This window comes from Ursus arctos, unplaced genomic scaffold (assembly GCF_023065955.2).
Source record: "Ursus arctos isolate Adak ecotype North America unplaced genomic scaffold, UrsArc2.0 scaffold_29, whole genome shotgun sequence".
NCBI lineage: Eukaryota > Metazoa > Chordata > Mammalia > Carnivora > Ursidae > Ursus > Ursus arctos.
In genome coordinates, this window is record NW_026622974.1 from 4,604,811 (window position 1) to 4,708,303 (window position 103,493).

A 103,493-nucleotide genomic window follows, 5' to 3' on the forward strand; every position below is an offset into this window, starting at 1 on the left:
TGTCCTGTTGCTGGGTTTCACACCCCCAGTTTGTAGTTTGTGTCTCCCTTCCCGCGGATAGTATTCCTGTCTTCCCTTCTGACCTCCACCTGGGTGTTTACACAGTGCTTCCCCCAGGAACCCCTGCAGCATCTGCCCAGCGGGCCCGGGGAAGGATGCCTGCCAGGAGAATGGCGCTCCCCTCCTCCATTTCTGCGAGCCGGTCCCGGGTCCGTTGCCTGCCCCCCTCACAGCCCCTCCCCGCTCCCCCAGGTAGATGGCCCCCCCAGGGCAGGCCCTGCGGACACCCCTCCCTCCGGCTGGCGGATGCAGTGCCTAGCGGCCGCTCTTAAGGACGAAACCAACATGAGTGGGGGAGGGGAGCAGGCCGACATACTGCCGGCCAACTACGTGGTCAAGGATCGCTGGAAGGTGGTGAGTGACCCGGCGGGGCCAAGGGAGGGGTGGGGAGAGGAGGGGAGGAGAGGAGAGGAGAGGACCGGAGACCTGTTAAAACTGTTGTCCCCCACTCCTCTCCCCTAAGAGGGAGGCGCCCCCGAGTTCATCTGCATACTGCTCGCGGTCACTATTTCGGCGTACACTTGTGGACAATCGCGTTCTCCCAGCGCCCTCTCTCACCCCTTTCCCTGCTAGGTCACGTTGCTCGGGCCCAGCCTGGAACAACTCCTGGTTGGACGTCGGAGCAGGAGCTGCAGAGCTCTGTGTGGGAGGCGGGTGGGGTGGGGGAGGGGGCTCTTTAGTTTGCCGGACCTTGGAGAAGGGCAGTGAGTGAGCATGTGTCCCTCCGCTTCCGCAGAGGACAGAAAGGCCTGGCTTCGGGGAAAGAGGCCCTGCGGGCTGCTCCCACCGCAGCCGCACTCCATCTTCTCCTTCCACCCTCCTCCCCTCACTGGTTCCTGCGGCAGGTGCAAGACGCCGAGACTCCATGTCCCAGCGTGCCTTGCTTCTCCAGCCCAGGACTTCAGGCTGTTCAGCCTGCTGGGAGTTGTAGTCCGAGGCTCCTCGCGGGTTTGGGCCTGGATGGGAGGGGGACGTGTGAGGGTTTGAGGGGAAGGCAGTGTCTGGGGGAGCGGTACCTATCGTAAATCAATCCCTGTGCACCCCCCTTTTCTTCCGTCGCTGTCGCTTAAGAGCTCTCTGGTGTCCTCTTATCATTGTGGGGGCAGGATGGTGTAGGGCGGATTGCAGGGTGATGGTGTGTGAGCTGGTGGGTCTGCACGGTTGGGTCTGCACGGTGAAGTGGGGGAGCCTGGAGGAGAGGAGGGAGAACAGCACAGGCCTACACTGAGCCTCTGTGTGGGGGTGTGTGGGAGTTGAGGGGGGAGGCTCAGCTCACCTGGGCTGCAGGGTTGAGGGGAGAGTGGGCCTGGGGCCTAGCTGGTCTCCATGGCAACAACCATCCTTCTGGCAGGTTCCCTAAAGGGCCCAGGGATAGGGGCAAAGGTGGCAGCGTTGTCTGAGATGTCTCTGGGATTGAGAGAGGTGGTGGCACTGGAGGGCCAGAGAGCTGAGGGAAGGGGCCATCTAGGTCCCAGAGGGGACTTCCTGAGCCGGAGAGTGACAGGACAGAAATTGGGGGAGGAGGAGCCAGGGTGGTAATCAAGGGAATGAGGGTCTGGCAAAATGAGGAGTGTTCTTTCAAAAACCCTCTGGGTCCCCTGACATGAGAGCTTAGTCTGACAGATTGGAGGCAGAAGGACATTTGCCCTGAAGAGGTGAGAAAAAGATGGTGTTCACACCAGACTGAGTTTGGGTTAGAACTTTCCACCGGTTTTTGAGGGAGGCGGTGGGAGATGAGTAGGGAGAGAAATGGCAGGGGCGGAGTTGGGGGAAGGGGCAAGCTTGCAGTCTGCCAGGCTGACCTCTCTTTACCATCACTCCGTCCCTGGCTCCTGGAGAAGTAGAGAGGGTGGGGTGCCAGATGTCTCCCCTCTACCATCTCGCCGTGAGGGGCGGGAGACAGAGACATGAGGCAGAGCTCAAGAACCAAGAGCACGCTGCCCCAAGAGAAAATGAGCCGGCCAGGAGAAAGGGAGGGGCGGTGGCCCTGGGCAGAGTACTTACAAATAAGAACATTTGACCCTTCTTGAGGGGTGCTTCTCAGAATCAGAAGCGCAAACAAACCACGACTCAAAAAACAGCATCCGTTTTGAGCACTTTCAGTCGCCAGACACTGTGCAAAATGCCTTGCATGCATTATCTCAACAAATAAGGGAGTAGATATTATTACCCCCTTTCCACAGGTAGAACAACTCTTGTTTTACAGAGGAGGAAAAGTGGAGGCACAGAATTTAAGAAACTCACTCCAGGTGACCCAGAGCTGGGCCAAGAAACCAGGTTTCCCTTTTCCTAAGTGAATGCTGGTCCCATTGTGTCATATTAGCCCTCCCGCAACCCTCCTTTACAGGGGAGGGGATCCTGAAAAAAATTAGGAGGGGAAGAATAGGGTCCGGCAAAGGGAGATTAGGAGAACATTCTGGTTGCCTGGCTTGGACAAAGCTGCATTATGGCTTTCATGGGCCCTGGGCGCTTTTGCCTTCACGGACCCCTTTCTCTATAACAAAGTACTAAAAACTAAATTTTATAACTGCATTGGATATAGAGGAATGAATTAACATTATATATCAAAATGTTTTGACTTAAGAGGTCATTTGTTTTCCCTCTGATTTAAAAATATTGAAACATTTTTATGGCCCCCTAAAAGTATTATGGGCCACTGTGCCTGCTCTGCCCGATGGATAAGTGGGGTCTATAGGGCCTGGGGAGGAGGGGTGTTAGGTGAGTGGGTGGGTGCAGACCCCCAGCTTGCTGCGCCAGGGAGGTGGGATAATGGGCGTGGGGGCGGAGCAAGGAGGGAGTTCAGGGGGGAGAAACAGCCTCTGCTTGGAAGTGAAGATGGCAGAGAAATACCACTGGCCACCCTTGGAAATTGGGGAGCGTGTATGGGAAATGTCTTGGCTGCCCTGAGCCCTCCTTACCACCTCCAGTGGGGATTTTGGAGCCTGACAGACTCGGGCTTGAGTCTCAGCGCTCACACCTTTAAGCCCTGTGCGGTCCCAGTTGCTGTGATATCACGGTTAAGAGTGTGGGTTCTGCCTCGGACTGCCCGGGGTTAAAGGAAACCTGGCGTTGCTGCTTACTAGCAAGTGTGACCTGGGGCAGACTACTTAACTCCCTGCGCCTTAGTTTTCCTTCTGTGCAAAATGGTGACTCTTATGACCTCCCACACCTGTGTTGTCAGGACCCTTAAGGGGATGAGCTGAGATGCTGTCTGTGAGTGTGGAGCACAGAACCCAAGATGCGGTCCTTGTTCCCTCCCCCTCCCCCTTTCTTCCTTGCTCACACACAACAAATCATAAAGGATTCTAGAAGAGACTAGAATCTCCCCTGAGTTTAAACTTCTCCAGAGGGAGACATGCCGCTGCTTTCCTTGAGTCTGCATCTGTCCCTCCTGATTCTGAAATTCTTCTAGGAGTCTGACTTAACTTTTGTCTCAAGTTGAGAGAGACTCTGGTTTCAGACCCTTCTTTCTCCTTTCTCTTTCCCTGTCTCCTTCCTGGGCACAGAGCCTCCAAGATGCAGCCAGATGTCCACTTCTCTCCTAAATCTGCCATCTTCCCTTCGTCCTTCTGTCTCTTCCTGGAGTGCTTTCAACTGTAACCCGCTGGGAACTCCCGGTCCTGGGCTCTGCCCTGCCCCCTTCCCCCCTCCATCCCCACGCTTCAGCCACCATTAAACATTTAATGGGACCTGAGTGCTGAATAAATGCTAAGGGGAGGGCTTGGAGATGCAGGAGGCTCAGAGCCCATTTACGGGCTGGCTGATCAGAGCAGCCTCTGCCCAATCCCTGGCAAGCCCAGCTGTGCTGGTGAGTTAACAAGCCAACAGGAGGCAAGCGAGCGTTCTGGAAGATGTTCGCGAGGGCAGGCCACCCGTGAGGCGAGCTGTACATCTTTTTTAACCAAATGAGTCCCAACTTAGAACTCAGCACCTTCTCCTTGTCCCTCATCATTGCCAGCAGCGCACTCGCTCGCCAGGAGCCCTGGCGCCTCTGACTTGAAATGATTTTACTCCCTCCCCATCACTCAGCTTTGCTCATTTCCCCTGGCCGACTCTTCCTCCAACACAGTTCTCCCCTCTGCCTTTTCTCACTGCCTGCCCTGGGATGCTGGAGGAGGAGGGCCTAGAGGGTCAGGTCTGTACTGCCTCGTCCCCTGGGTTGGGGGTGGGGGAAGGATAGACAGACTTTTCAAACCTGCATTCCCACCAGAGTCCCGCAGCGCCCCCTGTCCCCAGAGAAGGCTCACCCTGGTTTGGGGCATCTGACCAGGGGTCTAGGGAGTGCTGGGAGCTTCGGCAGCAGGCATGGGCCGTGAATACCCTTCCTTGAGTCTCCTCCCCAAATACCACCCCCCCCCATTACTCTCTCCCTTTAATGACACCTGTCAGGAGACTGCCAACCCCAGGAAGGGCCGGCTTCTCCGGAGGATCTGCCACAAAGCTGGGAGGTTCTGGAAACTCATTTTCTTTCTGGATGGTGGTGGTTCAGTCTAGTTGCGGGATGGGGGAAGGGTGATATTTCTTGTCCTTCCAGAGAAGAAAAGTTTCACGATGGCCCCTGGTCTCTTCAGAACACTACACAGGCTCGTCTCCATGTCTGTATGGAGTCAGAGGTCTCATACCCTCTCCCACCGCCCACTCTGACATCCAGCCATGTGTGTGTGTGTGTGTGTGTGTGTGTGTGTGTCTGCACACCCATGGGCTCAGCTGTCTCTGGCACTAGGAGAGGAGGTAGGGGCACTGGCGGGGAGGGGCGGCAAGGACGGCAGACACAGGTCCTCCCCTTCAAGGTTAGCCCTACCCCCACCAATGAAGGGTAGAGCCAGCAATGGATGCCGTGAGGAGCTGCAGAGCCTGATCCCTGTGTTTCCTACCCCCTCTTCCGTCTCCGTAGCTGAAAAAGATCGGGGGTGGGGGCTTTGGTGAGATCTACGAGGCCATGGACCTGCTGACCAGGGAGAACGTGGCCCTCAAGGTGGAGTCAGCCCAGCAGCCCAAGCAGGTCCTCAAGATGGAGGTGGCTGTGCTTAAAAAGCTGCAAGGTGCGGGCCAAGGGCAGGAGGCTGGGGTTGGAGTCAGGGGGTGGGGAGAGCTGGTGGGGGTGGCGAGATGGGGCGGCGGTGCTGAGAGGGGCAGGGGGAGGTGGTGGGAGAAGTCATGGGACCAGAACTGAGAGCGCACGGGAGCCGGCTCGGGACTGGAAGTGAGGAAGGAGTGGGAGCTGGGAGACCCCTGTCTGTGCCCCACAGGGAAGAGCCATGTGTGCAGGTTCATCGGCTGTGGCCGCAACGAGAAGTTTAATTACGTAGTGATGCAGCTCCAGGTGAGTGCCCGTGGGGGCCTCCCTCCGCTCTCCCCCAGGAGCTTGGGTTGCGACCGCTGGGGTGGGGAGTAGGGCACAAAGCTTGGGGGATGAGGCCGGGCAGAGCGTCCCGGTGGTGCGACGGTGGTGCGACGGGGTGGGCGCAGGGCAGCTGAGTCCAGCCGGCCCCCGCCGCCCCCAGGGCCGGAACCTGGCCGACCTGCGCCGCAGCCAGCCGCGGGGCACCTTCACGCTGAGCACCACGCTGCGGCTGGGCAAGCAGATCCTGGAGTCCATCGAGGCCATCCACTCCGTGGGTTTCTTGCACCGCGACATCAAGCCGGTGAGGGCTGCCCCACCTGGCCCCTCCTCCAAAGCACCCCCCCTCCACCTCTCCCGGTCCCACGGTTTCTGCTCCAGAGCACTGGTTGGGGCAGGAATAGCCTCTTCCACCTGCCCCTTCTCCTCCTCTCCCCTGCCTGCCAAGAGCACACACCCCTGCCTGTCCGTGGCCTACATCTCTTCTCTGTTCTTCTCTTCTTCCCCCCTACCCCTGCCCTGACTAGTCCTTGAACTTCAAAAGGTGCAGGGGTGGGGGAAGCACAGAGGAATCTTGAGTGAAAGGGACTGAGGGGCTGGGCTTGGTAAGAAATTCCAAGGAGCTGATTATGTGGGATCTTGGATCTGGGTGTTGTATAAACCTCCAGTTTAAATAAGGGCTGACAACCAAGGTCCAGAAAGATCGGTTGAATGGGCCAAGGTCACACAGCAAGAACAATGCAGGTCTTCTGCTGCCTCAGAGCAGGACAGTGACACTAAGCCACACGGCCCTGCTGGGGCGTCCCAAGGATTGAGGGCAGGACACACACCTCGGTTCAACCCCCAGCTGGGTCATCGCCTGCTGTGTGACCTTGGAGAAGCCCCGGAAGCTTTGACCTTCAGTCTCCTCATCTCTAAGATGAGGGTAATCCCATCTGCCTCTCAGCTGGGACACAACCAGCTGCGGTACATGGTGGTGCTCGCGCTCAGACACGCTTCCTGGCGCCCCGCGAGGTGGGCCAGGGGGGGCTGGAGCCCCACGGTCACAGCTGTTGTCTTCCCCAGTCAAACTTTGCCATGGGCAGGCTGCCCTCCACCTACAGAAAGTGCTACATGCTGGACTTCGGGCTGGCCCGGCAGTACACCAACACCACGGGGGACGTGCGGCCCGTGAGTACCGCCCCTCGCCAGCTCCCCGACCCGGGAACCCTTCATCAGTTTTTCCCCGCAGCTGCCTAAGCAGGCCCAGGCTGGGTTCAGTACGAGCAGCGCCCAGCTCAGTCCTGAGACTCTCGGCCCGTCCCCTGGCTCACAGGGCTCCTGGTGGATGCATAGCCGCCCCCCGGGACCCGGCTGCCCACCCGGGTCCGGCGTGGACACAGGGGCCGTGAGCAGGGTCAGGAGGCAGGGGTAGGACTGGGGTTGGTGTGTCAGGCCTGGGGGAGGGGTAGGGAGTCAGGGCTCGGCCAGCAGGGTGGTGGAGATGTGGCCGGAGTCAGGGGCAGCCGGTGAGGGCCCTGCTGTGTTCTCCCTTTTGCAGCCTCGGAATGTGGCCGGGTTTCGAGGGACTGTTCGTTACGCCTCAGTCAATGCCCACAAGAACCGGGTGAGTGGCAGAGCCGGGCCTGAGGAGGCGGGGGCAGCAGGGCCCTGGTCAGGGGCAGAGCGTGCCGCCGGGGAAGAGGGCAGGGCGGGCGGCCGTCGAGGTGGGGAGAGAAGTACGGGGCAGAGGCCGAGAGCTGGCACGCCAGAGACCCTGGCTGGAAGAAGGCTCCGCTGCCGTCTCCCCGCGGCCGCACCTTCTTCCTTGTGTCGGGGGATTCCCTCCTGTCTGGTCGCACCATCAATGTGTGTGGGGTGAAGCAGCATGGACAGAAGTTTTGACACTGGGATTCTGCGTGTCTGGCGGTTCATGAGGGATCCCCCTCGGGAAGGGTCAGCCCCCCCCTCCCCCGTCCGAGGGAAAGACCTGAGAGCTGTGGGTGACTCCCCTCGCCCCCCCAGGAGATGGGCCGCCATGATGACCTGTGGTCCCTCTTCTACATGCTGGTGGAGTTTGCAGTGGGCCAGCTGCCCTGGAGGAAGATCAAGGACAAGGTGAGGCCCCTGCGGCTGGGTCTGAGGAGGCGGAGGGGGCGTGGGGGCCCGGGGGCTCCATCACCCCGTGCCCTCTGGCCTCCAGGAGCAGGTAGGGATGATCAAGGAGAAGTATGAGCACCGCATGCTGCTGAAGCACATGCCTTCCGAGTTCCACCTCTTCCTGGACCACATCGCCGGCCTCGACTACTTCACCAAGCCCGACTACCAGGTGGGAGCCTGCCGCCCGGCCCCCGCACCCCTGGACGTCTGTGGGTGACCGTCCCCAGCAGCACCCGTACTGCCGAGGCCCCGCTCCCCTGCCAGCTGAGCCCTGCGCATCCCCCGCCCCCACCCCGTCTTCCAACTGCATGACTCTGTTTCGTGCTCTTGTAAGTGGTGTTCACAGCTGAGAGTTACCAACAGCTTACCCTCTTCTCAGTGCTTTTCACGCATTAACGCATTTAAACTTCAAAACAAGCCTCTGGTGATAATGTGTGTTCCTTATGTGATTATTCTAACACTTCACAATTAACGAAGCAAGTGCTCTCAAGTGCTTCACACCAGAACCCTGCATTGTCCCCATTTCACAGATGAGGAAACTAAAGCCTGATAGCACGGTCGGGAGCAGGGCTGGGCTCAGGCACATCTTCTGACTCCTAAGTCCAGGACTTTCTCCAAGGTCCCACCATCACACCCCTAGGGGACTCACTTAGACCCTAACAGGAGATCAGCCGTGTTCTGCCCAGGACCCACTATGTGCCAGGCACAAGTCTACACACCCGAGGGAGCACAGCGACAGGCATACAGGGGGCCCTCAGCAAAGTGGGTCCTGCCAGCAGAGAGACCCTGCCCTGCATTCTGGAGAGAGCTAAGTCAGAAGTGGAATGGTCTGGGGGCCTCTGACGGTCTCCAGGTGCCCACCGTGTCCTGAGCCTAGAGCCCTGGTGGTTGGCAGGGATGCCTCACTTGGGCAATAGAAGGCCCTGCCCCCCAGTCCTCCTCGTGGGGTTCCCCAGACCAGACAGCTGCAAGCAAGCGAGCACACAGTGTGCTGGCTGCTAGGAACAGAGAGTGGCAGATCGGGGAGTGTGTGGGTGGGGGAATGAGGGAAGGCTTCGTAGAGGAGAGGACTGGTGGGTTAGGCTGGGCCGCTAGAGGCAGCAGCCTGTGCAGAGCGTGACCCCAGGTGGTGGCTTTGGGAAACTACCAGAGCTTCCGGGCTGCTGAGGCTTCCTGAGATGGTGGGGAGGGCAGAGTGGGCTGGGGATGGTAAGCAGGGGACAGATCTCAGAGGGCTGGTGTCCAGCCCGTGGGGCTCAAACCAAGATGGTAATTTGCATGCTGATTTGCGTATCATGTGCATGTTTTCATTTAAAATCAATGTGCCCTTCTCCTTCCAGTGCCCCCTCTCGGCCCATCCCTGTCCTGGAAGGTCCCTCTCTTCCCCCTGCAATCTCGGCAACGGCCCCCCTCCTCCTGGCTAGCCCCAGGGTCACCTCTCTGTCCTCCCGCCACCCCCACCCCTGCAGTTGATCATGTCGGTGTTTGAGAACAGCATGAAGGAGCGGGGCATCGCTGAGAATGAGGCCTTTGACTGGGAGAAGGCGGGCAATGATGCCCTCTTGTCCACGAGCACCTCTACTCCACCCCAGCAGAACACCCGGCAGACGGCAGCCATGTTTGGGTGAGTCTTGGGAGGGACAATGGCCCAGTGGGGGTCCAGGTGACACCTGCCCGCGACTGTTGCCCAAAAAGCCAGTCCTCTCCTCCTCTGCAGAGAAGAATCTCTTGGGAATTCCTGGAGCCGTATCTCTACAGAACGGGGACCACGATGTGCCGTCAGGCCCTGCGGAGGCTCCTTTCTGGAGCCCCTGCCCATGTCTCTCCCTGGTTCCTCCCTGGGCGCACCTGGTTGTTCTTCCTATTCTTGGTGCTCAACAGTGGGTTCTCGAACTGGGAAACTCGAACCCCAGGCAGTTCTGCCACACCTCACCTTCAACGTGGGGACAGGGTGGGCGTCCTCATTCGGAGATTTTGACCTTACTGGGGAGTGTGGAGCCCTGAGTGCAATGACCCGAGCCCCACAGTTTGTTTCTGTTGCTCGCACGCATTCCTTCAGGGGACGTGGCTTGAGCCCTGGCACCTGGCCCTGTGGGGCTCGGAGAAAACACCTGCAGGCCCGTCCTCAGAGTGCTCGTGGTTGGGTCTGGGATATTTGCCATGGACCGGTCTGCGGTATCAGAACTGGGTGACCAGCACAGAGACTAGAGGCACTTGAGGGGGGCGGGCAGAGTGAGGAGGGGTCCCCCAGCCTGCCCCGGGGAGGAGCCAGGGAGAGACATGGGCAGGGGCTCCAGAAAGGGGCCTCCGCAGGGCCTGACGGCACATCGTGGTCCCCGTTCTGTAGAGATACCGCTCCAGGAATTCCCAAACGGTCCTTCTCTGCAGACCCAGTGCTGGTCTACATGAGGCCGGCCAGTGAACTGCAATGGAAACCTGGCAGGGCCGGGAAATGGGTCTCCTAAACTGATGGGGTGATGTGGCGCCCGTGCTGGGCAGCTGCATCTCCTTGGTGAGCCGGGGATGGTGATGGGCCCCGCTGAGGCCTCCCTTGTGCCGGTTTCCCGGGGTGGCAGTGATCTGTGGGGCCCGTGCTGGGAGGAGAGAGCCCCCCTGCCAGCCTTGCCCACGGCCCCTCCCGGCCTCTCCAGGGTGGTCAACGTGACGCCGGTGCCCGGGGACCTGCTCCGGGAGAACACCGAGGACGTGCTGCAGGGCGAGCACCTGAGCGACCAGGAGAACGCACCCCCAATCTTGCCCGGGCGGCCCCCTGAGGGGCTAGGTCCCAGCCCCCACCTGGCCCCCCACCCCGGGGGTCCTGAGGCTGAAGTCTGGGAGGAGACGGACGTCAACCGAAACAAACTCCGGATCAACATCGGCAAAGTAACTGCAGCCAGAGAGAAGGACGTGGGTGGCCTTGCCCCGCTCCCACCCTGGTTCCCAGCCCACGGCCCCCTTCCCGCTCCTCCTGTGTACCCTCTCCCCGGCCACACGCCCGCTGGCCCTGCCTCCATGGCCTCGGCCCATGTCAGGATCACCAGCGTCGACCTCCCGCTACCTCTTTCACCCTGGGAAAAGCACTTGACCCACAGCCACCCTGTCGGCCCCCGTTCATGGGACTCCCCTCTCCTGCAGACCCCTTGTGTGGTGGAAGAGGAGCAGAGCCGAGCTGTGGGGGTCCCTAGCTCCCCGGTGCGTGCCCCTCCAGACTCACCGACAACCCCAGTCCGTTCTCTTCGCTACCGGAGGGTCAACAGCCCTGAGTCCGAGAGGCTTTCCACAGCGGACGGGCGGGTGGAACTGCATGAGAGGAGGTAGGTCTGGGGCCCGGGGCGGGGTGGCGGGGGGTACAGCCAAAGGCCCCCTGGTCCCTTCAGCCTTCGCTCAGCTGCTCTGCAAGAAAGATCAGATTCAAGGTGGAGGTAGGCGGGGACCCTGGGAGTGTTGAGGGGGGTATCCTTGGGCCTGGGGTCGGACTTGGTTAGTCAGTGACAAGGCCTGGAGAGGGGTGGGGGGTACAGAGGTCCCAGCTCACGCCACAAAGGGATGTGGGGTGGAGGCGGGCTGTAGGAGGGGTAGGCTGGGTCCCCAGGCCCAGGAGGGGGTGAGGGGTGAGCCGGTAGGTGGGTGTGCTCCCAGAACCTCTCCCTAGAGACTCATTACTGATGCCTCAGAGCAGCTGACTAGGCTCCCTTCAGCTTTGGGGGAGGGGCCTGGGAGGAGAGCTCAGGGAGCGCTCAGCTCCAAGAGGGGGTGGATCAAGTTTTGGGGGTCAGGGCTCAGGGATCTGAATGTCACAGGGCGGGGGGGAGGGGAAATCTGGTTGGTGGGACGGAGAGTTTAGAGCCAAAATGAGCCTTCAGGATGGAGGGATGTGAGGGTGGCCCATGGCCATCAGGGACCAGCGTCAGAACCCCACCCGAGGCCTCTGAGAGATGTCCCCACCCTGGCCTGGCTCTGGGTGGGGCTTCACCGCCCAGCAGGGCTGCGGTCTTCTCTGCACCAGGAAAGGGGACTTTTCCCAAGGCCCAGCTCAGGAGGATGGGGTACTTTTTCCCATCCACGCTGTGTGCCTTCTCCTCCCCACCTCACCCATGGCCCCTTCTCTGGATTCTGCTCCATACTGTACCCTGCCGTTGGGATGGGACACAGTGCCCCTTTGAAGTGTGGCAATACTCAAGACAGGAGAGGCCTATGCCAGTCCTCGCAGCAACCCCAGGACGGAGGGACATGGGCCCTGTGCCCAGGTTGCCGACAACCCTCACACTCTCACACTCACACTCACACAGGTTGGCCTCCCTGGGACTGAAGGCCTCGTTTGCATCCATGGTAGCCCAGAGGGTTGAGGAAACAAGGAGAACCAAGGGAGGGCAGTGTGGAAGGGGTATCAGTGGAGAGGACAGGTGGGAATGCCCTGAACAGACAGTCCTGAAGAGCAGATTGGTTTGACTCAGAGAGAACCCTTGTTTCAGGGCTAATATGAAGAGGAGACAGCTGAGGAGAGATGTTCTGGAAGGGAAGGTTCAGGATCTTGTAGGGCAGGGCAGAGGGTCTGGGTGGGTTCTGGGGCTCTTGGGAGCAGGAAAAAGTATGAAGCAGATGAGATTGGATGGCCCACCTTCCCCTCCTTTCTTCACCCCCTTTCCCCCACCTTCAGCCCCTCTCTTCCTTGGGCACCCTCTCACCTTTATGTCCATCAAAACAAACCACGCGCTCAGGAAAGGAAGCCACATCAGCCATTTCCGGGAGACCCTGGATGGCCTCCCTCAGGGATGTATGTACTTTAAGCCTTATTCAATCAGTAAAAATCTCGTGGAGAGGGAGGAGGTAAGTCCCACAGACCAGGGTGGGAGGAGGTTGAGAAAGCCGCACAGTGGCTCGAGCCGCACCCCCTTCTCTCACAGGCTTGAGGCTGGGGGAGAATAAGAGTCAGCCCCCCGCCCACAGCCGAGTGTGAGGGTGTACACCACCCTGGGGAGCTAAGCCTCCGTGGGTCTCAGTGGGGGGCGCCTTTCCTACAAGCAGCAAAACCTTCACCTCGGGGCTGATTCCCAGCCCCCTCCCAGGCTGAGAACCTCTGGAAGTAATGTGAGGTTCACCGCACAGTGGAAGGTAACAACAGAAGAGATGTCCCAAGGTAGGATCCCTGGCCCAGCGTGACCTAGCCCTTGCCTGGCGGAGCTCACGGCCTCTTGGGGAGGCAGATATGTAAACACACGTGCTCCACTCCTTGGTGAGAGGGGTACACAGACCGCTCTGGGAAGACAAACTAGCCCCCGAGCAGGACAGGAAGGCTCCCCACAGGAGGTGCCATCCATGCCTGGTGGGATGGCAAAGGGTGTGCAGAGAGGGACAGGTGTAATGGCACCGAAGTTTGAACACATGGGCAGTTTGGGTAAAAGCCAGTGAATCGGAGATGGGTCTGGCTAGGAGAATGGTGAACCTGGGCCTTGGCCTGGCCACTTGAGTGCCAAACTAAGGTATATGGACTTTGTCCTCAAGGCTGGGAGCCACTGGAGTGGCTGGGAGTGTTGAGGGTGGTGAAACCAGCCAGGCAGGCCTGGAGGGTGGTGGTAGAAGAAGCTAGAAAGACCATCTACCCACTCAAGGGCAAGGTGGGTGCTTTTGCCCTGACGGCAGCAGGAGGGAGCCTCTGATAGGGTGTGAGCACTGCACCGGGAGCATGAAGTTGGCTTTCGGGAGATTGGGTTTCCCGGGTGGTCCCGAAGAGAGTGTTGCTTGGGCACAGGACCCGGGTTTTATTTTCTGCGTGTTTGTATTCCTGGAACACAGTAAGCATCCGAATCCTTGTGTTGAGCGAATGAATGAATGAACGCGTGAATGGATGGGCTCTCTAGGGCAGTGAGGTGGGCGGGGCGGTGAGCCGGGAGGCGAGGAGGCCTGGCCCCGGTGGGAGAGATGTTCTGCTCAGCGGGCTCCAGGCGGCGCGCTCCCCCTGGCCTCCTGCTCGGGTTCCTTGGAGATTTGGAGAGGCTGGGCACTGAGCCTCCCTCGGGTGGCTTTGCAGGTCGCGGATGGACCTGCCCGGCTCCCCCTCGCGCCAGGCCTGCTCCTCGCAGCCGGCCCAGATGCTGTCAGTGGACACGGGCCACCCCGACCGGCAGGCCAGCGGCCGCATGGACGTGTCCGCCTCCGTGGAACAGGAGGCCCTTAGCAACGCCTTCCGCTCCGTGCCGCTGGCCGAGGAGGAGGACTTTGACAGCAAGGAGTGGGTCATCATTGACAAGGAGACAGAGCTCAAGGACTTCCCCCCGGGGGCCGAGCCCAGCACGTCGGGCACCACGGACGAGGAGCCTGAGGAGCTGCGGCCGCTGCCTGAGGAGGGCGAGGAGCGGCGGCGGCCGGGGGCAGAGCCTACTGTCAGGCCCCGGGGCCGAGGCATGCAGACGCTGGCTGAGGAGGACCCTCGGCAGACTCCATTCCAGCCCCTCCCACCCCAGCCGAGCCAGGCCGAAGGCCGGTCAGAGACGTCGCAGCCCCCCACGCCCGGCAGCCCTTCCCACTCGACCCTGCACTCGGGACCCCGTCCTCGACGGAGAGAGTCGGATCCCACAGGCCCGCAGAGACAGGTAAGCTTGGGCTTGCACCCCACTCCCCAGCCCTGGATGTCCATAGTGTTGGCCTGGAGTGCTCCCCGTGGGCTCCTTGGGGGCTGCTGACTAGCACCCGACAGTTGCAGGCTGCGGGGAAGGTAGACAGGTTTAAGGGTCCAAAGCCACACTTGGGGGAGGCCAGAGCTTCCCAGAGGAAGTGCCCTCCACGGTCTGAGCTGAGTCTCGCCTGATGAGCGGCGTCAGTCAGCTGACAAAGCAGGAGAAAGGCCTCTGGGGCCAAGGGGACCGTGCGTGCAAAGGCCTGGCGGCCATCAGAACCCGCCGCCCTGATGGTGTGTCGCAGGGCAGGTGAGGCTGCGAGGCAGGTGCCCCGCCCGGCCCGGAGGGCCTCGGGGCGAAGCTAAAGGGTGAGGGTTTGATGCGGAAAGCTCGGTGAGCCACCCAAGGCTTTTAAACAGGGGTGTGCCATGATCGCATCGGTGCTCTTGAATGATCCCTCTGGCTGCTGGGTGGGTGAAAACGGATGAAAGGGCCCAGAACTACAAGCAGGAAGGCCCCACGGCAGGCGCCAGCAGGAGAGCACCCTGGTGGCTTGGACCAGGCAAGGGGCTCTGGATGTGGGCAGGGTGGACGGAACCAAGAGGTGTTCGGGAGAGGACTGAGGGGCTGTGAGCAGGGGTTCTCGGCTGATGCCAAGAGTTCTGGGTGGACAGTGGTGCCATCACGGAGTGGTTTTGAAGGGAGCGTGGCTCCTCAGAGGGGCCGGGGAGAGCCAAGGAGGTGATGCTGGAGGGCTCCGGGGCTGTGCCGCGTTCCACTCAGTCACCCCATGTCAGGGGCGTGCGCCAGGTGGCTCTGGAAAATGCCAGGGTTCAGGGCCAGGGTCAGATCAGTCTGCTGCCTGTGCAGATTGGGAGGCTGGCCTGGGAGCACGTGGGTGCCTTGGAGAAGAGCAGCCCCAGACAGGGCTGTGTCCAGTCCCCATCCTCTTGTCTAGAAAAGACGGCTTTAGGGGTGTGCATCCAAGCCGTGCCATGGACTCTGAAAACTGGGGGCTTAGAAAGTGGGAACTCTGAGCCCCCACCCAGAGAGGTCCTAGCCAACCTGAGTTGGAGGCTCAGCCAGGGCAGGGTGTGGGCCAGCACGACTGGGTTGGGGACCTTGTTCCCACCATGGCCAGCACTGGACAGAGAGGAAGCTCTGTCTCACTCCTCTCTCATTTTTTCCTGCACTCATTCAGCTGTTGGGTACCGAGTCCTTCCACACTTGCTGAGCATCTGGCCTGTGCCGGGTACCAGAGGCATCAGAGGTCATAGGAAGTGCAGAGTCTAGGAGGGGAGGCCGACAGTGGTGGTGTCGGGTAGAGAGACAGCCCAGAATCAAGGTCAGGGGGCCGGGGCTCTGGACCTGGGTCCTCTGCTGGGCCCCTCCTGGTGACTACAGGCCAGCTGGGTCTCAGAGAGGGAGCTGAGCTCTCTGGGAGGTTTTCCTCACCTTCAGATTCCTCCCGGGTCCTGGGAATGGTCCTTATAGGAGGGACTTGCAGCCGCCCGGGTAAGGAGAGAGAGACGGGGAGCGGGCGGGGGCCTCGTGTAGACTCAGGGTGGGGCTCAGGTCCTGCTGCGCTGTGGGCACGCAGTGAGTTGTATGTGTCTGGAGGGCGTGTTAGGTATTCCTGGGCCTTGGTTTCCCCACAGCGCACAGCAGCGAAGCCGGTTAGCCTTCTTCAGCTGTGTGCGTGTGCACGTGCGTGTTTCCGTGTCTGCGTAGCTCAGGCGTGCACGTGGGTGTGGGTGTGCGCACCGGCGGTCTACGCAGCATGCAGCGGGTCTGCGGGAGCACGGAGAACCCTGGAGGCCGGGATGGGGGTGGCAGAGCTGGAGGGCTGAGAAGGATCAGAGCATAATTCCCGTGACAGTGACCAGAGCCGCACTGTCGCAGCGCCTCCGTCCGTCACGTGTGTCTTCCTTACAGCAGTAACGTGAATAAGGCAGTCCCCCCCTTTAAAAGGTAAGGAAACCGAGGCTGGGAGGAGCTAAGCCTTTAGCCCAGGCTCGCCAGCGGTCCAGAGGTAGAGCGGGGTGAGCGCGGGGTGAGGCCTGTGTGTTTAGGAGAGGAGCGCACGCAGGCCACAGAGAGCCCGAGCGCGTGGGAGGGGGGCATGCACACGTGTGTGTGCACCTGCTGCCGGGGCCATGTCAGCAGGTGCGCCTTGGGCACAGCAGTGCATGCGGTGGCCTGTGTGCGCGCGCGCGTGGCGGGTGACAATACCGAGTATTCGGTGTAGCACAGTACAGGCGAAGCAGGGACCTTCCTTGTCAGGGGCACAGGAAGACAGAGAAGGGGACTGGCGCATTTGTTCCTTCTTTTCTTTGGTCTGGAGGGAGTCCCGATCTCAGCCTACGTGGGGGCTCCCAAGCCTGGCCGCACGTTGGAGTCAGCTTGCGGACCCCCACCCTGCCACGTTCCTGCAGGGAATCCCCTCCTAGATCTAGCTTGCTCTGCTCAGTGGCTGATGTGTGAACTGTCTCACAATAACAGTGATCCCTAAGGATATGAGCCCTTGAAACGCTGTCATCTACGCCCCGCCCGCCCCGCGGGGAGCAGGGACAAGGATACTGTGGAACCAGGCATAATTTTAGAGCATCTCTTGTTCTTCGGGGGGAATGCCATGATACTTTAAGCTTTTTCTTTGCACACACCTCACTTTCTTCCCCAAGGAACTGAAGGTGCAAATTAGAAGTGGCTGGAAATCTAGGGCAGAGGGGAAGGCAGCAGACAGAGTGTGTGATTTGGGGGAGGGATGTTTGCCATCCTTTGCCGGCTGTCTCTGGCTGATAACACTGCAGGTCAGCATTCCCTGAGTATGTGGACTTTTGCTTGGTGGCGGCTAGAGCATTTCCCTCCCATGTGCCAGGCAGTATGCTGGGGGCGGGGAGACAAAGAACAAGGCTTCGCAGTCCTGCCCTTTTGGAGCTCAGCGTTTCGAGTGGGGGTGGGGATGCCAAGGTGTGGACATGGGTGTTCATCGTCAAGGGCCCTAAGGTATTTAACAGAGAACGCTTCTTTGCTAGAATAGGGAGCCTGCCTGGGAAGCTGAGTGGTCTCGCAAAGGTGGTGCTTCAGCTGGGCATGGGAAGCAAGTGAAGGGGCAGGGGCATGCTGGGATTAAGTCCACCCGGAAGCTGACCAAACTCTGGCTGGGGTGTTAAACTCAAGCCACGCACATGTGCCGTGGGAGGAGCTGGGGGCGGCTGCTGGCACGCCTGTCTCCTGGCCGGAGGGCCTCAGACCCTTAATTCTCAGCACAGCTAGGACCAGCTCAGAAGGAACCTAGACTTGGCCAAAGAGAAGGGGAAGGGAAAGCAGGGTGGGGGCAAAGGCAATCCTATGGAATCTTCTTTCCTCCCCTCTCTGATGGAGGTTCTGCATTGGGTCCCTCTGCCCCGATTTGATGTCAGCAAGGGAGCCCTGGAGCTGAGTGTCCTGGGCCCCCTCCTCTGCAGCTCTCTGGCAGCTGGCCCAGGCCATCCTCAGCCCCTGCCCCCAAGCTATTCAAACTGGCTTCAGTCACAGGAAGAGCTAGGGGTCAAGGTGGGAAAGGTCTGGTGACTCCCAAGCCAACATTTCCATCCCCACAGGCCCACTTTCCCTTTGCCCTCTGAGGGTACGAGGGCAGGAGGGCACAGACAGGATTCTTCCTGATGCTTGTGATGTGGCCAAGGCCCTCCCAGCCACTGCCTTGTGGCTCGGCTGGGAGAGGACAAGGAAAAAGCCACTTTGGAGGAATGGTTTCAGTCTGCCCCTCCCCCTACCACTCCTCTATTCCTCTCCTCACTCTCAAGAGTGACTTAAAGGATGATCAGACAGCTCACATGACACAGCATTTACTCCATGGCAGTCCTAAGTGCTGTGTCTATCATAACATCTAATTCTTATAACAACCCCATGAGCTGGGAAACATTGTTGCCCCCATTTTACAGGTAAGGAAGCTGAGGCATGAGAAGTGAAGTAACTTGCTTGAGGTCACCCAGGTAGTGAGCGGTGGAGTTGGGATGCAAACATGAGTCGTTGGACTCCAGAGTCCTACCCTTCTGCTACGTTCTGTCGCGGAGCCCTTGCCCCCTTCCCGGTGACCGGGGCAGAGGGTGTGCAGGAAATGTTCTCCAGACCTCCTGAGGGGTAAGAACAGCTGGGGAGACAGATGGCAGGCAGCTGTTGCAGAAGGGCCTTCCCGCAGGGGAGGATTCCTCAGTCCGGAGGGCGCTCTGAGCTGGGTAGGGCTAAGGCAGGTAGGCTGCCCAAGGCAGGGGTGAGCACCAAGGTCTCTGCAAGGAGACCGCGGTGTGAGGAGTGCCAGAGAGGAGGAGGACTGGGAAGGGAGTTGGCGGCCAGAGTCTAGGTTCTGAGGCAGGACGGGGCGGAGTGCACCACCTCCACCTGCCCGACCTTGCCCCCCTGCCCGGGACGCCAGCGCCGCAGGGGCTGTGAGCGGTGGGTGGCCCCCGAGACGGAGCTGTCGAGTCTGTGCCTGATGCCTCTTTTCCCTCCACTCTCTTGGTCTCTTTCAGTTGGAGGAGGACAGACTCTCGGGGCACTCCCTCCCGCGGTACAGCCCTCTGCGACGACTGGCGTCCTCCGTGTTCTCCTCCTCCACGCTGGAGACCGAGCATTACCCTCACCCTGGCAGCGGCAGCTCCTCCGGTTCCCTCATTCAGCGCAGCCGCTCGGCGGAGAGCAGCCCCGTGCGGGCGCCCCACCGGCGCCACGCGCCCCTCGCCGCCGGCAACCACAGACTCGTGCCCTCGGTGCTCCGCATCTCGCGGTCCCAGCTGCAGCAGGTGTGGGCCCGCTTCACCCACAAGACCTAGGCTGGGCTCCCCCCCCTCCTGGAGGGGGCAGGTGGGGGGGGTGGGGAGCAGGCAGAGACCATGGTTCCTTCCCAGGACGCAATAATCACACACTCACACACCCCATCCCACCCCATCATGCAATACAGCCCCCTATAACGTTGGCCCAAGGTACTGTAATGCCCACCCCCACCCCCCCACGTCTCCCTTTGCTTGGTGCCAGCCAAATGGTGCAGGGGGGGGTGGGGCTGTCGGTGCCGATTCAGGGACAGGACAGAGACACAGGGCTGGAGCCACCAGTGGGTCCAGAGTCCAGTGGAAAGCAAGGCCGCAGGGAGACAAGACATGCCGGGTCAGAGGCAGTCTAGCATGGAGTCGATTCTGTTTAATCTGTGATTTCTTGGCGTGGCGGGGCCTGGTTCGCCCCTGAGGGGGAGTGGCAGAAGACGGAGACCCTCCCGAGGAGTGTCTGTCTATCTGCATGGGGCAAGGCATGTGCCCCTGTGTATGCGATGCGGGCCTAGTCAGCTAGGTTTGGGGTTTGGTAGGGAGAGCCATACTCAGTGATGTTGGGGGGGGGGGGCGCAGTCCTGTGACCCAGTGAGCCTACCGCATGCCACTGTCACAGAGGACAGAGCTCCTGCCTCCCACATCTGACCCAGGAGGCTTGGAGCTCAGGCCACTGTAGGCTGCCCTTCACCCAAGGCATATATGCCATCGCCCTCTGCTGGGTTTGGTGGCCTGGCCCAGCTCCTTAGGAGCCAAGGATGGATGAATGGGGACCTGGCATCTGCCCGTCAGAGGAAGCTGGAGCCTGGGGGTGAGGAGACCCAGTCTAGAAGCAGTGGCAGAGACGGTAGGTTATTAAGGGTGAGGTAGCAGCTGTGAGCTCAGGACAAATCCCAGACAGCCACAGCCCCACCAGTGCCCCTCTTAGAGGGTGACTCCTTCCTGTAAGTGCTCAGCCACGCCAGTTGGGCCCCAGGGGCCATGGTGAAGACAGAGCACAGGGTAGGCAGATCAGCTAGGGATATGGAGATGGGTGAGGGGGTCAGAATGCCAGATCGCTATGTCCTTTCTGCTCATTTCTCAGCCCCCAACCTGTCACTGCAGGGACCTCCAAGGTTCCCTTTCCTCATTCCTGCCCCTGTCAGCCAGCACCTCTGTTTCCCTGGGCAATGGAGTAGTGGTGAAGAGGGTGCCAGGAAGGGTAGTGCCTATAGAGAAAGGGAAGGAAGGGATGAGACCTGAAGGTTTGCAAAATATTTATTGCAGTGAGACTGTATCTGTGTATATGCTTGTGTGCATGCATGTACGCTCGTGAGTATGAGTGTGCTTATAGATGAGCATTTGTGCATGTGGCAGGGCTGTCATGGATAGATGCTTAGGCTGGGCACTGCACAATTCCAGGGCATTTACCATTTACATTGACCCCAGTGTGAATGACACCACTGAATTTGCAGTGTTGCAGTCCTATGTGTGTGGGTGTGTGTGAGGGTGCACTTGCGTGTGTCAAGGAGTCAGAAAAATATTTGGACGGTCCTTGGTAGTTTCCTAAGTACCTACTCTCATCTTGGCCTCCTCTCTCTACCGCCTTTTCCCTTTGACTCTTCTTCCTTCCCAACTCAACTTCCTTCAACTCCCCAGCTATCTCTGGTTGCAGTAGAGGCCTCAGGGTTCTTGGCCCAGCTTGGGGATGTCGTAAGTGGGTGGGCAGTGCTGTCGGCTGAGATGTCCTCATGGCTGGCTGGCACTGTGTCTAGTTCACTCACATAAGCTATGCCCACACTCACTACATTCTTTTCTTCAAAATCTGTTCTTTCTGGAGGATGTCTGGGCCAAGAGCACCTTCCTCAGCTAGGAACGAAGCCAGACTCGTTACCTAGTACTTGTGCCCCCCCCCTCATCCCAGCCGCTCACTTTTGAACCTCCCCAAGGTCAAGCCTCTGTTGCCCTCCAGCCTGTTTCAGGTGGCTCTGCAGAGGGTAGAGGAGGGGTCAGGGTAGACTCTTTGAAAAGAAAGGACAGAAAACACAAAGCACAAAGGTTAGGGGGTGGGATGAACAGTAGCCCCACTCCCGCCTTCCGCATTGCATTCCGGCACTGCCCCCTTCCCTCCCCGCTCCCCTCTGGCCCTCTTCCCACCCTCCCCAGCGAGTGGCAGGGGGTGAAGTGAAGGGGAGTCTGTCCACCAGCAGCTCCAAAAGTCAGCAGCAGCCGTGGGGGCAGGGTCCATGCTATCTGGGGTTAGATGAAACCAAGCACTCGGTTATCCGGCATTCCCTTCCAGAGGGTTCCACTACCTGAGCACAGCTCCCACTCAGTGACCAGAACCCTGAGGTGCTCTAAGATCCCAAAGTGCCTCGTGACTTATCAAAGATGACGGCACTAGCTTCAGCCTCGTTTTAGCGTTAAATACATATTTCTGTTTCCAAAGCCTTTGGAGGTGGGGAATCTTGTTAAGCATTCCAAAGGTGGCTGAATTTTCACACAGACACCCCCCCCCCCAAAAAAAAACTGATGCCTGTGGGAGAGGGTGTGTCCTTTAAAGTAAGATCATGATTCAGATATTTTGTCCTTTGAGGGACATCCTTTTGCACACCCTCTGCGGTGGAGGGGAGAGCGTCTTGTAAGCCGGAAAGCTCTGAGCCAACAGGAGGGGATCCTGATAACATGATTATCTTTTGAGGGTGGCTCCGATTTCTGGAAATAGCGAAGGCCATTTGAAGCCACCTGTGTTGGGTCAAGTTCACGTGCAGCTTGGCAGAGCCATGCACGGTTCGGAGTTGAGTTCCTTGTCTCCAGGTCCCAGGCTGGATAGGGAAGTTGTGAGTCTGCAGTGCTGTCAGGCTTTCTCCGAAGGGTTTTCCCCAAAGAGGAGGTCAGAATATTTCAAGAAATGATTCCCTGCTGGGGGAAAGCACACAGCTTCCCCAGGGTCAGCTCTAAGAAGAGGCAGCACTCTTCACTGTACTTTGAAAATGGTGTTTTTTACTTTATAGTCACACCCTGCATGTAGTGGTGGCTTCCAACTATTAATGTTTTATTTTATTAAACGGTCACTGGCACACAGGGCTGATTATGTGCCAGGCAGTGATCTAAGCACTTTACAGAATTAACTCATTTAATCCTCATAATAGCCTATGAGGTCGGTCCCAGTATTATCTGCATTTAATGGATTAATCAGAATATTTAATTTACGAAAACGTAAAAACACCCGCCAATGCCGAATAACTGAGGTCTTGTTTGATTGGAGTTTTACAGCATTTTAGTCTGTGTAGTGATCTATTTACTGTCCTTTCTGCTTGGCCCCTCCTCACTCTATCTAAAAGGAAGCCAGACTCTCCTTTTTTCTCCATTTTCCAGAGGTGTGGGATGGTGTGGGGTGGGGGTATCCCTCCAGAGTACCAGGGTTGGTTGAAGTGGCCCACCCTATCTTTCCAGAGGCCCCACCCTCTCCATCCCACACCCCCAAGCATCCCAAAGCAGTTCAGGAGATCCAGTGGGTGGAGTCAGAGCCGCAGTGAGAAGGCAGGTGCTCAGAACCATGACTTTGAGGTATGGGGGGCGGGGCCTGAGCTTCGGGTACTGGCGTTGGTGAGCACTGGCCATGGAGATTTGAGCCGAGGGTCACCAACTCACACCTCAGCAGGGGCCGAGCCATGTCAAAGCGTGGCCAGGTTTGGGGACCGTGGTAAATGGGAGACGCACTCCCCCCATCCTCAGCTCAGCCAATGTTGCCACTATCTTCCAATTTTTATGTGAAATCTCCCAATTTTTAATTATTGGCATCAAATTTTAAAAGAACAACTTTTTAAAGAAAAATCACTGTGAGCCAAACAAAACTGGTTCAAGGGCAGAGACTGAACTCAGTTTGCAACCTCTGGGAGCCTGAGGGCTCCCCACCCCCTTCTTCTGTCCAAGGCTGCAGCACTTCGAGGGGACGGTGTTCTTCCTGGGAACTCAAATCAGGTGGGCTTCTTAGAGAGGCAGATCACGGCCAGTGGGGTTGTGTGGTGTGTGCTGTGTGTAAGTGTCGGTGACCTCATGGTTTGTGTGCCTGAATGTGTGTGTGAGCCAGTGAACTTGTTTGTGGTAAGTGGAGTCCTCCTGGTAGGACCAGGATTGTCTCTGAGGGCACAGGACCCTGGGTCAGTGAAAAATGGTCTAGTGAATTCTCAGTAATGAACAGACACTCCCACGCACTCAAGGCAGCTTGGGTCACAGCAATAACCACTCAATACTCATCCCAACCTCTAGCATCCCGAACCCATCAATCTCCCTCTGCATTTCCAGTTTGGGGGAAAATGGGCACAGCCTTGCGCAGCATGTGGGGGAATGATGGCGCCTTTGAGCCATACTGGCACATTAACCCTTGCTTCCCGAGCCAAGAGGGGTGGGCAGACCCCTTCAATCCCAGGAAAAGGTAGGGGTCCTCTCTGTAGAGGGTCCCAGGACCCTCCTTTTCTCTCCTCTGCCCTGCCTAGGTCCCTTTTTCTGGGGAGGGGGTGGTGCTGTCTGCCCAGGCAGTGGGGGGGGGGGCGCAGAGCTTGGGCCACTGGATGGCAGAGGATCTGCGGTAAACTTGTCTATATTGCGTGGCCAGGAGGGACCATGCTCAGGAGTGTGTGGGGACCCCTGGCTGCGGGAGGATGGAATATCCTCTGCTGTCTTTGGGTTGCTTTGGTACCTGCGGATGGAAGCATAGACCCGTAAGGAGGGCCTGAACATCACCCCCAAACTCCACCGAGATTCCAACCCAAAGGGCAGGAATCAGCCCGCCCCCATAGGCAGTCCTTGGTAACAAGGAGTGTGGCAAATCACTCTCCTCAAGTTGGGGGGCATGTCCCCAAGTTTGCATTATTCCCTTTGGGGGACAGAGGTGTCCCGTGGGACTAGAGGGCGAGCCTCTGAAAATTTTAAAGCATCCTTCTCCCTACGGGAGAGGCTCCCAGCCTGAGGACCACATCCCTCAAATATCCCCAATGGTTCCCCATACCACCCAGTGGGCTTCCCAGTTCAGGGCACCCCGGAGCCTGAGTGGGCCCCTTCCCCCAAGTAAAGCGTTGAGAAGCAGTGGGGGAGGAGGGGCAATGAAGCCCAAAGGACTACGGGAACCTTCCTAGACTTCTCCTTCCACTTGGCTCCGCCGTCAGTCCCACCACTTACCCTCCCTTCTACCTGCACAGGCTTTGTGGGTGCGGGGGGTGGGGTTCACCTTGCCGCGACTAACTGGCCCTCACACACACACACACACACACGCACACGCACACTCCATAGACGCGCGCACATTTCATCCACTCTCCGAACAGCAAACTAGCAGCCCCCGGCTGGGAGAGCACAAAGATCGCGTTTCCGGGCACCTTTCGCAGGTTTCTAACTCTACTGTAACAGGACCCCAATCACCACTTCCGCTCCGTTCCCGCCCCCGGGACCCGCCCCCACACGCCCGCCCCCGCGGCCCGCGCGCCACGAATGTACGGTCAGTCTTTTTAACTAGCTGCTACGCGCGCGACCAGGGTACAGGCCGGCTCCCCAGCCCCGCCCCCGCGCGCGCCCCCGCCGAGCTGCCTGCTGCTAAAGTACCCCCGCTCCGGGTTTACCCCCTGCCGCCCCGCGCCCGCGCCAACTTTGTGTTTGCTTTCCCCTTCGCTGGCTCGCGGCCGCTGGGCCCCCGACCCCGGGGGGGGGGGGGCTCGCCCCTCAGTGCTTCCAGGGCCGGGGTGCAGACCAGGGGCTGGCCGGCGGGGGGGCGTCTCCCCACCCCCGATCCCTGTTACCTCACCGCCCACAGCCTTCCCCCGCCCCCATAATTGGCCTTGCACTTGGATGCCAAAGAGCCCAGAGTTGAGGGGGAGCCAAGCTTTGAGCCTAGGTCTCTCAGAGCCACCCAACACCCCCTTTTTGCCCACGCCTCTACGTCCGTGTCTCCTGTCCCACCCCACTCCACGACTGAGGGCCCTGGGGGTCCCCAAACACGCCCCCACTTCCAGCTCTTCTCCCTCCCCACCCCCGAAAATAAAACTCAGGGACCAACATCTGCTTCCTTTGCACTTGCTCCGTCGACCCCTCTCCCCCCATTGGAGGGGCTTCCGTGGGGGAGCAGGCGGGGGTGGGGGTCCTAATGTTTGACAGTATTTAGCAAGGAGAGGGCTGGCCCCTGCCCCCTGAGAGGTGGGACTGGTGGGAGGGGGGAAGCTCAGCCTGGGGCAGCTGAGCCCCTTCTTTCCAGGGACCCGAGGATCCCCTCCCAGCGTGGGGAGACGCTTCCTAATCGTGGTGGGGAGGGGAGCGAGGGATGGGAAGGGGGTTGGGGAGAGGACCCTTCCAGAAGTCCCGAATTCCAGCCAGTTTATTCCTAAACCTCCCCCCCCATCATGGCGCCCCCTTTTTGTACTGCAATAATACTGTATTATAAGCTTGCACTATTCCCCGACCCCGGCCAGCATAAGCATGCACGAAAAACTCAAAACCACACACACACACACACACACACACACACACACACACACACACGGGACGCTTTTTTTTTTTTTTTCTTCCTCTCTCTCTCCGGGGTGCGTCCTCAGTGTACATAGCGGCGTCGGGGCGGGGGGCCCTGGGCCTGGGTGGAAAAGCATGCACTGAGCCCCCGCCCCTAGACTGCGAGTACTGTACAAATCCAACACTTGAAACCGACACGCACACGCGCGGCGCCGCCACGGGGGTGGGACACGGACACGCACCCACGCGCACACGGCAGCGCACCGGCGGGGGTGGGGGGCGCCCCGCCGTCACGCGTCGCTGTGCGAGGGATCTTGTGCCTTTTTAAGTCCCTGTATGTTAATGCAGACAATCCGGAGAGCTTGTGTACTACCAAATCCTGATTAAAGACGCCTTCCAGGAACCTGCGCTTGGCCTGCTTTCTTTTCATCCTTCTCCTTCCTAATCCACCACTCGATGGGCAGAGGACAGGGACTAGTCTTGCTGATTCTGGGGTCGGGTTGGGAAGCAAATTTCAGATTAATGGATCCAGCCTGACCGCCCCTAAGACCAGGGTGGATGGCAGGGGAAGGGGAACCCTGGGAGGTTTCGGCCTGGTTGGACTCCAGCAACCCTCACCCTGCCGGCTGTCCCCTGCCGAAGGTCTTGGGGATGGACCCTGCTCTCCCCGCTGACTCTAAATTGCCAACTTGCTGGAGGAGGGATGGGAAGTAGGGGAGTGGGCACCTAGATGTGTTCTCTGTGGCTCAGTCTATTGAAGCCGTGGTGGGGGGGCGGGGGGAAGGAGACCAGGAAGCCAGAGAGCCCTGTGAAGGGACTCTGAGAGTCTTTCCCTGGCCCTCTGCTCTGATGCGGGAGCTGAGACAGCTCTGGCCTGGGGGAGAATGGTCTGTCCCGGACCATCAGTGAGAGAATGGATTGTGCAGAGCCTGGGGGTGGGGGTGGGGTGCTATCACCCGGCCACACTTTACTCCTTGGGGCCTAAAGCAAGTGCGGGGGCAGAAGGGCAAGTGAGAGCTGCATTTCTTGACCCCTGGAGCATTTAGAATGTTCCCACGCTGTCAGCTCCTTGCCTAGGGCAGGTGAGGACGGGTTGGGGACACTGAGATCTGGGAGTCAAGTGTGTGAGGATCTGTAGAGACCTAGGGTAGGCAGCCACCTTCTCAGGTCATCTCAGCCCTTCCACCCACTGCCGGTCAACGGCCAGTGCACCTGAGTTGGGGGGCACCCCTGGGTGTGGGGCGGAGGAGCAGAGGGAGGGCTCCTGGCTTGACAGATGTGGTCTGCGAGCGCAGAGCCGGACAGACAGAAAAATGAGAAATCTGGAAAAGGTGGGGGGGGGCAGAGGGGGCTGCACTGCTGATTTCTCTTCTCCAGTTTTCAGGTGGGGCAATTATGGCAATCGGGGGCTCCCCTGGGGAGATGGAGAGACGGGAAGGGTGCCCGGGTGGCTGCTGAGGGGAGAGGAAGGGGAGCACTGCTGTGAGAGGCTTGCCAGGGAGGGGGAGGGGTCATGGCCCATCCTGCAGCTTTGGTCACTCAATAGCTCCCCTTCTTTGACCTTGGGACTGTGGGCTGAAGTGCAGTGTGCGGTGTGTGGGCTTGGCCAGGGTCCGAGCAGGACAGCCGCTCTCTGTGCTCTGTCTGGGGAATGGGGGAATGTGGACTAACCCGCCCCTGGGGTCCCGAGCCGCTGGTGTCAGACACGTCAAGGCTGAGCAGAACCCAGTTTTGGTGGCAGGAGAAGATCGGAGGCTGGTCCACCCGCCTCCCTCCACTTATCCTGCTGACTGGAGTAAACATGAACTTGGCTGGGCTCTGAAGTTGGTGAGGCCACAGCCTTTGGGTCTGGGCTCAGTGGAGGCAAGGGGAGGGCTAGGGCTTTCATTCTCTTGGAGGGTCTCACCTCTAGTGGCCTCCCCTCCTTCATGATTCTCCCTTACCGCATCCACCTTTGGCCAAACACCATCAGAATCACCAGGGAGCTTCAAAACAGAGAGATTTCTGGGCCTCATCTCTGACCTACAGAATCTGGGGGCAGGGAGGGTAGGACTCAGGGCTCTGTAGGTTTTTTTTTTTTTTTAAGATTTTATTTATTTATTCGACAGCCAGCGAGAGAGGGAACACAAGCAGGGGGAGTGGGAGAGGAAGAAGCAGGCTCATAGCGGAGAAGCCTGATGTGGGGCTCGATCCCAAAACATTGGGATCACGCCCTGAGCCGAAGGCAGACGCTCAACCGCTGTGCCACCCAGGCGCCCCAGGGCTCTGTAGGTTTAAGAAGCACCCCAGATAATGCTGCGCCAAGCCACGCTGGAGAACCACAATACGGAAATTGGAATCATAAAGGCCGATGCCTTGGGAAGGGAGTAGGACAGTGCGAGTTCCCCCAGGCCCTGATTGCCCCTGGCTGACTGACACCCAGTACACTTGCTGCCGTCTGAGCTGGAAAGGGGGAGTGTCACTCCTCCTGTGGTGTCTGCAAGCCTACTGGACCAAGCACGCAGAGGCTGTCTAGGGATCGCCAGCCGACTGAATGAGCACAGGGCGGCATGGGCAAATGGATGAATTTCGCTGGGCACGGGCATTCAGGAGAGGCTGGAAAAAGGCGAAGGAGGACTTCCCACCCTCCGAGGAGGGAGGAACTTGAGCCCAGGCCTGCCCTCCCCAACAAGAAGCCAGAAGGGATTGGTGGTGGAGGGATTCTGAAATAGAAAACCCAGCAGGTCCAGATGCCCCTGGTGGGCTCGTCAGTGATCCTTAAGGCAAAGCTGTTCTCACTCTGAGGTCCATGGCGCTTCCTGCTAAAGGGCAGAGGGTCCCAGGTTTCCCTGCATGGGAGAGTGGGAGGCCAGTGAGGCGATGGAAAGAGTTTGGACTTCTGAGCCCCCTTGGCTGATGTGCTTTGTGAGGTGGCCGTGCCAGTGGCTCTCTCCAGGCCTGTGTCCTAATCTGACCTTGTCGCTGCTGCCTGATTTCAGTGCTCATTCCCCCTCCCCGCCGTGTAACAGAAGGGGAGGGCTTTGAGATGGAAGGAGAGAGGGTTCCAGCTGTGATCATCTAACGTGGACACTGTGAGCAGAGGGTCCATCCTAGGGATGGGGCTTTTCTAAAGGGATCCAGGGCCGGGCCAGAGGAGAGGGTCTCAGTGAAGTGGTCTGGATGGCAGCTGAAGCTGTTGGAGGGGTCAGGTCTCTGAGGCTTCTGAGCTGGGTGGGCTGTGTTTAGGAAGACAAGGCCCAGCATGTTCAGAAAGGCCCACAAAGCACTGGACGCCGTCAGCACCATCCCCACCCGAAACGAAGCCGTGTCAGCCCCGATGGGGCCTGGTGCACTGGGGGTGCCTGGAGATGGGTGTGTGCGTGCGTGTGCGCGTGTTGACAAGTGCAGAGCTGGAGACGATGCAAGCCCTGAGGTCCTGACAGGGTGATCAGGCCTTTCTAGTCTGGAAGGAAGGAGGCTAAAGGGAGACGTGGCAGGAGTCCAGAAAACCAAGAACAGGCATCACATTGCCAAGGGCCCTGCCCAAACCTTCAAAGGGCGAAAACTTAATCAAGTGGAAAGCAACCGCCCTTCATAAGCCGGCTGTGAATTCCTGGAGGAAGTGTGGACTCAAAGCACACCCGGAGAGGGCTGGACCATTCCTGAGCAACAGGCCAGGAAGGGGCAGGGGGGAGGGGGGCTGGAGCTCCAGGGGTCCAGCCTGCATTCTGGGGTGTGGAGGACAGCCGAACTTTGCCCTGGTCCCGCACAGGCTCTGATGGCCCTGGCGGCCTCTCTGGACCTAGTTTCCTCTGTCAAAGGGAGAGGTGATCCACGCGGTGGCTCTGATGCCCTGCGGCTGTCACTGTCTTCTGCTGACTGAGCCAGAGCTGGCTCTGGGTTCGCAGGGGGGAGGAGGGCGACAGGAGGCGGGAGACGGGAGACGGAAAAGCTGCCAGGATCGGGGCCTCCGGGGAACTGGAGCATGCACTCGGTCCTTAGAGATTTCCTGAGCGCTCGCTAGGTGCCAGGGACCCTTCTAGGCCATGGGGGATAGAGCAATGAGCGAACAGCCCCAGTGCCCATCCTCACGGAGCACACACTCTGGCGCATGCGCCTAGACACGTGGGCCTCCCAGCCTGTGGGTGCTGTCCCGTCTCATGGGGCCCAGCGGGGCGGGTGACATCAGCAAGTCCCTGTGTGTGCTCCTTGCAGGTGTTCTCCGTGGCGCCCCCGTTTGAGGTCAATGGTCTCCCGCGAGCTGTGCCTCTGAGCCTGCCCTACCAGGACTTCAAGAAAGACCTCTCTGATTACAGAGAACGGGCTCGGTTGCTCAACAGGGTCCGGAGGGTGGGCTTCTCCCACATGCTGCTCACCACCCCCCAGGTCCCACTGGCTCCTGTTCAGCCTCAAGCTAATGGGAAGGAGGAAGAGGAGGAGGAAGAAGAGGAGGAGGAGGAAGAGGAGGAAGAGGAGGAGGAGGAAGAGGAGGAAGAGGAGGAGGAGGAAGAGGAGGAGGAGGAAGAGGAGGAAGAGGAGGAAGAGGAAGAGGAGGAGGAGGAGGAGGAGGAGGAGGAGGCAGTGGCTCTAGGGGAGGTGCTGGGGCCTCGCAGTGGCTCCAGCAGTGATGGGAGTGAGAGGAGCACTGACCGGAGTCAGGAGGGTGCCCCATCCACGCTGCTGGCTGACGACCAGAAGGAGTCCAGGGGCCGGGCCTCCATGGCCGACGGGGACCTGGAGCCTGAGGAGGGCTCCAAAACGCTGGTGCTTGTCTCCCCTGGCGACATGAAGAAGTCGCCCGTCACTGCCGACCTGGCCCCCGACCCTGACCTGGGCACTCTGGCTGCCCTCACTCCTCAGCAAGAGCGGCCCCAGCCCACCGGCAGCCAGCTGGACGTGTCTGAGCCGGGCACCCTGTCCTCTGTCCTCAAGTCTGAGCCCAAGCCCCCCGGACCCGGGCCAGGGCCAGGGGCCGGGGCAGTGACCACAGGGGCAGGAGGAGTGGCAGTCACCTCCTCACCCTTCACCAAAGTTGAGAGGACCTTTGTGCACATTGCGGAGAAAACCCACCTCAATGTCATGTCTTCCGGTGGACAAGCCTCCCGGCCTGAGGAGCTGGGCGCTGGGGGAGAGCTGGGCCTGGAGGCGCCCTCTGACGGGAGGGCCGTGGAGGAGGGGGCCTCTGTGCCCCTGGAGAACGGCATCGCCCAGGCAGGGCTGGAGAGCCGTGCTCTGTCCGGCCCCTCTGGGGACACCCCCTTGGAGGTGGCCACAGACTCATTGCCCAACGGCCCAGCCCTTGCCAATGGGCCGGCCCCAGCATCCCCGCTGGAGCCAAGCCCCGAGAAACTGGCCACCATCTCCCCCAGTCGCCATGCCATGGCAGGCCCTCGCCCCAGGAGCCGGATCCCTGTCCTGCTGTCTGAGGAGGACACAGGCTCGGAGCCCTCGGGCTCCCTGTCGGCCAAAGAGCGGTGGGGCAAGAGGGCCCGGCCACAGCAGGACCTGGCGCGGCTGGTGATGGAGAAGAGGCAGGGCCGCCTGCTGTTGAGGCTGGCCTCTGGGGCCTCGTCCTCCTCCAGTGAGGAGCAGCGCCCGGCCTCGGAGACACTCTCAGGCACGGGCTCCGAGGAGGACGCGCCGGCCTCGGAGCCCACCGCCCCCAGGAAGGCCGGGCGCGCAGCTGCCTCCCGGAGCCGGATTCCCCGCCCCATCAGCATCCGCATGGCCACGCCGGCCGCAGCCCAGCAGCAGTCCACCGGCAGACCCCACGGCGCCCCCGCACCCGACACAGCCATCACCAGCAGGTGAGAAACCGCTGCCAGCCCCGGGGTGGCCAGGGGGCGACCCCAGAAGGCCTCCGCCACCAGGAGCTTCCCCAGGGCCAAGGTCAGGGCCTAGTGAGGATGAAGGAGGGACCCTCGGCTACACCTCCTCCTGGTCACCACCCCTCCAGCCGAGTGTCTCTGCTGACTCGGGTTCCAGCCCTGTCACTGGGCTCACGGGAGTGGCTACGGTGAACATGTCCAGAGGGGAGCCAGGGAGGCCAAGCTTGGGAAAGGTTAATGGGGGCCCGAGGGGAGCCAGGGAGGCCAAGCTTGGGAAAGGTTAATGGGGGCACGTGAGGCTCGCACACAGCGTCTAGCGTGCCGTGAATCATTTGCAGCCAAAGGATAAAGACCAGAGCAGTTGGGAGAAAACATTATTCATACCAATGTAAACAGGGGACTGGGATAGAGTAGAATGTAAAATCCAGGAGAATGTTAAAGATGAAACAGAGACGTCCAAGCAAGCCTGCAGGCAGCAAGCTCTCAGGGAGCAGCCCGGGAGCGTGGGGCCCCTAGAGGTCCTGCCCTGGAGGACGGAGCATCGGCCCTGGTTTCTCCACCTGTGCCATGGGCTCCACAGCCTTGCCCAGCTCTGAAGACGCAGGGCTCCAGGGCTCAGTGCTCAGCGAATCTGAGAGTGTCTCTCCCTTTTTCTTTGCCCTCCTCTTTTCCCTTGCCTTCTGCCCCCTCCCCTCGTCCCGCAGGCTCCAGCTGCAGAAGCCGCCAGTGTCGGCCGTCGCTGCTGACCTCCGCCCCAAACAGCCCCCCGGCCGGGGTCCGGGACCGGGGAGAGCCGCAGCCTGCACCAGGCCCCCCGCCCCGCGCAGTCCAGGCCCCTCGGCCGCCGCCGCGCCGCGCCATCCCAGCGCGTCCCCCCGGAGCCAGTCCCTGTCCCGCAAGGAGAGCTCCTCCCCCTCGCACCAGGCCCGGCCCGCGGGGCCTCCGCCCCGGGGCGCCCCGCAGGCCCGGGCCCAGCCTGACGGCACCCCGTCCCCCGGGGGCCCCAAGAAAGGACCCAGAGGGAAACTCCAGACTCAGCGCGCAGCAACCAAAGGCCGGGCGGGGGTCGCGGAGGGCCGGGCCGGGGCCAGATAATGACGCGCGCGGCTCTCCGCGGCCCCCCACCCTCACCCCGGCCCCCCGCCCGCCGCCGGCCACACTGAAACAGCTCCCAGCACAGCCTTACGCGCCTGACGCGCGCCACCCGCGGCCCCAGCTTCCCGCCTGCACCCGCGAGGACGCGCGCCAGCACTCGCCGCGCCCGCCCGCCGGCCCGGCCCGAGGGGGACGCCGCGCCGCGGGGGGAGCGCCCGCCTCTCCGTCCTCCGCCCCCTCTCCGTGACCCCTGCCCTCCCCTTGCCGCCCTTCGGGTGAGGCAGGCTCACCCACCGCCCCGGGGAAGGCTCAGCCACTTTTTCACCGAGGACTCCACTCACGGGGACGCCCCCCTCACCCGCCAGGCCTCTGCTGCTCTCCGTGCTCCCCCAGGGACCTCTGCTTACATCTCCTGCGGCGCCTTTCCCTCCTCCCGGCCTTCTCTCCGCCCAAGCCCACCCACTCCCCCTCTTAGAACTGCAGCCTCAAATTCCGGAAGTGGAAGTTCCAGCCTACCCCCCCCCCCCCCCCCCCGTCCCAGGGGCCAACCCCACGATGTCCGATGTCCGATGTCCGGGGAGCTGTGGGGGGCCAAACGGCCTCTTCTCAGCTGTGGGGTTGGGGCTGGGGAGCTGGGACCAAGGGGCCATTGGTCTACTCAGGTGTGAGGGGGCAGGTCTGACCGGCCCCAAAGTCGGCTCCATCCTGGACACCCCTGTGGGAGGCAGTGGGCAGGTGATTGGGGGGCTGCTCTCCTGCACCCCTAGGGTGCAAAGTCCTCCCCCCCCATAAATTCGGGTGGGTCCTCAGTGGGAATCATAGAGTGTGTGTGGACTGCCTTCCTGGGCTCATTTCACTCCTTCCCTTGGCCTCCTGATCTAGTGCTCAGGACCCTCACCATCAGGAATTCCTTCTTGCCGTCTAACCTCAATCCTGTCTGCTGCAGTTTCAGCCGACTTCCCTCTCTCCTGAGTTCAGTGGAGGTGGAGAATGGCTGGTTTTCATCTTCTCTGCACTGGCCGTTTAGAGATTCAGGGACTCAGTTCTGGCCAGGTCACCCTTTCTGTCCTCTTGGGGGTGGGGAGTGGGCTGGATCAGACCGTCATCTCCTCCAGTGGGCAGAGAGAGCAGAAACAGCAGACAGACAGCTGGCCCCTGGACTCAAGGCAGAAAGGCCCTTCTAACTTCCAGATTGTGTTCTTGTGTGATGGGTCCGGCCTAAGTCCTCTTCTCCCCCAGCTAACCCTTCAGCCTGTCCCCTCTTGTACTAACCCCAGCCCATGCAGCTGAGCTGTCCCTGCAGAGGGTGAGGGCTGTGCTGCTCCATGAGCGGATATGAGGCTTCCTCCTGGGTCTGGCTCCTGCATTGCTCAGCCCTCCTCATCACGAGCCTCAACTGCCTCCGTCTGGGCCAAGCAGCACACTGGCCGCGGAAGGGACAGCCAACTCTGTCTAGCTGGGACAGGTCCGCAGCAGGCCTCCTCCCTCCTCAGCAAGCTCAGCCTCTGTCCCCTGGCCTGGCCCCTCTGTTCTTCTCTGGGTCCCAGAGAGCAAGGCAAGGCAACCAGGGGAAGAGGAAGAAAGGCTCCAGGACGCCCCCGTGGTCTGGCCGCACCAGCCACCATTGCTCAGAAGGATGCCCGTGAGGAAGTTGGCCCTGGAAGCAGCCTGGCGGTGCCAGCCGAAGCCCCTCTTGGAGAGTCAGCAGGCTTGGGCAGCTGTTTCCACACCAAGGTGTGGTTTCTCTGCAAACCAGCCCAGGGGAGGACTCCAGGGTGGACAGCCTTCGAGGTCCATCTCATGCTGACGCAGAAGCTCCCAGAACACTCAGGAAACCTCTCCGGACAGAGCCCTCTTTGTCAACCCAAGACCCTCCCAAGGCCTCTACTGCCCTCTGGGTCCAGCAGAGGGGGTGGAAGAGGGGCCACTCCCTCCCACCTAGAGCTTCTCCGAATGACAATCAGCTCGTGCCAGGTGGGGACCAGGGCATGACCCCCGGTGCCCGGGTCCTGGGCCTGCTCCTTGCCACCAACCGAACCGTGAATGTAGGGCCCCCAGCTTCACCCCTGCCCCAGGACCAACAACACCCTGGTTTGGTGTTGGGAGGAAAAGGGGGCAGCCTGAGAGAGCCCCAGGCCCATCCCACCCCCCCAGCTTCACCCAGCACTGGAGCTGGGCAGAGACGCAAAACCCTGTCTGCTCTTGGGATTCCAGACCTCCCTAGGGCTCCCATCTGACCTCAGGCCTCTGCGTCATTGAATGTCACCGAGGTGGGGGAGGAGGGGAAGGGGCTAGTGTGGGAGGGGACCAGGGGACTGAGTCTGCTCCTCTCCCCAGGAAGGATCCAGGGCAGAGGGAACCACACCTCCCAGTGTCCCCACCCCCAGCCGCAGCCTCTTCCCCCTTGAGCACCCATCCCCTCCACCAAGCCCTCCTGGTCCTGAACCCCTTCCCTGTAAAAGAGTGTCGCACCACCACCTCCACCACCACCTCACCCCTCTAGCACGTCCCCATCACCACAGCCTGTGTCATTGGCTCAGATGCAGGTCTGCTCACCCCGGAACATGCCTCCCCTCCCAAGCAACACTGTGCACGAGGCGGGTGCAGGAGAAGGGCCGTGCCTCCGGCACATGGGCTCCCCCTTTCCCAGCCCCTCACTGGGGCCTGGCTTAGTCTTCTCAGCTCTGGGGGTCAGCCCTGGCGGGCATGGAGTGGGGAGGGCAGGGAGATGCCCTCCCCCTCCCCCAGGGAAGCCACTGAAGAATGTTTACACGCCAAACAGAATGTAACACCCTCCCCCACCTCTTCCCAGTCACTGCATGGCCTCTGCCCACCCTGCACCTTTCCGCCCCAACCCCGACACCCTGGAAGCCGCTGTCATGATTAGATCGGGTCTTGGAAGGGAAGTAGCCATCACACCATTAAAAAGCCTGTGGACCTTTCGTTCTGTTGGCCTGGACTCGTCTTCCTTTGGGGAAGAGGGCAAAGCCCAGGTCCTGGGCCTGGGGGTGGGCAGGGAAGAAGAGTGCAGATTGGTGGGCGAGTAGGGGGGGGACTGTCATGGAGGCAGATTGCCTCTACAGAGATGGAAACAGAAGCGGAGGACAGGACGGATATGGGGTCATAGCGGGCTGCCCTCTGTCTCTGACCGCAAAGCCTGCATATTCTTAGCTCCCCTGGCTGTCTCTCCAAGGGCTGGAGACGGAGTCTAGCTTTGTGCCAGCGGAAAGGGAGGGAGGAGGAATTTTCATTGCCCCGAAGTTAACAGACACAAATGAGTGTTTGGAAAACCATAAAGCTAAGCTGCTCACAGGCAAAGAGAAACGATGGTCATTATTCTAGCAACATCTATGGAAATTCTAAATGTAGCCTATGACCTAGCCTCTCCACTTCGAGAAACATACCCTGTAGATGGCTGTGTAGACTTGCCAAATTCCATGTGTCCAAAGTTACTGGTAGCAGTGTTCTGCACAGAACTCCACAAAGCCTCCGCTGCGATCTCACACTCAAAACGGCTGGAAATGGGAGCTTTTTCATTAGACTGGCACAAACTCATCTGGTATCTTGATCTTGGGGTCGTGGGTTCAAGCCCCATGGTGGGCATGGAGCCTTCTTTTAAAAAAGTTCAGAAGCAATCTCAATGTCCACTGACTGGGGCTGATTAGTACAGCACAGCCTCCCGTACGATGGGGACCCCGTGGGCTGGACGGTGAAGGCAGTGTATAGACTTTTATACACTTACAAGGACTGGTCTCCAAGACTAAGATTACGTGAGAAAGCCTGTGCCTGATGTGCAGCTGTTTGGATGAGTGAGAGGTGTCTGGTGACTTCAGGCAGGAGGGCTGCGGGGGGGCGGAGGGGAGGGAGGCTTTCCTGCAAGGTGCTTGCTGTAACTTTTGCCTTTTGGACCCTACGTTCAGCGGGTGTCAAATTTTCACCTAGGCCCTACACAGACCATTTCCGTCCCAGGACACGCTCCTGGCTCTGCCTGGGATTGGAGTAAACCGGCCCTAGCTCCGGAGTTCTGCTTTCCCTGTGAGAAGACCACGCAGGTGCAGCTCTGACGTTCCAGAGCCTGTGTAACCGTCTCCTGTTCCTGCCCTTGCCTCCTGGGATCCCCTTGCTTCCAACATGCGTGCTCTAGGTCCTGCTTTACCAGCCTTCGGTGGGGCCTGCGCGTGCTTTCAGCTTCCTTCTTGTTTAAAAATGTCAAAAGCAGAGGCGCCTGCGTGACGCAGTCGATTAAGTGGCTGACTCTTGGCTTCCACTCACGTGGTGATCTCAGGGTCTTGAGATCAAACCCCAAGTGGGACTCTGTGCTCAGTGGGGAGTCTGCTTAAGACTCTCTCTCTCCCTCCCCCTTTGCCCCTCTTACCCCCACCCCTGCACATGTGGGTGTGTGTGCTTCTCTCTCTCTCTCTCTCTTAAATAAATAAATAATCTTAAAAAACAAAAGTCAAGGGGCTCCTGGGTGGCTCAATCGTTTAGTGGTTAAGCGTCTGCCTTCGGCTCAGGTCATGATCTCAGGGTTCTGGATGGAGCCCCGCATCGGGGCTTCCTGCTCAGCCGGGAGCCTGCTTCTCCCTCTGCCTCTGCCTGCCGCTCCCCTGCTTGTGTTCTCTCTCTCTCTGTGTCAAATAAATAAATAAAATCTTAAAAAAAAGTCAAAAACAGATCATACTTATAGTATAAAGGCAAATGCAAACAGCGTATAAAATAAAACGGGAAATCCCCCATCCATGAATCTGGTCATCTAGAGGCAACTCCAGCGAATGGCTTCTTCTTCTTTTCTTTTTTTTAAAGATTTTATTTTGTTTAAAGATTTTATTTATTTATTTGAGCTCGAGAGAGAGCGCGAGTGCTCTTGAGTGTGTGCAAGTAGAGGGAGGGGCCGAGGGAGAGAATCCTCAAGCAGACTCCTTGCTGAGCAGGGATCCCAAGCAGGGGACTCAGCGTGGGGCTCAACCCCCCCACCAATGAGATCACGACCTGGGCCGAAACCAAGAGTCAGATGCTCAACCTACTGAGCCACCTGGGCGCCCCTTAAAGATTTTATTTTTTAAGTAATCTCTATACCCAACGTGGGGCTCAAACTCACAAGCCCGAGATCAAGTCACATGCTCTACGACTGAGCCAGCCAGGCGCCCCAGTGACTTCTTTTTTATGTTAATAACAATAGCTTTCTCCCAGGGCACCTCGGTGCCTCAGTCTGTCTTCCGCTCAGGTCATGATCTCAGAGCCCTGGGATCGAGTCCCGCATTGGGCTCCCTGCTCCCCACTGAGCTCCCCCTGCCTGCTACTCCCCCTGCCTGCCGCTCCCCCTGCTTGTGCCCGCCATCTGTCAAATAAATAAATAAAATCTTAAAAAAAAACAGTTTGTAGTATATTCACAGAGTAGTGCGGCCATCACCACAATCAATTTTAGAACATTTCTATCACCCCCAAAAGAAACTCCTCACCCATTAGCAATCACTCCCATTTCTCCCCAGCCCCTCCAGCCTGAGGCAGCCACTAACCTACTTTCTGCTTCTATATAGATTTGTCTATTTTGGACCTTTCGTATAATACGTAAAATACATTTCATACAATATATGACTCTTTGGGACTGCCTTCTTTCACTTAGCTTTGTTTTCAAGGTTCACCCATATTCTAGTATTTATCAGTACTTCATTCCTTTTCCTGGCTGAATCATATTCCATTCTGTGGATAGACCATATTTTGTTTATCCATTCCTCAGTCAATCAACTTTTGGTTATCGTGAAAAATGCTGCTATGAATTTTCTTTTACAAGTGTTTGTTTGGTCGTATGTTTTCATTTCTCTCAGGTAAATGCCTAGAAGTAGAATTGCTGGGTCATTTGGTAATCCTACGTTTAACATTTTGAGGAATTACCAAACATTTCCACAGTGGTTGCACCATTTTACATTCCCGCCAGTAATGCGTGAGGATCCTCGTGTTCTTTCAACGGCTCCCTCGCAGTCCGCGGCATGAGTGCTCCGTAATTTATTAAATTCATCCCTCAGCTGATTTTTCATTAGATTCTTTCCAACTTTTTACTATTTCAAATAATGTCAAAATGAACATCCTGGCTCCCATCTTTGCTTACCTCTGCAAGTCTGCTGCTATGAAAATCCCCGGAGAAATTAAATAGATGAAAAACGGTCTCTTGCTCTATTTTTGATTTCTCTCGTTATTTTTGAGAATGAATGCCATGGATTATTCTTTCATGATTTAGCATTCTTTCAATCATTCATTCATTCAACTAATTCTTCAGCTAATTCTTCAACGAATTCATTCAACTAATTCTTTGTTGCTGAGCTCCACACGCATCAGAAGCTGTACCAGACATGGGCCATTATCTGAGAATTGAGACAAAGGATACCGGGCCCTCCAGGAGGCGGCTGTAAATTAACTTTTACTTGGCACGTGCTGTGTGCACCCGGCAGAGACTCCCAGCCCAGCCGGGGAGCTTCAAGGAAGGCCCGCAGATGGATATGACTCTTAGAATTTTGAAGGACGAGCTGAAGTTGGCCTGATGACAAGGAGAGGACATTCCTGGCAGAGGGAGTAGTGCGGGCCCGGTGCGAAGGCGTGAGAGCTGCAAGTGGCTCAGTGCGGTGGTTACAGGTGTGGATCGAGGAGCAGAGAGAGGGGTAAAAGGCGGTGGGACCAGGCCTGAGACAGGGCTAGTCTGTGCCAAGGAGGACAGCTTTAGAGGGTTACAGAGAACCCCTGCCCTCCCCACTCCCCAAGCCTGAGACCTGCCAGGCGCACTCCCCTCCTGAGGCCCAACACGGCTGTCAGAGCCTACCTGACGCTCCATGGGTGAGGACCTGCCCAGCTCCTGGCCGACCTTCTCCATACTTCCCAAGAAAGAATTTTCTTTTTTCTGTCTTTTGGTCCAGAGAGCTCTGAGGACAGGGGCATGGAGAAATAAGTGACTTCAGAGAGGTTGCTCAGTCAAGGGCTAGAGAGGGGCCAGGGGATCAAGGACATTGGAGGGGGCTTTGTTAGTAGAGGGAGACCCTTGGGGATGACCCTGGAGAAAAGAAACAGGGTGGGATTGTGGAGAGTGGGCCTCTGATCATCAGACTCTGGGGCCTGCTGAGATTTTCCCACTGGCCAATCAGGAGTCAAGGCCAGAATAAGAGCTGAGACCAACACCAGACTGAACGACGGTCAGGATGACGTTTTAAGTCCTTAGCAGATGTCATTGCCCATGGTGATGAGGTGCTGGGGGAGGGGAGGCTGCCTGGTCATGAGGATGTGGCCATAGGTCAGAGGGACACATGACACAAGCCCATTTTCATCAACTCCAGGTAGCATCTCCTGCATTCCTTCTCATCCATGTACCATTAAACGCAAAGTGGCATAACCTCGCTCATTACCGCCACCATCAATTTTACCACAATCACGACCTCTGTGTCCAGTACCCACCTCTAACTCTATTACCAGCACCATCACTACTCCAATCACAGATACCCTTCTCCCAAACTAGGTTCCATTACCACCATCACCACCACCACCACCACCATCAACACTACTAGCCTCTGATGACATAATGATTAACAAGGGAGAGAAGATTCTTGCTCTCAAGGAGCCTACCTATCTTCATCATGACCACCGCCACCACCACCATTACCATCTACCACGTAATCCTTGTCGCCAGCACTGCCTTATAACCACATCACTATTACCACTATCCTAGCCCCACACCCCTTACCCCTACTCCAGTCACTCCCACCACCACCAATTTACCATCAGTATTCCCATTTGATCATGATGACACCATCCCATCACCATACTTGCCACTACAACCAATACCAGCAGTTGGAATTCCACCATCATTACCATCATCATCATGGTAGGAAATAATTACATGGGTTATAGCAACGGTTAACGGTCAGTGAAGCCCCAGTTAAGATGGGGAGGTCACCTGAGGTCACCCAATGTGGAGAGGGAAGGAAGGGGAAGAAGCCCCGAAGCGTAAGAAGTCCCTATCGCAAGCAATGTTTATCCTAGGAACTTACTCTTCGCCAAACCCTCCAACATTTCCAGCAATAATTTCAACTAAAGAGTTGCTATTTTTTCCAGTGCTCAAGGCTCTCCTTCTCATCTAGTCTGGTATAAATGACTCCTTCCTCCAGCTTGGCCTCTGAGCTCAGGTCTGGATTCCCAGACTGGAGAGGAATGAGGATGGTTAAAAATTTTATCAAAACCAGCTCTTAACTGGTGCTTTGGAGCTGATCTGCCCTCCGGGGAGGCCCTTGGCATTTCAAACCTTGCCTGTCTATTTCCATCCTCTGCCTCCAAACATCCTGGTCACTGTCACCTCCACTCCTTGATGAGAGAGGAGAGATGCCATATGGGGTGGGGGCAGGGAATAAGATGAGCCGGGAGTACGGTTAATACCAAATCACTCTCTGTAGGGAAGGGCTGAGATTCAGCTCTGAGTTTCTTAGGAGCCAGCGCATAAGGGGAGAAGGAACCACTATCTAACTTTCAGCTCTTTCTCATGTTAAGGTAGGAGAGAAATTCCCATGGTGGGGGGAAAATAAACAAGGCACCACAGCCAATGCCCAGACTTGGCCTCGTTGGTGGTCTCCTTTGGCTGTGAAAACTCCAGAGTGTCCCTATGGAGCCTGGGTGACCACAGAGGTGAGACGTCTGCAAAACCGAGCTCTCCAAGCTGCAAAGCGTTGTGGTATTCTGTTTGTTTGTTCATATTTATTTATTTATATTTATTTATTTTTTAAGTAGGATCCACGTCCAACGTGAGGCTTGACCTGACCCTGAGATGAAGTCACTTGCTCTGCTGACAGAGCCCGCCCGGCGCCCTGGTATTTTATATTTTTACATAAATATATGATTACATGGCATTAACTGAGGGAGGACCCAACGGTGTAGAGGTCACACATCGGTGAGAGCAAGAAGGGCAGGGGTTGTGTCCCTCTTGAGCAGGGCAGCTCGGGCAGCCGCCAGGTGAACAAGAGGGAGAGGCCAGTGCTGCGCAGGGGACCGCACCGAGGTGTCAGGTGCCCACAGGCTGGTGTGTTTGGGGAATCGGAGGGAAGGGGGGATGCCGGGGAAGGGCCAAGAGGAGGCTGAGGGAGGGGGCCGAGCGTGGGGGGATCGTGTGGGCCAAAGGAAGGAGCTAGACTTACTTACGTTCTCCCACAGTGGGAGCTTTGCCCTGAGCCATTGTCCTGTCAGCTTTGTATTTAAAATGTCCACTGAGAGGGGCACCTGGGTGGCTCAGTTCGTTAAGTCACTGCCTTGGGCTCAGGTCATGACCCTGGAGTACTGGGACTGAGTCCCACGTCAGGTTCCCTGCTCAGGGGGGAGTCTTCTTCTCCCTCTAACCCTCCCCACTCTTATGCTTTCTCTCTCATTCCCTCTCTCTCAAATAAATAAATAAAATCTTAATAAATAAATAAAAAATAATAAAATAAAATGCCCACTGTGGCAGGTGTGTGGAGAGTGGGTTGAGAGGCGTGAGGCTGGAAGCCGCGAGGTTTGCTCACCTGGTTCTAGCCCTCCTGCTAGACTGTGTGCTCACGGAGGGCAGGGGCCGTGACTGAGGCATCACCGTACTCTGCGGAATGCTTGGCTTATCTTCCTGTGATCACCTCCTATCCCTGACCACACACCATGTCACTGAGTCAGTTCCCTTCCGGAGCTTTCTCAGGGAGCCCAGCAGCTTGGGTCAAAGGCCTGGGCCAGAGTTAGGGGTCCTAGTCATCTCTCCAGCTGTGCTGAGTCACAGTGTGGCCCCAGTAAGCACCCTTCTCCACCCCCATTTCCTTAGCTGTTTGAAGTGAGAGCTAGATTAGAATAGTGGTTTTCATGGGGCGCCTGGGTGGTGCAGTTGTTAAGCGTCTGCCTTCGGCTCAGGGCGTGATCCCGGCGTTCTGGGATCGAGCCCCGCATCAGGCTCCTCTGCTAGGAGCCTGCTTCTTCCTCTCTCACTCCCCCTTGCTTGTGTTCCCTCTCTTGCTGGTTGTCTCTCTGTCAAATAAATAAAATCTTAAAAAAAAAAAAAAGAATAGTGGTTTTCAAACTTTGTTTTAGGTTCCCAAGTCTATTTGCTTAGAAATCTGGAGCCCTTGGAAAAAATGTGACGACTTCCCAGCTCCGCCAACCCAGAGTTTGGAGACGCAGATCAGAATAAACCTGAAACCGCAGGCCTCCGCCATGAATGAGAACTGAATACGGAAGGTCACACAAACCCTGAGTCTTAGGCATTGCAGGTACCTATCACAGGACCTTGGCAAACCCCCTCTCTCCCTACCCATCCAATCCCCCAAGGGGAAGCTCCGAAAATAGTGGCAGGGGGCAGGCAGGAGGGACTACGTGTATGGGAAGTGGGAGAGTGATGGGTCTGGGATCTCCCAGATCGACTAGGCTCCCCGGTCAGTTCCAGGTGTGTCTCAGGCCAGGGCATAAGCGCCAGGTGGGGGCCTGAGGGTACATGGAGGCTTCGGCTTCGTGGCTCAGCAGAAGGAACTCTTCACCTGATTAGGGCCTGGCCCTCAGTATGTACATACGTACATATGTATGTGTGTATGTGTGTGTTCGTTTGTTCGAGAGACAGCACAAGCAGGGGGAACAGCGGGCAGAGGGAGAGGGAGAAGCAAGTAGGCTCCCCACTGAGCAGGGAGCCCGATGCGGGGCCTGATACCAGGGTCCTGGGATCACGACCCAAGTCGAAGGCAGATGCTCCACTGACTGAGCCACTTAGGCGCCACCCCCCCTTATTTAAAAAAAAATTATTTATTTATTTATTTATTTATTTATTTATTTATTTATTTAAGATAAAGAGAGAGACAGTGAGCTAGGGGAGGGGCAGGGGGAGGGGCAGAGGGAGAAAAGCAGACTCCCTGCTAAACGACCCCTGAGATCATGACCTGAGCTGAAATCACCCGCCGGATGCTTAACCAACTGAGCCACCCAGGCACCCCCTGGCCCTCATTCTCGAATTCTGGCGGCCCAGCCAAGCTGTGGCTTCATTAGGGAAGGTTGACCTAAATCTTCCATAAAACAAAGGGCTTCCCGGGAGAGTTGTCACCGTGCCCCCCAGGACTCCTCCTCCTAGGGACTCTTGTAGCTCTTTCGATCAAGGGACTAGGAACTCACTTCCCACACACCCAGCTACCCCATCATGGCAACCCGAGGCTACCCCGCTTGGTCCCTGAGCACCGACCTGTAAGTCCCAGAGCCACAGAGTCAGTGACCTCTGAATGGATGGCAGCCCCTCCCCCAGGCTGTGGGCCAAACAAGCAGGGATCCCTGAAGACCTGGTGACCAGGGAGGGCCCAGTGCTAGCCCAGCCCCCGAGGGCCGGGTTCTGACTGCAGGCTCTCTGCTCTTCAGTCTTACTGCTCCCGCCTCCAGAGTCCAAGGGTCCAAGTGGCAGGTGGGCTGTGCTGCCCTGAGCACGACAGAGGAAGCCCGCACTGAGAACCGTTGGCGGGTGGGCGGCATGAGATTCGAGGAGCTGCTAGACCAGGTGGGCGGCTTTGGGCCCTTCCAGCTGTGGAACGTGGCCCTGCTGGCCCTGCCCCGGGTGCTGCTGCCCATGCACTTCCTCCTGCCCATCTTCCTGGCGGCCGTACCTGCCCACCGCTGTGCGCTGCCCGGTGCCCCCGCCAACCTCAGCCCCCAGGACGCATGGCTGGAGGCCCACCTGCCCCGGGAGCCTGATGGCACCCTCAGCTCCTGCCTCTACTTCACCCACTCCCAGGCCCTCCCCAACACTACGTTTTGGGGAGCGGGTCAGAGCCCTGAGCAGATGGAGGGTGAGCCCTCCACAGCGCCCTGCCCTCAGGGCTGGGACTACGACCGCTCCGAGTTCTCCTCCACCATTGCAACCGAGGTACGGAGTGCGAGCCTGGGGGGCACGTGAGTGGGATGGGCCTGCCACTGCCTTGGGTGATTCCTGTGTGGGCATGAGACACATTACCGTATGTTTTAGAGTCTCAGTTTACCTATCTGTAGATGGGATCTATGAATTTAAAGCAGTGAGCTTCGTTCCTGGCCTGTAGTGAGGAGCCCGTACACGGGAGCTGCAGTTGTCAGTTGGGAGGTGATTAAGGCAGGTAAGGGCTGAGACGGCTCCAGCGAGCTGGGGGAGAGAGTTGAGAAGGGCGTTTCTAGAGGAGTAGGAGGAGAAACAACACAGGACTCCGCCTTTCTCTTCTTCTTTTTGGCCCCAGGTCTGGGATTTATATAATCCATCTAGAGGTGAACGCAGATGGGGGCAGAGTCTGTCTGGAGAGGAGCTGACCTGTTGTCAAAGCGAAGGCCCTCCACGGAAAGAAGCTGAGGCTGCAGGACTGGGGAGGGCCAAAGTCTCTTACCCCTCAAGTTGGGGTGGAAATAGTTGAGGGTTTACTATCTGGCATGGAGGTACCAGGATGGGACCGTTGACCTCAGCAGGCCCCCGAGTCTGGAGAGGTAGGGTTGGTGCTAGCTGGAGAGGGCCTGCGCCCATGGGAGGCCCCTCCCTGTTTGTCCCTGCAGTGGGACCTCGTGTGTGAGCAGAAAGGCCTGAACAAAGCCACTTCCACTTTCTTTTTTGCCGGTGTGCTGGTGGGGGCCGTGGCCTTCGGATACCTGTCTGACAGGTGGGGTGCGGTGGAGGGCGGCAACAAGGGAGGGGGTGGGGAACCCTCTCCCACGAGCTGCGGTTTGGGCTTGGTCTACCTCTGTCGTGGGACCTCCCCCTCTCCAGGGAGCTCACCCCGCATGACCCCTGCGTAGGTTCGGGCGGCGCCGTCTGCTGCTGGTGGCCTACGTGAGTTCGCTGGGGCTGGGCCTGGCGTCTGCAGCCTCAGTCAGCTACATCATGTTCGTCATCACCCGCACCCTCACTGGCACGGCTCTGGCCGGCTTCACCATCATCGTGATGCCGCTGGGTGAGGCAGGTGGAAGATGGGCAGGGCCTAGCAGCCTGGGGGGAGGCAGTTGTCAGGGGTGAGACTGAACCCATCGGGTCCTTGCTAACTTTCTTCCTGTCTCTGGCCCCCGCCCTGGGCCCAGAAATGGAATGGCTGGATGTGGGGCACCGCACCGTGGCAGGTGTCCTGAGTGGCACCTTCTGGACAGTGGGCGTGATGCTGTTGGCGCTGGTCGGGTACCTGATACGGGACTGGCGATGGCTTCTGCTGGCTGTCACTCTGCCTTGTGCCCCAGGAATCCTCAGCCTCTGGTGAGGAATGTGGGCAGCTTGGGAGTGGGAGATAGAGGACGTCAGAGACAGAATTAATCAGAGGCTGAGATTTGAATACAGAGTGACTGAGAGATGAAGAGAAAGAGAAAGTCAGTGACTGAGAAGTAGAAAAAGAGAGAAAGAGAGACCGACACGAGAAGCAGAGACACACAAAACAACATGTAGAGACAGTGGAGAGACAGAGACAGACTCAGTGAGAGACAGAAAGTGACAGAGACCAGACTGAAAGGCAGATTCAGGGGGACGTATAGAGGTGGTCGAAGGAGCAACAAGAGAGACAGGGATGGAGAGACAGGGCCCGCCTAGGGGTAGGGAGTCCAAGCAGGAGGGTCGGAAGCCAAGCAGGGTGGGCATTGCATCGCCTCCCAAAAACGAACTTTTGATGCTCTTCAAGGATTTCTGGATGTCTGGAGACATACAGAAGGAGACTCTCCTTCATCCTATGCCCTCCTGTTGCCTGTGGGAGAAATGGGTGGCTGATGCCTGGGGCTGAGGTCTTGGGAATGGTACCAGTCCAGCTGAATAGAGAAGGGAATCGCAGGCTGTGGTGGACCTAGGCCTGGGCGAGGAAGTGTGGGAGGAGGTGGCTTTTGAGTTGGGCCTTAAAGGATGAGTAAAAGTTCATCGGGTGAGGAGGGTTTGCGCCACGTTGGGGGACTGCACGAGCGGGAGCCCCGGCTGACAGGCCGTGGCGTGCGCAGGAGGGAGATGTGGCTGTGGGTGCTGCCTTTGCCTGAAGGGCCTCCTGCCGTCCCCCAGGTGGGTGCCTGAGTCTGCACGCTGGCTTCTGACCCAGGGCCGCGTGGAGGAGGCTCACAGGTACCTGCTCCGCTGTGCCAGGCTCAACGGGCGGCCCGTGGGTGAAGACGGCCTGAGCCAGGAGGTGAGGGAGAATGTCTGTGTGAGCGCATGCAAGCGTGGGGGGGGGGGGTGCGTGTGTGTGTGTGTGCGTGCGTGTGTGTGCGTGAGGCCTACGTCAAGCGCCCCCTTCCTGGGGCCCACTGTGTGTGCAGGAAAAGCTCCCGCCCCCAGGGGAGAGTTCCATGCTCTTCAAGATGTCCTACCTGGCCCTGCTGGGCCACATCCTTGACTCAGGGCCCACCCTGCTCAGCTTGCAAGCGCATCCCCACCCCCGCTGCTGAAGGAGGGGGAGGAGAGACCCAGGGAGATCAATGTGCCTAGCTAAGCCAGGTGCCTAAGCCAACTCCGATGTCACAGACTCTCCTTCTCTCCCACCAGGCCCTGAACAAAGTGGCCGCTCAGGAGCGAGTGGTTCAAAGACCCTCGTACCTAGACCTGTTCCGGACCCCACGGCTCCGACACATCTCACTATGCTGCATGGTGGTGTGGTGAGGAGGGGGCCTGGCCTGGGCCTGGCAGGGTGGGGAGGGGCGGACAGAGAGGCAGCGGACTCCAGGGTGGTGCGGAGTGTGAGAGGAGGATGGATGAGTGAACTGTTAACTGTGCAGGAGGACCAGCCTCTGGGGACATAGGGCTCTGGGAAGTCACAAGATGGAGCAGGCATCAGAGGCAGGGCTCCAATTCAGGCTCTGCCACTTCTGTGAGAGCTTGGACAGGTCACTTAACACCGAGCCTCAGAGCCCCTTCCGCAAAACAGGACGCTGTTAGTCCCTACCTCACAGGCTTGCTGTGAAGATTAGGTAAAGACGCTTTGTCCCTTGGCACATGCTGCACACTCCCGGGGGGATTATGGGGACAGGGAAGGTGGCGGACATTGGGCTCTGGAGGTGGGGGAGGTGGTCCCTCTAAAAGGCCAAGCCTCCCTAAAAAGAGAGGACAGGAGTGGAGGGTGACAAGGACGGCCCCTGAGTGGCATCGCGACCCCCTTCAGGTTTGGAGTGAATTTCTCCTATTACGGCCTGAGCCTGGACATATCGGGGCTGGGGCTGAACGTGTACCAAACGCAGCTGCTGTTCGGGGCTGTGGAGCTGCCCTCCAAGCTGCTGGTCTACCTGTTGGTGCGCCACGCGGGACGCCGTCTCACGCAAGCAGGAACGCTGCTGGGCACCGCCCTCGCTTTGGGGATCAGTCTCCTGGTGACCTCGGGTGAGCCCCACCCACTCCCCGGAGGCCCCGCCTCCTGCCCAAGACCGCCCGCCCCTTCCCAGAAGCCAGTACTCAAAGCCCTGCACTAGGGGAGCCTCCCATCCTGGGAGCTGTGGGTCTCGCACAAGCCCCGCTCACTGCCTGAACCCCTGTTCCTCCAGAGATGGGGGCCTGGAGCACCGCCCTGGCGGTGATAGGGAAAGGTTTTTCTGAAGCTGCCTTCACCACTGCCTACCTGTTCACGTCGGAGTTGTACCCTACTGTGCTCAGGTGAGGGGAGCTTGGGTCCCAGGCAATCCACCCTGGGGAGGGCTTGTAGTCACGTCTTTTTACCAACACCCTACACACACCCCCTACACACACACACACACACACACACACACACACACACACACACACACTGCAGCCCAGTTCCTCCCACCCATTCCTTACACTAGACCCAGGATACGGAACTAATCAGAGCCGTCTGTGCTTGCTTAAATCTGGGAGAAGGCAGAGCATTTTATCTTTAGTAAGTGACCCTGAGCGAGGTCACACTTCTCTGGGCCTCCTTTAAAACAAAACCATCACAAAAAGCGCCATCTGCCCTTCCCTTCCCATTCACCACAGCCCAGGCAGAACTGCCCTAAAGGGTTGTCTCTGAACTTAAGGCCTGCCCCCCCCTTTTTTTTAACCTTTTTAAAGATTTTATTCATTTTAGAGAGAGAGAACATGGAATGGGGAGAGGGGCAGAAGGAGAGGGAGAGGGAAAGGGAAAGAATCTCAAGCAGACTCCCACCGATCTGAGGCGGGGCTTCATCCCACGACCCCCAGATCATGACCTGAGCCAAAATCCAGAGTGGCCACGCTCAACCGACTTGGCCACCCAGGCGTCTCCTGGTGCCCTTTCAGCTAGCTATTGGCAGGTGGGGAGAAGAAGACTTGTAGGCAGCTGGGTGTGTTTAGAAAGCCTTGCTCGTCCTCCACCAACATGGCAGGACCCTCTTCCTTCCACACTACCCTTTCCCCACCCCCTTTCTGATGACTTTTCTTTTCCTTCAGCAGTACCTGATTGGTTCTGTCAGAATGGGGGTCCCGTCCTCTGGTGAATGCTGGCTTGGGGGTCCCTGGCCTGGGGACAGGTGGGAAGACCACCTGAAAGAAGCCACAGCTTTCTTAGCCATCTAGAGGGATGGGGATATCAGGACCTCTCTGCCCAGGATGGGAGCCCTGTGAGGCATGACCCTAAGTAGGTGTGAACACCAACCCCATCCCCTATCCTCTCTCCGAACAGACAGACAGGGATGGGGCTGACTTCACTGGTGGGCAGGCTGGGAGGCTCTTTGGCCCCACTGGCAGCCTTGCTGGATGGAATATGGCTGTCGCTGCCCAAGCTCGCTTATGGGGGGATTGTCCTGCTGGCTGCCTGCACTGCCCTCCTGCTACCAGAGACGAGGCAAGCACAGCTGCCAGAGACCATCCAGGACGTGGAGAGGAGGTGTGTGCACAGAACGGTTGGTGTGAGCACATGCGTGTGGGAGTGAGTGCTCAAGCACCTGACGCCTTAGGTAGGATTCAGAGAAGAAGACGTGTCTGCATGTTGTGTATCTGGTGCTTCTATGCAAGTGTGCGTGGGTGTAGGACTCGAGGTCTATAAAAGTATACGAGTCCATATGTGTGTGTGTACGTGGCTATCCAAGATTGTCCAGAAAGAGGAGGATGCGTGCACACTCAGGTATGCCTCTACATCAGGGATGTATACAAGCATGTGTGGGTACCCATGTTCGTATACCAGCTGCTGGGGAGAGGTGTAGGCCAGCTCTGATGGGGTAGGCTTCGGTGGGAGGCCCAGGGGCTAAATCCCACCATTGCTCATGACTCCTTCCTTCCCAGTGCCCCATCCAGGCTTCAGGAGGAAGAGATGCCCATGAAGCAGGTCCAGGACTGAGTGGTATCAGGGGCAGGCCCTCCACAGAAGTTCTGCAGCAGGGGCTGGAAGACCAGAAGGGCAGGCCCTGTGGCTGGGGCTGGGACATCAAGCTCCCTCCCCAGGGCTGGGGTTGCCACCAGTGCCCCCTCTCTGTGCTCATTCAGCCTTGACTATTTGGCCTCCAGCAGCTGGGTGACTTCCCAGAATGCAGTGGGTTGCTGAATCATTCTGGTACCCTTTTCAAGGCTGGAGGAGTTCTATAAATGAAGGTGCCCCAAGGGTTTGGGTCAGCAGTGAGTTGTGGGATGAGCCCTGGATAGGAAGCCAGTCTGACCCTGGGATCTGATCCCAACTTTGCCACTGATTTGCTGTGTGACCTTAGGCATGTGGCTTTCCCTCTCAAGGCTTCAGTCTGTTCATCTCTCAAATGGATAATGAGGCCTCTCAGCAGACCTCACCACAGGAACTAGCTGTTGTCATGCTCAAACGAGATGCTGAATAACGTGCTTCTTCTAGAGACGGTACTAAAGAAGGGACTGCCCTATGATGACTTCTGGCACCAACAGCCTGGTGGGCATGCTGTCCGCTGTATGGTACTGGGAGCTGCCCAGGACGAGGGTACCAGGAGAACAGAGCTCTTTGTTCCCATGACTGGCCCTGTACTTCCCAGGCACATTGCAGAGTAATGCATCCCACATACCTCCCATCCTCCAACGCATTGTTTAGGCCTCATGCCCAAAGAAGAGTGGAAGGCATGGGAGCCAACATTTTATTGGAGAAGCAAGAATAAACACATTTTTAAAGTATCTTGAAGTTATAGAATTTGCTAGGGCAAGGGACTGGGAAGGCCAGGAGGCTACCCTTTAAAATGTGGTGGCCTATGTCCCCTGGCCAGATAGGAATGGGAAAAGGAGGAATGGGCAAGGTCTAGACTCCCTGGTCTACCACAGAGCCTAGCTAGGCCCAGGCCACTGGAAGATCATCTTCCCCCTGTGGGACTGGAGAATTCTGTAGCTCCCACTGGACCATGGACGGGATGGTAGGCCCGAATTAGAGTGACCTCTCCTGTGAACATCTCATTTAGATTTTATCTCCACGGGGTCATAGATGTAGCAGCCCACATCGCCAATGTTCACACCTGAGGGAGAGAGCCCCATCACCAAGGGCCTTGGGGCTGGGTGGTGTTGGGCTGAGGGCTGAAGGGAATCGGGAGGGGTCTGGGGTGTGTTTGACTACAGGGGAAGTTGACCACACATCACCACAGACCCACATGCCATACTTTAGGCCCGCTGTCTGGGGTGGGGCTGCCCACCTTTGGGGCCAAACAGGTAGCCGTAGCAGGGGATGTGGCAGTAGGGGACGCCATCATGCTGAGACATAGAGAGAAAGAGAGCCATCTCAGCTTGGCGCTCTTCCCATCTCCAGCCTCCCTCCTCGCAACATAAGCACCCATCCCTGCGCTGTTCACCTCAGCATGACTCCCGGCAGTCAGGGTCTTCCGGCAGCGCTGGCACCTCAGACAGGGTTGGTGCCAATTTCTGCCCAAAGACATCACCTTCTCAGCTGGTGGTGGAGAGAACTGGTAATTCTAGGGGCAGAGCAAGGAGACCTACCTGCTTTGCACCACCTCCTTACACTTTGATGCCCATCCTGTCCCCCTCCCCAAGCTTTCCATTGTAACTTACCAAAATAGACAGGTTCCTCACAGCCAGGGCACAGTGAAGTCTCCCCAGTGAATGTCTTCAGGTGGGGAGGGCCTTTAAGGGGGAAGAGGCCCTGGCTAGGGCTGAGGTGGGGGCCAGGCCTAAGCAGGGCCCATCAGCACCAGCCTGTACATGGCATCTTCCAAAAGCCATGCTCATCCCAGAGCCCCCCACCCAGCTGGTCATGAGTCTGCTTTCTTGGGCAGAGCTGAGTCTCCTATGACCCCCTCCCCCCACCTCCTGTGCCATCCCTTTCTGCAGAAGGGACCACCTGCTTCCTTCTCCTCCCAGGGGCTCAGGTACCCACCAGCTCAACCCTGTCAGCAACTCAATCCTCAGGAAACCTGAGCTGATACAGGAGCAGGCTGGGGCATGGGTGTCAGGTGTTGGGGAGCATGGTGTCATTGCCCACTCTAGGGGAGGGAGGAAGGAACAGGGAGAGGGGAGGAGTGGAAGAATATGAGGGGCTGGCCCTGTCTCAAGGACCTCTCATTCCTAGGTCATTCTTTCCATGGCCTTGGCCTGGGAGAGGCCTGAATTCTGGGCCAGCTTTGCCTCTGACTAGCTGTGTGACTCTACAAGGCCACTCGCTCTCTCCAAACCTCGAATTCCTCACCTGTAAAATGGGGGTGATAATGCCATCTACCCAATTTACCTCTTAACTCAGCAGCTGACACGAGAGAACCCCCCCAAAAGGGCCACAAATAAGACCTTGCCACAAAGTTGTAGGACTGTGAAGCAGAGGACTAGGTGGGAGACTGCCACCTGGTCTACCCTGTTCCAGCCTGGGGATGAGGAGGAGTGGGGCCCAACTTCACTTACTTTTCTTGCCCTGGGGGAGGTCAGTCCTGGGCCTGGGGGGGCTGAAACTGCTGGGGCTGAGGGGAGTGGTGCTGGCTGGGGTGGGAGTGGGAGGGTTGTAGAGGTAGGAACCCACACCACCAATGTTCACCCCTGCAGAGAAAACAGAGGCTGTCAGGCTTGAACCTCCAGCTCCCAGCCACAGAGAGGGTCCTGCTGTCCCCTGGCCTCTTCTAGGCTGGTACTTACCCCTGGGTCCGAAGAGAGCCCCATAGCATGGCTTGTGGCAATACGGCCTCCCGTTGTGCTAGGCACAAGCAGAGGAAAGAGGGCTGCTCAGGGCTAAAGGACGGGGCGGGGTGGGGGGTGGGGTTCTCCTGTGTCCCACAGGCCTTCCGTCAAGACAGACTGCCGGGTGTGTCTGTCCATTGGCCTGGGCTGGTGGGGCTGGGAGGGGTGGAGGGTGAGCTAGCATGTCAGAATTGCCACTGTGGTCAGGAGAAAGGGCAAGAGCAGGTCAGAAGACCGCTGCTTCCCTCCCCTCCCCACCAAAAGGCAACCGGGTCCACCGGCACAACTCAGGTGTCCCTAATCCTGGCTGGTGTGGGCCCTCCACATAGGTCGTCTTGGTATTTGATTGCTGAGGCTGCCTTTAGTGGGCTTCTGGAGCAGAAATTGGGGGCTGGTGCTTAGGGAACAGTGACACAGGGCTGTGCGCCCTGGCCAGGCCTCACCTCTGCATGTCCTCCTGGGGACAGGACGCTGTGGCAGCGCTCACATTTCAGGCAGAAGCGGTGCCAGTTCTTGCCCAGGGAGCTCACCTTCTCCGCTGTGGGGGACAGGGTGGAACCAGGCTGTGGGAAGCCAGGACACGCAGCGGGCGCCCCCTTTTCCTTCCTCAGTCCCACCCTCCTGCTTCCTAGAGACGATGGGGAGTGTCCCCGGGATGTCAGCTCCAACCCGCCCGAGTGCCCTGCGCCCCAGAGTTGGAAGGGGGGTCTGAGCTCCTCGAACGCCCCGGCTCACACTCGCCCCATCTCCCCCTCCTCAGCCCGGGCCTCACCGAAGAAAACGGGTTGCTGGCAACGCGGGCAGGTCCAGCTCATGGCTCCGCACAGGGCAGCCGGCGCCACACACAGTAGGCACCACCGACAGGGGCTCCGTTCCCGCCCCCTTCGCTGGCTCCGCCCATAGCTCCGCTGTGAGCCTCATTGGGGTGAAACCGTAGCTCCTCGGCGCCTATTGGCCGTCAGAAATTTAGAACAACTCCACCTGGGAAACGCCGGCGACTTCGCAGTTACTTCCAAAAACGAAAGCCTCCGGTGGAGAGGAGAGGGATTTGAAGTCAGACGGGAAAGGAAGAGCGCAATGAAGACGCCTGGAAGGGTGGCACTAGTTTCTGGCTTGGTACAAAGCGGAAAACTGTCCAGAGTGCAAACGTCATGAAAACACTGCAATTTCCTCAAAGGGAGGGGTCAGGCATTCTTTGAAATGGCTTAATTCCGCCTTGACAGTCTCAGGTGGTTAAGAGCGTTGGAATCTGGAGTGCATCTCTGCCACTTACTCTCTGGCTACAGGCAAATTACTTAACCTCCCTCAGCATCCATTTTATTTGTACAATGAGTACGATGATTAATCTCTACCTCATAGGATTGTCGTGGGAACTGAGTAAGTTAATACATGCAAAGCGCCCAAACAGTGCTTGGCTCATAACTGCTGTAAAAGCGATAGCTATCATTATGATGGATCCCATAATGAACTCGAGACTTTTTGGAAGCCTCAAAATGTGGTCTGGATACAACGGTTTTCTCGTGAAATTACAATCCTTTTTAAATTTAAATGTATAATTCAGACACCGATTACATTTTCCTAATTTAAAAGTGTTTTAATATTTTTTACAAGTAGCCCAAGAGTGCTTCAAAGGACACCTCAAGAAACCCCACAGAGAAAGGGAGAAAATATTTGCATGGTATCTGATAAGGATCTGGTAATCAGAATATATAAAGGACTCTTACACCTCAAGGATAAAAAGACAACCCAATTTAAAAACAGGCAAAAAATTTGAATAGACATTTTTCTAAAGAAGATATACACATGGCCAACAAGCACATGAAAAAAAGATGCTCAACAGCATTAGTCCTTAGGGAAAGGAAAATTGGGATCACAATGAGATACCATTTTAGACCTATTAGAATGGCTATTTAAAAAAGATGGGTAATAACAGTGTTAGGATGTGTCAAAACTGGATTCTTCATATGTTGTTGATGAGAATGTAAAATAGTGCAGCCCTTTGAAAAACATTCTGCTAACTCCTCAAAAAGTTAAAGAGTCACTGTGTGATCCAGCAATTGCAATTCTGGGTATACACCCAAGAGAAATGAAAGCGTATGTCCACACAAAAACTTGTACATGAATGCTCATAGTACTACTATTCACAACGGCCAAAAGTCCATCAACTGATAAAGAGCTGAACAATGTGGCATATCTGCGACAGAATAGGATTCAGCCATAAAAAGGAGTGAAGTACTGATGCACGCTACAACCTGGACGAGCCATAAGAACATGTTAATGAGAGAAGCCAGACACATACCACCACCTATTGTACAATTGCATTTATATGCATTGCATATAAATCCATCAAGACAGAATAGTGGTTCCTAGGGGTTGGGAGGAGGGGCAATTGGGCATATCTGCTACGGGGGTATTAGGTCTCTTTATGGGGAGAGGAAAATGGTCTGGAATTAGTGATGATAGTTGTACAACCTCATAAATATACTAAAACTTAATGAATTGTATACCTTAGAAGGGTGAACTTTATGATATGTGAATAATTTCTCAATAATAATGAAAATGCCTGAAGAAAACTGATTTTAAAAAAAAGGTAGCTAAGAAAATGAGAGGCAGGGAAGAGAGCTGCTTACTGTGTGCCAGTGCCCCAGCAGAGAAAACAATCCCTTGATGACATATTAGGTGGTGAAATGAAGAGCTGTCTGGATTAAGTTCCTTTGTTTTGTCAAGTCAGCTCAGAAACAGCTCAAGGGGGCATGTGTGCTGAACTGAGCCTTCAGCTGCAGTGCTGTACCCTGCGGGGTGAAACGAGTCCTATTTGTGTCTCAGGAGTCCAAGACCCTCTCTGAACTTCAGTTCCCTCACTGGGTAATGGGATAGGACTGGTGTCTATGAATTTCCACTCAGCACTCCTATTTCCTCACTTGTCCCCATCAGTACTTTCTCCTTCTAACACTTGTTTTGTCCTCCTCGTTGACTTCTAAAGGTGGAAGCCTGCACACCATGAAACAAAGTTTTCTAGACTTTCTCATTATCTGTATCTTGTTTTGGGAACGATTTCAAGATCCTTAGTTTTATAACTGTTTCTTGATGGGCTTCTTCTTTAACAAACTTGAAAAATACTAGTCTTCGTCTCCACCAATATTTTCCTTTTGTGTTTCTGCCTCTCTCATTCTTCTTACAGAAGGCAGCTTGAGGTTCACTGCTGTTTGCTCTTCACGGCTCTCAGGGAGAAGGTCTTACTTCAGGAGGTTGGGAGGACTTCATTGCAGTCATTCGTTGACATTGTATTTATTCTCTTTTAGGAAGGTTAGTTTCATTTGCCCACAGAACTATCCTTAGAATTTCTGGAGCATATCAAATAGTCTTTCGCTGAGGCTCTGTAGCTCTTTCTGTGCTGGATCACCTTGGACACACACCTCAGCCTCCTAGAAAGGTCATCTTTACCGCTGCGTCCAGCACAGGGCTCCACACAGAGAAACAAGCGTCGGAGTCTGAGCACCATGCTGCCTTCACACAACTTGCCGAGTCAGAGGGGCAGGTGCTTTACTGCCCGTCTTCTGTGGCCTTCCTGTATCATGTGGCATGACGAACACAGTATGCCTTGTCTCTTCTATTTCAGTGCTTAGAAAAGACTACTTGAGCCTCCTCCTTTCCAAATATTGGCCATCCATTTGCAAGTACAGCAAATCACAGTATTCCACTCTTTTTGCTTGCCTGGCTTCTACTATTCAGTCTCTAAAAGAGGCTTTGTAAAGAATGCTGACAGGGAAAATGACCCTTCTTGTAGGAATGCACTTGCAGTTACTGACAGTGCCCGTTTTGAATACTTAAAGCCTTTAACGTGGTAGTTTAATAAATACCACAAATGGTTAAGTCCAGTGGAGTGTAGGTATTACCCAATCAGCTGTCAGGGTGGAGTTTGTGTCATCTGAGAGGCAGGTCCCTCTTTCATAAAGATGATTGTTCCCTTGGTGCCCCTCCAATACCCACTACTTTTTCCTGCACAGACCTGTCACAGTATCTGTATAGTCATGTTATATTTACTTGTCCGGCTTTCTTCAACCAACAGGGTTGATTCTTATCTGTGTACCTACAGCACCAAGTAAAGTGGGGGTGCTCAGTAAATGATAGCTATTATTTTTTAAAGACTTTCATTTTTAGGTAATCTCTATGCCCAACATGGGGCTCAAACTCACAATCCTGAGATCAGGAGTCCCTTGCTCCACCGACTGAGCCAGCTGGGCACCCCTATTTTATTATTACTAACATCCATCACTAACACTTTTTACTTCATGTTTTTAAGCTCTATTGTTAGGTACATTTATGTTTTCAGACTGTTGGTAGTTGCGATGAATTGACCCTTTTATTGTTATGAAGCTGAAGAAACAAGCTTTTCAACTCGAGATGAGTGGTGGTGAAGATAATGGCCCCAAACACCTGAGGGGTGTCACATGGATGAGGCATTAGGGGCACTACTGAGACCCCTGGATAGAGGTCACAGAAAAGCAGACTGGGCTTCTGTCCAAGAAAAGAACCTTCTTACAGAGCCCAAGCATGGGGTGGCTGCTTCAGAGAGCAGTGAGCTTCCTATCTCTGGATGTTATAAATAACACTGGAGAACAATCCAATTGGTCGCCGGTGTTGCAGAAGGGATGCAAGCATCACACACAGACAGATCTTTGAGTTTTCCTCACAATTCGGCAGTATATGATTCTGTGATTCTATTACCAAAGAAGAGTTTCAAATTTGTGTTAGCAAGAGAGCATTGTTAAAATAGTGACAGCTATCTCTTCTGTAGTACCAGTCACAGGCACTGTACTTATTTCTGATCCTACAACAACCTGGTTGGGGGTTTAAATGCTACATTATTGGGGTGCCTGGGTGGCTCAGTCAGTTAGGTGTCTGCCTTTGGCTCAGGTCATGATCCCAGCTCAGCAGGGGAGTCTGCTTCTCCCTCTCCCTCTGCCCCTGCTTATGTGCTCTCTCAAATAACTAAATTTAAAAAAAAATGCTACATCAATTGTACGTAAAACGAAAGTGGCTTGGAGAGGTTAAGAGAGTTGTTCAAATCATACAGACCCAAGACTCTCAAGCTCATACTCTTTCCACTCCCTCCTCCTAAGCTGCCCATGTGTTTGAGTCTGAAAGGATACTATCCTGGTCTGTACAGCACCTCTGTGCCTAAAGATAAGAGGACCTCTCCAGGCAAATAATGGGTTGCAAGAGACAGGGGAATGTCATTAAAGCTCTTCCATGACTTCTTAGTGCCCTCAAGGTAAAGTTTTTAACTTGGCTCTAAGGCCCTCACCTTTCTAGTTCTAGACATTTCTCCTGCTTCTCCCTCGAACCACACTAAATGAGCTTCTTAAACCTGCCAAGTTCTTACCTACCTCGAGAACTTTGCAAATGCTATCTCCCTTCTGGGAACTTGCTTTCTCAATATCTTCACCTCACTAATTCCTGCCTAACTTCAGGTCCCCCTCACCTACTCAATAGCAGGCTATTGGCCCCAGGCAGTCTCTCCCATAGCATCCTGCGCTGGAGGGCCAAGGGGGTACAATCAACAACTGTGTTTTCCCTGAGAGAACAAATGAGGGGAAAAAAAGGCAAATGGAGACTCATGATAAAGGATACTTTTGTAGCTTAGTGGGGGAATAAAATAGGTCGGCCAGGGCACCTGGGTGGCTCAGTCGTTAAGCGTCTGCCTTCGGCTCAGGGCGTGATCTGGCGTTCTGGGATCGAGCCCTGTATCAGGCTCTTCTGCTGGGAGTCTGCTTCTTCCTCTCCCACTCCCCTGTTTGTGTTCCCTCTCTCGCTCGCTCTCTAATAAATAAATAAAATCTTAAAAAAAAAAAATCAGTGCTGCAACCAAACCATTTAAAAAAAAAAATAGGTCGGCCAACTTCCTGCCCCCCTTCCAACCCCAGAATCTAGGCTTTGTCTACCCAATTAGTCTGTGAGCTCCACGAGGGCAGGGGCCAGGAATGCTTTGCCAAACACTGTGTATGCTTCCAATGCCTTGATTAATCTCTGATACATGGTGCTCAATAAATACTTATTGGTGAAAGAATGTTAAATGTTATACACAAGTCTCCTTCAAATGTGAGATGAAGGCTAGTGAGGAGATGTGGAGTTAGAAGGGGACTGGTAGGAGTTGAGAGTTTCATTACAACAAAAGCCCTGGAGCAAGGGAAGCTTAGGTGCCTAGGAGTAAGCACTCAGGAGTTTGTTTCTTCATACCCATGAGGATCAGCATGTATGAGGCAAACCAGAATATGATTTAAACTGATCCTGATTATAAATACTAGATAATAAAAAGAGAACTGCAAATCTCCTTTGGCAGCAAATCAGTCCCACTAATTGCAGTCATTCACAAGAACTTACTAATTAAGCTTAATTAGCATGTAGCACAATTATGTCTATCATTAAATATATGGCAAATGAGAGAATGTGGGAAAGTGTTATGTAAACTGTAAGGCACCTTACAAATATGACTGCTATAATGTGTCAGGTTAGCACTGCAATGAGTTTTGATTACAACTATAAAGTCCACTTATTTTATATCTTTGTCAACTTGTTCAAGTATATGGGCATATGCTTATGACTTTTAAGGCATTATCAAAAACTCTTGTTTCTCAATGACTCTTGAAAGGTTTCACTCAGTTCTGGTATGTTAATGAAAAATTAGTCTTCCCTCTTGAACACTGTGTTACTTAACCTTTATTACCTGTAACCTGTGTGCTTTCTCATTCCATCTTCTGAGTCTCTCCTCTAACTAGAAAGCTTTACTTTCAGCCATTTATGTTACTTAAAAAAATAGAAATACACACAAAACAAAAACAGACTGAAATGTTTTCTTGAAAACACACTAGCAAGTCTGTTTGACCTTTTTCCTTGTTTTCCAACATCCATTGCTGCCATTGCATGAACCCGTTGAGAGCATTCTGTATACAGCTACTTGTGGTTAGCTGCTTGGGGTTATTGACTGGGCTACATTTTGTGATTCGAAGGCATCAGCTGGGCTAATTCAGAATCAAGACTGCAGGAAATGACCCTCTGATCCTTCACCATGGTTGCCTTCAACTTACGCTCATGAAGAAATCAACAACAGCTTTAAATGGTGGTTTTCCATACAAAGATGGGTTTGGCGTCTCAAATATTACTTGGAAATGTGTATTTCATCTAAAAATATATAAAAACAACCACATCCAAATAATTTGCAGCACGCAAAATGTATCCATATCCTGGAAACTGAGAAGAAAACAAGAGGAGTGAAACTTGGTGGTCAGCTTGCTTATAGATCTGACAGATGGTGACAATGACCCGTGATGTGAACTACCAGCAACTTCCTCATCTCATTTTTTATAATATACAAGAACAGACCTTCCAGGTCATGGGACTATGTTAAGGAAATTAAAACAGTTTAATTTTACGAATTCAGACAAATGCAAAAGCTTTACCTTTTTATAGAGGAGTTTCTCAGTTCCTCTATGAAACTCAAAATCACAGGATCAGGAGTCATATTCCAGGATCTTCCCAACTCCAAAATGACTGGGCTTTTCCTCTTCTTCTCTGGAGTTTTTGCAACAGGCAGAGCTCTAACGTCTTTATTCATAATCTCTTATTACCACCCCTCGCCACCAAAAACAGGGCAGCAATGACCAGTATCTTGCGGAGACAAGAACTTAAACAGCCATCTTGTGATAAAAAGCCACAAAGAGGAAGGTATAAAAACCAAGGTGGGGTGGCACCGAATCTTTGCAGCTCTCTAGGGGATATTTTCTTTTCTACTTAGAAGCATTTCTTTTGAAGAACCTTGTCTCCCCCATTCCACATTAATTCAACTTTGTCTAGATTGTTCAGTGAGGTAGATCCTGTCTTTCCATGGTGAGCTTCTGACCTGGTCTGAGTACTTCATCCACTTGGCCACAGTAATTGTTCAGGGATAGGAGTGTGGTCCAAGTCACACTCATCCTCTTCGCTCAGACTTTTCCATGAGACTTTCGGGTGTTATTAGGCAAAATACACTTTCATTTTCTAGATAGAAACCTTATAAGGACCAAGGCAGCTTGAGACTGCAGGGGCTATTTTGCCCCCGAGTGAAGAGAAAATGAGGCCAAGCAAAGTTGAGAGGAAGGGGAAGGGAGGGTCCTAAGGACATCTCTGACCGCTGGGATCTAACTCCGCCCCAGTTTCCCAGTATCAAGTAATAAATTATCCCCTATCCATTTTTTCTTAAGCTTGTTTGAGTTAGTTTCTGTTACAACCAAGAGTCCCAATTAATACAACGTGCATCTTTATACAGTTCTTGTGCTTCTTCTTGTATTTAAGAATTATGTTGTATAAAGTTCTGACACTGTAAATTGCTTTACATATTTTCTTAATGCATGATTTTTAAGATAACCATGTAAGAAAAAAGACTAGAAAATGATATATAAAAAATGGGTCTTAGACAAGTTATCCAATTAAATAATGGGCAAAGAATTTGGATAGTTTTCCAAAGAAGATATACAAATGGCCAATAAGCCCGTGAAAAAATGCTTGACATCATTAGTCATTAAAGAAGTGTAAATCAAAACCATAAGGACATACCATTTTACATCCACTAGGACGGCTGTAATCAAAAAAGAAAAACAGAAAATAACAAGTGTTGGAAAAGGGATGCCTGGGTGGCTCAGTTGGTTAAGCATCTGCCTTTGGCTCGGGTCATGATCCCAGGGTTCTGGGATCAAGTCCCGCGTCAGGCTCTCTCCTCAGCGGGGAGCCTACTTCTCCCTCTGCCTGCTGCTCCCCCTGCTTGTGCACTCTCTCTCTGACAAATAAATAAGTAAATAAAATCTTAAAAAAACAACAAGTGTTGGAAAAGATGTGGAGAAAATGAAACCCTCACATTGCTGGTAGGAGGCTAAAGTGATGCAGCTGCTGTGGAAAAGAGTTTTGACAGTTCTTCAAAAAGTTAAATATATTGTGATTTCACAGAAATGAAGAGCAGATAGTTACAAGAATCAGTCCTCCACTGATGCTATCATTGAGCTGGCAAAAACAGATAGAAGCAACTTTTTCAGAACTCTGGAATCTAATCAAACTGAGAGTGGAGTCCAACCAGTGGTGTGCTTAATGAAAAAAGCAGCTGTTAAATTTCAGTAACAAAACGTTGTGGCATTTTTGTTTACCCATCTACCATCCCCCATCCCCCAGCTTGGTGGTGGCTGTGGGACAGTAGTCCACATTCCTGGTGTGGTTTGCTAATGCCAGGGGAGGACGGATGCACCCTATTCTCAAAAGACTGTGGCTGTCAATTTTGCCTGTCTGGTGGTTCCCTGAGGGACCCATGCTGAGTCTGACCTTTGTTTTGCCCCCTCAGCCTGGAGCAGCTTTCCAAGTAGCATCTGTTGAAAGTATTTAAAGACCTGTACTACTGCTGACTGCCTAGAGAAAGATACAGAGAACTGAACAAGCAGCAGATGGATCTAAAAGTCTGACAAGTAGGAGACTGAGGAGGAAGCTACACGGGGAAGTAAGGACTCTGACGGGCCGCTGTGTGATTGGGGAAATCCGTCATACAAAGTGCATGCCCAGGGACAGATGCATGTGCAGAAAAGACCTGAGAGGACCCCAGGCTTGCACCTTTGGCAGATCTTTGGGCTCCATGCAGTCAGGAGGTGAAGGCTAAGGCAGAGTTTCAGGCAAATTGGCTTAGCATTGAAGTAGTGCCCCAGCTCAGAGCCAAGCTACAAAAACCTGTGGAGGTGGTGGTGGTGTTTTTCCTCCAGCCATTTAAGGAAATCTCTTGTCAGGTCAGTGACTGACTGCTGAGATAATGGAACAGAGTTTCAGTGATCACACACAACAAGAAATGCAGTTTTAGCAAAAATAGTTTAGAAAAGTCAATGAACAAGTGGATGACAACAGCCTTCAATAATCAACAACAACAAACCCTGAGAGGGGGATCTGATTCCCAGATTGACACATTGTAATATTCAAAATGTTCAGTTTTAAACAAAAATATCACAAGGTATAAAAAGAATAAAGAAAGCATGGTTCATTCACAGAAAAAAAAGAGAACTTTATAGAAAACATCACCAAGGAAGCCCAAACATTGGACTTACTAGGCAAATATTTTATTTTTTCAAGATTTTTTTATTTTTTTTTAAGTAATCTCTACACCCAACATGGGGCTCAAACTCACAACCCCGAGATCAAGAGTTGCATGTTCTAATGACTAAATCAGCCAGGCACCCCATTTGGCAAATATTTTAAATCAAATGTCTTAAATATGCTCAAAGAGCTAATAGATAAAAAAACTAAAGGAAACTAGGAGAATGAAGAAATGAACAAATAAAGAATATCCATAAAGAGATATATATTATATATTAAACATTTAATATTATAATATTACATAAGAACCAAATAAAAATTCTAGAGATGAAAAGTATAGTAGCCGAAATGGAAAACTCATTACAGGGATTCTACAGCAGATTCAAGATGGCAAAAGAAAAAATGAGTGAACCTGAAGATAGGACTATTGAAATTATTGAGTAGGAGAAAGAAAAAAAAAAAAGACTCTCAACCAAGATTCTATATCCAACAAAACTATCCTTCAAAACAAAAGGGAAATTAAGACCTTTCTAGAGAAACAAAAGTTGAGGGAGTTCATCACTAGCAGACCTGTCTTACATGAAAAAGCTAAAGGGAGTCCTTTAGGCTGAAATGAAAGGACACTAGACAATAATGCAAAACCATATAAAGAAACAAATCCAGTAAAAGTAACCATGTAGATAAATATAAAAGCCAGCGTTATTGTATATTTGGTTTGTAATTCCCCATTAGTTTCCCATATGATTTAAGAGGCAAATGAATAAAACAATAATTGCAAATCTATGTTAATCAGCACACAATTGTGACAAAACACCATAAGGATGGAGATGAACTGAAATGAAGGGAGAGAGAGCTCTACAACAGTAGTTGGAGATTCCAATGCTCCACTTCAATAAAGAACAGAACATCTAGACAGAAGCTCAATAAATAAATAGAAGACTTGAACAACACTGAACTAAGTAGACCTAACAGACATGCAGAATAGTTCATCCAAAAACAAAATTCACATGGGTGCCTGGGTGGCTCAGTCAGTTAAGTGTCTGAGTTTGGGTACTGGGATCGAGTCCTGCATCAGGCTCCTTGCTCAGCGGGGAGTCTGCTTTTCCCTCTGCCTGCTGCTCCCCCTGCTTGTGCACTCTGTCTCTGACAAGTAAGTAAAATCTTTAAAAAAAAACTCAGAATACACATTCTTTTCAAGTGCACACAAAACATTCTCCAGAATAGATCATACGTTCGTCCACAAAACAATATATTTAAAAAGACTGAAATCATACAAAGTACCTTCTCCAACCACAACAGAATAAAGCTAAAACTCAATAACAGAAGGAAAACTGGAAAATTCACAAAATGTGTAAATTAAACAACACACTCTTAAGTAGCCAATGGGTCAAAGAAGAACTCACAAGAAAATGATAAAATACTTTGAGGTGGATGAAAATAAAAACATATCAAACACATGGGATGCAGTGAAAACAGTGCTAAGAGGGGAATTATAGCTATGAACATTTTAAAAAGGAAGACCTCAAATCAATAACCTCACTTTACACCTTGAGGAACTAGAAAAAAAAAAAGAGCCAACTGAACTAAAAGACAGTAGGAGGAAAGAAATAATAAAGATTACAGCAGAGATGAATGAAATAGGGAAAAGAACAATAGAATCAATGCAACCAAGAGTTGGTACTTTGAAAAGACTGACAACATTGGCAAAACTTTAGCTAAAGTAAAAAAAAACACTTTAAATTTACTTAGAAAAAATGAAAGAAGATGCAAATAACTAAAATCAGAAATGAAAGTGGGACATTACTACTGACCTTACAGAAATAAGAAAGCATTATAATACTCTGAACAACTGTATGATTAAGTAGGAACCAGACAAGGATGTCACCTTTACTATTGCTTTTAAACATTGTACTGGAAGTTCTAGCTAAAGTGATTAAGGAAGAACAAGAAATAAAAGGTACCCAAATTGGAAAGGAGGAAGTAAAACTATCTCTATTCTAAATGACATGATTTAAAATATACACAATATGTATATTATATATATATATAAAGAACACACATACACACACACACAAAACTAGAAGAAATTAACAAGTTCAGCAACGTTTCAGGGTATAAGATCAATACATTAAATTGTATTTCTATACACCTGCAATAAATAGTCCAAAAGGAAATTAAGAAACAATTCCATTTACAATAGCATACAAAAGAATAAAATACATAGGAATAAATTTAGCCAGGATGTGAAAGACATACACAAAAACTACAAAATACTGCTGAAAGATATTAAAGAAGACCTAATAAACAAAAAGGCATCCCATCTATGTTCATGGATTGGAAGATCTAATATTGTCAAAATGGTAATGCTATCCAAAGTGACCTACAGATCTAAAACAATCCCTATGAAAATTCCAATGACTCTTTTTGCAAAAATGAAAAGCCAATCTTCAAATTCATATGAAACTGCAAGGGGGCCCAAACAGCAAAACAATCTTAAGAAGAACAAAGCTGGAAGTCTCACACTTCTCAATTTCAATTTCAAAACTTAGAGTGAACAAAACTACAGTGATCAAAATAGAGTACCTGCATCAACATACAAACCAATGGAATAGAATTGAGAGTCCAGAAATAAATCCATGCATCTACAGCCAATCAATTTCCAACAATAATGCTAGACCATTCAATGTAGGAAAAACAGTCTCTTTAACAAGTATGCTGGAACAACTGTACTTTCACATACAAAAGAATGCAGTTGGACCCCTACCTCATACTATGTACAAAAATTAACTCAAAACAGATCAACAACCTAAACATAAGAGCTAAAACTAAAAAATTCTCAGAAGAAAACATAGGGGTAAACCTTCATGGTCTTAGATTTGGCAATGGGTTCTTAAATATTATGCCAGAACCACAAGTAATGAAAGAAAAAAATGGAGAAATTGGACTTAATCAAAATGAAAATCTTTTGTGCATCAAAAGCACAGGAGAAAATAACTGCAAATCACATATCTGATAAAGGTCTAGTATCCAGAATATATAAAGAATCCTTACAATTCTAGAACAAAGAGACAAACAACCCAATTAAAAAATGGGCAAAGGACTTGAGTAGGCATTTCTCTAAAGAAGATATATAAATGGCCAAAAAACACATGAAAAGATGCTCAAGATCATTAGTTATCAAGGAAAAGTAAATCAAAATCACAATGAAACACTAGGATGGCTAAAATACATACAAAAAGAAATTAACAAGTGTTATGAATATGGAGAAACTGGAACCATTGTACATTGCTGAAAGGGACGTAAAATGATTCAGGTGCTGTGGAAAAGTTTGGCAGTTCCTCAAAAAGTTAAACATAAAATAATCATATGACTCAGCAATTCCACTTCTAATTACATTCTGAAAAGAAGTGAAAACAGGTACTCAAACATGCACTTTTTCATGTGAAAACAGGTACTCAAACACATACTTATTCATGAATGTTCACAGCAGTACTATTCACAATAGCTAAAAGGTGGAAATAACCCAAATGTCCATCAATGAACGAATGGATAAACAAATTCTGGTATACACATACCATGGAATACTATTCAGCCATAAAAGGTAATGAACTACTGATGCATGCTACAACATGAATTAACCTCAAAAACATTATGCTAAGTGAAAGGAGCCAGACAGAAAAGGTCACATACCTTCAGAATATGTACATCATAGAGACAGAAAGCAGATTGGTAATTGCCGGGGGCTGCAGAGAGGTAGGAATGAGAACTAACTGCTCAATAGATACAACATTTTATTTTGGGGTGATGAAAACATTTTGGAACTAGACAGAGGTGATGGTTACACAACATTGTGAATGTACTAAATGTCACTTCTTTATTTTAAAGTGGTTATTTTGTTATGTGAATTTCACCTCCATAAAAAACAAGACAAAAATACAATACCTGAGATAGCAGTCAGAAAAGAGGTTACATTTGGGGAAAGTAGTGACTGGAAGAGGACATGAGAGGGGCTTCAGGGGTGTTGGTCATATTTTATTTTTTGATTTGGGTGTTGGTTACCCAGGCGTGGTCATTCTGTTAAAATCTTGGGGCTTAACAATTGTGTGTACTTTTGTTTTTTATATGCATCTTATACTTGAACATAAAATGAACTTTAAAAAGTTAAAGAGTTGCCATATAAACCAGGATATACCCAAGAGAACTGAAAAACTGATGTCCACACAAACACTGTATACAAATGTTCACATTCACAGCAGTATTATTCATAATAGCCCAAAAGTGGAAATAACTCACAATCCCATCAACTAGTAGAGACACAAAATGTGGTATGCAGAATATTATTCAACTATAAAATACAGTGAAGTACTAACACATGGTACAAATGATGAATGAGCCTTGAAAACATGTTAAATGAAAGAAGCCAGACACAAAAGACCACACATTGCATGACTCCATTTATACGAATTGCCCAGAATAGGTAAATCCACAGAGATGGATGGAAAGCAGATTGGTCACTGCCAGCAGCTTTGGGGTAGGGAATAATTGGGAGTGTCTGCTAATGGGTATGTGTTTCTTTAGGGGTGGTGGTTGAAATGTTCTGGAATTAGTGGCGATAGCTGCACAATCTTGAAGATATCAAAAACCACTGGATTTTACACTTTTTTTTAAAAAAAGATTTTATTTAGTTATTTGAGAGAGTGAGCAGGAGAAAAAAAGAGCATGAGCAGGGCACGGGCAGAGGGAGAGGGAGAAGCAGGCTCCCGGCTGAGCAGGAAGCCTGATGTGGGACTTGATCCCAGAAAGCTGGGATCATGACCTGAGCTGAAGGCAGACACTTAACTGACTGAGTCACCCAGGTACCCTGGATTTTATACTTTGAAATAGTGAATCTTAGGTTAAAGAAATTTAATGTTATATGAAATATATTTCAATAAAAAAGATCTTAAATATTTTTAGAATGTATGTAAACTCTAGCATATCAAATAAAAGAAGTTCAAAGGGAAAATATTACTCAGGATCTATTCCCTTTCCCCCTGCCCATCCCTCAGATTAGCACATCTTGGAGGTGGACCTCAGTTACTACTGGAGAATGGAGGTAGGTGAGTCGCAGTTAGGAATGAAAACTGTGACCAACAGCCCTGATTGTCCTTGAGCAGAGGAATGTGGTAGCTGATGAGAAACAGATCTTGGGCTGGAGCAAGGGAGAGAAAGTCAAAAGTGGTGGTGACAAAGTGTTGGCAGCCCTGGCACCAGAACGCTTTCCATTGCTTCATCCACTGGGTGGATGCCTTAGGAATGAGTAGTCCTTAGCTGATTTCAGCCTCGACAGCCAGAGACCCTGAGATACTTCCTACCCCTTATTCCTTACTTCTTACTCTTTTGATGGCTCTGGTTGGATATTATGCAGTTCTTTGTACTTGTAGTGCTATGAGTATTCCCAAAACCTACCCAAACTATAGATTTATTTGGGTAGTAAACTAGACCTCTGGGACTCTAAATAAATGCCTGGATTTACAAATCAGGAACAGAAGTAAGACCGTTTTAAGGGTAAATCTGGATCAGGGGCAGCTCAGGTTTAAATGAATCTCTCTAAAGGACTTAAAAGTCACCTAAATTTTATTTGATTTTGGTTCTCATCCTCCACAGTCCCAGAATGCAAAAAGGAGTAAATGGAACACCTACTAGAATTTTAGATAAGAGAGGAAGGGGTTTCCTTGGTAGTTTGAAATGATGCTTGCCTGCTTCTATGTGCCAGATGTTTCAATGTGTATAGGAAGGATAGTCAGACTGAATGGAAACTGGTAGACAGCTGTCCTGAAGTCTGAAATCCCAGGATTTTTCAAACACCACCTTTGTGATGGTCTCCCCTTCCTTCTACCTCTTTTGTCTACTCATACCGCATTCCTCTAAAGACATACCCATTTTTTATCTTGACTCTTAAATGGAGCAGTAATGAAACTGAAATATAGATGTTCTACTTGCTGGGAACACTGGGGCCCAGGATCCAGGAGGGATGAGAAGATCTGAAAGCCACAGCTTTAACATAGTCTCATGGCACAAAATGAGAGATGGAAGTTAGGAGATGAGCTGAGATGAGGAGTGCCAAGTTTAAAACATACATCTCTATGCCTATCCTTATCTTGTTGTTCTACTGCTACAAAGAAACAGACATACATACACCACATATTTGCTCACCCAACTCGCCATGTCCCGGCAGCTGAGGGCCTTCTCCACAACCCATCCCTGTCCCGGTAGCCATACCTACCTTCTGGAAGTCAGACCCTAGAGGAGACTGCCTACTGACCCCAAGGGCGCTCATCATTTCTTTGGTCTCTGTGGCTTCTATCCCTGCCTCCCTGTGGCAAAGATGTCTTCTGCAGTCCTTCCTTCTGGAAATCTGGACTTTAGCAACTGCTCCTGAAAAGAAAGGAAAAGAGGTAGGCAAGAGTATGTAAATGTCTTCGTTGTCATCCTTGTATAGGTAGGCTACAGGACAGCAGGGTAGTTTAGCAGGGACAGAGCATTAGAGATGAAAGAAAGTAATACCTCAATATGGTTGATTTTACCTCTGCAATCTTTCTCTGTACCCTCTATCAGGTAACCCTGCCTCTACTTTCACCCTGCTTACTCACTTCCCTAAAATGCGCTCATTTCCATTGCTTTCTACAAAATACCTTTCTCATCTGATCCTCCACAAGTGGAATGAACAAAAGCCTGCAAAGCTTTTAGTCTATACATCTGGACACAAATTATCTTCTATTCTCTTGCATGCAACAAAGACTTTGTGTTATCTTTTTGTGTACCTGTATTAAAGGTAAAGCTCTGTGAAGACAGGCGGTTTGATTTACAGAATTTCAAGTCCAAATGCTTGTAGACTCGGAAATGCATAACCAGCTAAACAGAAGTTGGGGCAAGAGAAAGGGAAGAGGAAGAGAGAAAAAAGAAAAGTATAATATTCTTCAAGAATGGAGATTGAAGAATGAATGTTGCCCAGCCTTGATGGGAATAGAGGAATTTTAGGGAGTCTTGCGGGAAAAGCAGCAGGACCTATTTGTAATGATAGAAAACCGATGAGAGGAATGACGACAGGGATGCGTTGAGTAGGAGTTACACACTTAAAAAAAACCCAAACACTATTTTTTAATACATAAAAGTATACAAAAGGAAAAAAAATAAACCCTGATTTATAATTCCATAGCACCAGATCACCCTTACTGACATAAAATTACATATTTTACATGTCTGTATATATTTTATATGTGCATGAAATACTTCTATTTTATATAACATGCATTTTATGTGTTCAGGATGTTGAAACAAAAAATACAGAATAAAAGATAAAAGCATTCCTCCTCCTTCTACCAACAGCAACCGTTTTTGCTTTTTTTTGTTTCCTTCCAGAAATCAAACTGGCAGCTTGATTTAGGGTTCTGATGAGGTGACTAGAGGATGTTGGGCCAAGTCAAAGATCTGGGGTTTGACTGGTTTCAACATGCCTATGAAAGGAAGGAGAAAGGTAGCCATCTGGATATCAAAGTTCCCAAAGCCTTTGACTGCTAACTCTAAGGTCAATTTAGCCCCATTCCCAACCTCAGTTTTTCTTCCAGGAGCTTCAGGGGCAATGTGTCCCCCTCCTGGCCTGACACCACTATTCCACAATGCTGTTGAAATGAAGAGGCCACTGACAGCCTTGATATGCATTCATTGCCATAGACAGTGCTTTGTATACAAAGATCTAGGACCGAAGCAGGATAGTTGGCTTCTGGAGTGCTAAGTACCCAATAAACACAATTGGCAATTTATAGCTTTAACCCACTTATAAATTGCTGAATAGTCACAATCAGTTAATAAAAAATAGCTACTATTACCACATTGATTCTTTTAACAAATTTTTATTGAGCACTCTGTCAGGCAACTGTGTGCTGGGAATACAATGAAAAAACAGTAAGCAAAGACAGACTTCCTGCTTCGGAGAGTTTATATCTAGTTGTGCGGGGAGGGATATATTGATCAAATAAACACATAAATATAAAATTAAAACCACACTGCTACAGTGAAAACGTACATGGCCCTTTGAAAGTGTATAAGGGTTATGGGCAAATCGGCATGGCTGTGTTTTGTTTTTTTAATGAAAGATTTTCATTACCAGTTCAACTGCTTGGCTTATCAAGGAATACTGTGAGTGTATACGTAATTTTTTTGGTTAAAAATCACATAAACATTATTATAAAATTCAACTCCATGAAGAAATGTGTTCACAATCACAAACTATTTTCATTTGTCCATGTTCTCACAAAATTGTTAATAAATGAAGACCTTGCTTAGTTTCTCTCTTGCCCCAGGCTTGGTAGGTATGTTTTGTTAATTTGAGAACCACGGTTTAGGACTATGTATTTTTAAGTAAGCTCTAGGCCCAACGTGGGGCTTGAACTCATGACCCCGATATCAAGAGTTGCATGCTCCACCAACTGAGCCAACCAGGCACCCCAGGAATATATTTTTAAAAACCCATCTCACTTTCTTTGTAGGCTGTATCCTCTCTGAACCTGCCTCCACCTTTTTCTTTTTTAAAAATACACTTAACGTCCCTGTTGGATGCCTGTATCTATATGTCCAACCCTCCCCGCCCCCTAACGCCTTACCATTCTTCAGTCCCTGAACCTGGTAGCCTGATAAATGAACGTATGTCCGGGCATGCTTTGATACCAAAGCATTAGCTAACTTTTTGAATTTTACATTTTTTTAGAGAGATGGAGCTGTATTAGGTACAATGGGAATACTTACCAGAAAGGTTAAGAGTCTTATATGCCCTGAAGCTAGCAGTGAATAGGAGAAAGATGGCTTATGAAGCAAGAGGCCTCCATTCACAAAGCCAAGGGGATATCTGGGGGGTTATTTACACAACTTAGGTAAAATTAGGTGTTCGCCCAAATTTAAACCTAACTGCTGCTGATGTGTTGTCACAGTTGAGGGAGACCAATAAAAACTTTCTGATGTTTGCAGAATTTTAAAGTAGTTATAGATGATACCGCAGGCAACATACAAAGATTAGGGCCCCCTCCTTGCATGTGCTTTGTCTCCAAAGGTGAACATTTATTCAGTGCTGTGACAGTACTGAATAAAAAGAAATAGGTCCTACCTTTAGGTGCTGGCAACTGGGTTAGAGTTCTGCCTTTCCTTTCACAGGGCTTCTCTGGATGGGCTCCAAAGCTAGATCCCACTGATCAAAGAGGGATCACACTTCTGGCCCAAACTAAAGGCTCTCCCTCTGCTAGTTCAAGGCAGATATGAAGAATGCCATTGCTTCTTACAAGCATTCATTATTCTAGAAAAAGCCTGAAATTATCAAGATAATACAAGAGTAATAGCTCAAAGTACTCCAGTCCCAGCTATTTGAATTAGTTCTGTACTTCCTAGATTTTGTCTCTCTTCCCTTTCCTACCCTTCCCAAGAGTCCCCCTGCTAACCTAAAGAGTAAGATTCTGACTCCCTCAGAGAAGGAATCAGGGTACAAGCGAGATCTGGAGATTAAACCCTCCCCACTCTAAACCCACCTATCTCTCCCCAAAGGGAGGTAAACTTACTAAATGCACAGGCCTGAAAATCAGTAACAACTGGCATTTTAAACTTGTAGGTTCTCTGAATTCCTATAGATAGGCTGCTAGAACAGGGAGGGAGTAGTTCTCCAGAAAAACAAATGTATTTCTGAAGCTAATCTGGGTTTACGTTCATCTAAAGGGCACCTTCTGAGTCAGTCTGTGGTTTCCAGGCCAGAAAAGTGCCTAAAAGGCAGGCCTAGGACAACTACTCAGGACGGCATGACCCTGGACACATTCGGGGCTGAGATGGAGACAATGATCCTCATTTTAAAGAGGGAAAAAAAATCCCTGTGGCACAGTGAGGTGAAGTAACTTGTCCAAAATCACAGCAAGGCGAATGGCTGAAGACCACGCACGGACTGAACTCTCCCAGATGTGTGCTCTTTCCACGACATGATAAACAACAGAGGCCACGACATCTTCTAAATAGACATTAGTCAAGGCTCTAGAAAAACTAAATAGCCTCCCCAAAGTCAAGATAGGATTCTGCAGCTCTGCACACAAGTTAGCAGAGAAAAAGGAATTTTTAGGGAAAAAGATCAACTTTGCATTATTTTTGAGTGGGTAGAAGACAAGACTGAAGCCTCTGTTGAGCCAGGTTATAAATTTCTGAAAACAAGGATGTCAAAAGGAAACTGGGACAGAGATTAGGAAACCTGAGGACTAAGCTCTCTTGATCCCTAAGAACGCCCTCAGCAAGAACATGAATGTTCTTGGGGGAGTTCAGCTTCCAGAGTAGCATAGGGAGAGCCAACATAAGGGCATATGAAAAGCTTCACAATAGGAAGATGCCAAAATCAGACCACTGTCGCCTACTCACTACCCATCCAGGCAGCACTGGGGCAGAGATTACATAACTTCACAATCTGACATGAAGGACTTGAAGTAGCCCAACAAGTGGGGAAAAAGCAATTGGGAGGGAGGAGATAGACAATAGGACAGCAGGAGTTCATTTTTCTAGTTTTCCTGTGGAGTTCAAATGTGTGTGGTTTCAAAACAAAAATCCAGAAAGAAACATGAAGTTAATGCATTTATTCCAAGTAATTAACACGTTAAAAATAAAATTAAACTTGTCCAAGCCAACTCATAAATTCTTTAATCTTTTGAACAAAATGTACAACCCAAAACATCACACTACGGTGGAAATAACTTGGGAAAGGGAGAGGTAGAGGAAGGAATACATATGGATTGTGGAACAGAGAAGGAGTCCAATCCCAAAACAAGTTTCAGCTCTTCTACCTCTTCAGAACAGAAATGGCTGCTAAACAATTTAACACAAAGTGTTACTGGATCACAATACAATGAACAAAAGGCTGTTTCAAAAATAAAAGTGACCCAAAAAGCATTATCTGCACCCGGCATTCAGCCACGAATCAGCCTTACCGATTTGTCGTCTTCCCAAAGTGAACCTGCTAGATTTTCTTCCACGTTTATTGAGGCCATTTCCAAACAGGTTTGTGGGTTAGCAGGACCATCTCAAGCAAAGGCAACAGAATAAAGGAAGTATGGGGTTGACATGGCACAAGGAAGTAAACAGTAAACAAAAGGGCTACTCACGCTGCGTTTCAAACAATGTTAAGGCAGGCCCATCCAAATGGAAGCCTAAGAGATGAACAATCCTTCCTTCATTAGTTTTCCATTTCAGCAGGCTTACTGGTGTTTCTCCCAGAGATCCATCAGCTGCCCAGGAAATTGGGTAGGAATACAACATAGCAACTGGAGAAGTCAACTCTGTTTCCCTCCTCCCCCATATTCCAGAAATGGCAGAGTCAAAGCCAAAATACAATCAAAGCACACTATGTGGTGAGCCAGACAGACATCTGATTTTAATGACAAAGTAGGAGAAAGTAAATTGGCAAAAAATAATAATAATAACAGAAAATGCTTTTTTACAGATATGTATAGAAGTTATGATTGATTTATCTGGTATCTTAAGGAAAAAAAAAACAGAAAAGAGGTAAATTTTTTGGCTTCCATGAACATTTACTATAAGATGCTGACTGCATCTCTTGGTGGAGGTTCCAGATGAGATAGCCAACTAGTCCTGTATCATCTGGGCACCTGATTCTAGAAGCCAATTTGATTCATCCACAAGTAGCTCCAGATGGGTTTTCTTAGTCATGAACACCGGATGCTGTGTGGTCCTGGGTGGCAGCAACTGGAGCTTCTTGTGCAGGTATTTCCTGAGGGACCATATTGCCTCCAACTACTTGCTCCCTTGTAGGGGATCCTGAAGCCACAGATTTTACCAAATTCAACGGGTGGTCACTGTCCTCATCTACTTGAGGAATTGCTAGCTGCGTAATGGATACTTTCGGTATTTCTAGCTGTAGTGGACCCATCTCCAGGGAACTACACTCAGGAGGGTCACCTGGCTCAGACAGAGGAGAACATAACTTCTCTTTTTGAACTCCAGGTGTCCGTGTAACAAATTCAACGAGGTCTGGAAGGCAAGGGGACGGCCCGAGGCCTGCAGGGTTAATTGTTTCCGATTCCAATCTGAGTGAATCTTGTTTCTCTAATTGAGAAGGTTCTTCTACTTCCTCAGGCATCATTCCTCCTGCTAATAGGTCAAGTGCTTGGTGTGTTCCCTCTAGGCTCCCCAAGCCAAAGTCAACATTTTCTACAGGAAGTCCAGTTTTCAAAATATTAGGAGTGATCCTTCCACTTCTGGGATTAGAGGAGTTTTGTTCACCCTCTGCTCCAAAGTTAAGCACCAGGGTTTTGGGAGAATCTAATGGAAACTCAGAAAAGGATGGGATTGGTTCCAAGTCAGTGAGAGTAGAGGGATTACACCCTATAGGTGACATAGAATTTTCTTCACATACTTTCCGAGACAGGGCAGTTGGGGATCTATGTGCTTGGTCTACCCGAGTACTGCAGAAATCAACACCCATATCCCCCAGGTTTCCCAGGGCAGCAAGCTCTTCTACTTTTAAGTCTGTAACTTCAAAGTCTTCTAAGGCCTTGCTTTCTATTGTCACGGTTAATTCTGGATGGACATCTCGTAGCTCCAGGGCTTCTGTTTCTGGTTTCTCTGGGCTCTCCCAAGCCTCTGACTTCTTATTCTTATCCCAAACAGCCAGTTCATAAATCCTTTTACCTTGAATGTCTTTTGATCTTTCTCTCTTGAGTTTGAGGCTTCTGTAACTAGCCCCGGAAGCTGATTCTGGAGCTGAATTTTCTAGCCATTCTTCACTACCAGTTGAAACTCCCTGCTCCCATGCACTATCTGTTAAACACATATCTGATCTGGCTGGGGATTGGAGAAGCAATTCTGGGGCAGAAATTTTCACAGGTATATCTTGTGGGTTCTGGAGTAAAGACCTGGCTTCTGATGGAAATGAGTCTATTTTTGCCTTTGTGGAAGAAAGAACCTGTGCACTCAAGTCAGTCACTACTTTACTTTGAGTTTCACTTCCTTTCATCAACTTCTTGAACTGTTCAGCCTTTTTGTCAGTCATTTGTAACTTGGGCTGTTCTGTTTCTCCCTCCCATGCACATCTGTTCCCATGGTTCAAATTAGAATCCTCTATGCTATTGGGCCCAATAGCTGTTCCCTCTCCTACCATCCGCTCAGAAAGCTTTGGTCTCTTTTCTTTTAGTTCAATGTTTGCCTCTACTTCACTTTCCCCACAATGCTTAGATCTGTGGAGCTCCTGGCTTTCCTCATCTTGGTTACCAGATTCCGTAAGGTGGGTTTCTACCAACTTCTGAGATTCCACAGTATGACAGTGTATATCTGACAGCTGAGGGCCTGGCTCTACACCTGGTGGCCCTGGCTCTCCCAGGTCAAGTTCGACTTTTCTGCCTGGAGATATATCCCTATTAGCATCACTCTGGAGGGAGGTACAAGTCCACATAGCCAAAGTGTCTGTCTTTGGGGTAACAGTTTCATAAGGCCTGTTTTGGCACAACCTTGTCAGAGGCTGTAGGAAGCCATAGTTACTGCCTCTGCTCTTTGAGTCTGTGCGTTCTACAACTGACCATTTCCCTAGAGACACCAGAGTTTTTGTAATGGGCTTTTCAGGGTTGCTGACTAAAGGAGCAGAGATCAAACTTCTATCTGGAGGCAACTCCTCTTGGGATGCACTGTTGTTCAAAGTAGAAGTGGAAGAGGTATCCGAACTTTCAACTCTAGAGAGATTGCTGTTTTCCCCATTGGCCAGCAGACCACCACTCAGCTTAGTCTCAGGGGCCCCCTTTCCACCACTACTGTAGAATATATCATACAGGTCCTTAGCATTCGCTGTGGCTAAGCATGAATTTCGCTTTTCCAATTTTTTGGCTTGTTCACTGAACACACTTGAGAGGGGAGGTGGAGGACGCACTAACACAGAGAAAAGGGTCTGGTCCCTGTCACTCTCACTCACCCCAGGAGCCGTCTCATCGGAAGGAATGGCAGCTGGCTGTGCTGAGGCCATGATGGCTACTGGCAACACAGGATTCAAAATGTTAGGACCCAGGAAGCCAGGGCTGAGAGTGTGAGATACAGTTGGGTTTGATTTGACCGGCGCCAAGACAGCATTTGCTTGTGCAGGAGATGGGGAAGCTAGGTGAGGTATAACTGGAGGTGGTGGAGGTGGTGGCGGAGGGGGTGGTGGAGGAGGTGGTAGCATTTGTTCAGGTATATGGGATGGCTCATTCTTTTCAGCCAGTATGATTTTTTCCTCCGGAGACCCTTTTAGAATCACCTCTTCCCCTCCAAATGCTTTGGAGATGATGTCAGGAGGCAAGAGGAGATCAGCTGAAGACTCTTTAACCACTGGCAGGGGCTTAGCAGTAGTTCCAGAAGACTTGATGGATAGAAAGGTGTTAAGAGGAGCTGGCTTGCTCACTGTGGCTGAACCTGACTTGCGGAGTACTGTGGATGGGATCGGCAGGTTGGGTCGGATCTTAGTCTGGGTTGAAGTTGTCACAACAGGCATCCACGGGCTAGTATGTGCAACAACCGTTTTCCCAGAGAGTTTGATTTTGATGGGCTTTGCCTTCCCAGACTCAGCTTTGCCATCCTCTTTGTCCTTACTGTTTTCCACAACCTCTTCCTTGGGAATACTTGTGGCCATTGAACTTTTTTCCTCCTCTTTCTCTGGCTTCTTCCAGCTGAATTTCCCAAAAGAGGAAGATGTTAGCGATTCTTTCTTTACCTCTTCCTTTAATTGGAGTTTGATGCTAGCCTTCCTTTTATTTTCAGCCTTTTCAGGGGAGTTCCCACCCTCAGAGAGTTGGTCCTCTAGTTCCTCAGAAACTCTGTCATCCTCTTTTACTTCCTTCATGACCTTTGCCTTTTTTTCTTTCTTCTCTTCCTTTGGTTTCTCACTAAGTTTACGCTTTAGCTCACTCTGTCGTCGCCGTTCTGTCTCTAGGACCACAGCCAAGCCAGCCTGGCGGTCCAGATTCCGCCGCTCCTCATACAATGGGTTTTCAACCACATATTTCTGGGAAGAGAAAAGATAAAGGCTCAACAACTGGTCACAATACAGTAAGAAGAAAATCTTGGCCCTGTTAGTGCTGGAATTCAATTGGCAGAAACCCCTGAAGTAGAGTCATCTTCAAGGATACGGATGGTTCTACCAGGTCAGCACCTCTTAATAGGACTGAAGAGACCTTCCTAGTAATTACATGGAATTTAAAGTATTAATGACTTTTTCTGACTCTGAAGTTGTTTGACAAAGTCAAAAGGATTACTGTAGAAAGTGGGAAACTCCATAACTACTACAAAGACCAACCTTGTATTTCTCATTGTGCTGGTGACCCTTCACATGTTGCTCTCCAGAAATTGGATCCCCCAAAAATTCCTCACAGAGCTGGCAGTAATATCCAGTGATGGGAATCAGAAACTCAGAACCTGGAAGAAGTAGAAATCAAGAAAATAAGCCATTTCCAGCCAGGATGTCAGTAAAGGAAATCCCACTTCCCCTTTGCAGTAAAAAAGTTAATGGTATACAGGACCTTACCCACTTTCAAGGCAGAAGTAGCATTTAGATGAATCCAAATGGCACAGTCTTTCCAATTTAAAGCTTGAACTCAGGGCCTCTAGCCCTTCTTCCTCTTGGGAACACTAACTAGTTAATTTAGGAGCTTCTGCTGTTGACGCTCTGCAAACTCCAACTACCACTAAGCACTGTAGGAAATTTAAAAACTGTACTTCCGAACAGCTAGCTCAGTTACCATTTGTATGAGATCTCTCATGCTGGTATTAATTACTTAGGAATCTACCTTCTATAGGTCAGCACTGACTACTTACAAAGGTAAGAAACTGAGAAGCTTAAAGACAAAGAAACTTTCTACTTCTCAACCTACCCCCAATAACAACTATTCAAAAACATTTTATAGTTCTCAGATGAAAAAGCAGTTAAATTACTATACCCTTTACTGTTTTTTTCACCTGGATCTCAAATAAATAAGATTTTGGTACACAAGCCAGTGACAAAAATGTTGTGTAAGTTGGCTCTATGCCCAATATGGGGCTTGAACTCATGACCCCAAGATCAAGAGTTGCATGCTCTGCCAGCTGGGCCAGCCAAGCACCCCTCAGTTATATTTTAAAGTGGGTATGTGTATGTTTAACATTTGTTAGAATTTTGGCCATATGTGTAGAGATCATTTTTGTCATACAGGTCTCTTCATTTCTTCAGGATCTAGTACACTATTTTGCACATAGAAGGCGTTCTTACACCTTTGTTACAAAATGGTTCTGTCTCACCCTATGCTGCTTCCTAGCATCTCAGTTCAGGGCCACCTCTTATTTGGCTAAATGTAAGGAAACCACAAAGGAGGCGGGGGGGGAACATACCTTTTGCAGGAACAGTTATCTTGTCAGTACGCTTTACAGCATCTTGCTTGGCCTCACTCTGGGTCTTTGAAGCCCAAGGTCTGTTGTAGGGATCCAGTGTCTATTTGCAAGAGGCAGAGGCGCTCACACAACAGCACTAAAATTCAATGACCCACTTTTCTCTTTTTTTCTCCCCCACACCAGGGGGACCAGAAGCCCCCAGCTCCCCACCCCCTCCCTCTCTGCCAACTGTTTAAACGGAAATCACCTGTGGAAAAGGTAAACACATGTTAGAGTAAGTACTAACAATGGATAAAATGAAACAAATAATCAGGTACTCAAGGAATCAAAAGAGGCAGAAGCCTCACTTACACTTGTCATGGTGTTTAGTTACAGGCAGGTCCCCTGGACTGAGCCCTGGGGATGGTGTCTCCTTTGTTGGTATCTCTTGGCTCTTCAGAGTGGGGCTCCTGCCCATATGAGAATGTTTCATTTTCCAGCTTTGTAATGCAGATGGGGATGTAGAAGTTTGAGGGGACGAGAATGGAAATAACAGCGGGCAAGATACCTACCTGAGTGTGCTTCTTATTGTGCATATGAGTGAAGAAGTCAAACATGGTTCCACAGATGGTGTTGCAGTCTTTGCACCAGTGATTGCCAGCATCGTAATACTCATAGGCAGCAAGAGGCTGATCAGACTGCTTAGCAGCTGGCTGGGGGCTCTCGGCAGGCTTGGGGCTCTTAGTATGGGAATTCTCACTGTTTATCTTTGATTCCTAGAGGGAAAACACCTGCACTCAGAAGGAATTCTAGATCTGTCTTCTCTTAGAAAAAGCAGGTAGCTTACCATAATAATCGATACAGGGCCACATGATCGTATTTCCAGTGCCTAAAGCTATATAAACTGGGGAAAACCTCATGAGAAATCTGTCTACAAGGCTCAAACAGAACTAGACTCCATAGCGTGACCTTATCACGGAGAATACATCATAATGGCAATATCTTTACTTATATATCCTAAAATATTTAGAAAAATACTCAAGATTATGGAAACACTGGCTGCCTCTGGGGAGGGGAAGTAGGGAACAAGGATGGACAGGAGTCTTTTTACTATACACCCTTTGACAGACGTTGAATGTGTTCCCTATGCAACTAAGTACATTAGTTAAATTTAAAAATCATAATGACAACTAAGAAAAGAAAAAACAACACGGAAGAGGTAACTGACAGGTTAAGCAAATGCAGAAAACACATAATAGTGAACCCACTTATCACAGACACATCCTGTTATGCACAACTGGAGAGCAGGGTTGGTGTTGTGCACAGATAAAGCACACAGTCATCTATGTGGGATGACTTAAAAGAATCTGGGTAAAATATTTCAAACTGCCTAAAATATCATCATTAGAATTTAACACCTCTGAGTTAACATGAATCCTCTTTTAAAACATCAACTCAAAAAAAAAAAAAAATCAACTCTTCAGATTAAGTTATCAACAATAAATACTTAATAGGAATTCACATGTCACCAAGCCGGGAACAAGGTACTTAGGAAGTGAGAATTTTGGTAATGTTGGATAGGGAGGCAGAAAACAAATAATTTAGAACAGAGGGAGGGTAAGTATGAATGAGGAGAAAAGCTCAGAGAACTGGGCACATGGGCTGGTGGGAAGAGGAAGACAGGCTGCAGGAAGGGAAATAATTAGAACTTCAAACATAATCTTTCCCTACTAGAGTCTTGTTCAAAAGTCACTAAAGAAATCATACTGAGCAGATAAGGGATGGGCATATGTACACACTGTAGGCAAGTATTAACTGGCACCATCTTTCTGCAACATAATCTAGGAATACATATTACACACCTCAAAATCCTTTATACCCTTTGACCTTGCAATTCCACTCCTTGACATTTATCTGAAGTAAATTATCATGTCAACCAGGAGGTGATTTGACTGGTTAAATAAATGCTGGTATTTGTGCAACAATAAAAAAAATAAGGTCATTAAAAGTGATATTTTAGAAATCTATTAACGTGGAAAGATGTTCATGATATACTGAAAAAAGCAAGTAACTAAATACATTTGAATAGTCAATAAAGATATGTAAATAGGCACGAATGTCAAATGTCACCTTATCTGAATAACTTTCTGTAACTACTCTATATCCCTTTCCTGTTTTCTTTTTTTAGGCACTTGTCATTACCCAACCTGTACTTGTTTATTTACTGTTTACCTTCTCCTATTTCACGAGAGTTAGAACCTTGTCTATATAGTTCCCTACTACACATCTAAAATAGTGCCTGTCACTTTCTTGGAGATCAATAAATATTTGTTTAATGAATTAATAAAGAGAAGATGAGTAGCTGGAATAATATACACCAAGATACTAATGATAGTTGTCTCTAGGTAGATGAATTGTGGAATTGTGTGTATGTGTGTTTATTTTTATGAAACGAATAGAAAGAGAAAGAAAACCTTAAACCAACTATGCATTGTAAAGAGAGGCAAAGAAAGAAATACCAACCAGGTAGGAAAGAGGTTGTAGACACAACATTCCTTACTACTGAAATGAATACTGAATTGTAACATATCTACGTTGGCCTCAGAGCACATAAAGCCTCATTCAAATCAAGGGGATTATGGGGCTGGTACACAAAAGTATAAGTCAACTATAAAGGGCCAGAACTTTCAAGCTCTTCTCCAATCAAAGGCCCTGAACTCAATGCCCTGGTATGAAAAGGGTACAGTCCTACCTGACTGAAAAAGAAAACTCTCCAAGGAAGAATGGAAAAGTTAGAGTTTGGTTGATAGAGAATACAGAATATCCTCTTCTCTAGTTCCCTAACATTAAGTGAGCATCTACTATGTAACAAAGAGGATGCCATTGGAAACACAAAGATAAATGAGTTCTACTTTTATTCTCAGGGAGTTCTTAGTGAAAGAGACAAGCAAGAGAACAGACGTGATCTTAATCAAGTTTTATTTTGTTAAGATTTTATTTATTTGGGGCGCCTGGGTGGCACAGCGGTTAAGCGTCTGCCTTCGGCTCAGGGCGTGATCCCGTCATTATGGGATCGAGCCCCACATCAGGCTCCTCCGCTATGAGCCTGCTTCTTCCTCTCCCACTCCCCCTGCTTGTGTTCCCTCTCTCGCTGGCTGTCTCTATCTCTGTTGAATAAATAAATAAAATCTTTAAAAAAAAAAAAGATTTTATTTATTTGACAGACAGCGAGAAAGAGAGCACAAGCAGGGGGAGCAGCAGAGGGAGAGGGAGAAGCAGACTCCCCGCTGAGCACGGAGCCTGATGTGAGGCTCCATCCCAGGACCCTGGGATCGTGACCTGCCTGAGCCGAAGGCAGAAGCTTAAATGACTGAGCCACCCAGGCCCCCCCTTAATCAAATTTTAAATAAGATAGAATGAGGGGCACCTGGGTGGCACAGCGGTTAAGCGTTTGCCTTCGGCTTAGGGCGTGATCCCGGTGTTCTGGGATCGAGCCCCACATCAGGCTCCTCTGCTATGAGCCTGCTTCTTCCTCTCCCACTCCCCCCGCTTGTGTTCCCTCTCTCGCTGGCTGTCTCTATCTCTGTCAAATAAATAAAATCTTAAAAAAAATAAATAAATAAGATAGAATGAAATAAATCTTTTAAAGAAACCATAATATATTACCGGAGGGCTGACTAAATTGGGGTAGAATTCAGGAATTTTTCATGGAGTTGGGTGGTATTCAAATTGGGCTTTAGGAGTGAGTAGGTTTGGAAGAAAGACAATGCTAGGTTAAGAGGATTATTAATGCAAGATTAGAGAGGCATAATAGCATATTGCACATCTGGAAAAGTGCAAGCATTCTGAGGTGGCAGGAGTGTAAAATATAGTGTAATATTTCTTAAGCACTACTCATTTACTATGTGTCAGGCACGGAGCTATGAATTGAGGACTATATTGGAGAATGAGACAGATATTTTCCTTAATCCCTTGAACCTTAAAATCCGATTGAGGAAACCCATGTAATTATATAATTACAACTCTCAGAAATGCTAAGAAGGTAAATGACACAGTATTATGAGAGTGTCTATCAGGCAAATATAACAGGCTGGGAAATCAAGGAAGAGAGCCAGGGTAATAATCTAAGCTACGCTCTGAAGAATGAATACGAGCTAGGAGATAAGACTGAGCTCTGCATGGTAACCAGAAGGAAGAGAAGATCCACAGACATTAGAGGGCATGATGTATTTGAGGAATGAAAAGGACAGTAGTCGGGACGCCTGGGTGGCTCAGTCGGTTGAGCATCTGCCTTCGGCTCAGGTCATGATCCCATCCCAGGGTCCTGGGATCAAGTCCCACTTCCCTGCCTCTCCCTTTGCCTGCTGCTCCCCCTGCTTGTGCTTGCACGTGCTCTGACAATAAAAACCTTAAAAAAAAAAAAAAAAAAAGACCAGTAATGAGGGGTGCCTGGCTGGCTCAGCTGGTAGAGCATGTGACTCTTGATCTCAGAGTTGTAAGTTAGAACCCTATGTTGGGTTAGAGATTACTTTAAAAAAAAAAAAAAAAAGGAACGAAGAAGAAAAGGCCAATAATGAAATTATAATGAGCAAGGGGGAAAAGAAGCAAGAAATGAGGCTGAAGAGGTAGGCAAGGAGGCATTGCAATCACTGGCTGTATGTGGAGAAAGGATTAAGAGTGTCATACAAGCAAGAATTGCAGGTGGCTTGAAGCTGGAGAGCAATTAAGATGGTGAGAAGGATGAAACCGAGATTTATGTGAGAGGGAGAACTGAAAGAGTCTGTCATGGATTCAGTACGGAGCAGTTAGGAAGAGGGAAGCACTAGGGAAGATTTTCAGGTTGTTGGCATGAAAATTGTTGGACAGTGGGGCCACTGAGATGGGTAACACTGAAAGCAGGAAAGAGGGAGGATGAGCACATGATTAGTTTCGGAGATGTTGATTTTATTTTGTCTTTTTAAAATATTTTATTTATTTATCTCACGGGAGGTAGAGAGAGAGAGCGTACACTCAAGCAGGGGAGCTGCAGAGGGAGAGGGAGAAGCAGGCTCCCTACTGAGCAGGGAGCCCAACATGGGGCTCAATCCCAGGACCCTGAGATCATAACCTGAGCCGAAGGCAGATGCTCAACCGACTGAGCCACCCAGACGCCTAGGATATGTGGATCTTAAAGTGTCTATGGAACAATGAAGTGGAAACACTGAGTAAAATTGTTGGGACACTCAAATTTGGACCTCACCAGACTCATTTGAGCCAGATTATAAAACCAGAAGTTGTCAGCATGGTATTTCAGCATAGATCTGGATGAAATGACCTAGGGAGAGAACAGAATTCTGGAGAACTGGGCTATGACTGAGTTCTGCAGAACTAAAATATTTAAAGATTAGGTATAAGACAACAGGCACCAAAGGAGACTAAGTAGCAGCAGCCAGCATACTAGGAGGAAAAGAAATGTGAGAGAAGGCAAGGGAAGAAAGCATTTTTAGGAGACAGTGGTTCCCTGTATCAAATACTGATTTGGGAACTGAAGTGTATTCACTGGGTATGCAGCATGGTGGTGCCCCTGTTGCTAACTGTGAACGCACAAAATTGTATACAGAAGTTACAAGATTAGAAATCCATGCTGGAGTGGCTTAAGGAGTAAAGGCTAGAACAAGAACATGGAAGGCCTTGAATGCTAAGGATTTGGGATTCTATTCTATGGGCAATAGGAGCTACTAAAATTCTGAAGTAGAGTCCCATGATCCTGTGCTTTACAAAAATAACTCTAAAATGAGTTAAGAACAGGTTGGAAAAGGAAACTAAGGAAATGCTTAGTTAGAAGACTTCCTTTAGGAGTCCATGGAAATAAAAGATATAATAGAAATGGAAAAGGTGAGTTGTTACCTTGCTGTTGGAAGAGGAGTTTGAGGATGATGACACTTTTTCTGGGCTCTTAGATTTTTCTGCTTTTCCAGGCTTCTCTGTATTCTCTTTACTGTCATTTGAAGACTTTTGGCATTTATCCAAAATGTTAATTCCCAAGATCTGAGCCACTTTGTCCAGTTCAGACTGCTTCTTTTCTGCCTCTTCTGCCTCTTGTCGAAGTTCTGCAATGTCCTTCATAATGTTATCCTGAAGCCGACTCACCTCCACCAGGAGCGGGTCTTTGTGGCCATCCTTCTCCCTTCGCTTCTTGCGTAGCATTTCCCCTGATTAGTCAAATGTCAAAAGAAAGAAACACAAAGACTGTAAGTTAAGACAAGTCATTTTTCTGTCGTAAGTAGTAATCTCCCAAGAGTTTATGGTGACAAAATCTTTTCCCTTAAAACATTCCTTCTTAAAAGCAAGAGAGACTCCTTCCACAAGGGCTAGTTTGGGTGAAGTTTCTTTTCTTTCTTTCTTTTTTTTATTTTATTTGAGAGAGTGAGCGCAAGCAGGGGGAGGGACAGAGGGAGAGGGAGAAGCAGACTCTCCACTGAGGAGGGAGCCTGACTTGGAGCTCCACCCCAGGACCCTAGGATCATGACCTGAGCCAAAGGCAGATGCTTAACCAACTGAGCCACGCAGGCACCGCTAGGTGAAGTTTCTATGGAGGTAAAGGATGAGTGATTACATTATCTCTAATGTAGGAGTTCTTAGCTAAGGATCTACAGGCAGGCTTCAGGAACAGTACATACAAGTTTGTATGCATTTGTCCTTATGTTGTTAACTATGAATCCAGGGGCACCTGGGTGACTTGGTTAAGCGTCTGGCTCTCGGGTTTCAGTTCAGGTCATGATCTCAGGATCTTGGGATCAAGCCCCACATCGGGCTCCCTGCTCAGTGTGGAGTCTGCTTAGGCTTCTCTCTCCCACCCCCTCTGCCCCTCCTCGGCATGCTCTCACTTTCTCCAAAATAAACAAATCTTTAAAAAAAAACCCAAACTATGAATCCGGCGGCAGTCTTCTTCAGAAAACCAAAGTATTATTCAGAGAGCAAAAAACAGTCACATATTTGACTTTATCTGATTTTAGGACCCTTCACCAGTACCTGTATTGAGTGTTAGGGTTTGTCTCAGGTTCACCTAATGTTATCTCCTATTCCAAACTGCAGGTCCTCATGAAATAATCCTCATCGGATTAATAACTAAATTTCTCATCCCTAAACAGTCTCAATCCAAACAGAAGAAATTGTAGCTTCTCCCACTCTGTTCTGCCATGCTATTATCAAGCTGTAATATTCAGAAGACTTGTTATTTCTTTCCTCAGTGTGTATGTGAATTCCTAAAAGCACAGATGAAGAGATGGAATCAAAGAGGCATCATGGAACATCTTTTTGTGCCAAAAGGAAGTCCTCAAAAAAATGATCAAAGGACACAGAAGTCAACTCAAAGGGGCTCCCACTGGCCAAATGTGGGGCAATTTGGGTGTGAAAATGAACGACAGTAAATTATTATAAGTTGTTGAATGAAGAGTCCATGAGTTCACACCAACATAAATGGACCAGTGAATGGGAAGAAGAGGGATGGGCAGGAAGCTCTTCATCACAGTAGAAAGCCAACTAATAAAAGTAGAAGGAATGATGAAATTAGAAAATCATTGTTTAACAATCATCACAATAACTGATTTAGGTAAGAATCACCATGAATGCTAAAACTAGTCGGATGAAGTTTGAGGAGTAACTGAATATTTATTCCTATAAATATCTCTCCTATAAGTTACTAATTATAAAGGATAAAATAGTAACTTTACAGTGAAGAAACCCTTGAAGACACCACCTTAACCAAATGATCAAAGTTGACATCACCAGTAATGGGACTGAAATCAACACCTGATACGAACTCAGCATCACTTCTGTGAATTTCCTGTCAAAAATGCATAACCTAAGTTTAATTGTAAGGAAACATCACACAAACCAAAATTAAAGGACATTCTACAAATATGTGACTTCTTTTCTTCTAAAATGTCACTGTCATGAAACAAAGACTCGGGAACTGTTAAAGAAAGAGGAGAGTAAAAGAACATGACAACTGAATGCAATGCATAATCTTGCATTTTCTTTCGCTTTAGGGTATTATTAGGACAACCAGTGAAAGAGAAGAAAGATCAGTGGACTAGTATTTACATTATGGTTAATTTCCTAATTTGGTAAGTGTTCTATGGTTATGCAAGTGAATTCTTTGTTGTTAGGAGTGTTCACTTCATCTTCACAATGAAGTATTTAGGAGTAAAGAAGTATCATATCTAAAACTTACTCTTAAAGAATTCAGGAAAAATCACTCACACACACATACACACCACACACAAAGACTAAGAGGGAAACAAGGATAGAGCAATATGGTAAAATGCTAATAATCACAGAGAATACCTGAGAAAGCTTTACACTATTGTTGTTAACTTTTTATTGCAACTTTTCTGTAACTCCGATTCAGTCAAAATTTTTTAAAAAGTAAGGCTTCAGGTCACTGAACTTGTCTGAGAGTCCTCACAACTCTCCATTTGGGTCTCCTACTCAAGTTACTACAAAAAGGCGGTCGCGCAGGAGTGTCTGATACCTTGTTGTTTATGAAGCCGTTCTAATTCAGTCCTGAGGTAGTACATCTTCTTCTGGCGAGCTTCCCGGTCACTCTTTAGCTTTTCCCTCTCTTCAATAACCTGCAAAGTACAACATCCTTCAGCCTCCAGCATCCTCCCTTTTCTATCGCTCTCTTCCGTAAGCCTTCATGCTAGATATCAGAATCCAAGGATCCAAATGCCTGCACACAAAAGTTCTAACTTTATATCAAAGGTGATATTTCATTCTGACTCAAATTCCAGAATAAAATTATCCTTTTCAGAGCTACACTGCCCAGAAAGCATTATTTTTATGCAGAAAGCATTATACTATTTTTTTCTTAAAGGGGAGGGTAGCAGGGGCAGATGGAGAGGGAGAGAGAGAATCTCAAGCAGGCTCCACACCCAGCATGGATCCCAACGTGGGGCTCAATCCCACCACCCCGAGATGATGACCCGGGCCGAAATGAAGAGTCAGATGCTCAACTGGCTGAGCCACCCAGGGACCCCAGGAAGTACTATACTATATTAATGTTAACTTAAAGTGACAGCAACTATTAGACAGTGGTTCTGAGCTCAAAGGGAACCATCAAGAAGGGAACTAATAAGTGTTTAGGGGATACATTGTGTTAGTTGCATTATATATGTATCGTCTTATTTAATCCTGACATTATCTGTGTTTTACAGTAAGAAAACTGAGGTTGTGAAAAATCAAGTAACATATCCAAGTCATACAGTAAGAAAATTTAAAATCCAGGGCACCTGGGTGGCTCAGCTGGCTAAGCGTCTGTCTTCAGCTCAGGTCATGATCCCAGGGCCCTGGATCGAGTCTCACATTGGGCTCCCTGCTCAGTGGGGAGTCTGCTTCTCCCTCTCCCTTTGCCCCTCCTCCCCGCTCATGCTCGCTCTCTCTCTCTCTCAAATAAATAAATCTTTTTTTTTAAAGAAAATTTGAAATCCAGGTATATAAATCAAATCAAATCAAATCAAATCAAATCAAATCAAGTCCAGGTACATACAGCCAAAAGCCCATAATGTTTCAACTGTATTACTACTACTTGATGGAAAAAAAACAAATATAGCTTGTCTATAATAGACTACTGTGGAAAACCTGTGTATTATCAGCCCTGACTTAGTGCTAGGTTCTTGAAGGAGAAGTAAAGGGAAATCATTCGGTCTCCAGTGTCTGCGCAGTCTCAGGTTTTGTCTGTATTAAACCTATCCTCTTCTTTCTGCAGTTCAGAGTATCCAAGTACAATGGAAAATTAAGAAGAAGTGATTTCTGTCTTCTCAAGAATTAGCTAAATTTCTTTTAAGCTGGAAAAAAAATGATTGGCCCTCCATTTTTCCCCTTTCTTTTTTTCTCCTCAGGTTTTCATTATTTTATTAGCAAACCAAGTTTAGACATATTACATTTTTATGTTCCTAAACAAAGTGAGTTATTAGTTACTAAGGACCTTTAAAATTAAGAGAATGCATTAATTTTTCCATTTGAAATGTTATTCTGTATTCCTCATCCCTACATAAATTTTACCTACTGTTTTAAAACATCCAGCCACTGCTCCCTTCCTACACCTGAGAACACAATGAACTTTGTAGTATAAAAACCATTTTTTTAAAAGTGTCATAAAAAAAGTGTTGTCATTCCTGGACACTAAAACAAACCAGAACAAGCAAAGCTTATTTCTTGGGTTTAATTACCAAGCAACAACCAGGTATTAGCTTTTAACCTGCATAATCACTATAGGAAAAGGATCCAAAACTCACTAAGATGAAAACAGGTTTACTGATTCTCCTTCACCCAATCCAATTTTGGCTCCTCACTCCCTGACAAGGTCCATATCGAAAACTTCAAGGCTCTCAACTCCTACCCATAGTGTTCTAAGGCCAGTAATTCTGACAGAGACACTTAAAAAAGAAAGAAGAAGTCAAGAAATCACAGTGGGACCTAGGGCCAGAATTTAGTTTAGTTCTAATGAGAAAACATGAGAAAAACAAACGGGGTATATACATTACTTAGAGCGAGGACAACAGCCTCCAAAAACTTAAATAAAAGGACTTTACTCTCTCTAAAAGACAAATACCAATTTATGTTAAAATAGGAAGGCTCAGGCACGATTCCCAAAGCTAATATTCACCTTCTGCTTCTGGGAAGCACGGTTCTTCTCATCAGAGATCTTCTCCGGATTGTATCTTATGAGTGATGGGATGGACACCTGGACAGGCACTTGAGCAGTAGGAATTGAGCTTAGCACTGACTCCTCCTGTTTGGGCTCATCAGGAGTCACAGTGGGGATCACACGGAGATTGGGACGGCTACGAGTAGCTTGTTTGGTAACGGGTAGTACCCTGTGTGGTTCAGGTAGAGAGTGGTTGGATGGTTGAGAGGCAGGGTACATGGGCCACCTTGAGGCTGCATATGCCATGTAATGCCTATAGGCATCAAAGGAAGCAGGGGGAATGGCAGGTCCCTGGTAGTTTGGAGGTATCCGAGCTGCAGCAAACTGAGAGGCCCTTGGCATATGAAACTGAGATAATGAAGCAGGATGTGGAAGTCTAATTGGGGCAGATGGGGCTGATGGTAACATACATCTGACGGCCACAGATGACTGAAAACCACTGCCAACTACCTCTGGCCCTGCAATATGACCCATTGAATGGTCAGACTTCAGGAATGGGGGGCTGTTTTTTGTGAGCAGGTAAGGATCTACAGGGGAGACTGGATGTGGATGGGACACCTCTGGGGAGTGGGTATTGCTATGGTGTGCCTCTCTGCTCTCCAGTCTGTGAGGATCTGAGGAGTGCCGATCAGCTGAAAAACGGTGATCAACTGAGGGACAGTGGTCTGCTGAAAAGTGCCGGTCAACTGATGAACGGCGGTCAGCAGAGGAACGTGACGGTTTCTTGCCATGAAGTCGTTCCTGGGTGCGGGCGGCCAGTTTACTAATCTCTGCTACCCCGATATCCAGCCCTATTGTCTTGAGCAAGTCATGAATCTTGGCATATTCTGGATTGGTCTCTTCTATTGATTCTCGTTTCACGGCTGGAGCTGAAGAGGGCAGGGAACTTGTCTTCTGTCTCAAGACTTCACTCTCAGAGCCCCCAAGGGGCTTTGGTGGAGACTCTGCCTTTAAATCCTCTTCTTCATCCCCATAGAGAAATTTCTCCTCATCCTCAATGTCAGGGAAACTACGGCGCCTTTTTTCCTGTGTACTGGTGGAGTCTGCCAACATGCTCAAAATGCGGGAAAAACCACTGCCATCCTGGCTAGCCCTCTCATGGGGCAGCAAGAAGTCTGTGTGTCGCTCAGGCCCCTCAGCCTTCATATTCAGTTTCTCCTTGTGGCACAGAAAACTTCCAAACTTCTCTCTGAGAGGACTGTTGTCTTTGGGGATCCCAGGGAGAGGACCCCATTGGTAGAGGTTGCCCTGAGGTTCTTTCAGGGTAGTCTCTACCATAGACCCCTTGTTTTCAATCTCTGAGGCAAAAGCAGCAATAGCACCACTTAGTGGAAGAGATGGGTGACCAGAGTAGACAGGGTGATCCTGGCTGGAGCTGGTACTGCTGGAAAAACTCTCGAGCTGCAAAGACAAGCACAACTGATTTAGCCTCTATGCAGAATCTCAGAAAACTAGTAATTGAGATAAATACTTAAATATTTGGTTCTTCTTGAATTAATAGGGGAATGATAAGTATGAATGAAAGGGAGGTATAGTATCTTTAGGCAGGTTCCAGATTTGGGTCTCCATCTCTCCAGATGCTTCTGCTGAAGCAAGGGGAAACAGGAAATAAGGCACGCTGGCATGAATCCTCACTTTTGCCCATTTGTTACAGTCTTTACCAAGGAATATGAATTCAAAAGGACTTTAGAGATGCTCTAGCTTGTTTCTATTCCACAGGTCCCTCCAGGGAGGAAAAAAAGACACGTAAAAGTGGAGCTGCTTTGGTTCAAGTGGGATGAGAAAACTGTGAAACCCTAACTGATCAGTCTCCCCTTGCTTCCTTATGTGCTTCTAGGTACTTCTTCAGAAACCTCTGGCTCCTAACAGAGTAACTAAAAACTAGTGCTCATGCCTGATCATCTTTTCACAGATGAGGAAAAAATATCAAGGCCCAGAATGGTGAGGTGACTTGCCTAAAAATCGCACAGCAATTTGGTGGCAGTGGGACCAGAATCAGAATCACCTGATTTCTGCTCTAGTGTCCTACCACTCATAAATCTTGTCTTCTCTCTAAAGAGAAATGAGGAAAATTCAGATCATCACCTCTCTTTGCCCTTTCAGCTTTATTTCCAAGATATCCACATTCAAAGATTTCTACACAGTTATCCAATTTAGAGAAAAAACTTACAAAAAATACTAAAAAATGCTTATTTAGGAAGTCTACTATATGACAATAGAAGCCCTCTACTGATGCATTGTAAGGCCTACAGTTTCCTTTGGAGAATCTTGGAAGTACAGCTCATAGGCATAACAAGGTTGGTCCAGCATAGATTACAAAGATACCATTAGGGACACACACCCCCGGGAAAGTAACCAAGTTTTAAGATATTAGAGGGACTAGGAAGAGACCCTAGGAATGCAGCAGAGACCTGAATGGAAGGCTCCATGTCCACCTCAATCCGTTTCTTCAGAATTGACTTCTTGGGCATCACAGATACTTCCTCAGGCCGATGTAAAGAATATCCTGGCTCCGATGCTGTTAGGACACCTGATAGTCCAGGAATGGGACAGCTAGTGTCACTACCATCAACTCCAACCAGCTCCTGACTCAAGCTCCTACTTCGTTCCTCCTCTTCTTCTCGTTTTCGCCTGGCAAGGTCCAGCTCTCGAAACTCAGGATCTAGAAACCTAGGGCTTGGGCTTCGTCTACGCTGTCGATAGTTGCGGGTCCCTGATGTAAAACCTGAGTGATCACCTCCCATGCTGTGTATCTTCTCTGTGTCATCATAACGGGGCCGTTTGGCCTCCCGACTCCTTTCCTCGGGTCGTATGGAGTAGGAGCCTTTGAGTTTATCTCTATTCCTTTCTGTTCCCCGCAACAGCTCATCATGACAACTGATATGGGGACTATAATCAGAACGATGCAGGAAAGTTTCTCTTGTCCGGTAGTCCTCATCAAGTTGTCCTAAGAACGGACTAAGAGGTCCCTCCTCCCGGGAAATATATCGTTCAAGACCTCGAGAGCATTGGGAACTTCGAGTGAAGACAGAATCATCAGTCAGGTCATCCCTGAGGAAAGAGACAAGCATCGCTGAATACAATGGACTTGGAAAGAGCAAGACCAGACAAGACTAAGAGCCTGACATTCATCCGAGGGGCTACAGAATACTTAAGACAAAACACAATAATCATGAAGTTCAAGAACAAACCTATGGACCACTTCTTCTCCCTCTCTCCAGGGCACAAGGAGCTTCAACCTCTAACCAAGGGGAGATACTACTAGTCTGTCTAGACAGAGCTCTTAGGCTAATCTCTTTGACTAGACTTTGGAAATGCAGAATATCACACTAGGGTTTGGGAGAGGTGAAAATACCACTACCAAACTACAAAAAGCCCTAGATTACACAACTCCACGCTAGCTTAAAGTCTAGCTCTTTGCTACCGAAAGTGTAGTCTGAATCAGCAGCATCTGTACTACCTAGGAACTTTTTAGTAGTCCATCCAGGCCTACTGAATCAGAATCTGCATTTTAATAAGATCTTCAGGTGACAGGTATGCACTTTACAATTTGAGAAACACTAGGCCAGATCAATGATTTTCAAGCTATGTTCTACAGAGATTCTGAAGACTGCTCAGGAGCTGCCTAAAGGAAGGACATGCTAAGAAAGCACAGCCTGGCAGTACCTGGGTGGCTCAGTCAGTTAAGCGCCTGACTTCAGCTCAGGGTCCTGGGATGGAGCCCCACGTTGGACTCCGTGCTAAGTGGGGAGTCTGCTTCTCACCCTTGCCGTCTTCCCCTCCCCTTGCTCATGCTCTCTCCCTCTCTAATAAATAAGTAAAATCTTAAAAAAAAAAAAAAAAAAAAAGCAGAGCTTGCATGGCATGGCTCTGGGCCTTCCAGCTCAGTGAAACTGCACTAGGTCCAATTTTATCTGTTTATGAGATAAAATTCTATACGTCATTTGGAACAGAAGTGTTTCACTGTGGGGAAAAAATTTTTAAACTACTGAGCTACCTAACTGGCATTATTTTCTCACAAGTTTTAGAAGGTTCTCCAATGCTTTGTTTTGCTAGTTCACATATTAAAAACCATAAAATTCCTTCACAGCCTATTTAATTCCCTCTTATCTACTTTGCTTGGATATTCACAAGCACTCCGTTAATCCTGGGTCTGGAAAAGAGTATGTGATGGTTTGGCTCACTATATATTTTTATTTCATAGAAATAAAACGGTCTTGGACCTCTTTGGCATGAAGATAAAAATACAGGCTGGAACACTTGTCCTTTCAGTCAGAGCTCTATACCACACACAATAGTCCTAACCTTTTTGGGTACTGTGGTCACAGAGCTTCTACTGCCCAAAAAAGAAAATTTCTGATTTAATCACAGATAGAAATAAAGATCCTCCAGCACTTTGAGCATACAACCTTTATTTATTTTTTTTAAAGATTTTATTTATTTATTTGCAAAAGAGAAAGAATGAGAGATCAATCACGAGCAGGGGGAAGGGTAGAGGGAGAAGCAGGCTCCCCGCTGAGCAAAGAGCCCCATGCGGGACTCAACCTCAGGACCCTGGGATCATGACCTGAGCCGAATGCAAACGCTTAACTGATTGAGCCACTCAGGCCCCCAAGTATACAACTTTTAAATAATCTGAATGAAAAATTTACAGGTCACTTACATTCCACTCACACTGGTGTTTTCTACAGTTTCTAGTACCTACCTTTATTTTTTGAAAGTTTCTAAGAAATAACTTTTCTTTCCTTTTGTTTTTTAGTTGCTTTCTCTGGGACTGAGTTAACAGAACATCAGAGTTGCCTTTTCTTATTCACCAGTCCTGCCTTTGTTCAAAATTTTAGACCTGGGTAACAGCTATAAATAACTTTATGAAAGACTATTAAAGATAAACTTTATCACCTCTGCTAAAAGAATGCCACCCATGGGAATCCAGGTTTCTATAACTCACCTCCTCCCCAAGAATCTGGAGAATTTTGACGTTTCAATATAGTATAAAATAAAAAAGAAAAATGGGATTGAACCAAGGATGATCTCTGAAATCAAGCATAACTACAGTAAAACATTTTACTCTATAAGTTTGTCAGCCATGAACATACCTATTTCCAGGAAGGAACGTCCATGAGTTGCACCATTGCTACACCACCATCTACCATAAAAAACTCTCTGATTGTATTAGTGTAGGGGGGAAAAACACAGGCTCCACAGGTAATGGCAAATTCATCCATACCTCCATGTTCAGCTCCACACTAAAACTATTACATATTACCACCAAATGACATACCAGCTCAAGGTCTAATCCAGCCCTAAATCTCAAGAAATCAGAAATAATGAGATGACTCCCAGAGAGTCTCAGTCCAGACTTGTAATCTCCAGCAAAATGAAGCAAAAAAGAAAAAAGAAAAAAGGCACATTAACCGTTAAAAGAATGACCTATCATGTAAACACAGGCAGAAATTAAGTTGCTTATTAGAAGCTCATATCCTCCTTTCCCAGGTCTCCCAAAGGATAAGAGAAAGAACTGGCTGGAGTAAAAGTAAGCCCTAAAAAGGGTTCCATACCCTGTAGCTCAGAATAGTCCAGGGACACACTCTCTCTGAAAGCTTTAGTTAAATCCAACTCTTTCCTAAAATAAGGTCTATCTATTTAAAAAATTGATTGTTGGATGTAGGTGATGAGTACACGGGGGCTCACTGTACTATTCCATTTTTTTTAAAGATTTAATTAGCTTTATTAAGCTATTCATGAATTGGAGAGCATCTCATCTATCAAGTAGAGGGGAGCTCCCTCTCTGTACTTCTGTATTTATGAATTGTATTAAATAAGTTAAAAAAACATACATGATAACATATATCCACATAAAAGTTTATACACCAATTGTTCAGAGCAGCATTATTCACAATAGCCAAATGGTGGAAACAACCCAAATTTACCCATCCATTCATCACTGATAAATGGATAAACAAAACACATACACTGAAATATTATTAGCAGTAAAAAGGAATGAAGTACTATTATACGCTACAAAATGAGTGAGTCTTAAAAAACATAATGCTAAGTAAAAGATGCTAGTCACATATGAAATGTCCAGAATAGACAATCTATAGAGACAGAAAGTAGATTACTGATAAACTAGGGCAGGTGGTGGGGTTAACTAATAAACAGCTAAGAGTACAGGTAATAAAACTGTTCTAAAACTGATCATAGTAGTGGATTCACAACTCTATGAATATACTAAAAGTCACTGAACTATAACTTTAAATGGGTGAATTTTATGGTATGTGAATTATGGCTCAATAAAGCTGTTAAAAAATGTATAGGATAGGGGCGCCTGGGTGGCACAGCGGTTAAGCATCTGCCTTCGGCTCAGGGCGTGATCCCGGTGTTATGGGATCGAGCCCCACATCAGGCTCTTCCGCTATGAGCCTGCTTCTCCCTCTCCCACTCCCCTTGCTTGTGTTCCCTCTCTCGCTGGCTGTCTCTATCTCTGTCAAATAAATAAATAAAATCTTAAAAAAAAAATGTATAGGATAAAAAAAAAAGAAAGAAAGAAAGAAAAAATATCCCCCAGAGCCCAAACTTCCCATTCTTTTCCTCTACTGATTCTTCAAAATGCTGGAAGGAAACTGTGTCCTTCTGTCTTTTCCCTAAGGCAAATCGGAGGGAAAAAATCCTGCTCCTCGTTCAACCAATGTCAGGGCAAGGAAGAGTTAAGAATTCCATGAATGGAACCTACAATGTGCGGAGTACTTTGTTAACAAGGGAAATTGACCTCACATCCACAAATCTTCAGAAGCTGACAGGTTGTCTTCATACAACCTGTTCATGTTCCTTTTCCGGAATATGTTACATTAATATCCACAGAACTGCCAAGGTGAGAACATGGAAACTCTGGCAATTTGGCTATAATCCAAACTGGATATAAAATTTAATATATTCACTAAGAATACCAGGGTCCCAGGAAAATATTTATTTACTTGTTTATTTATTTTTAAAGATTTTATTTTTAAGTATTCTCTACACCCAACATGGGGCTCAAACTTAAAACCCCAAGAACAAGAGTCAAATGCCCTACTGACTGAGCCAGCCAGGTGCGCCCAGGAAGAAATGTAAAACACCTACATACAAAGGACGGAAATGGCCTGGACCTGAAAATGGTCCAGCTGAAGACTGGACATGCTAGGAGACATCTTGAGAACGCCAATGGTCCTATGACCTGGTTTTAGTACATAGTAACTATCCACGCAAACCATACCAAGCAAAAGTACACAGAACAAAAAATCTAAATAATGGACTGGTACCTCCTATTTTTTTTTCCTTAAGGAATCTCTACATCCAACATGGGGCTCAAACTCACAACCCTGCGATCAAGAGATGCATGCTCTACTGACTGCACCAGCTACGCGCCCCACTGGTAGCTCCTTCTAGAACCTTCATCTCATTTTCTCTAAAATAGACTTGTTTCTCTGAAACACATGATTCTGGAAAGAAAACTACTGTCCCAAACTCCCTAAAAGGAAAATTTTAGTTTTTACAACTTAAAAAAAGACAATTAGCTCTCTGAAGCACACGTGCATAACGAAGCTTATGGAAAGGGGAGGTGACAGCCTAGACCTAACAAGAGGAAATGCTAAAGTTACCTCAAAACCTTAACGAGGAAGGAAGAGAGTCACACCATGCACCACCTACTCAATCATCTCCCAAAATAGAAGCAGCCAGAAGGGCAAGAGCTTTTGCCTCAGTTAAGGGATATAGTCACATATCTTGAAACCTTATCTTCAGAAGCTTCTGTTGTACGACATGGAACTGTCCTGCCTTGTTTTGCCACATCAAATTGCCACTGCAGCTTTGAAGTGACTATTACCAAAGGGTAGCACTGGTCTTCAGACTTCCTGCCCAGCTGTCCCCCACCTGTCTGTCCACGCTCAGTGTACCACTGCATGACAATCTCGGTTTGTAAGAAAATCCATTGGTTTGTTGCTACTGTTAATCATTTGTGAAAACTCCCAGTGTGCTGGACAGAGACCATAACAGACATGACTCCCAGCTCTCAGATAGAGTGCTTTCCCTGTACTCCCATATTTATTTACTTTTGTGAGGTGACACACACCTAATGTGATTACTTCTTATATATAGTTAAGTTCGTAATACCTGGGATCTATATTTAACACTCTGTGGAGTGTATCTGTCCTTCCTCAGCACTCCAACAATTGTAGAGTAATAACTGAAATTAAAGATTTTTAAAGAGCTTTAACTTTCTATTAATGCTTATATATTTAATATAGATACATATATTAAACATGAACTTATTTAAACCCTTCCTAAACCTATATTTCAACCAGATCAAGCTGAAAAATAACACCATTAAAAGAAGATTTCCTATTCTGTCCACTTTTCTTTGTAGAATGGATCCTAGTTCCAGTATTTTAGAATCCTTCTCATCTCAACTGTTTTTAATGTGGGAAACTTATGTCCCTTCAGCTTTCTGTTGGACCAGGATGACATTCTAAAGCCTTTTCTTCTACATAATTCTTTCAGCAATAGAGTCTATATCAATATACTCTCCCCACTCAGAAAGCCTTTTCCAATGCTCTACCTTATACTGGACAGAGGGCATAACTTCAGTGCCGGCACCACTCTTTCAAATACATAATTCAGAGAAGAGCACCTTTTCTACCTTCAAGCACTATCACAGTGTGCCCTACCTCAAATGAAGCCTACCTGTCCACGTCCTCCAGATTATCCACTGGTGACCCCAGTCGATCACTAAGCCGCCGCCGTTCTGGTATGCCAACACAGAAATGGTCATTGCCAACAGTGATCCTTAAGCTCTGTTCCAAAGAAGAGTCAGAACGCAGACCAGGAGAGCGCCTCTACAAAAGTAAAAGATAATGTAATAGTCTATAGGGTCAAGACATCCCTATACCCAAAAACGTACTCCTCCTTAGTTATCAAGTTGTCGCCCAACAAGGAGAGAAATGGCTATGGTAAGATACCACCCCCCAAATATAGCACATTAAAAAAAATCATTTTCCTAGATGAAAGACCACACTTCCAACTCTCTCCACCAGTGACCTTTCATTCTTTCATTTACTAGTACTGGGCATGGGACAAGAAGAGTAAATGGAATCTGTTCTCAGAATCTATACATTTCTAGTGAAGCAAGCAAGCAAAAAACAGGTGTTTTTTTTTTAAGTACTTCTGATAGTGGTTAATGCTGTAAAATCATTAAAACATGGTAACATGAAAGAGATTAGGGAAAAGGAGCTACTTCAGATAGAATAGTTAAAGGCAGCTTTTCTGAGGTGATACTATTTAACCTGACAATTGAATGATGAGATGTGAGCCTTGCAAACAAGCTCTGTAATGAGCTTAGCATGTTTTGGGTAACAGAAAGGCACCCAGTGTGACTGTAGCAAAGTGACAGAAGAGAAGACAGGCAGAAGCCAGTTAGGAAATCTGGATTTTATTCTTAGTGTAGAAGAAGCCACAGAAAGATTTCCAGCACAAGAGTGATATGATCTGACTACATTCTTCCGCCAGATGTTTGGATTGCTCATACTCTCATCTCCTTCAGGTCTTTACTTAAGTCACCTTCCCAGATCTTCCCTGGCTACCCTATTAGAAAGTATTAACTCCTTTCTCTGTTTTTGTTTGTTCTTAGTACTTAATTCTACTTAACATGCCAAAATAACTTACTTCTCTATTATCTGACTCCCTCTGGTAGAATATAAGCTCTACGAGGGCAGGGGTTTTTGACTGTTAATGTTTTATCCTGTGGTCAGAACAGTACCTAATACATGGTAGATGTTTAATAAAAACTTCTCAAATGTATAAAATGAAGATTTAAAAAAAAGCATTTTGATTGCTGGGTACAGAATACACTGGGTGGCATAACAAGAGTGTAAAGGGTCCTCACAGACTGGGGATAATAGGACTTAAGACTAGGGAGATGGTAGGAGGACAGTTTGGGGGATGTTTCTTGGAGGTAAAGCTGACAAGTCAGATGAAGTGATTGACAGCATGGACTTGGGAAAAGGGAGATGATCACTGTTTTCTGGCTGAGCAATGGGTGATGTCATTTACTGAGAGAGAAAAGCCTGGAGCACTGGAGAAAAGGGAGGTTATGGAAACTAGCATACAACTTTGCTTCCTCTGTAGAACTGCTTGCTTCCTCAGACTATAGCTGCTCAGCTATGAAAATCTTAACATAGTGACAAGTCAATTCACCTATGACCAGAGTACCTAGAGTACTCTGACTCCGACAGAGAGCCACCCCACCCAAGAAAACAAAAACTTCGTCACGGGGTTTTAAAAAGATTGGTGAACTGAAAATAAAAACAAATTCGAAAACACCAGCCCCAGGCCAGAGGTGGTTATGGTGAAAGGTCAATATCACATCTAAACTAAACTTTTTTTTTTTTTTTAAGACTTTATTTTGGGGGGCCTGGATGGCTCAGTCGGTAGAGCATGAGACTTGATCTCAGGGTCATGAGTTCAAGCCCCACATTGGGCACGGAGCCTACTTCTAAAAAAGAAAGGAAGGAAGGCAGCCAGGAAGAAAGACACAGAGGGAAACACAGAAAGAAAGATTTCATGTTTTAAGTAATCTCTCCACCCAACCTGGGGCTTGAACTCACAACCCTGAGATCAAGAGTCACACGCTCTACCAACTGAGCCAGCCAGGCACTCCTAAACTAAACTTCTTAACCTCATGCTCTGTCCAGGGGGAAAAAAAAAAGTTCAAATCACAGGTGCCAGGACCAGGTAGATATGGATTAAATCACAGTCACGCCACTTCTTACCTAAGTGACATCAAGCAAGTTGGTCAAACCTTTCTGGATACCTCAGCTATTCAATAAGGAACAACCTTCACTGCCTCGCCTCAAAAGACTGTGAGCGTTCAAAGAGACTGTGTAAAGTGAAGGGCTAGGCATAATCCTGCCACAACTCAGTAAGTGGTAGCAGTTATTACAATGACTGTGGATACGCACAGTTCATTTCGGAGAAGCAGCTCCTATTTGCTAACAGTTGACACTCAAGGTGTCTATGCTGATGGGGTTTAGGCAACCCTGACTGGCCACAAAGACATTTCAGCTTCTTATCTAAGATCCACGGGCAGCGCAGGTCGAAAGGGATACCAAACCACGGAACTCTGAGGAAACATCGACTGCTGAACAAGTACCAGGCACACGGTTTGGAGGGCACTCCCCTCGCCCTGGCAAACTTTTCCGCATCTCACCTAAAGTGAGAGAAACAGCCTATTCCTGAAATGGTGCACTGCCTCCCGACCAGGCGCCTGTACGGGTCCCGAGTCCGTTATTGTGCATAAGAGGATCCCAGGACTGACAGGGAACCTCCAGGTGCGGGCGAAGCTGAGGGAGCCCGTGGGGGGTGGAGGGTCCTCGATCCTGGGACTCTGGCCTGGAGGCCTCGGGGGCGCCTGTGCTGCGGGCGTTTCTGGAAGCGGGAAGCCCGGGCGAGGGGGCTAGGGTATAGAGGGAGTCCCGGTCGAGGGGTGGGATTACCCGGCTGCCGCTGTCGCCTGGATGGTCTCCGCGGCCGTCCCGGGCGAAGTCGGCGCGGGACTCCCCCCGGCTGCTGCCTCGGAAACCGGCCGGGCCCGGCGGGAAGAGTCGTCGGCCCCGCGGTGGCGACGGGGAGCTACGACGGGCCCGCGGCGGGGAGGGGGAAACGCGACGACCCCGCGGCGGGGACGGCGAGGCCCGGCGTCCGCGGGGCGGGGACGGGGAGCCGCGGCGACCCCGCGACGGGGACGGCGAGGCCCGGCGGCCGCGGTGCCCTGAGGGCGAGCGGGGCCGGCGAGCGGGGTTCCGCGACGAGGAGGAGCCGGAGGGTGGCGGCGAGGTGCGGCGAGCCGGGCCTGAGGAGGAGCCGGAGCTGCGGCCGGTGCGCGGGCCGCCCCCGCCGCTCTCTTTAGGCCGGTGCGAAGAGACGGAGGAGCGGGCGCCGCTGCGGTACATGTCTCCGGCAGCAGCGGCCACAGCGGCAGCTCCGACCCGGGGGCGCCCAGGACGCGGGGCCCCAGCGCGCCGCCGCAGCTGCAGCCTCGGCCGCCACGGCCGCCACGCGCCGCCCCCGCAGCCGGAGCCGCCCCCTCCCCTCAGCCCCGCGCCGCCCCTGGGGCCCGGCCAAGCGCGCGGCCGCGGCTGGCGGTTGGACGCGCGAGCACGCGTCCGACACACCCCCCGCCCTCCGGGGCTCCCCGCTCCTCCACTCAGGGAGCAGCCACAGAAGCCAGAAGTGGGGAGGAGCGCCGAAGCCGGAGCGAGGCAGGGCGAGGGGAGGGGAAGCGGAGCGCGCGACCTGCGCCCCGCACGCTCCGCCCCAAACCGGCAAGATGGCGGCGGGTGAGCCGCCCACTTCCCCTCCCCGGGCGACCACGTGACCTCGAGGGCCTCGGCGCGGTTAGGCTCTGGCGGAAGAGAGGGGATTAGCGGGAGCCACACTGGCTTCTCGGGGATGCTCGAGGCCTGGGGTCGTGGCGGGAGCATCTTCGCTCTGTTCCTGACCCCTAAACCTGTTAATTCACGTGGGGACAATAAATGGTTATATGTTATGGGAATACAAATAACCCCAAAACGTTAAGTATGGCGAAGGTATGGCAAGAATGACCACCGACGCTCTGGCCCCGACAGAAGCCCCAGCCATCATTTTACTTTCCATTTTGCCTGAACTCTGGCAATAGAAATTGGGGAAGGGATAATGCAGAATGGGGATGGGTTGGGGGCCGAGAGTCAAACCCAAAACAGACATCAGAGTAAATTGTTTGCTTTCAACCAGAATACTTCTGGTCACGGGGGAAGTCACTGCCAAAGGGTCCGTGTCATGACAGGAGGTCTGGAGAGTTTTTGTGAGGGATTTAGAACCCCCAGTCTATGACCAGAATTTTCCTGGACGCCTGGCTGTCATAGTCCCCAGTCTCAGCCTGCAAACTGAATTCAAAAGTCAAAAAGTCAACACATGAAAGAAGAAAAACAGTGGTCAAAATATGAAAAAAAAAGTTGACCCTAACCAAACTCTTCCAAACAAAACAATGCCTTGACAGTTTTCATCTATCAACTAGAAACACAAAATCTGAAATTGGTATGGAAATCAGGTTTCCGATTCCAAAGCAAAGGCAGAACAAAATTTTTTTTAACCACGAGATTTCCATTTTCTAATTTATATGTTTCCATATAAAATTTAAAATATATCTAATTTCACGTGTTTGTATGATGGCATTTGCTTATATCATAGCTCAGTAGAAAAAAGTACATTTTTTCTTTTCTTAAAAAATATTTTATTTATTTATTTGCCAGAGAGAGAGAAAGCACAAGCAAGGGGGAGGCAGGCAGAGGGAGAGGCAGTCTCCCTGCCAAGCAAGGAGCTGCACACAGGATTCAGTCCCAGGACCCCGAGATCATGGCCTGAGCCAAAGGCAGACACTTAACTGCCTGAGCCACCCAGGCACCCTAGACATTTTAATTTTTGATTCCTGACTTTTGGGTTTCACAGCTTAAGGTCTTTATCATATCAAGGTTATTAATATAGTCCATATATTTTTTTAACACTTGAATGATCTTGTTTTCCAAAGTTAATTTGGAATTTTGTGTGTGAATCCTTACATAATCAATCCATTAAGTTAAAATCTAAAACTACTTTTTATGGATGGATAGCCAATTTTGTTCAAACATGAATTGGTATTACCTGTATAGTGGGAAGTAACAGTGAGGGAATGAACGAAACTTGCCAAACGCTCATCATCCACGTCTCAGTCCACTTCTGTTGTTTTTTCTTTTTTAAAAAATTTTATTATTGTATTTGATAGAGTGCACAAGCAGGGGGAGCAGCAGGCAGAAGGAGAGGGAGAAGCAGGATCCCCACCAAGCAGGGAGCCCGAGGTGGGGCTCGATCCCAGGACCCCAGGATCATGACCCCAGCCATAGGCAGACACTTAACCAACTGAACTACCCAGG

General features: G+C 50.4%; 4 protein-coding genes across 9 annotated transcripts; 2 read left to right on the forward strand and 2 right to left on the reverse strand.

Annotated features, from left to right (window-relative positions):
- The first annotated feature begins 266 nt into the window (after positions 1-266).
- On the forward strand, positions 267-32,350 carry TTBK1 (tau tubulin kinase 1). Its single transcript, XM_026507406.3, has 14 exons — positions 267-414; positions 4,955-5,102; positions 5,310-5,383; positions 5,565-5,705; positions 6,467-6,571; positions 6,942-7,007; positions 7,406-7,498; positions 7,584-7,709; positions 9,010-9,164; positions 10,192-10,423; positions 10,676-10,854; positions 13,569-14,130; positions 29,643-31,234; positions 31,960-32,350. The coding sequence occupies exons 1-14, from the start codon at positions 307-309 to the stop codon at positions 32,348-32,350; spliced, it is 3,972 nt and encodes a 1,323-aa protein (XP_026363191.1). The 5' UTR covers positions 267-306.
- Positions 32,351-43,684: 11,334 nt separating this feature from the next.
- On the forward strand, positions 43,685-50,363 carry SLC22A7 (solute carrier family 22 member 7). Of its 2 annotated transcripts, XM_044387212.3 has the most exons (11): positions 43,714-43,859; positions 44,094-44,225; positions 44,873-44,976; positions 45,113-45,267; positions 45,392-45,560; positions 46,341-46,464; positions 46,821-46,930; positions 47,434-47,648; positions 47,810-47,918; positions 48,922-49,125; positions 49,521-50,363. In XM_044387212.3, exons 1-11 carry the CDS (start codon positions 43,833-43,835, stop codon positions 49,573-49,575), a joined length of 1,404 nt encoding a protein of 467 aa, XP_044243147.1. In that variant the 5' UTR covers positions 43,714-43,832; the 3' UTR covers positions 49,576-50,363. The 2 variants fall into 2 exon arrangements, with proteins under 2 accessions (XP_026363173.1, XP_044243147.1); XM_026507388.4 differs by having other exon boundaries at positions 43,685-44,225.
- Positions 50,315-63,720, reverse strand: CRIP3 (cysteine rich protein 3). Of its 4 annotated transcripts, XM_057303957.1 has the most exons (9): positions 53,125-63,719; positions 52,796-52,890; positions 52,311-52,368; positions 52,083-52,214; positions 51,568-51,673; positions 51,243-51,343; positions 51,026-51,120; positions 50,870-50,927; positions 50,315-50,695 (listed from the first exon to the last, which is right to left on the reverse strand). In XM_057303957.1, the coding sequence occupies exons 1-9, from the start codon at positions 53,165-53,167 to the stop codon at positions 50,634-50,636; spliced, it is 750 nt and encodes a 249-aa protein (XP_057159940.1). In that variant the 5' UTR covers positions 53,168-63,719; the 3' UTR covers positions 50,315-50,633. The 4 variants fall into 4 exon arrangements, 3 of the variants coding, with proteins under 3 accessions (XP_057159940.1, XP_057159941.1, XP_026363185.2); XM_057303958.1 differs by lacking the exon at positions 50,870-50,927 and having other exon boundaries at positions 53,125-63,720; XM_026507400.4 differs by lacking the exon at positions 51,568-51,673 and having other exon boundaries at positions 51,243-51,314; positions 53,125-63,716.
- Positions 63,721-66,040: 2,320 nt separating this feature from the next.
- Positions 66,041-101,604, reverse strand: ZNF318 (zinc finger protein 318). 2 transcript variants are annotated; one of them, XM_026507387.4, is made up of 10 exons: positions 101,043-101,601; positions 98,236-98,387; positions 91,929-92,568; positions 89,476-90,918; positions 87,340-87,439; positions 84,711-85,015; positions 79,397-79,600; positions 78,846-78,945; positions 77,779-77,897; positions 73,067-77,487 (listed from the first exon to the last, which is right to left on the reverse strand). In XM_026507387.4, the coding sequence occupies exons 1-10, from the start codon at positions 101,496-101,498 to the stop codon at positions 74,164-74,166; spliced, it is 6,843 nt and encodes a 2,280-aa protein (XP_026363172.2). In that variant the 5' UTR covers positions 101,499-101,601; the 3' UTR covers positions 73,067-74,163. The 2 variants fall into 2 exon arrangements, with proteins under 2 accessions (XP_057159916.1, XP_026363172.2); XM_057303933.1 differs by lacking the exons at positions 73,067-77,487; positions 77,779-77,897; positions 78,846-78,945 and adding an exon at positions 66,041-68,867 and having other exon boundaries at positions 101,043-101,604.
- Positions 101,605-103,493: the final 1,889 nt, after the last annotated feature.

Excerpts from the sequence above, each read along its gene's own strand:
- SLC22A7 (XM_026507388.4), top strand. The coding sequence starts at position 43,833 with ATGAGATTCGAGGAGCTGCTAGACCAGGTGGGCGGCTTTGGGCCCTTC. Across the intron at positions 44,977-45,112 it reads TTCGGATACCTGTCTGACAG|GTTCGGGCGGCGCCGTCTGC; the intron begins GTGGGGTGCGGT and ends ACCCCTGCGTAG. Across the intron at positions 47,919-48,921 it reads TTGTACCCTACTGTGCTCAG|ACAGACAGGGATGGGGCTGA; the intron begins GTGAGGGGAGCT and ends CTCTCCGAACAG.
- TTBK1 (XM_026507406.3), top strand. The coding sequence starts at position 307 with ATGCAGTGCCTAGCGGCCGCTCTTAAGGACGAAACCAACATGAGTGGG. Across the intron at positions 10,424-10,675 it reads TCCGGATCAACATCGGCAAA|ACCCCTTGTGTGGTGGAAGA; the intron begins GTAACTGCAGCC and ends CCTCTCCTGCAG. Across the intron at positions 31,235-31,959 it reads GACACAGCCATCACCAGCAG|GCTCCAGCTGCAGAAGCCGC; the intron begins GTGAGAAACCGC and ends CTCGTCCCGCAG.
- CRIP3 (XM_057303957.1), bottom strand. The coding sequence starts at position 53,167 with ATGAGCTGGACCTGCCCGCGTTGCCAGCAACCCGTTTTCTTCG. Across the intron at positions 52,369-52,795 it reads CCCCAGGAGGACATGCAGAG|CACAACGGGAGGCCGTATTG; the intron begins GTGAGGCCTGGC and ends GCTTGTGCCTAG. Across the intron at positions 50,928-51,025 it reads CTGCCGGGAGTCATGCTGAG|CATGATGGCGTCCCCTACTG; the intron begins GTGAACAGCGCA and ends TCTATGTCTCAG.
- ZNF318 (XM_026507387.4), bottom strand. The coding sequence starts at position 101,498 with ATGTACCGCAGCGGCGCCCGCTCCTCCGTCTCTTCGCACCGGCCTAAA. Across the intron at positions 87,440-89,475 it reads GTGCTTCCCAGAAGCAGAAG|GTTATTGAAGAGAGGGAAAA; the intron begins GTGAATATTAGC and ends TGTACTTTGCAG. Across the intron at positions 77,488-77,778 it reads AGCACAATGAGAAATACAAG|AAATATGTGGTTGAAAACCC; the intron begins GTTGGTCTTTGT and ends TTCTCTTCCCAG.